Source organism: Populus trichocarpa, chromosome 14 (genome assembly GCF_000002775.5).
Source record: "Populus trichocarpa isolate Nisqually-1 chromosome 14, P.trichocarpa_v4.1, whole genome shotgun sequence".
In the NCBI taxonomy this organism is placed as follows: Eukaryota; Viridiplantae; Streptophyta; class Magnoliopsida; order Malpighiales; family Salicaceae; genus Populus; species Populus trichocarpa.
In genome coordinates, this window is record NC_037298.2 from 3127684 (window position 1) to 3269954 (window position 142271).

The 142271-nt window shown below is 33.8% G+C and overlaps 13 protein-coding genes and 1 pseudogene across 27 annotated transcripts; 11 read left to right on the forward strand and 3 right to left on the reverse strand.

Annotated features, from left to right (window-relative positions):
* The first annotated feature begins 10802 nt into the window (after positions 1–10802).
* Positions 10803–33118, forward strand: LOC112323291 (uncharacterized). Of its 4 annotated transcripts, none has more exons than XM_052446880.1 (8): positions 10803–10999; positions 28471–29041; positions 30049–30095; positions 31067–31197; positions 31304–31498; positions 31900–32034; positions 32438–32591; positions 32923–33118. In XM_052446880.1, the coding sequence occupies exons 2-7, from the start codon at positions 28998–29000 to the stop codon at positions 32555–32557; spliced, it is 672 nt and encodes a 223-aa protein (XP_052302840.1). In that variant the 5' UTR covers positions 10803–10999; positions 28471–28997; the 3' UTR covers positions 32558–32591; positions 32923–33118. The 4 variants fall into 4 exon arrangements, with proteins under 4 accessions (XP_052302840.1, XP_024440545.2, XP_024441003.1 ...); XM_024584777.2 differs by lacking the exon at positions 10803–10999 and adding an exon at positions 28137–28385; XM_024585235.2 differs by lacking the exon at positions 10803–10999 and adding an exon at positions 28138–28385 and having other exon boundaries at positions 28471–29060.
* Positions 11729–15616, forward strand: LOC18105074 (uncharacterized). Its single transcript, XM_024585231.2, has 7 exons — positions 11729–12383; positions 12482–12524; positions 13582–13634; positions 13784–13975; positions 14242–14376; positions 14723–14866; positions 15233–15616. The coding sequence occupies exons 2-7, from the start codon at positions 12497–12499 to the stop codon at positions 15299–15301; spliced, it is 621 nt and encodes a 206-aa protein (XP_024440999.2). The 5' UTR covers positions 11729–12383; positions 12482–12496; the 3' UTR covers positions 15302–15616.
* A 1987-nt stretch (positions 33119–35105) lies between the features above and the next one.
* On the forward strand, positions 35106–52329 carry LOC7486786 (glycine--tRNA ligase, chloroplastic/mitochondrial 2). Of its 8 annotated transcripts, XM_002320844.4 has the most exons (36): positions 35109–35449; positions 35546–35596; positions 35689–35756; positions 36044–36125; positions 36243–36306; positions 37124–37179; positions 37295–37372; positions 37555–37629; positions 37714–37784; positions 38081–38197; positions 38286–38387; positions 38714–38840; positions 39023–39106; positions 39319–39405; positions 40776–40877; positions 41241–41304; positions 42474–42529; positions 42947–43018; positions 43162–43244; positions 43718–43766; positions 44254–44316; positions 44461–44550; positions 44657–44743; positions 45574–45645; positions 45724–45782; positions 46079–46172; positions 46665–46883; positions 47093–47187; positions 47818–47908; positions 47987–48091; positions 48829–48867; positions 49472–49561; positions 50494–50595; positions 51428–51509; positions 51680–51765; positions 52022–52329. In XM_002320844.4, the coding sequence occupies exons 1-36, from the start codon at positions 35174–35176 to the stop codon at positions 52118–52120; spliced, it is 3237 nt and encodes a 1078-aa protein (XP_002320880.3). In that variant the 5' UTR covers positions 35109–35173; the 3' UTR covers positions 52121–52329. The 8 variants fall into 8 exon arrangements, with proteins under 8 accessions (XP_024441298.2, XP_024441297.2, XP_052303076.1 ...); XM_052447116.1 differs by lacking the exon at positions 48829–48867 and having other exon boundaries at positions 35108–35449; XM_024585531.2 differs by lacking the exons at positions 35109–35449; positions 35546–35596; positions 35689–35756; positions 36044–36125 and having other exon boundaries at positions 37124–37195.
* Positions 52330–54729: 2400 nt separating this feature from the next.
* LOC18105076 (RGG repeats nuclear RNA binding protein A) lies at positions 54730–58163 on the forward strand. Of its 2 annotated transcripts, none has more exons than XM_006375093.3 (8): positions 54730–54894; positions 54989–55296; positions 55566–55881; positions 55984–56049; positions 56221–56350; positions 56831–56986; positions 57085–57141; positions 57625–58163. In XM_006375093.3, exons 2-8 carry the CDS (start codon positions 55110–55112, stop codon positions 57832–57834), a joined length of 1122 nt encoding a protein of 373 aa, XP_006375155.1. In that variant the 5' UTR covers positions 54730–54894; positions 54989–55109; the 3' UTR covers positions 57835–58163. The 2 variants fall into 2 exon arrangements, with proteins under 2 accessions (XP_006375155.1, XP_024441047.1); XM_024585279.2 differs by having other exon boundaries at positions 54758–54898.
* Positions 58164–59818: 1655 nt separating this feature from the next.
* On the reverse strand, positions 59819–63090 carry LOC18105077 (ras-related protein RABD2a). Its single transcript, XM_006375095.3, has 8 exons — positions 62910–63090; positions 61905–61977; positions 61600–61647; positions 61457–61504; positions 61229–61300; positions 60980–61135; positions 60729–60832; positions 59819–60143 (listed from the first exon to the last, which is right to left on the reverse strand). The coding sequence occupies exons 1-8, from the start codon at positions 62921–62923 to the stop codon at positions 60047–60049; spliced, it is 612 nt and encodes a 203-aa protein (XP_006375157.1). The 5' UTR covers positions 62924–63090; the 3' UTR covers positions 59819–60046.
* A 296-nt stretch (positions 63091–63386) lies between these two features.
* LOC18105078 (DNA (cytosine-5)-methyltransferase DRM2-like) lies at positions 63387–65338 on the forward strand (annotated as a pseudogene).
* Positions 65339–67845: 2507 nt separating this feature from the next.
* LOC18105079 (uclacyanin-3) lies at positions 67846–68902 on the forward strand. The gene is made up of 2 exons (XM_006375097.3): positions 67846–68182; positions 68332–68902. The coding sequence occupies exons 1-2, from the start codon at positions 68020–68022 to the stop codon at positions 68745–68747; spliced, it is 579 nt and encodes a 192-aa protein (XP_006375159.3). The 5' UTR covers positions 67846–68019; the 3' UTR covers positions 68748–68902.
* A 1698-nt stretch (positions 68903–70600) lies between these two features.
* LOC18105080 (protein mago nashi homolog) lies at positions 70601–72851 on the forward strand. The gene is made up of 3 exons (XM_006375098.3): positions 70601–70886; positions 71335–71511; positions 72464–72851. Exons 1-3 carry the CDS (start codon positions 70665–70667, stop codon positions 72521–72523), a joined length of 459 nt encoding a protein of 152 aa, XP_006375160.1. The 5' UTR covers positions 70601–70664; the 3' UTR covers positions 72524–72851.
* Positions 72852–84315: 11464 nt separating this feature from the next.
* On the forward strand, positions 84316–89781 carry LOC18105081 (uncharacterized). 4 transcript variants are annotated; one of them, XM_006375100.3, is made up of 10 exons: positions 84317–84734; positions 84825–84953; positions 85638–85747; positions 86848–86916; positions 87322–87437; positions 87537–87591; positions 87979–88099; positions 88655–88702; positions 88972–89066; positions 89380–89781. In XM_006375100.3, exons 2-10 carry the CDS (start codon positions 84866–84868, stop codon positions 89479–89481), a joined length of 804 nt encoding a protein of 267 aa, XP_006375162.3. In that variant the 5' UTR covers positions 84317–84734; positions 84825–84865; the 3' UTR covers positions 89482–89781. The 4 variants fall into 4 exon arrangements, with proteins under 4 accessions (XP_006375164.3, XP_006375162.3, XP_052303132.1 ...); XM_052447172.1 differs by lacking the exon at positions 84317–84734 and adding an exon at positions 85074–85137; XM_006375102.3 differs by lacking the exon at positions 86848–86916 and having other exon boundaries at positions 84316–84734.
* A 908-nt stretch (positions 89782–90689) lies between these two features.
* On the reverse strand, positions 90690–92182 carry LOC7492795 (nucleoside diphosphate kinase 1). Its single transcript, XM_002320847.4, has 4 exons — positions 91924–92182; positions 91624–91672; positions 91198–91429; positions 90690–91031 (listed from the first exon to the last, which is right to left on the reverse strand). Exons 1-4 carry the CDS (start codon positions 91972–91974, stop codon positions 90917–90919), a joined length of 447 nt encoding a protein of 148 aa, XP_002320883.2. The 5' UTR covers positions 91975–92182; the 3' UTR covers positions 90690–90916.
* Positions 92183–104627: 12445 nt separating this feature from the next.
* On the forward strand, positions 104628–108781 carry LOC18105082 (probable WRKY transcription factor 12). The gene is made up of 4 exons (XM_006375106.3): positions 104628–105198; positions 105436–105512; positions 106014–106175; positions 108328–108781. Exons 1-4 carry the CDS (start codon positions 104914–104916, stop codon positions 108488–108490), a joined length of 687 nt encoding a protein of 228 aa, XP_006375168.1. The 5' UTR covers positions 104628–104913; the 3' UTR covers positions 108491–108781.
* A 1418-nt stretch (positions 108782–110199) lies between these two features.
* LOC18105083 (SNF2 domain-containing protein CLASSY 3) lies at positions 110200–116426 on the reverse strand. Its single transcript, XM_024585796.2, has 4 exons — positions 116296–116426; positions 114642–116187; positions 113549–113707; positions 110200–112931 (listed from the first exon to the last, which is right to left on the reverse strand). Exons 2-4 carry the CDS (start codon positions 116160–116162, stop codon positions 110979–110981), a joined length of 3633 nt encoding a protein of 1210 aa, XP_024441564.2. The 5' UTR covers positions 116163–116187; positions 116296–116426; the 3' UTR covers positions 110200–110978.
* Positions 116427–132813: 16387 nt separating this feature from the next.
* On the forward strand, positions 132814–135508 carry LOC18105084 (pentatricopeptide repeat-containing protein At1g02150). The gene is made up of 2 exons (XM_006375108.3): positions 132814–133328; positions 133948–135508. Exons 1-2 carry the CDS (start codon positions 132963–132965, stop codon positions 135199–135201), a joined length of 1620 nt encoding a protein of 539 aa, XP_006375170.3. The 5' UTR covers positions 132814–132962; the 3' UTR covers positions 135202–135508.
* A 4331-nt stretch (positions 135509–139839) lies between these two features.
* Positions 139840–141480, forward strand: LOC18105085 (cyclin-U4-1). Its single transcript, XM_006375109.3, has 2 exons — positions 139840–140309; positions 140925–141480. Exons 1-2 carry the CDS (start codon positions 139975–139977, stop codon positions 141196–141198), a joined length of 609 nt encoding a protein of 202 aa, XP_006375171.3. The 5' UTR covers positions 139840–139974; the 3' UTR covers positions 141199–141480.
* The last annotated feature ends 791 nt before the right edge of the window (positions 141481–142271 follow it).

A 142271-nucleotide genomic window follows, 5' to 3' on the forward strand; every position in this document is an offset into this window, starting at 1 on the left:
AGACTTGTTGTCAAAGGGTTTCAACAAAAGAAAGGCATTGACTACTCTGAGATATTTTCTCCAGTTGTGAAGCTCACAACAATCAGAGTTGTTCTGGGGATAGTAGCTGCAGAAAATTTACATCTTGAACAGTTAGATGTAAAAACAGCATTCCTTCATGGTGACTTGGAGGAAGATATTTATATGCAACAGCCAGAGGGGTTTGCAATGCAAGGAAAGGAGAATCAAGTCTGCAAGCTACAGAAAAGCCTATACGGTTTGAAGCAAGCTCCAAGACAGTGGTACAAGAAGTTTGACAACTTCATGTGCAGTTCCGGATATACAAGATGCCAAGCTGATCATTGTTGCTATGTCAAACATTTTGACAACTCCTACATCATTCTACTATTATATGTAGATGATATGTTGATTGCAGGATCCAGCATTGAGGAGATTGATAAGCTGAAACAGCAGTTGTCAAAACAGTTTGAAATGAAGGATCTGGGAGCTGCTAAACAAATACTTGGCATGAGAATCATCAGAGATAAAGACAAAGACATACTAAAGCTCTCACAAACAGAGTATGTCAAGAAGGTTCTCAGCAGGTTTAGTATGGATAATACTAAACCAGTAAGTACACCACTGGGGAATCATTTCAAGCTCAGCAAAGATCAGTCACCAAAAACTGAGCTAGAATGTGGATACATGGATAAGATTCCATACGCCTCAGCTATCGGCTCTTTGATGTATGCTATGGTCTGTACCAGACCAGACATTGCCCATGCAGTGGGAGTTGTAAGCCGATATATGAGCAATCCTGGAAAGCAACATTGGGAGGCGGTGAAATGGATCATGAGGTACTTAAAAGGTTCATCGGAGACATGTCTTACCTTCACAGCTGGTGGTTTGAAACTTGAAGGTTTTGTAGACGCTGATCTAGCAGGAGATGTTGATAGCCGAAAGAGCACTACAGGATATGTATATACTCTAGGAGGTACTGCTGTTTCCTGGAGTTCTACCTTGCAAAAGATCGTCGCTCTTTCAACAACAGAAGCTGAATATGTTGCAGTCTCGGAATCTGCAAAAGAGATCGTATGGCTGCAGAGTTTTCTGAAAGAATTGGGCAAGATGAATGGAAAGGGTACTTTGTATAGCGATAGTCAGAGTGCAATCTTCCTTGCCAAGAATCCAGCATTTCACTCCAGGACTAAGCACATTCAGATCAAATATCACTTCATCCGACAATTGCTAGACGATGAGCAACTGATGCTAGAAAAGGTCTGTGGAAGCAAGAATCCAGCTGACATGTTAACCAAAGGAGTTACACTTGATAAACTGAAGTTGTGTAAAACTTCAGTTGGTCTTCAAGGATAAATGATGATTTCATTGTTTGTCTCCAAGTGGGAGATTGTTAGCTATTTGGAGACAAGCAATGTCCCACCTCCACTATGTGCTTAGTGGGAATACCTAATCTCCACTTAGCACAAGTGGAGGCAAACGGTGGGCATAAATCATGGCATGATTTATGCCCTTCACTCCTAGCTTAATATATATGTATGCTCAGTGAAGAGCTGGAGTGTTGGTGTGTGAAGAACACAGAGAAGAGTGAAAACACAGAGAGAAAAACGTGAGAGAGAGAGAGCTTGAGTTGAGTAGAGAAGATTTTCTCCTCCTCCTTTGTTTGTATTGTTTGTAAGCTTCATTAATACAAACCAGTAGCTCCGTGGAGTAGGCAAGTTGCTGAACCACGTAAATTGTGTGTGTTTGAGTTCTGGAAATTACCCAACACACACGTTGGTGTTTAAGATTATTTTCATATTGACTCATGATAAAAAAAAATTATTTTTTGGCGATTAAGATTCGAAATAAAAATCTTTTAAAAATACCTTCTTAACTATCAAGTCTACTTCTTGGAGCTTATAAACTCTTTAGTAATTATGAATTATTTATGATTTTCTTTCTATTATATTCATTTGTGTTTGTTGTTGTTGTTTTTGATTGCCAATTACCAAGGTGATGCTACAAAACTCTTTTATAAGTGATGAATCGAAAACCACACAATCGTGACTAATGAGAGCATATAGTCTCGGCGAGTATAATACCTTTCCTACTTCTGCAATCCTCCTACTCTGTTGCCTAGCTGGTTGGTGGTGAATGCTGACCCGTGAGAGCATACATACATGCATACATATAAACACAGTATGTCTGAAAAAACAGTAACATGGGCCTTGACCCTGAAAATACAGTTGGGTTGGGGGTAAATACCTCAAAAGCTCGGGAAAATTATCAAAGCTCATAGCCAACCAACCTTACTTATAAAACGCACGCTGAATAAAGTATTTGAAAATATGATACTATTAATTTTTTAAAATATTTTTTATTTGGAAATATATTAAAATAATATATTTTTTTATTTTTTAAAAATTATTTTTGATATAGTACATCAAAATAACCTAAAAATAAAAAAATTTAATTTTAAATAAAAAAAATTTAAAATTTAATCAACTCCTGTTTTGAGCGCAATGTCAAATAAAGACAAAGTCTTATAACCTGAAAGCTTATATGTGGTGTGTCTAGATATAAATACAGGATTATAATTTTCAAATCAGGTTTGGAGTCTGACTTAAAACAAAATTTTAGGTATAAATTTGTCAAGTCAATCGTGTTTATTTTTAAATTTATATTTTTTTAATTTTTTAATAACTAAAATTATATCGTCTCGGTCAAATTTTATTTGAATTGACATTGATTAATCGGTTAAGAATTGACTTATTATGTTACTCGATTGTGTTAATTTTCAAAATGGTTCAAATCCTGAACCAAGATTTAAATCAATGATCATCCTTGATCGAGTTTAGTAAGCCTCCTCTAGGATCAGAAGAAACTTTTGTTGCCAACAAATTACATATGCCAGTCATTGTGCAAGTTTGGAGTGTTTTTTTTAAGGAAAAAAAATTATCTTTTACATCTAATTTTATGAATAACTCTTGGAGTTAAAAAATTAAGAGTACTTATTGTCCATAAGAAAAGAAAAAAAGGAAAATTTGTTTTAAGTGAAAGTTTCAGGTTAATGAATTACATCGATCGATCATCATGAGATCATGATATTTTCCCCTCACATATATATCCTTGACAACTTGTTAAAGTGCACGGGAAGATAATAACATCCTGGGATATATATTGCAGAACATGCTGGTACGTTTAACAAGTTCTCAATGAAACAAATTATCGTTCATATCAATTCACTTTCAATAATTAAATTATAATTATATAGCTTTTTGAATGATCAGTTGATGCGCCTTCCGCGCATTGCAAATTTCGAGTTTTGAAATAAAACTTCGCATGGTAGTAGGCTTTCACGTGGTGGACCCGTAATATAAAATGTGATATTTTCTGCAAGTCTTCGTCTAATTTATTTTTTAATTCTCGAGTCTTTGTTAACATTTTATGTCCTGGTCAATAATCATATTGATATGAACGAATGGTTCCTCGAAGATATATCCAGACCAGTTCAAGTCTTGCTGCTGTTTTCAGTTTTGCGACCAACAGACTTGAACCCTTGATTTGAAGTTGTTTCATGTGTTAGCACAAACCAACAAGCTATATATTGTTGAGTCCAGCTGTATGTTGTTCATCTTTGCAAACTTGAATATTCTGTTTCTTTTCCTGCTCCTAATGATCAATATTTAGCCATGAATGGTATATTTTTAGTCTGTCACCATTTGTTTCTCAACTTCTCTTGATTCTTACTTCTGTTTCTTCCCTGATTTAAAATATTTTGCAGGAATGAAGACGAGAAAAAGTGAGAGAGAGGTAGAAGATGCTGGAGGCATTGTTACCAATGAAAAAGGAATTCCGTGGTTTAAAACTTAGCAACTGACTAGCAGCTTATGCGATCTATCAACTTGAGTATTTCTACAGATGAAACTGCATGATTTGAGTGTGTCTACCACGTCAGAACTGGGATGACAAGGTGCAAGAAAGAGACTACCAGTTGCAGCTGTACAGGTACTGTCATATGATTGACATGGGCAAAATAAATAGCCCAACCATGCCTAAGGAGGAGGAGGAGGGGAAAGAGGAAGGAGAAAGAAGAAGAGCCCATCCAAGGCCCAATATGACAGCCCCAGCCCGACCGGAGAGGAAGAAGAGAAAAGAAAAAAAAAAGGAAAGGAAAGGCCCAATTTAACAACTTATTGGGCCAAATGGCCTAGACTTCGTCAAAGATTTGAGAGAACGAAAACAAAACATTTCAGCCTCGAACAAGCTGATATTTTTGGTGCTGTGCAGTCGAGGAAAGCAAACTGGCCTCTAAAGAAGAGAGCGTGACAAGGTATAACTGAATAGTTCTAACAGTTATGACATAGTTGAACTCGTTTTCCTACAGCCAAACTAACATTTAGGAGGGCTAAAGTGTAAATTTTCTTTATTTTAGTACTAAAAATCTAATTAGTTAAAGGAGAGGTCTTTTCCCCACCGACCTCCACGCCAGTAACATTTATAGTCACCAGATCTTCCCCTTCCATAGTTTCTCGTGCATCTTCGTTCTTTCTTCTAAAATAAACATGTTGTCTCTCTCTCTCGCTCTTTTTCAATTTGTCCAGTAGCTGTGGTGAAATCTAACTACACTTAACAGTATAATGGGGGCGGCTAGTAATTTTAGTTTGAGGGTCTAATTAGAGAAAAATATTTAGAAGGGGGTTAAAATTCAATATTTTTTATTTTTAGGACTAAAAATCTAATTTATTGTTGAAGAGAGGACTGAAAAATTCTTTCCAGGGCCGTGAAGCTCCCCCGTGTCATGTTCTTATCATCTCCCCCCTATAAATATATTGTCTCTCTCTCTCACTCTGTCCCACACGCTACTTCACCAAGTTCTCTCTCTCTGGATTGTTGTGCTTTTAGCTTGGAGTTTTCAGTACTTTCAATTGTTTTGTTTTCTGCAGCTACCAGCCAATTCAATGGAAGCTCCATCTGAACTTGTCGGAGGTACAGTACAATACTTGAATATATCCATGGTAAATAAGTATTTAGGTGGCTAGATCTCTAATTTAAATGTTCATCATTTCTCACATATTTTCCCCGAGCTAGCTATGCTTAAGTACTAGCCTGATTTTGTGCTGATGTTGATGTTTTTGTTTGGTTTCCACGAATTTAAAAAAAAAAAAAAATTAAAAGGCAATGTAATCGTCATTGAAACACTTTGGAAAGTTACCCTATTAAAAACAATTAGAGTCGAATATAACTAGAAGGAGATTTGTTTTAAGGGTTTTTTTATAAAAAAAAAAGAATATATATATAGTTGAAAGTAAAGAGAAAAATGAACAGCAATAATTCATGGTAGTAATGTATTATGGATATATACTGTTTTGATTCTTGATTTGCTAAGTTCAGTCGGATCTTTAAACATGAAACAAAGTTATGATTAGTACTGTGCGGTTAAGCATTTTAGCTCCTCGTCACACGAGTTATAAACCCTAATTTATTACCCAAAAAAAGAAAAGAAAAGACAATAAGCTTCCCCATAAAGAGAATCTACACAGTTTTTATGGAGTGTACGGATCAGTTTAAGCAACTAATCCTTGATTTGGTGACTATAAGTTTTATAACATTCGTCCTTTCTTTTTTGGAATTATATTAGTCATATGTTGCATATATAATGGATCGATACAAACGGATGGCTAGAGCTTCTTTTCCACTGAAAATCTTGACAGTAGTGGTACCTACATCTAGAACCCATTAATTAAAATGATGGTGAATTACCAAATACATCAGTAGGTTAACATGCATATACATTGATTGTAATTGAGCATTGTAAAATGAAGGATGATCGATTCACCCATATCATATTGATTTGTGACTGTTTTATAGATGTTAATATATGAAGAAAACCAATAATGCTAGGATATTGTAAAGCTGGCAAGGTTTTTTTTCCCTTGTTAGTATATATATACTTGAACCCTATTGCTATAGTTATTTCGAGCTTTGTTCTCCTAAATTTTAAACATATGAACACAGGTCAAGCTGTCCAACCATCAGCTGCTGAAACTAAGAAAGCAAAGAGACGGGTAAGTGATAAGAAATATTGTCATGGAAAGAAGAGTGAATGGAGCAGTACGATCCCCTCCATATTTTTTTTCTCGTTTTAAACTCCATAGATTGTTAATTCATCCTTTTCTCTTTCTATATATATATATATATCTACGTGCAGCAAAAGATGGAGGACACTCAGAAACAGTTAAAAAAGCTGAAAGCAGATTATGCTAAGTTGGTGAAAAGCGAAGCCTCCTCCAGTGAAATACTGGATCGCTTGAAAAACGACTTGGAGAAAGCTAGAGAAGCTAAAAGGCTACAGGAGCAGAACGTTGAACAACAAAAACTTATGATCAACACGCTTCAGCAACTTGTAAGGCTGCGTTTTCTCTTCCTTGATATATAGATATCATTTTGCACGCACTAATAGTTACGTGTGACTTCTTTAACATCCATATGCATACATATAAAGAGAGTGGAAGGACTACAGTCTCCTCTTGAAAATGGATGATAGTTTTTGTGTGTGGAGACCGGAGAGAATAATACACATGTTCATGTTGTTCTTGCCATTAATTAATAGCCCCAAATTGATAGTTCTATATGTATTGATATAGATTTTGGATTTTGAAACCAATCACTTGTGTAGTTTTTTTAAATTGTAACACATTTCAAACATCGCATAGGAATAAACTATTACATGATTAAAAAGTACTCACAAGGGGGCTTTATTGCAAAAACAATACGTTAAATGACTAAATTGTATTTCTTTCTTAAGAATACGAGTAAAAATTACAAACAAAGACTATTTGTGATGCAAACACAGGGACTGAAATAAAATTTTTAAAACTTATATGGACTAAAACAAAGAATTATTAAAGCCCTGTACATTACTAAGGCCTTATTTTATTAAATTTGATCCTCATTCTTTTGATTGTTACTTATTTTATTTGAAATAATTTATAAAATAGTAATTATTATTATTTTAATTTCTTCATATTTTAATTTTTTTTATTTGTTAGATTTGATCTCTATTATTTCGATTATTGTTTATTTTATTTGAGATAATTTATGAAATTTTTTTTTTCAATTTCATCCTCATTCAACTTTTTAATTTGTAAGATTTATTCCTCATTATTTTAATAAACTTGAAAAAAATAAAATATTAATAAGTTATTTTTCAACTCATTTTTCATGACATAACCAAATACTAGAAAATGTTTTCCAGCTTATTTTATATTACACTACCACACATTGAAAAATAGTTCATTTTTCCGGAATTTACTTTCCCGAAATTAACTTTCTAAAAGAAAACTACTTTCTAGGAAATAAACGGGGCCTAAACAAATTTTACAATCAAACAAAGTATTAAACTCCAATCCTTACATCACATCAAATACCAAGTAAATAAAATTCTTTTTAACTTTAGGTAGTTCCAGTACTGTGAATTTTAATTGTATAAAAATATCGATGTACATAGTCTTGGTATATAAAAGTAGTTTGCAAATATCCTAAACATTGAATGGACATAAAAAAAATTAAAAAGAAAAATTTATGCAGTAGGAATGTAAGATCAATATGCACAAAATTCCTTTCAAAATAATCAAGAGAGCCTGCATTCTTTATTTTCGACGTCAGGAGCATGAATATTTTGCTGCATACATTTTGATAATGTGAAAACACTTTTAACAGAACATTAACTCATTTTCCTTTTCTCTTTATATATAAATCACTATCTGTAACTATGTACAAAACTTTTGTAGTTGCAGCTCCCATTTGAATGACTGAAAGATAGACAGGGCTACCTGTTCATCACCCACCAGTTTATCAGCCTGGCACATGTATGTCTCCATTTTTCTTTATAATTACTTGCATCCCATTTCTATATTTCATGAAGAAATAATTACTTATCATTGTTTTTGTTTTAAAAAATATAAAAAAAGCAAACAATTTAATATATTGTACAACTTTTTAAACGAGGCGATTTTCAAAAATTGTAATAACTATTGTTGGTTTTGCTTTTTGTTCAAGAAAGAAATAAGAATAACATTTTTTTATTAATGTTTTCAAGAACCTGAAAATTAAAACAAAAGACAAACTTAAATGATATCAAATTAACAATCTCTTAATTTTTATTTTTTGCTGTTTAGAATATGTACTAACAATGTTTTTTTACTATACGCAGGAGAACAATAGTGAGCAGCCCGCCTCAGCTAATAATGATCACTTTCCTAGTGTTCACTCATCAAACTAATGACAAATAAACGGCAATAACATTGACATTTAAGTTATGAGTGCCGGAATGTACTAAAAGTACTGTTTTTATTTTTCAGAATCATCCGTGTGTTTTATGAAGATAATGGTGGCTGGTGGCTGGGTAATTGCTTTTTTTTATTAGAGCATGAATTGTCGATTCCTCTCTTGGATAGAAAGGACGTTAATTTGTTGTTTCAATTTCTAACTAGGAAGGTAGAATTTACGTTGGTTACATGTCTGGTAGGTATTGTAGTGTAAGATGTTTTTTTTAGTATTTTTAATTTAAAAATATATTAAAATAATTGAATTTTTTTATTTTTTTATTTTTTACATTACCATATCAAAATTATTGAAAAACACTAAAAAAATTAATTTGATATTTTTTGAAGGCAAGCACACTTTTAAAAAGCATCTAAAAACAAAATGCTACAATACGGGATCTAATTATATGATTTGGATTAATGTTGTTTTTGTTTTTAGATTTTTTTAAAAATAATTTTTCCATAAAAAATATTAAATTAATATTGTTTTTATTCCTTTTTAATTATTTTAATGTTATGATGTTAAAAATAAAATAAAATAAATAAAAAATATATAATTTTGATGCTTTTCTCAAATGAAGAATTTAAAAGCAACTTGCAACATAATGATAAATATATAATTTGAGAGAAATCAAATCTTGATGTCCAAGAGTCAATAAAAATGTATTTTATTATAAAAAAAGATCCTATCTACATATGTAATTTAATATAATTTCAAAAATATATATTTTTCGTGAATAATTTGATTTTGATTTTCACTTTTTCTTATCGAATCCGACAATAACCTTTATTAAAATCCGGTTGCAAAACCATAGTGCAAGCACCACAACAACTCCCTTGATAAAATATGATATCCAAGCAAAGAGGAATGTTGTGATAAAATTCAAGCATAAGACTTACTCTGGGAAGCTTGCTTCGTCAGGATGCGAGTTGATCATAAATTGAGAAACACTAATGTAACCATTGCACTACAGTGAATCAAATGCAATTGCATTTGTCTCACTACAAAGCATGCTCTTTGAATTTCACTTGGCAGATCCAAGCAACTATACCTGATAAAAATCCAATCCATATCATATCTCAAATAGATTTGAACAAGTTTAATAATCATCCTAAGAACTTCTTAATTGTTAGAGCATTTATAACTTTTCAAACCCGAAACATTAGACTGGAAGCACTCTATTTGGAAAAATAAAAAAACTTAATTCTCAACCAATCAAATATTGAAAGCTGAAATTGAACAAAACAAAAAATTTCAATTATAGAAAAAAATAAAAAAAAATAGCAATTGAAATAATGAGCATCAAAATTAAAATAAAAAATATATATTTTTGATTGAACGGTGGAAATGAAAAGAAATTTTTTTTAACAAAAAGAAAAAAAACAATTAATCAAAATATATAACGAGGATCAAAGTTGAGATAAAAAAAATAAAAACAATTCTTTTATTAAATGGTGAAATTGAAAAGAAAAATCAATTTAACAAAAAGACCACAAAACGATCAAAAAAATACGGATCAAATTAAAAAAAATAACTTATTACAAATTAAGATTGAATGATCAAATTGAAAATAAATTAAAATTTTATAAAAAAATTAAAAAATTAAAAATTAAAAGAATAAGGATCAAATTCAACATCTCAAAAAAATCAAAGGACAATTCTGAAATTTTACTTGGCCAAACAAGATTTTCAAGGGGACAAGAGAGAAAAGCGGGAGAAGGAAAAAAATTCCTGGTGTCCTGTTATAACTCTAACACCGCCACACATCGTCACAAAAAAAAAAAGATGTTGTGGCGCTTTCAATTACATAGCAAAAGTTGGTGTTGTGTTGCTCGGAGGCGCAACATACACCATTGAAAGGCACTTGCGCTTCCTATATAAAAATGCACGCGCTAGCCATTTTTATTTTTTAATATTATTTCATATTTATTAAAATATCAAAGTGCTTTTCAATTAACCTAATAATAATATAAAAAATAAGTGTGAAAATACAAAGATGTTAATTTATAATTTTTTGTTTTTATAGATATTTTAATCATTTTATTTTGTTTTTAAAATATATAAAAATATTTATCTTCAGAAAATTTAATGATAACCAATGAATCTTGATAAATAACCACGTTGCACCTAATAACCGGTCCAATGTTTTTTTTATAATAAAAATAACAAAACTGTTATTACACTGTTTTAGTTATCGGTGCTATTGCGCACGAGTTAACGGTGTTTTTCAAAGGGATTTTAACTTTTGCTAATAATTTTATATATTTTGCCACAACTGTTTGAATGATCAATTGATGTTCCCTCCGTATTGCATATTTTGAGTTTTGAAATAAACCTTCTTTGCTATTAACGAGAAATTTATCAGCCGCTACATGGTAGTGGGCTTTCACGTGGTGGACCCGTAATATATATTGTGATATTTTCTGCAAGTCTTCGTCAATTTATTTTTTTATTCTCGAGTCTTTGTTAACATTTTAAGTCTTGGTCAATAATTCATATTGATATGACCGAATGGTTCCTCGGAGCCACAAATACCACCAAAGCAGCCCAGGTCTTGCTGCTGTTCCCAGTTTTGCGACCAACAGACTTGAACCCTTGATTTGAAGCTGGTTCATGTGTTAGCACAAACGAACAGGCTATATATTGTGGAGTCCAGCTGCGTGTTATTCATCATTGCAGACTTGAATATTCTGTATGTTATTCATTTAGCCATGAATGATATATTTTTAGTCTGTCACCGTTTGTTTCTCAACTTCTCTTGATTCTTACTTATGTTTCTTCCCCGATTTAAAATATTTTGCAGGAATGAAGACGAGAAAAAAAGAGAGAGAGGTAGAAGATGCTGGAGGCATTGTCAACAATGAAAAAGGAATTCCGCGATTTAAGTCTTTGCAACTGGCTAGCAGCTTATGCGATCTATCAACTTGAGCATTTTACAGATGAAACTGCATGATTTGAGTGGATCTACCACATCAGAACTGGGATGACAAGATGTAAGAAAGAGACTACCATTTGCAGCTGGCCAGGCACTGTCATGATAGACCAGGCAAAATCAAGTAGCCGAACCAGGTCCAAGAAAGAAGAGGAGGAGGAGAAAGAGAAAGAAAGAGAGCCCAACATGACAGACCCAGCCCAACCGGAGAAGAGGAAGAGAAAAGGCCAAAAAGAGGAAGGGAAAGGCCCAAACCGTCTAGCAGTTGAGCCCGCCCAATCGAACAACTTGTTGGGCCAAATGGCCAAGATTTCGTCAAAGGTTTGAGGAAACAACAACAAAACATTTGAGCTTCGAACAAGCTTATATTTTTGGTGATGTGCAGTCGAGGAAAGCAAACTGGCCTCTAAAGAAGAAGAGAGTATGACAAGGTATGACTAAATAGTCTTAACAGTAATGACATAGTCGAACTAGTTTTCTTACAGCCAAACTAACAGCCTCCATTAATTAAACCGTATTTAAGTAATTACTTTGGTTTTGTTTTCTCTTCTTTCTTTGAAGAAAAAAAATCCCTTTTAAAAATGAAAAAAAACTATTCACATCCAAGTTACCACTTGCTAATGTGTTTTTCTACCTTGTTTTACCGATAGCTATTTCATGGTGAATTAAATTTTTATCTTATCAAACAATAAGATATTATATATTGATTCTTTCTTAAGATTTTAAGGAGAATTCGATAGAGATTAAGTGATTGGGAGAATTATATTTTTTTAATTAATATTTGGAGGCATTTTAAAAATGTATTTGTTTTGAAAAAAATATCAAATTGATTTTTTTTCCAATAATTTTAATATATTGATATGAAAAATAAAATAAAACAATATTTCAATACGATTTTAAATAAAAAAAACTTTTAAAAAACATCTTATACAACAATTAAAAAAAACACGTCCAAAAAGCAAACAATCGGCTCAAATCTAACTACAGTTAATGCCATGGTCTAAACTTCATATCATCCCCTATCGGTCGTTTTTCGGGCATCTTCGCTCGGTTTCGTGGAGATGGCTATCTTTCTTCAAAAATAAATATTTTGTCTCTCTCTCTCTCTCTCGCTCACTCTTCCTCTCTTACCCTATTTCATCAGGTCCTAAATTCTCTCTCTCTCTCTCTCTAATTATTGTTGTGCCTTTACTCTGGAGTTTTCAATACTTGTCCTTGATCCAATTGTTTTGTTTCCTGCAGATACCACGCAATTCAATGGAAGCTCCATCTAAACTTGTTGGGGGTACAGTACAATCCTTCTACATATCTATAATAAATAAGTGTTTAGTTGAGTAGATCTCTAATTTAAATATGTTCATCATTTCTCAAATATTTTCACTGTGATTTTGTGCTGACGTTGACGTTGTTTGGGTTGCAAGAAATTTTAAATCTTTTTCTTTTTTAAAAAAACTAGATGGCCATTTAATCGCCATTCAAACACTTTGGCAAGTTAACCTATTAAAATCAATTAGAATCGAATACAACTAGAAGGAGATTTGTTTTAAGGGGTTTTTTTTTAAAAAAAAAAAACGGATATATAGAGTTGAAAGTAAGGATAAAAATGAACAGCAATAATTCATGGTAATACTGTATTATGGATATACCTTGTTTTGATCCTTGATTTGCTAAGTTCAGTCGGATCGATCATCTAATTAAACATGAAACGAAGTTATGATTAGTACTGTGCGGTTAAGCATTTAATTTAGCTCCTCGTGACATGAGTTATCAACCCTAATTTATTACCAAAAAAAGAAAACAAAAGACAATAATTAAGCTTCTACATAAAGAGAATCTACATAGTTTTTGTGGAGTTTACGTATCAGTTTAAGCAACTAATCCTTGATTGGGTGACTATAAGTTCTATAACAGTCCTTTCTTTTTTGGAATTATATTAGTCATATGTAGCATATATAATGGATAAATACAAACGGATGGCTAGCTAGAGCTTCTTTTCCAGTGAAAATCTTGACAGTACTGCTTATACGTACCTCCATCTAGAACACGTTAATTAAAATGGTGGTGAATTACCAAATACATCGGTAGGTTAACATGCATATACATTGATTGTAATTGAGCATTGTAACAAGGAAGGATGCTTCACCCATATTATATATTGATTGGTGACTGTTTTATGGATGTTAATATATGAAGAAAACCAATAATATTGAAAAGCTAGCGAGCGCATTCTGTTAACATAATTGGCAAGGTTTTTTTTACCTTGTTAGTATATATATACTTGAACCCTATTGCTATAGTTATTTCGAGCTTTGTTCTCCTAAATTTTAAACATATGAACACAGGTCAAGCTGTCCAACCATCAGCTGCTGAAACTAAGAAAGCAACGAGACGATGGGTAAGTGATAATAAATATTGTCATGGAAAGAAAGTTGAAGTGAATGAGCAATATGATCCCCTCCATTTATTTATTTTTCCTGTTTTTAAACTCCATAGACTGTTAATTTATCCTTTTCTCTTTCTATATATATGTACGTGCAACAAAAGATGAAGGACACTGAGAGACAGTTCAAAAGGCTGAAAGCAGACTGTGCTGAGTTTGTGAAAAGATCAGAAACCTCCTCCAAAGAAATGCTGGATCGCTTGAAAAACAAATTGGAGCAAGCTAGAGAAGCTAAAAGGCTAGAGGAGCAAAAAGTTGAACAACAAAAACTTATGATCAACACGCTTCAGCAACTTGTAAGGCTGCGTTTTCTCTTCCTGCATATATAGATATCATTTTGCACACACTAATAGTTACGTGTGACTTCTTTAACATCCATATGCATACATGAAAAGAGAGCCAACATTCTTTATTTTCGATGTCAAGAGCATAATATTTCTGTACACATTTTGATCCTCTGCTAATAATGTAAAAACACTTTTAATAGACCATTAACTCATTTCCCTTTTCTCTTTATATATAAATCTTTATATGTAACTATATATGTATAAAATTTTTGTAGTTGCAGCTTCCATTTGAAATGACTGAATTTGGCACTGGAGCGACAGGGCTACCTGTTCATCATCCACCAGAAGCCCCGGCCATTGAAGAGTCATTGGGGCTGCTTCAATCACATCTCCCTCAAGGATTGGCACATGTATGTCTCCATTTTTCTTCATAATTTGACCTGAGTCCCATTTCTATTTTTCATGAAGAAATAATTACTAATCATTTTTTTTGTTTTTAAAAATATAAAAAAGCAAACAATTGAATTGTCAAATTTTTTAAACGAGGCGATTTTCAAAAATTATAATATATACCGATTGTTGGTTTTGCTTTTTTTCAACAAAGAAATATGAATAACAATTTTTTATTTATGTTTTCAAAAACCTGAAAATTAAAACAAAAGACAAAACCTTAAATGATATCAAATGAACAACCTCTTAATTTTTATTTTTTGTTGTTTAGAATGCGTACTGACAATGTTTTTTTACTATACACAGGGGAACAATGTTGAGCAGCCTGCCTTAACCTATGATGGTGATCTGCCCGTTAGTCTTAATCACTTGAACAACACTGATCCGTCGAGAACGGCAATGGCGTCGGGTAGCTCGCCGATGCAAGGGTCACTTGCTCCTCAAGGGCAGGCACGTGCATGTCTCCATTTTCTTTATAATTACCTGCATCTCATTTCTATTTTTCATGAAAAAATAATTACTGATTCCCTCCTTGCTATGTTTTAGTTTTAGTTTTCTTTTAAAAAATATATATAAAAAAAACAAATAATTGAAATGTCAAGTTTTTAAAACGAGGTGATTTTCAAAATACAAAATAACACTTGTTGGTTTTGTTTTTTTAAAACAAAAAATTAAGAACATCAAATTTTTATTTATGTTTTCAAAAACCTGAAAATTAAAACAAAAGACAGAAACTTAAATGAAATCAAATAATCTCTTAATTTTTATTTTTTGTTGTTTAATGTGCACTGACAATTATTTTTGCTATATACACAGGGGAACAATAGTGAGCAGCCCGCCTCAGCTAATGATGATCAGTTCCCTGATGTTCACTCATCAAACTAAAGATGAATAAACGGCGGCTTATAAGCAGGCAATAACATTGACGTTTAAGTTATGAGTGCCGGAATGTACTAAAAGTAATGTTTTTATTTTTCAGAATCATCCGTGTGTGTTTTAAGAAGATATTGGGGTGGCAGTTGCTTTTTCTTTTTATCAGAGCATGAATTGTCGATTCCTCTCTTGGATAGAAAGGACCTTTGTTGTTTCAATTTCTAACTAGGAATGTAGGATTTACGTTTTTTGGTTGCATGTATGGAATTGTAGTGTAAAATTTTTTTTTAATAGTATTTTTGATTTAATATATTTTTAAATGACAAATCAATTTGACTTATTTTTTTCAAGGCAAACGTATTTTTTATATTAAATATATTTTTCATTTAATATTTTTTTTATTTTTTTATTTGTTTTATTTTAACATCATCAAATCAAAATAATTAAAAAATACTAGAAAAATTAATTTGATATTTTTTTCAAGGCAAACGTATTTTTTTAAAAACACCTAAAAACAAAAAACTATAGTACTCTCGAGGAATAAGTACATGATTTGGATTAAAGTTGTTTTTGCTTCTAGGTGCTTTTCAAGAATATTTTTTTTCTTAAAAAAATATTAAATTGATATTATTTTTAGTGCTTTTCAATTATTTTTAATATTATGATGTTAAAAATAAAATAAAAAACTAAAAAATAATAATTTTGATATATTTCTCAAATAAAAAAGCACTTAAAAGCAACTTGCAATACAATGAAAAATATATAGTTTGAACCATCTAGGTGGTGGCCCAGTGGTAAGAGCTTGGGACTAAGAGGTTTGCTCCCTCTGTGGTCTCAGGTTCGAGCCATGTGGTTGCTCATATGATGGCCACTGAAGGCTTACATGGTCGTTAACTTCAGGGCCCGTGGAATTAGTCGAGGTCCGTGCAAACTGGCCCGGACACCCACATTAAACTAAAAAACTATATATATATATATATAGTTTGAGAGAAATTTAATCTTGATGTCCAAGAGTCAATAAAAATGTAACTTTTTTTTAAAAAAAATGCTATCTATATATGTAATTAAATATAATTTTCAAAATATTTTTTTCCGTGAATAATTTGATTTTGTCGTTTTCTTATCAAATCCGACATAAATCTTTATCAAAATCCGGTTGCAAAACCATAGTGCAAGCACCACGAGAACTCCCTTGATAAAATTCAAGCATAATTCTTACGGAATCTTGCTTCGCCAGGATGCGAGTTGATCATAAATCAAATGCAATTGCAATTGTCTCACAAAGCATGCTCCTTTGCATTTCACTTAGCAGATCCAAGCAACTAGACTTGATAGTAATATACTTAACCAACCTTGAATTTCAATTCAACTCGAGATCATATTTGATGAACTTGGTCTAGATTAAATCAAGAAAAGTACTTGAATCATCAGGTCAATTTACGTATCATCAATTTAATTATTTTTTATTAAAAATTTAATTATTTTTTATTAAAATAATGTTTTGTCCATTAAAAAGTGTTACATTATTAAGTCCAAACATGATTTAGATAGTTAATCATGTAACTAGCTAAACTTTCAAGACAACTAGGTTTAATTAGATAAATTTAATTTTTAATTAAATTAAAATTCATATCATATCATATCACATCTCAAATAGGTTTGAACAAGTTTAATAATCATCCTAAAATTTTTTTAATTGCCAAAGCATTTATAACTTTTCAAACTCGGAATATTAGATCAAAAGCATTATATCTGAAAAAGTCATAAAATTTAATTCTTAAGCAATCAAATATTAAAAGCTGAAATTAAAAAAAAAATTAATTATACAAAAAGATAAAAAAAAATAGCAATTAAAATAGCAATTAAAAGAATAAGTATCAAAATTAAAATAAAAAAATTATTTTTTATTAAAGGGTGGAAATGAAAGAAAAATAAATTTAATAAAAAAACAAAAAAAAATTAATCAAAATAATAAGGATGAAAATTGAGATAAAAAAATAAAAACAATTATTTTATTAAAAGGTGAGATTGAAAAGAAAAATCAATTTAACAAAAAGACTACAAAGCGATCAAAAGACTAAGGACCAAATTAAAAAATAGCATATCACGAACTGGGATTGAATGATCAAATTAAAATAAATTAATATTTTACAAAAAAAACCAAAAAATAATTAAAAAATAATGAAATTTAAACGAGGTGATTTTTAAATATTGTAATAATGATTGTTGGTTTTGCTTTTTTTCAACAAAGAAATAAGAATAAAATTTTTTTATTTATGTTTTCAAAAGCCTGAAAATTAAAACAAAAGACAAAAACTTAAATGATATCAAACAATCTCAATTTTTATTTTTTTGTTATTCAGAATGTGGACTAACAATTTTATTTTTTACTATACACAGGGGAACAATAGTGAGCCGCCCGCGCGCCTCAGCTAATGATGATCAGTTCCCAGCTGTTCACTATATATCTATTCCCTGCTGTTCACTATATATATATATATATATATAGCTGATGATCAGTTCCCAGCTGTTCACTATATATATTCCCTGCTGTTTACTATATATATATATAAATACCTGTTTGTCTACGCGGTGTGCTGTGTTTCAAGTTAAAAAAACATTAATTGTTTTTTTTTTCCTTAAACCTCACTTTTCACCGCATAGACAAGCTGAGAAATGTGATTTCGAACTACTGGTGAGTCGTCGGACTTATCCATCAAGGGATTCGTGGAATTTATGTGGATTGTGTTGGGGGAAATTTACTAAAGCTAGGCAAATAAATAGACTCCTTTCCTGCTTGTAAGGGAGAGCAAGAAATAAAATTAAATGATTGTTTTTTATTGATGAACAATTATTATTATTATTATTATAGCATGAATTGTCAATTCCTTCCTTGGATATAAAGGACCTTTTGTTGGTTCAATTTCTAACTAGGAATTTAGAATTCATGTTGTTATTTATTGATTACTTGTTGATGTTATGGTGTCACATATTTTTTAGTAATTTTTTATTTAAAAATATATTAAAATAATTATTATTTTATTTTTACTATCACCACGACAAAATTATTGAAAAACATTAAAAAAATTAATTTAATATTTTTCAAAGCAAACATATTTTTAAAAAGTATCTAAAAAAAAAAAAAACTACAGTACTGTTATTGTGAAATGAGGCTAAGTACAAGGTTGGGATTAAGATTGTTTTTTGCTTTTAGATGTTTTTTAAGATTTCATTTTTTTTAAAAAAAATATTAAATTGATATTTTTTTAGTGTTTTTTTATGTGATGATGTTAAAAATAAAATAAAATAAACTAAAACAATATATTTTAATATATTTTTTAAATGAAAAACACTTAAAAACACCTGTAACACTTAATTGTTAAAAATTATTTTTGACTGAAGGGTGAAAATAAAAAGAAAAATAAATTTAATAAGAGAATAAAAAAAATTAATTAAAATAATAAGGATCAAAATTGAGATAAAAAAAATAATTTTTTTACTAAAATATGAAATTGAAAAGAAAAATCAATTTAATAAAAGAACTACAAAACAATAAAAAAAATAAAGATTAAATTTTTTAAAAAATAACATATCACAAACTTGGATTGAATGATAAAATTAAAAAATAAATTAAAATTTTATAAAAGAACAAATTAAAAATTAAAAATTAAAAAAATAAAAATTAAAAGATAATTCTGAAACTTTATATGCCCAAACAAAATTTTCAAGATGAGAAGAGAGAGAAGTGGGAGAGGGATAAATTTATCGGGCACTACATGGTAGTTGCCTAGTAGGCTTTCACGTGGTGGACCCGAAATATAATGTGATATTTTCTGCGAGTCTTCGTCGTTTTCTTTAAAAAAAAATATTCTCGAAGTGTTTGTTTACAATTCAAAGCGGATTTTTGAAATGATTGTAGAAGATATTTTTTAAAATATTATTTTAAATTTTAAAGAAAGAGAGCCCAACATGACAGACCCAGCCCAACTGGAGAGGAGGAAGAGAAAAAGGAAAAAAAGATTCTTTTCCAATGCAGGGCCATACCAGCCAGTATATCATGCCGTTATGTTCAAATCATTTCCCCCCTCTATTGATAAATATACTGTCTCTCTCTCTTTCACTCTTCGTCTCATACAATATTTCATCAAGTACTAAGTTTTCTCTCACTAAATTGTTGTGCTTTGAGCTTGGAGTTTTCAGTACAATTGTCCTAGATTCAGTTGTTTTGTTTTCTGCAGATACTCGCCAATTCAATGGAAACTCCATCTGAACTTGTCGGAGGTCAGTAGACTCAGTACAATCCTGTACATATCTATGATAAACAAGTGTTTAGTTGGCTAGATCTCTGATTTATATGTTCGTCACTTCTCACATATTTTCCCCGAGCTAGCTAGACTTAGCTAGCCTGATTTTGTGCTGATGTTGGTGTTGTTTGGTTTGCATGAAATTTATTTGTTTTTTTTTAAAAAAAAAACATAGATGGCCATTTTATCGCCATTCAAACACGGTGGAAAGTTAACCTATTAAAATCAATTAGATTTGAACATAACTGGAAGGAGATTTGTTTTTAAGGGTTTTTTTTTTTAAAAAAAAAGAATATATATATATATATAGTTGAAAGTATCAACAATTCATGGTAGTACTGTATTATATGGATATATTATGTTTTGATATATACTTTATTTACCAAGTTCGATAGAATCATCTAATTAAACATGAAACCAAGTAAATACATAAATATTTAAATATAATTAGCGATGGTAATTGGTACTTGTATATTAAATTTCTTGATATTCATATCTTATCAATTATCTATTAAATAAAAAATATAGATAATAATAAATTGTATCTATCAGATTTTGAATATTCAATTAGTATCAATTATCTACTATTATTTATTAATCAATAAAAAATAAAATAGTTAATATATATATATATATATATATATATATATTTTAAGTGTGTTTTTATATATATTAAATGGTAAAATGATAAATATTATTCACATGTGTGTTTTATTTCAATATCAAGATATGTATATGTTATATTGTATTAAAAAAATCTAAATATTTTATAAATATATTTATATGATAGAAATATATATTCTGAGTTAGGTTCGCGTGGATTTCAAGATAACTTTAAAATATATATTTATTATTTATTATTCATTGGATAAAAAAATATCTATCCATTTAAATTAGATCAGGTCAACAACCATCATATTTAAATTAAAATTGTCATTCATGATTAAACAAGTGATTAAACAAGGTTTGGTTAGTGTACAGTTAAGCATTTTAGCTAGCTCCTCGTCACATGAGTTATCAGCCCTAATGTAAAACCAAAAAAAATAAATTGAAAAGACAATAAGCTTCTGCATAGTTTTTGTGGAGTGTAGAGATCAATTTAAGCAACAAGTCCTTGATTACGGCAGCTAGGGGTGACTATAAGTTTTATAAGAGTCCTTTATTTTTTGGAATTATATTAGTCATAGGTAGCATAAAAATTGGATAAATACGAATGGATGGCTAGAGCTTCTTTTCCAGTGAATTGTTTTTTTTTGTGAGTGTCCGAGCCAGTTTGTATGCACCTCGACTAATTCTATGGATCATGAACACTACCAGAAAATCAATAAATACAAACGGAAATACCGAGAGAATATTTCCGTCGGTAAATTTCAGAGGAATTTTACCGACGGAAATATTCTCTCGGTATATACTGAGGGAATTACCGTGAGAAAAAAAATTAAAACAAAGCAAAAAAAATGATGGCGTGTCATTTTTTTACCAACGAAATTACCGACGGAATTTATTCTGTCGGTAAAATCCGTCGGTAAATTCATTGGTAAACTATGAACACTGTCCATCATGTCAATTACAAAGGGAATCACCGACGGAATTTTCCGTCGGTATTTTCCAAAGAGCTCCAGAACTGTTCACTTTCCAATTGCACTGTTAATTGTTCTTTTTTACGGACAAAATCACTGACGGATTGAAAGGTCGTCAGTGTTATTTGGCTGTTTTCTGAAAAAATTTAATTAATTTAAATTTTTCATTTAAATATTACAGACGGAATCATCGACAGATTGAAAAATCGTCGGTAATTGTTGGCGGTTTCTGAAAACTTTTTACGAAATTGAAAATTTAAATTAAATATTACCGATTGAATTACCGATGAAATAATTAAAAAATATTAATATTAAATTATCCGTCGGTAAATCCGTCACTAACGCGCCCCAATAAAAAGCCTGAATCCCCTTGTTTCACAAGAGATAGACTCATTTCTTATTATTATTCTTCTTCTACTACTACTACTACTTCTTCTTCTTCTTCACTATATGTAAAAAACATCAATATCTATTTTTTTCTCTTCTTTTCTCTCCTCATCTCCTTCTCTTTTCCTCCATGCTCGGGTATATCTTCTTCTTCTTTCTTCTTTTATCTTCTTAGTTTTTTTTTAATTAATATGCTTTATGATTTATTTTTTCTCTCCTTAGCTTTACTTGCAACTACATTAAGGTAAGATTTTTTTTTCTTCTTTTTTTCATGATTTTCTTTCACTATATTTGTTTTTTATTTTATTTTTAATTGTTTTTGTTCTTAATAATTGTATAAATGTTGTTGTGAGATTTTTTTTTTCATATGAGATCAATTTTTAGTCGATTTATTATAGGATTTTTAAATTTTTAGCAATTGTAACTTCATTTTTTTCATATGAATTTTTTTAGTTGAATTTATTTTTTCGTTTTATTTATTTGTTGCAAATTTGTTTGAGTTGATTTTCTTATTCTTTTTTCCAAGCATTTTGAGTATATATTATAGAGTGTTGATTTATGTTGATTTAATTATTTTATAATTTTATAAAATGAATTTTTTTATAAATGTTTTTAAATAATTACCGATTGAATTACTGAGGGAAATTCCATCGGTAAATCCGTTGGTAATAAAAAAATATTATTACCGACGCATCTTTTCCATCAATAAATTTGTCGGTAATAATATTTTTTTATTACCAACGGATTTACCGACAGACAAAAAATTACAGATGAAAGATTCACCAACGGAGCATTTCAGTCGGTAATTTTATTGGTAAATTAATTACCGACGGAATATGTGTCTTACACCGACGAAAAAATTCCGTCAGTAAAACTGTTAAATGTTGTAGTGGAAGTTAATGATCATGTAAGCCTCCAGTGACTCTGGGGTTTATAAAACTCGAACTGGTGACCTCTAGAGAGCAAATCTAGAGTCTGATTAATTGAGTTACACTTTTCAGGATTTCCAGTGAAAATCTTTATAGTACTGGCACCTACATCCAGAATCCATTAATATTTAATATGTTGGTGAATTACCAAATACATCATTAGGTTAACATGCATATACATTGATTGTAATTGATCATTTTAACAGGAAGGATGATTCACCCATATTATATTGATTTGTGACTGTTTTATATATGGATATTAATATATGAAGAAAACCAATAATGCTAGGATATTGAAAAGCTAGGGAACGCAATCCATTAATGGTTAACATATCTGGAAAGGATTTTTTTTTCTTGTCAGTATATATATACACTTGAGTGCCCTAGCTAGTACTATAGTCATTTCGAGCTTTGTTCTCTTAAATTCCAAACACGTGATCACAGGTGATCAGAATGATCAAGCTGTTCAACCATTAGCTGCTGATCAGAATAATCAATCTATCCAACCATCAGCTACTGAAATTAAGAAAGCAAATAAACGGGCAAGTGACAAGAAATATCGTCATGGAAAGAAGGTGTGAATGAGCAGCATGATCCCCTCCATTTTTTTTTTCTTTGTAAACTCCATAGATAGTTAATTTATCATTTTCTCTTCTATATATATATATATATATATACACACACACTCGTGCAGCAAAAGATGGAGAACATTCAGAGACAGTTCGAAAAGCTGAAAGCAGATTATGCTGAGTCGGTGAAAAGAGAAGCCTCCTCCCAGGTAATACTGGATCAGTTGAAAAACGACTTGGAGCAAACTAGAGAAGATAAAAGGCTACAGGGGCAAATAGTTGAACAACAAAATCTTATGATCAACAGACTTCTGCAACTTGTAAGGCTGCATGCGGTTTCTCTTCCTACACACACACACACACACATATATATATAGATATCATTTTGCACGCACTAATATATAGTTACGTGTGACTTCTTTAACATCCATATGCATACATGAAAAGAGAGTGAAATTGTATGGATAGAGAGTGAAAGGACTACAGTCTCCTCTTGAAGATGGATGATAGTTTTTGCGTGTGGAGACTGGAGAGAATAATACACATATTCATATTGTTCTTGCCATTAATTAATAGCCCATAATTAATAGTTCTATATGTATAGATATAGATTTTGGATTCTGAAACCAATCACTTGTGTGGTTTTTAAAATTGTAACACATTTCAAGCATCGCATAGGAATAAAATATTACATGATTAAAAAGTACTCACAAAGGGGCTTTATTGCAAAAACAATACATTAAATGACTAAATTGTATTTCTTTCTTAAGAATACGAGTAAAAATTACAAACAAAGACTATTTGTGATACAACACAGGGACAAAAATAAAATTTTGAAAACATATATGGACTAAAACAAAGATTTATGAAAGCCTCGTACATTACTAATTAAACAAATTTTACAATCAAACAAAGTATTAAACTCCAATCCTTACAACACATCAAATACCAAGTAAATAAAATTCTTATTAACTTTAGGTAGTTCCAGTACTGTGAATTTTAATTGTATAAAAAATATTGATGTAGTCTTGGTATTTAAAAGTAGTTTGCAAGTATCCTAAACATTGAAAGGTATATACGAGCCAGCATTCTTTATTTTTTATGTCAAGAGCATAAAATATATTTCTGCACACATTTTGATCCTCTGCTAATAATGTAAATACACTTTTAACAGAACACTAACTCATTTCCCTTTTCTCTTTACATATAAATCACTATCAGTAATTATGTACAAAAATTTTATAGTTGCAGCTCCCATTTGAAATGACTGAATTTGGCACTGGAGCGACAGGGCTACCTGTTCATCACCCACCAGTTTATCAGTCAGGAGATTCGGCCATTGCAGAGTCATTGGGGCTGCCTCAATCACATGTCCCCCAAGGGTTGGCACATGTATATCTCCATTTTCTTTATAATTTTACTTGCGTCCCATTTCTATTTTCATGAAGAAATAATCAATGTTCATTGTTTTTGTTTTTAAAAATATAAAAAAGCAAACAATTGAATTGTCAAATTTTTTAAACGTGGCGATTTTCAAAAAATATAATACCGATTGTTGGTTTTGCTTTTTTTCAACAAAGAAATATGAATAACAATTTTTTATTTATGTTTTCAAAAGCCTGAAAATTAAAACAAAAGACAAAACATTAAATGATATCAAATTAACAATCTCTTAATTTTTATTTTTTGTTGTTTAGAATGCGTACTGACAATGTTTTTTTACTATACACAGGGGAACAATGTTCAGCAGCCTGCCTTAACCTATGATGGTGATCTGTTCGTTAGTCTTAATCACCTGAATAACACTTATCCGCCTAGAACAGCAATGCCGTGGTGGAGTAGCTCGCCCATGCAAGGGCCACTTGCCCCTCAAGGGCAGGCACGTGCATGTCTCCATTTTCTTTATTTGTGTCTTCAAGAACCTGAAAATTAAAACAAAAGACAAGAACTTAAATGATATCAAACAATCTCTTAATTATTATTTTTTGTTGTTTAGAATGTGCACTGACAATATTTTTACTATACACAGGGGAACAATAGTGAGCAGCCCGCCTCAGCTGATGATGATCAGTTCCCTAATGTTCACTGAATATCATACTAACGATGAATAAACGGCAGCTTATAAGCTATGAGTGTCGGCATGTACTGAAAGTACTGTTTTTATTTTTCAGAGTCTCGTCCATATATGAGTGTTTTATGAAGATTTTTGACAATATATATACGTGGCAGCTGGTTGGGTAATTGCTTTTTTTTATTATTTTTATTATTATAGCATGAATTGTCGATTCCTCTCTTGGATAGAAAGGACCTCTATTGTTTCAATTTCTAGCTTGGAAGGTAGAATTTACGTTGTGGTATTGTGGTACATGTTTTTTAATAGTATTTTTAATTTAAAAATATATTAAAATAATTATTTTTTAATTTTATTTTTAATATTATTATATTAAAATCATTGAGAAATATAACAAAATTAATTTAATATTTTTTCAAGATAAACGCACTTTTAAAAATATTTAAAAGTAGAAAGCTCCAGTAGTCTTAAATGGACATGGTTGGGATTAAGATTGTTTTTTGTTTTTAGATGTTTTTTAATAATGTTTTTTTTAATATTAAATTGATATTTTTTAGTGTTTTTTTATTATTTTAATATGATGATGTTAAAAATAAAAATAAAAATAAAAAAATAATATTTTAATGAATTTTTCAAATGAAAAACACTTTGTAACACAATGATAAATACATAGTTTGAGGGAAATTTAATCTTGATGTCCAAGAATCAATAAAAATGTATTTTTAAAAAAACAATTGCTATCTATATATGTAATTTAATATAATTTTCAAAAAACAATTTCCTGTCGTGTGAATAATTTGATTTTGATTTTTTCTTATCGAATCCGACGGTAACCTTTATTAAAATCCGGTTGCAAAACCATAGTGCAAGCACCACGACAACTCCCTTGATAAAATATGACATCCAAGGAAAGAGAAATGTCGTCATATATAAAATTCAAGCATAAGACTTACTCTGGGAAGTTTGCTTCGCCAGGATGCGAGTTGATCATAAATTGAGAAACACTAATGTGACCATTGCACTGCAGTGAATCAAATGCAATTGCATTTGTCTCACAAAGCATGCTCTTTGAATTTCACTTAGCAGATCCAAGCAACTATACCGGATAATAATATATTTAACCAACCTTGAATTTCAATTCAGCCTAGAATCATATTTGATCAACTTGGTCTGGGCTTGATCAGGAAAAGCATATGAATCATTAGATCAATTCATATATCATTGGGTTAATTATTTTTTATTAAAATGATGTTGTTTTATCCTTTAAAAAATTTATTTAGTGTTAAACTTGATCAAGTCTAAACATGATTTAGATAGTTAATCAGGTGACTAGCTAAACTTTAAAGTCAACTAGGTTTAATTAGATAAATTTAATTTTTAATTCAAATTAAAATCCAATTCATATCATATCTCAAATAGGTTTGAACAAGTTTAATAATCATCCTAATAACTTCTTAATTGTCATAGCTTTTATAACTTTTCAAACTCGAGAAATAAGACTGAAATATTCTATTTTAAAAAATCACAAAACTTAATTCTTAATCAAACAAATGTTGAAAGCTGAAATTGAAAAAAAAATTAATTATATAAAAAGATAAAAAAAAAAAGCAATTGAAAGAATGAGCATCAAAATTAAAATAAAATAAAAAATTTAGTTTAGATTGAAGGGTGGAAATGAAAACAAAAATAAATTTAACAAAAGATAAAAAAAAACAATTGATCAAAATAATGAGGGTCAAAATTGAGATAAAATATAAAATAAAAATTCTTTTATTCAATGGTGAAATTGAAAAGAAAAATCAATTTAATAAAAAGATTACAAAACAATCAAAAAAATAAGGACCAAATTAAAAAAAATAACATATTACAAATTGGGATTGAATGATCATATTGAAAACAAATCAAAATTTAAAAAAAAATAAAATAAAAAAATAAAGATCTAATTCAACATCTTAAAAAATCAAAGGATAACTCTAAAATTTTACGTGGCTAAACAAGATTTTTAAAGGGGCGGGAGACAAAGTAAGAGAAGAAAAAAAAGTCATCAGAACTATCATGTTACCACCCCAACACTACCACGACGTCGTGGTGCTTTCAATTATATAGCAGAAGTTGGTGTTGTGTTGCTGGGAGGCGCGACATGCACCACTGAAAGGTATTTGTGCTTTTCATATGATATGAGAATGCACGTTCTAGTTACTTTTTGTTTTTTAATACTATTTTATATTTATTAAAATATAAAAGCAATCTTTTGTTAACCTAATAATAATGTAAAAAAACAAACGCAAAGATGCTCTTGGATGTTAGTTTATAATTTTATTTTTTTTAAGTATTTTAATTGTTTTACGTATGTTTTTTTTTTTAAAAAATAATCTCCAAATAATTTAGTGATTAATAATAAATCTTGTCAGTGATTAATAATAAATCTTGTTAAATAAACATGCTGAACTTAAAGAACGTTTGGGAACGTGGCTGCGGCGGCATTCCCAAAAAATTTAATTTTTTTTAATTAAAATTTAATATGGTTTGTACGTTTTGGATCGTTTTGATGTGCTGATGTTAAAAATAATTTTTAAAAAATGAAAAAACATCATTGGCATGCATTTTGGCATGAAAAGTTATTTGAAAAGCACCCGCAACTACACTGCCAAACACGCTATTAATATTGTGAAAAAAACAAAAACTGCTATTACAGTATTTTAGTTATCGGTGCTATTGAGCACGAGTTAACGGTGTTTTTTAAAGGGATTTTAACTTTTGTTAATAATTTTATATATTTTGCCACAATTGTTTGAATGATCAGTTGATGTTCCCTCCGCATTGCATATTTTGAGTGTTGAAATAAACCTTCTTTGCTGCTAACGAGAAATTTATCAGCCACTACATGGTAGTCGGCTTTCACGTGGTGGACCCGTAATATAATGTGATATTTTCTGCAAGTCTTGGTCTTTTTATTTTTTATTTTTTTTAAGTCTCGAGTCTTTGTTAACATTTTAAGTCTTGGTCAATAATTCATATTGATAAGGGCGAATGGTTCCTCGGAGCAACAAAGACCACCAAAGCAGCCCAAGTCTTGTTGCTGTTTTCAGTTTTGCGACCAACAGACTTGAACCCTTGATTTGAAGCTGGTTCATGTGTTAGCACAAACCAACAAGCTATATATTGTTGAGTCCAGCTGCGTGTTTTTCATCATTGCAGACTTGAATATTCTGTTTTTTTTTTCCTGCTCCTAATGATCAACATTTAGCCATGAATGGTATATTCTTAGTCTGTCACTATTTTCTTCTCAACTTCTCTTGATTCCTACTTCTGTTTCTTCTCTGATTTAAAATATTTTGCAGGAATGAAGACGAGAAAAAAAAAGAGAGAGGTAGAAGATGCTGGAGGCATTGTTAACAATGAAAATGGAATTCCGCGATTTAAGACTTTGCGACTGGCTAGCAGCTTATGCGATCTATCAACTTGAGCATTTTACAGATGAAACTGCATGATTTGGGTGAATCGACCACATCAGAACTGGGATGACAAGATGCAAGAAAGAGACTAACATTTGCAGCTGGCCAGGTACGGTCACATGATTGACTAGGCAAAATCAAGTAGCCGAACCAGGCCCAAGGAAGAGGAGGAGAAAGAGAAAGAAAGAGCCCAACCTGACAGACCCAGCCCAACCGGAGAGGAGGAAGAGAAAAAAGAGAGGAAGGGAAGGGCCCAAACCAACTAGTAGTTGAGCCGATGGCTGCGTCGGAGAAGAAAAAAGACCAATTGAACAACTTGTTGGGCCCAATGGCCTAGATTAGTAGATTTCGTCAAAAGTTTGAGGAAACGACAACAAAACATTTGAGCTTCGAACAAGCTTATATTTTTGGTGATGTGCCGTCGTGGAAAGCAAACTAGAGATGATAAATATGGAAGGTGGAGCTTAATTAGTCAGGTTATTAATTTATTTTTTAAAATTTATTAATTTGAGTTTCATAAATTTTAAAGTTATTGGAGTTTTATATAATCGTTAATTTTAGGGTTCGTAGGATTAGTCGAGTTGCGCGCAAACTATTCCGGATATGCATATTAATAAAAAAACAAAAAAAAATGATAAGGAATGACTAAATAGTCTTAACAGTTATGACATAGTCGAACTAGTTTTCCTACAGCCAAACTAACAGCCTCCATTAATTAAACCGTATACAAGTAATATACTTTGGTTTTGTTTTCTTCTTTCTTTGAAGAAAAAAAAATCCCTTTTAAAAATGGAAAAAGCTATTCACATCCAAGTTACCATTTTTCTACCTTGTTTTACCGAGAGTAGCTATGAAGTGAATTAAATTTTTATCTTACGAAATAATAACATATTAGATATTGATTCTTTCTTAACAGTTTTAGGAAAATTCAATAGACTAAGTGATTGGGATTGTATTTTTAATAATATTTGAAGGCATTTTAAAAATGTGTTTGTCTTGAAAAAATAATAAATTAATATTTTTTATATTTTCAATAATTTTAATATATTAATATTAAAAATGAAATGAAAAAATATTTTAATACGATTTTACTTTTAAAAAATAATTTATATAACAATACGAAAAATGCTCCAAAGCAAGCAATCGGGTCAAATCTAACTACAGTTAATGGTGTCTCTATTGACGTGTAAAAAGCACTACATGGTCTGAACTCTGAACCTCATACCTTCCCTATCGGTCGTTTTACGGGCATCTCTGCTCGGTTCCGTGGAGATAGCTTTCTTCCGTCTAAAAGAAATATCTTGTCTCTCTCTCCCTCTCTCTCTCTCTCTCTCTCTCACTCACTCTTCATCTCATACACTATTTCATCAGGTCCTGAATTCTCTCTCTCTCTAAATTTTGATGTGCTTTTAGTTTGGAGCTTTCAATACTTGTCCTTGATCCAATTGTTTTGTTTCCCTGCAGATACCAGGCGCGCAATTCAATGGCAGCTCCATCTGAACTTGTCGGAGGTACAGTACAATCCTTGTACATATCTATGATAAATAAGTGTTTAGTTGAGTAGATTTCTAATTTATACGTTCATCATTTCTCACATCTTTTCACGGTGATTTTGTGCTGATGTTGATGTTGTTTGTTTGCATGAAATTTTAGATCTTTTTCTTTTTTTAAAAAAAATAAATGGCTATCTAATCGCCATTCAAACACTTTGGAAAGTTAACCTATTAAAATCAATTAGAGTTGAATACAACTAGAAGGAGATTTTTTTTATAAAAAAAAACAGAAATATATAGTTGAAAGCAAGGAGAAAAATGAACAGCAATAATTCATGGTAGTAATGATTTGCTAATTAAACATGAAATGAAGTTATGACTAGTACTATGCGGTTGAGCATTTTAGCTCCTGCACTCACATGAGTTATCAGTCTTAATTTATTAACAAAAAGAAAAGACAATAAGGTTTTACATAATTAAAGAGAATATACATATTTTTTGTACTGGAGTGTACAGATCAGTACTTTAAGCAGTACTAGTCCTTGATTAGGCAGCTAGGGGTGACTATAATTAGTTTTATAACAGCCCTTTATTTATTTGAAATTATATTAATCATAGATAGCATATAAACTGGATACACGCAAAGGGATGGCTCGAGCTTCTTTTCCAGTGAAAATCTTGAAGTCCTGGTACCTATATCTAGAACCCATTATTTAAATATGTTGGTGAGTTACCAAATACATCAGTAGGTTAACATGCATATACTTTGACTGTAATTGAGCATTGTAATAGGAAGGATGATTCACCCATATTATATTGATTTGTGACTGTTTTATATATGGATATTGAAAAGCTAGCGATCGCATTCGGTAACATATGTGGCGAGGTTTATTTTTCTTTTTCTTGTCAGTATATATATACTTGAACCCTAGTACTGTAATTAGTTCGAGCTTTGTTCTCCTGAATTTAATTTAACCATATGAACACAGGTAATCAGAACGATCAAGCTGCCCAACCATCTGCTTCTAATCAGAACAATCAACTTGTTCAACTATCTGCTGATAAAAATAAAAAAAGAAAGAAACGGGAAGCTGACAAGAAATTTCGTGATGGAAAAAAGGTAGAAGTGAATGAACAGTATGATCCCTCTATATTTTTTTTCCTCTTTTTAAACTCCATGGATAGTTAATTTGTTCTTTTCTCTTTCTACATACATCTACGTGCAGCAAAAGACAGAGGACATGCTGAAACAGAACGAAAAGCTGAAAGCAGATAATGCTGAGTTGGAGAAAAAACTTGCCTACACGAATGGAAAACTGGAACAATTGAAAGAGGACATGGAGCAAACTAGAGAAACTAGTAGGATACAGAAGCAGATGGTGGATACACAATATAATATAATCAACATGCTTCGACAACATGTAAGGCTGCGGTTTCTCTTTCTACACACAAAGATATCATTTTGCACACACTAATAGTTACTTGTGATTTCATTAACATCCATGCATGCATACACCTGAAATTATTTCTTATATGCATAGAGAGTGAGTGACATTGTATGGATAGAGAGTGAAAGGACTACACTATCCTCTTGAAGATGGATGGTAGTTTTTGTGTGTGGAGACTGGAGAGAATAATACACAAATTCATTTTATTTTATTTAATAGCCCCAAATTAATATTTCTATGCATGTACATTTTCAACACACACACAGGTGCAACTCTTCACTATTGTTCTCTTTCTATAACATGGCTTGCAACTCATTTTCCTTCTCTCTCTATATATAAATCATTATCTGTAACTATGTACAAAATTTTTGTAGTTGCAGCTCCCATTTGAAATGAATGAATTTGACACTGGAGCGACAGGGCCACCTATTCATCATCCACCAGAAGGCCCGGCCATTGAAGAGTCATCGGGGCTGCCTCAATCATCTCCCCTTCAAGGATTGGCACATGTATGTCTCCATTTTTCTTTATAATTACTTGCGTCCCATTTCTATTTTTCATGAAGAGATAATTACCGAATTCTCCTGACTAATGAATTGCTTCTTGTAAAACTGTACAACCATATGTTTTTACAGAATACTAGCTTCTTTTTTCTTTTTCTTTTTCTTTTATCTTGGAAAAAAAACATTTATGTGATAGGAATGTTAGATCAATATGCACAAGATTCCTATAAAAATAATCAAGAGAGCCAACTTTCTTTATTTTCGATCAAGGGCATAAATATATTTCTGCACACATTTTGATCCTCTGCTAATAATGTAAGAACACTTTTAACAGAACATAAACTCATTTTCCTTTTCTCTTTATATATAAATCACTATATATCTGTAGCTTTGTACAAAAATTTTGTAGCTCCCATTTGGAATGACTCAGGAAAGCATTCTTGGCACTCAAGAGGCATGGCTACCTGTTCATCACCCACCAGCTTTTCAGCCAGGAACAACAATGGGGTCAGGGAGACCCGGCCATTGAAGAGTCTTTGGGGATCCCTCGAGGATGGGCACATGTATGTCTCCGTTTTTCTTTATAATGCGTCCCATTTTTATTTTTCATGAAGAAATAATTACTGATCATTGTTTTTGTTTTTAAAAATATAAAAAAGCAAACATTTGAATTGTCACATTTTTTAAACGAGGCGATTTTCAAATATTGTAATAACGATTGTTGGTTTTGCTTTTTTTCAACAAAGAAGTAAGAATAACAATTTTTTATTTATGTTTTCAAGAGCCTGAAAATTAAAACAATAGACAAAAACTTAAATGATATCAAACAATCTCTTAATTTTTATTTTTTTGTTGTTTGGAATGTGTACTAACAATTATTTTTACTATACACAGGGGAACAATAGTGAGCAGCCCGCCTCAGCTAATGATGATCAATTCCCTGATGTTCACTAAATATTATGCTAATGATGAATAAACGGCGGCTTATAAGCTATGAGTGCCGGCATGTACTGAAAGTACTGTTTTTATTTTTCAGAATCTCGTACTATAAGTATGTTTGATAATATGGTAGCGATTGCTTTTTAAATAATTTTTCATGTTAAAATGTATATCAATGATATATTTTTATTTTTTAAAAATTATTTTTAACATCAGCACATCAAAACGATCCAAAACATACAAATCATATTAAATTTTAACAAAAAACAATTGAATTTTTTAAGAACACGGTGTTTCTATACCTATGATTGTTTTATGAAGTTTTTCATAATATATATTGGTGGCAGCTGGTTGGGTAATTGCCTTTATTTTACTAGAGCATGAATTGTCGATTCCTCTCTTGGATATAAAGGACCTTTGTTGATTCAATTTCTAACTAGGAATGTAGAATTTACGTTGTTGTTCTTTGGTTATATGTCTATATCATGGCAGATGTTTTTTGATTGAGTTTTTTTGTTTAAAAATATACTAAAATAATTATTTTTTATTTTATTTTTAATATTACCACATCAAAATCATTAAAAACAATTAAAAAATTAATTTAATATTTTTTCAAGATACACACACTTTTAAAAAATACCTAAAAGCAAAAAGTTATAGTACTCTAAAACAGGGCTAATTACTTGATTGAGATTAATGTTGTTTTTGTTCTTAGGTGTTTTTTTTAAAAAAATTTTATTAAAAAAAATATTAAATTGATTTTTTTAGTGTTTTTTATTATTTTAATATGATGATGTTAAAAATAAAATTAAAAAAATATTTTAATGTATTTTTCAAATGAAAAACACTTAAAAAACACCTTGCAACACAATGAAAAATATATAATTTGAGAGAAATTTAATCTTGATGTTCAAGAATCAATAAAAATTTATTTTTTTATTAAAAAAATTGCTATCTATACATGTAATTTAATATAATTTTTCAAAATAGTTTTTTTCCTGGTGTTTGAATAATTTGATTTTGATTTTTTATTATCGAATCCAACATTAACCTTTATTGAAATCTGGTTGCAAAACCATAGTGCAAGCACCACGACAACTCCCTTGATAAAATATGATATCTAAGCAAAGATTTATTCTGGTACTCGATCAAGTTATGCATATCTCGACTAATTTTCTAAAATTTTAAAATTAATAGCTATGTAAATCTCCTGAAATTTATAGTATTCGAACTGTAACTTCTAAAAAATAAATTTAAAATTTAACTAGTTAAATTACACCTATTGTAATTTTACTCTGGAAAGCTCGCTCGGTCATGATGTGAGTTAGAAACACTAATGTGACCATTGCACTGCAGTGAATCAAATGCAATTGCAATTGTCTCGCAAAGCATGCTCTTTGAATTTCACTTAGCAAATCCAAGCAACTAGACCTAATAATAATATATTTAACCAACCTTGAATTTCAATTCAGCCTAGAATCATATTTGATCAACTTGGTCTGGGTTTAATCAGGAAAAGCATATGAATCATTAATTCATGTATCATCGAGTTAATTATTTTTTATTAAAATAATATTTTGTTCTTTAAATTTTTTTATCTAATATTGATTCGATTAAATCTAAACATGATTTAGGTAAATTAATCAGGTCACTAGCTAAATTTTAAGTCAACTAAGTTTGAATATATAAATTTATTTTTTTATTCAAATTAAAATCAAATTCATATTATATCTTGAATAATTTCAAACAAGTTTAATAACCATTCTAAGAATTTCTTAATTGCCAGAGCATCTATAACATGCCATGAATGATAAAAGAATTCCTCTAGAATCAATAAAAGAACTACAATGATCTCAAACCACTAGAACATAACTAATCCCTCCACTCTTAGTTTGCTGACCTTTTGCTCATCAACATTGTACTTTAAATACCTTTGCAAAGGAGTCTGCCATTTAACGATCCGCTGGTAAATTTTCACAGAATGATCATTAGAAGGACTTGATTGAACAGTATCTCAAACAATTGGGACCGAAGAGATAAAATTTATAAGCTTGGGATTCAATTAGAATGAATAAATAAAAACTAGGAGCTAAATTGAAGTTTAACGTTTTCATAGGAGAACCATCGCAGATAGCGAAAAGTGGCTAAGCCTCTTTAAAGCCTCAAATCAGAGATTCTGAGCGTAAGAGAGAGTGCGAGCCAAGCCATGGCAACCCTCGCGCTCCCGCTAGTCATATCCGTTTTAAAACCCCAATTCACCCGCCTCTTCCTCTTCCGCTCCCCCGCCACCGTTGTCGGAAGGCCAAACGCTAACCGCTTTTTTCTCAATCGCCACCGCCCCCGCCCCCGCCACTTCACTAAAACCACCGCCTCCGCTATTAGTACCAATTCTTCTATTCAACAGCATTCCTCAACAAACCCTTACAATGAGCCTCAAAACACCTCTGTCCCTACTTTCCAACAAGCAATTCAGCGACTCCAGGTCAAACTTCCAGCCTCCACTGCCCTTTTCTTTTCTGTTTTAAAATTTTAATTTCATTTAAAATTGAGATTTATGTAATTTTGTTTTCTCGAATAGGAATATTGGGCTTCAGTTGGATGTGCAGTGATGCAGTGTAGCAATACAGAGGTAGATTGAATTACACGTTTAGTTTTGTCATTTTTTCTTCAAATTCGTGTCACTTCCTCTTTTTATCGAGGTTTTTGGCTGTGTATTGCTAGGTTGGAGCCGGGACTATGAATCCTCTTACATTCTTAAGAGTTCTTGGTCCTGAACCATGGAATGTGGCGTAAGTATATGATTTTCAATGCGATTTTGTTACTACCATTCAGTGTTTTTATCCTCAAGAACCTTATTTTCGGAGTAGATGACAGTATGACAGTGATTCCGAATGAAAAGAGTGAATGGTTGCCAGGATTTTGGTTCACATTGTGAAATTCTGACTGCCTGCATGGTTTTTAGCTGATGTTTGAATCATGTCGTGATTAGTTAATTTGATATACTGGTATACTGTCAAGATGGGTTTTGAAGGTTTACTATTTACAGTAATTGCTAATTTGGAGTTTTTAATGAAAGGTACGTGGAGCCTAGTATTCGCCCAGATGATAGTCGTTATGGGGAAAACCCAAACAGACTACAGCGTCACACACAGTTTCAGGTTAAGTTGAATTTTACATATCAAATCTTGCAATTTTAAAATACTGATGGAACTTTATTTTGGAATTATGTTTATATGATTGATATCTTCTACTATTGGGTTTCATGTTCATTTCAGGTTATACTAAAACCTGATCCTGGAAATTCACAAGACCTATTTATTCGAAGTCTCTCTGCGTTAGGTGATTTTCTCCTTTTCCATGTGCCATTTCAAATTTGTTAGTCTTTTGCGAGAAGTTTATGTTATTTCTAGAAGTGCATTATTTCTAGAAGTTCATGACTTAGCTGCAATTTATTTCTTTTCTTTTTGTAATTCATTTGAAAATTTGGCAAACTTTTTTGTTTCTTTCCCCCCCATAATTCAAACAAAAAGATAAAAGTAAAAAGAAGAGGAGAAAGGAAGAAAAAGCCTTCAAGTCAGAAAGATTGCATTGTTAAATGAGACTAATCACTAGTAATTTTTCTGTTTCTATACGGGTAGTATGTGCATGTACATGCACGCACTCATGTAAAAATTTCTATGGTTTGAAAGGTAGGAGCCTATCTAGATGGTCTTCCCACATGTCCTGATCATAAGAACAAGAGAAATTTCCACACATTTTTGCTCCTTCCTTCCTTCTTTATTTTAATTAGTGTGTATCTGGTGACTGGTGTATGGTGGAAATTGTTAAATAGCAGGGACCAGGGTGCTTGAGTTCCATGCAGTGTATATCTTACTCAGACTAGAATATAGTTGTGTTGCGCTGCATATGCTTGTTGAAATATAATTATAGTTCTTCATTTTTATACTTAGGTCATTTAATTTTTTTTTTTAAAAAATTATGTCCTGTTTGGTTTGCAGTTACTATTGTTTTTCTCTAAATCATCAGCAAAGTGGGTTGTTTAATAAACATCTTGCTCCAATTTAATGTGTTGATTCACTGCATTCACTTTTAGACAATTTTTCCTGTTTAATTTTGTGATAGAGGCCTGATCTTTTCCTTCCTTTATGCTTGACAGGTGTTGATGTTAATGCACATGATATACGATTTGTGGAGGACAATTGGGAGAGCCCGGTAATTTGATTTGCATGTCAGCAACTCTTGCATTTAACAAAATTGCATAGAACTTTTGGGTATATAATTCATTGCTGAAAAATTATACATTACCAGGATCTAAAAATGCTTGTAGGTACTTGGCGCTTGGGGTTTGGGCTGGGAAATCTGGATGGATGGGATGGAGATCACTCAATTCACCTACTTTCAGCAGGTTCATCTCTGATATTTGCAATGACTAAATATATGATGTTTTCCATTTCATAATTATGGCTTCTAGGCTTTTATTTATTTATTGGTGCTCTTGGATTTTCCTGGAAGGTTGGAGTTGAACTTTCATAGAGTTTTTAATTTATGTGTGTGCTTGGGATTCTCTTTGATTTCCTATTTCTCTAGGCTGGAAGTCTTCAACTGTCGCCCATATCTGTTGAAATCACTTACGGCCTCGAGCGCATCCTCATGTTGCTTCAGGTTAATGTCCTTCCTTCCCTTTTCCTTTTCTGCTTTTGTTTGCTTTAGAACTTTGGCTTAAGTTATTTCACTACTAATTGGCAGGGAGTTGACCATTTTAAGAAAATTCGATATGCTGATGGCATTACATATGGGGAGTTGTTCTTGGAAAATGAGTAAATGAGATTATTATCCCTTTTTTTTCATATCAACTTGAAGTGGATGCTATGCATATAATTTGTGACAAGAATTAGTGTACATTGATCAGTAACTGCTCCCTGTTCCTTTTTTTCATCTCTCTTGTACCTATTTTTACAGGAACATTATGCTCGCTCTTGTAATAACTTTTCAATATTGCTATTTTTGTTGTCAAAATTTCACTTCCATTATTTCAACATCATGTAGCTTGAGCTTTTCTCTTTCAAGTTTCAAATTATTTGCAAATTACCAAAATATTGAAGTTCTGTTTCAGGAAGGAAATGAGTGCGTATTATTTAGAACATGCCAGTGTTCATCATCTTCAAAAGCACTTTGATTTTTTTGAGGAAGAAGCCCGTTCCTTGCTTGCCTCTGGTCTTCCAATCCCTGCGTATGTATAAGAACTTTTTTTCTATTTTATTTACACTGTCTGGATTACTCTGTGGTTTCTTGAAGTTAATGTTTGCTGAACAAGCTAGGTATGATCAGCTACTGAAGACCTCTCATGCTTTCAATATCTTAGATTCTAGAGGTTTTGTCGGGGTAACAGAGCGTGCTCGATATTTTGGTCGAATGCGTAGGTGAGTGTGCCTTTTCTCGCTCATGCTAAATAACTCCCTGAATTATCTAGAACAATTGATTGTTCACATAACAATAAACTGAAGAGGCTTGCCTTCTCTCACTCGTGTCAAATAGCTACCTGGATATCTAGAACAATTGATTGTTCACACAACACTAAACTGAAAAGGCTTACCTTTCCAGTTAAATCAGGGAACTTCAGTTGTCTCTTTTGAATGCATCTGAAAAATGCAGATACACGCTTGAAGAGAACATTTTGCTTGCTATGAAACTGTTTTAAATCAATTCTTCCCATCTTTTGTCTGATTATTTCTTTTTGGTTTAACAGCTTAGCTCGTCAATGTGCTCAACTTTGGTTAAAGACCAGGGAATCCCTTGGACATCCTCTGGGTACTGTTTCTGAACCTGCTCAACTTGTATCTGCTAAAGAGCTTTTGGAGGCAGCTGTCAAAAAGGTTGGTCTGCTATAAGTCAGTTGAATTTTGTTCATTCTTTAACATGACAGCTTTTCCCCCTACTTCATAAATTTTTGATATGTAACAATCTCTGTGTCTAGAGAACTCATATATGTCCTTTTCAACCATTGTTGACAGTAACACTTGATACTTGAATTTTTTTATCTAACTTCTTACAACAGGTGCATGATGAGCAAAGGTTTTTTGTTCTTGAAATTGGTACTGAAGAGATGCCTCCTCAAGATGTAGTTCATGCAGGGCAGCAAGTAATTTCATTTCATTTCAGCTTTAGATCTTGTCATTTGTAGCTATCTTTTTCTGACCAGTACTCGTCTATTTTTTCCCTTCGAATTGCTGAAAAAATTTGTTCGCTATTTTAACTTCTGCAATGTCTATTTCCTACATGTCTCTTCTATATTCCTGTAGTTATGTTTTAGTCTAATAGCTGTTCACTGACTGTCCTTGCTGATCTTTTCAGCTCAAAGATTTAGTGTTGCAATTGCTAGAGAAACAACGATTGAGTCATGGCAAAGTTGAAGCTTTTGGTACTCCTCGCCGACTAGTGGTATAGCTATTAATATTTACCTTGCTTGACATCTTTTTTACTATCTTTTGTTTAAACAATGGTACAGATAATAAGAGTTTTTCACTAGTCTTCTCACTAAATTATGTAGTAGCCTGTGAGTGAAGGACAAAACACCATATTAATCTCAATGATAAAATCATGTTTCCCTTTGATTTAGAAAATATCATCAACACAAAAATGATATGCCATTCTAGCAAGAGAATTAGTAAAAACTCTCAATATCTCTAGAATTGCTCTTTTTATTTAGAAGCATGTTTTTACTCTTCCACCCTATATGGCAATGCTGGTGATGGCTCTTTTTGTCCACGTACATTTTCTTGCTGCCTTTGTTTGTTATTTTTGGTGCTATAGAAGTGTAAAGTAAAGTTGATTCTTATGCCTACAGCAATCTCAAAGATGATTAAATTATTTGCATACAGGGAAATCCTTCATTAATGATGAGCATATCTTTTAATTAATTTTTGTTTGTAATTTGTACATCTTACAGTTGCAACTTTTATGACCCTGTAGTTCTGTTTTCTGATCTGGTATATGCATGTATCTTTCTTAACAACCATTCACATTTCTATTTTGTAATATGTGAACGTTTGTTACTTTCTCATATTTTTCATGCAAGGTATTTGTGGAAAAAAACCAACAATTACCAATTCTTCCATCCGTGGCTAGCTTTACTTTTGAATTAGCTTTCTTAAGTGGAATGTAAATATATTGCATCACACTTGTCATCAATGCCTTCAATTCCTGAACCACCTAGATCCATGTTTAGTTCACTCCAGTCCAATTCTAAAAGCTTGTCAATGAGCTTGAATAAAAGTAGGTATGCTGTTCATGCACAGCCATACTCTATCACCTGGAATGCAACCTAAACCGTGTAGAAATAGAGGACGATGAGAGATAAATACTTGATATTAATCAAGTTGGTAACAATATGCTGCTAGCATTAAGAACAGTTGCCAAGGACTTTTGCACACTCTCTTACTATTTGTGTTGGGATCCATATACTTGTTTCTCAATCATAAACTGACTGTTTCTTCATTACTATGTTTATTATGAAGCCTATCAGTTCTCATATAACACCCATTACCTTCATGTAAAATTTAGCAAAAAATATTTGATATTTTTATTCTATTTTATCACACAGACTAATGTACCACATTATAAGTTTTCATCTTTTCCGATCAGAGTGTCATATGCACACACACAAAAATTTCTGTGAAGAATAGTGTTTTCAGTTTCATAATCTTATGCCAATATGTTGACTTAATATTTTACTTAAAGCACTGAGGATTTGTTTTGATATTGTCAAAATGTTAATATTTATGCCCCTAATAATTTTCTTGTAATCACAGGTTTGTGTTGAGAGTCTTTCCACTAAGCAAGCTGAGATTGAGCTTGAGGTTCGAGGACCTCCTGTTTCAAAGGCCTTTGATCAAGAAGGAAATCCTACAAAGGTTTTGCTTGATCTATAATTTTTCCCCTTTATATTTTTAAGCTCAAACTTATCCTTTATCCTCATACTCTGTCCTCTTTGGTTTGTATTGGTAAATTTATTACATGGTGAAAATAGAATATGCTAGTGTTGGAGTATTTGTCCTTTATCCTTTTTTACTATATTTTTTAATTACTATTTTTTTTATTCTCCACCATGGTTGTGTATTTCCTTACTATGATCTGGCAAAGTCATAGACATAATTAATCTATCTTCCACATCTTTCAAAACCATAAAGGAAAAACACATGAAATTGATTTCTTCCTCACTTAGTCATGTATTCAGTATGACATGGTATCATATTTAGTTTGCTGTTTCATGTCAGGCTGCTGAGGGTTTTTGTCGTAGATACAACATATCATTGGACTCATTGTTTAGAAAGGTTGATGGTGAGTCAGTTTGGATGCATGGATGAATACCAGGGTTTGCTCTGTTTATTTTCTGCAGATTTGCTTTGTCTTCTTCATGTAATGGTGCTATCTATTGATATTCTAAAGTCTTTAAACTTCCATTTTGCTTAATGTCTTTGAACTTTTAGGAGTTGTTTGTACCATGTTATATTGGAAACAGTTCAATCATGTTCTCTTCTTTTATTTTATAATTATTTTTTTGATAGCCAACCTTTTCAATCTCCTAATCTCACTTGGTTGCCTTGAAGATTTAAAAATGTTGGATACCAATCACTGAATCATTCTCAGTATCCTCTTAGTAAGTTCTAGCTGGTCTTTTTGCACCTTAACTAGCTTGATGTTCTTTTCCATCCACATAGATACATGCAGAAAGCAGCCACTGGAAATCCAATGTTAAATTATATCTTTTGTTGCTTGAGCTGGCAATGAAAACCTTGTGGAGATAACCTGACCTTGTTTGGTGCTAGTCCTATCTGGTCCAATCTCATACATTAAGGTATACCCAGGTTTCATATGCAATAATTCCAATTTGTGAGTAAAACCAATCTTGCAAAATCTGAATACATACCCTTTGCCAGTAAGAGCATTTCTCAACAAATATTCAGAATTCATTATATTCGAATAATTTCAGGTAGGCAGCCCAAAACCTGTATCTACTAGGATGGGTAGGATAGGTGTCACTTGTAAGTTTGCTTTGTACAATGAAATTCTTATGCTTGTAACAAGGCTAATCCTATCCAATTCAGGTCTCCAAGGTTTGAAAGCAACCTGTGGCTTAGAGTTGGTAGGCTTATTTCATCCCTGTTTAAGTGAGACTCTCAAGTCTGATCTAGTCAGTGGATTGGCTTCCAGATGTTTTTCAATTGCTGTCCTTGGTGTCACCTTAGTTCCCCTTTAATCAAGGTCTCTTTAATCACACTTCTCTCAGAACAGGCTGCCTCCCAATAAAAGAGGCAGTGGTAAGAGCTATCTTGCTGCTGCCTAAAGGCAAAGGAATATGCTGCTGTTCATAGGCCTGCTCACTCAGCAAGCTTCTGAATTTAGTTTATGCGTTGAACTTGATTTATTTTTCTAATTAATTATTGTTGTTGTTTCTGGTACTATCTACTATTGATAATGTTACTTATTGTTTTTCTTTTCAAGTGCAGGCAAAACGGAGTATGTACATGCCCATGTAAGGGAGACTGCACGATTTGCTTTGGAGGTTGTAATTTTGATCTCTCTTTTGCTAGTTGTTCTGATGATTGTAGTGTCTGCCTTTTTGAGTCGTGATCCTCTTAAGTAGAGAATGGGATGCTAGCAAGTTTAGAGGATTTGATATCCTTTTAATTCTGTATGAGGTTATTTTGTTTGTTATCTTCTTTCCTGACTTGTCCCATAGACAATAAATGCTGATGCTATCCATAATGGATGGGGTATTCAAATTGTAGCGGTGTACAGAAAAACTCAAAGAAAAAAGAGAACAGATGATGTTTGAGGGTTAGGCTGCAATAGTACCAGATTCATGAATAGCTATTCTATGTTATTACAATGCTTCTTTCTTAGAACCTGCTGTAGTTCATTAGTGATGATCTTTTCTTTTTAAATATCTAGACCAGTTTTATGTTGTATTGCATATCAGATTTTATCTGAAGATTTGCCCAGTACCATCAGTAAAATATCATTCCCAAAGTCAATGCGCTGGAACTCTCAGGTATGTGAACGGTCACTTTTCTATTCACTACACCTGTCTCTTTCATTAGGGAATGGCCTAGTCGAAATAAAGCCGGAGTATCTGGAACAGGTTTATCCTTTGATTTATAATCATTACTTGTTTTCATGCTATGTCGGATCTAGGTCATGTTCAGCAGACCAATTCGTTGGATTATGGCCTTGCATGGAGATGTGGTTGTTCCATTTGCATTTGCTGGAGTTTTGAGGTATTTACAATTACATATGTTCATGCCTACCCCCCCCCCCTCCCCCCCTCCCCCCCCCCTCTCTGGCTTGTCAAATTGTATTGGCTTTGCCCTTGGTTGGAATAATATATGCAAAAAGCAGAGTTGTTGGCTATTGCCTCTATTCAGAAGAGAAATTATTGGGTACTCCTGGTGCATTCTCCCTCCTTGACATTCATGTGGGCTCCATTATGGTAACTACCTTTGACCCCTCACATGATTTGAGCGCTACATTGGGAGTATTCGATGATCACTCCTTCCAAGGGCCAGCTTTTTTTTTAATTAAATTTTACATGGGAACTTTGTGGGTACAAATGTACAATACCTTGGTAGCTTTGTTGTTTGTTGAAGTCTCACATTTGCCAATTCTCTGCCCTTTGTTTTGTTTAGAATTCTATCCTGCTATTTTATATGCAGTGTACTGTTTCTTAAAGTTTTTATGTTTGTTGGTGCAGTGGGAACCTATCTTATGGCCTTCGTAATACCCCCTCAGCTACTGTTCAGGTATGTGTAAAACTGACATGTTTTAATTTCAATGAACTTCCTCTGCCTTGTGAACAGATACTAAGTTGTGATTTTTTTTTAATCGGCATAGCTCATTAAGCACTGTGACTATGTTGTAGAAGTACAGTAATGGTATTAAGGGGTGCTATGATATGTAATATAACAATAGTTCATCACCAAAGCAGTTTTTCCTGGCATTCGGAGGCACATTGGGGAGGTTTTTCAACTTTCTTTTGCTTTATGTCATTGGTGTCGATTAAAAGCTCATCTATAGGCACTAATGAACTAGCCAGTCATTGCACGAACAAAAAAAGGCAGCAGTGCGGAAATCCCTGTTCTGGGCTAATTGGCTTTCAGTTTTGGAACTTGTTTATTTTTGGAAGATTTTGTGTTGCTTTTGTCAGCTGTCTTGCATGTACATCATACGTCCATTCATTATCTTTTGTATACTGGTGTGTACTTTTATTAATCCTGCTAAACTTCACAGGTTGAAAGTGCAGAATCTTATGAAGGTGTAATGCAAAATGCTGGAATTAATATTGAAATTGAGGTATCACAGAATAATTTTGCCATAAAATCTACTTCGCTTTATTTTGAAAGTCTTTTTACTAAACAACTTTTCTTCTTTTGTGTGAGAAGTGGGTTTAAACTATATATACTTCGAACTACACTAAACAGATGCGTTCATCTACAGGGTCGAAAACGAAGCATCTTGGAGCAATCTAATGAATTAGCAAAAAGTGTCAAAGGACGCATCCTTATTCAGGAAAGCTTACTTAATGAGGTACTCTCTCTCTCTCTCTCTCTCCAAATATGCTGAAGGATATTCTATTAAGAAAAAGTTCAAGGATGATCGTGAGTATAAACTATCCCTCTGTATGATGTTTTAGGTTGTCAATCTTGTTGAGGCACCAGTTCCTGTGCTTGGGAAGTTTAAAGAGTCCTTCTTGGAACTTCCAGAAGATCTTTTAACAATGGTAAGTTTTTTTTTACTTTTTAAGGCTTGTTTAAAATTGGCACCTGACAATGTCTTTTTATTTAATTGCATTTGATAAATGAAATTTGATGTTTGTTTGCTGCATTCATGACATGTATTGAAAAGCTGAAAACTGAAGAGCATTGAAATCACATAATGCCCGCCAACTAGTAATTGATCATTTAGAAGCTTCAAATTGGTTCTCCTACATGTCATGCAATATTGATTCTAACTTTTGCATTTGAATGGTTGCCAAGTAAACTATTTCAAGTCACTATAAAAATTAATCTTTTGACTGGTTGTGTTGTAGCTAAATTTATGATGAATTAAGGTGTTGGAGACATAACTTGGGGGTTAAGATGCATCATGCTGAATACAAATTAAGGTCTGATGTCAATGATTTGATAGTGCTTTTATCCCAAACCAGCGATGAAAAATAAAGCAGGCCTGCTGTCATGGAAACTAGCTTTGTAATAGCATTCCTACCTGTATCAGTCAGATAAAGTTTGGCCACATTGGCCAAGTGCAATAGCTTGGTTGTTTCTTCTTGGACGGATCATCAAGGTTCCACCAAATGCAAGTTTTCACTTGAAATATAGGCAAAAGGGGTTTTGAATTTTGGAAGAGATGTATCATGTATGTTGTTTTATTCAATATATTGACTGTTGCTGAGGCTGGATTCTGTTAATCTTCTATACCCAGTTGCTCTGTTCACCAATATAAAATGGAATAAGTATTAACCCAGTAGACGTATGGCATAAGTGATGCACAGATGCTCCAAACTCATTTATTTTTCACTAGTTTAGTGACTACAGCATACCATTTATGCAGGTCATGCAAAAACACCAGAAGTATTTCGCCATAACTGATGATAGTGGAAGGCTGCTGCCATTTTTTATTGCTGTAAGACACGCTTACCAGTTACACGTCCTTTTTTAACTTGATGCTTCAGATTCATCAGATGACACAGTTTTTTTTAAGGTGGCAAATGGAGCAATCAATGAAACCGTGGTAAAGAAAGGGAATGAAGCTGTGCTTAGGTAGGGATTGCTCTATAGTAGTTCTAGTCATTTGTCCTCACAAGAGGAAGAGGAGCATCCTAATGGATTTTTAACAGTCCCCTAAATTGCCTTGGCTAAATATTTTTTTTTATGCTGCTTAAATGTTTTTAGCATTTAATCAATATGTGAAGTTATATATGATTTCAAATAACCAGTTATATTTACTTTCCTGTCTGTAATTACCGCCAGCAAAAATATTTGCAAGCATTTCTTATCCTGTTTACTTTTTTCTCTTATTATTCTTGAAACATGAACCACACATTTCTTACACGCAGAGCTCGCTATGAAGATGCAAAATTTTTCTATGAGATGGATACACGCAAGAAGTTCTCCGAGTTCCGAAATCAACTAGATGGGATTCTTTTTCATGTAAGTTATTTTCTATTGCAATTATCCAAAGGGAAGAAGTTATTGATGGTGGTTAAGGATCAGGAACTACTTAAAATTCTGAAGCTCAGGTTGCTAACATCAATCTGAAAAGGTGTGTTTTAATATTATAAACAAATAACAAAACAGTTTCTTACTGGATCAAAGACCTAATGGCAAATAGAAGAGTAAATTATAATAAGTCTCTGTATCTGATTAACACTTTTTGTTAGTTTTAATCTCTTTATATTAAAGCCATTAATGGATTTAGGTGTAGCATAAGGTTTTGAGACTTGTAGCTTGACCATAAGGATATAAAAACTAACAGAACCATTAATGGGTAACAGTCAACAAAGTTCAAGGGACTAAGTTAAAGGTTTTGAAAAAGGAGCACTGAGTTACAGTTGCATTGATAACATAGGGACTAAAGCCAATTACTCCAAACATAAAACATTTCAAACCACCCCAATACTAACAGTGTAAGTTCAAATGCAGGAAAAGTTAGGAACAATGCTTGACAAGATGATGCGCGTTGAAAACATGATCACCAAACTAACTGTGGAGTTGGGAGTTAACGAAGATGTGATTCAGGTTGTCCAGGATGCGGCATCGCTTGCTATGTCAGATCTTGCTACTGCTGTTGTGACAGAATTCACTGCCCTTTCAGGAATAATGGCACGCCATTATGCTCTTAGGGAAGGCTATTCAGCACAGGTCATTGAATTCACTTTAAATTGATGTACAAATCCCTTTTTTCTTTGCCACTTCATGAAGTTGCTTATGAAGTAATTTCTTTTCTTGATCCGGATCCATGTTGAAAAAACTCCTACCTCAATGTGCAGTGCTGAATTCTAATTTCTGCTGTCTTCTTTTTTGAAGCTTCACTATGCTTCTTTCTTTATATTGTGTTTTGATTGTTGCAGATTGCTGAGGCCTTGCTAGAAATTACACTTCCTCGATTTTCTGGAGATATGGTTCCAAAAACTGATGCAGGGATAGTTTTGGCAATTGCTGACAGGTGAATTTAAAGTCATAAGTCAACTTCAACTTCAACCTTTATCTCTTTTGGTTGAAAGTAACTTGTTGTGATATAAGGCTCCCATGTGTTGCTGGAATAATGTTTGTGCTTATAGATTCTGAAAAGTAGAAAAATTATCATCAATGAACAGTGGTTTCATGATGTCTTTTTCTCCCCCAGAATGGTAATTGATTAGTGAACAAACAGGAGGAGATGATGCACTCACTTAACTTTTCCAAAGGAAAATATACACTAGGTAACTAGTAAATTTCTAAGCAAAGGTTACTTGAGGACAACACTGAATAATTTCCAAGCAAATCCTACCTTACTAAGATTCAATGAAGAAACAACACTGAATTGATGAAAAGCTCATTCCTATCCATGTCACGGTAACATTTGAATAGCTTCTTCAGAAAGTGCTACTTGTATGATTATTGCCAATAGCTAAGAACTGAGGTATTATTGTCCCTAATGCCCAACACCTTGTGCCAAGGCAAGAACATGAATGAATGTACATATTTAAACACTCATGGATTTGTCTGTACGAAGACATTGTTAGTCTTGACACACTCGCTATCATGAATTACAATACTTGGTTTGCATGCTATTGATGTGAAAGTTATTTTGCAGATTGGACAGCCTTGTTGGCTTATTTGCTGCTGGTTGTCAACCTAGTTCCGCTAATGACCCATTTGGCTTGCGAAGAATCTCTTATGCTCTAGTAAGTTAATATGATTATTTTGAAGGGCTTTAAGGTAAGTTAGTTTAATTAACTCAGTGCTGCATTTGTTTGTTTTAGGTCCAAATATTGGTGGATAATGATAAAAATTTGGATTTGGTTCGTGCTTTAAGACTTGCTGCTGACGTGCAACCCATCAAAGCAGATGTCTCAATGATTAATGATGTAAGAACAAGTTCTGAAATTCTTGCAAGAATGCCCCCCCTCCTTGTTCATCTCGCTGAAAATGTCATCTATAGTAAGGGACATGGTTTTTTTAAAAGGAAAAAACTCAAATGCATCATTGAATTGTTGCAATGAACCTGAAAATTCATCACAATGTGCAGGACAGCACTTCTAAAAAAATCCAGATTATCAGGTCACTAGCCAACCTCCATTCCCTGCACCAGCTCTCAAGATCACCTTTAGCAGGAAAGATCTTTTATTTCCCTTCTCATTGACATCAGTTTACTCCAAACAATGAGAGAGAAGCAAATCTCTCTTTCTACTGAACTATGAGGAAGTCTTCCTTGAACTAATTCTCATCTCAGAATATGACCAAACAATAAAGAAACTCTGGTAGGAACTTTAGCTTGTGCCATTTTCCTTGCAACGTGCCTCTCAAGTCACTTCATAAACTTATACAAGGATTTGACCTTAGACTTTCTAATATAGCTGGTCTCCAACATACATAACATGATCCGCCCTCTGGATCATCACCTTGCAGAAGTTATAGCAATCCATAATCCGTGTGTCTTGTTATTCACGTGAAACCATTCACTTTTGTCTTATTACTCGAGTTCATCCAATTAACCATCTGATTGGTATGTTACCCTATATTTTTAGGTGGCTTCAGCATTGCTTATTATTTGTTTAGAGTCAGTACAGGCATGACAACGTGGGGTTTTGAATATTTATTGTAGGTACATCTATTTGTTACTCGAAGATTGGAGCAATTCCTGGTACGTACGCATTTGACACCACCAAGTTAACATGATTAATCAGCTAGATAACCCTAAAATATCAAAATAACTGATTCCACAAATTATAAGAAAGATGTTAGGACATGTAAGTTCTTCTCTGCCTGTTACAAAACTTTTGGATGATTTATGTATAGCTTAAGATCTTTTTTTGGCGCTTTTCTTTTTTCTTTTTAACTGATATGAAGACATGAGGCTGTTCAGTGAAATGAGGGTGGGGTTGTATTCCTTTTTATTTATCGGCTGCCTGAGAACACGGGAATGCATGTTAATTCAACCAATGAGAAGATAAGCAGGAAAATAAAGTCAAACTGCAGAAGGAAAAGAAGTCAAAGTGAAGATGGAACCATTGACTGCCTTGCATTAGTGTCTTAGGATTGTACAATTGAAGAGGGCATACTAATGTCTTTCTAACCTCAACCTTCTACCTGTTGCTAAAATTGGTGGGCAAACTTGCCTCGAGCACAATGATTACATCTTGCCAATCTTGGTCTAGACTTTAAATTCCCAGTATAACAATATCTTGTAAGAGTTTAGTATTCCAGAGATTGATATGAGAATTTATTCCTGCTCATTATGGTTACAGGTTGACAAGGGAATAAGGCCAGAAATTGTTCGTTCTGTTCTTGCAGAACGTGCAAGTTCCCCTTGTCTGGCAGCGAAGACAGCATATAAAGTAAGTGGTTTTGCTTGATATTATTTCGAGTGTTTTTTCTTAATACTTTTAAGGTTTTTATTTATGGATCATTGCTATCTCTACAAAATCAGCATAACTCGATGCATTCTGAAGGCAAAATTAGGGCATTGTGTTTTTTAAGTGTTAGGACCTCAAGCTTATACCACCAAACACTACTAGAGCCATGATCAATTCTATTGCCAAAAGAGAAGGAATAGATAATATGAAGATGCTTTGTGGCTTGCAAAACGCCTATGATCTCTTATGTATTAACTTCTTGTTTCCTTGCTGCTAAGGCTGCTCCACATCCTATGTATGATGTGAAACATATATGTAAGATTTTGTAAACTATAGTAGTTGATTTGTTTTTTCTTATAAAATACTCCCTGGCCCCCGAAAAAATGCTCCAGTTCGAGGTTTTATTTTGCCTCTAATATCTGTCCAAGTAAGAAAGTCAACTAACACCTTAGAATTTGTCTGCTCTTGCCACATAAATGACATTGAAGTTGTGGTAATACTGGATTTCAAGCATAAAATGTGGATTATGTTTTAAAGCTTTGCCTGAAACAATTGTGTATACTAAAAAATGGACTCTTGATTTAGTGCAAAGGGAGCAATGAATAGGTAAATGATGATATTTTACAACAACGTTCTCAAATTTGAAATTGTTCGACATGCATCTGTTATCCCAAAAATCTTGGATCTGAAGAGTTTGTTGGGCTAGAATTCATTGTCATGTACTTCTGTATGCGTGTTTTTTTTTTAGAGGGCAGAAGTTACTAAGAAAGCACTTCTTGGTGAACATGACTCCATTTCATTTCCTAACTTAATGAGCATGAAACAAAGAAACTAAAAGGATGATCTTATTTATCATCCTTCTAATTTTCTTGAATGCTTTATCAATTTTGAATGTGACTTAAAATTTGTTTCAGATGGAGGCTTTGTCAAGAGAAAATCTTTTCCCTAAGGTAGTTGAAGCATATTCTCGTCCAACAAGAATTGTCCGTGGCAAGGATGTGGACACTGATATGAAGGTACTATTTCTCAGATGAAAGAACGATGTGTTATTAATTTAATTAATTGAAGGTAGAAGATGAAGTTAGAGAACACCACATCCTTTTATAAGCAAGTGAGAGTAAAAAGGGTAACAAAATCAAATAACAGTGCACTCTAATCCTGTTAAATATTAGCAAGGGAGTTACCTCTTGCTGCAATTCACCTACCTCTGGCTCTAATGATAGAATGCACTACACAAGGAAGCACCAACACGTGGATTGAGGATGGAGAATCCAGGCACCCATCACCATCCAACACCACCCAAGATAAGGCACCACCAACTACCACATCACCAAGCTAGCAAAACCACCACTTGCATATTCAAGCAAAACTTATGCAATGCCCTCTTATTTTAAGCCATGGTCCCTTTTGTGATAATACTAAAATATGCACATCTAGTTCACATTATACCTCAATAATGGCATCTCGGGGAGCGAAATTTTGTCAATCATCTGCATCCTCTGATCCTCTACCATTTTGAGCCTTCAAAACCCCTACGAGGTGCCCCCTGTCCTCCTTAAAGTCATCTCCCAAGATATTTGACAATAAAGCATTACCTCCTTTGACATGGACTCCTCTATCAGTGTTAGTATCTTCACATGTCTCCGGGCTTCTTCCATCTTTGAAGATCAGATAGCATTCCACGTACCACTGTATTTAACCATTAGTATCTTCTCATGTCTCTGTGGTTGTCTCTAAGATGGTGCAACTTCGAAACATAGTTTTTTGTATTTCTATGTTCTATATATTTTATTGAGCACCAGTCTATGCTAGAAAATCTCCTTTTAATGGTATGAAATTGTTTATTAGGTGGATGAGGCTGCGTTTGAAACAGATGAAGAGAGAGCTTTATGGAGCACTTTCACGTCCACTAAAAGCAAAATTTATCCTGGTACATGATCTTGCTTCATAAAATGATCACTCTCATGGAATTGAGATCGCTTTTTCCCATGGGACATGCTTCCTTTTGGGTTTGAAATATTTTGCAATTTGCAATGATTTGTATTAGTGAACTATGGCATTTATTAAACTGACCTTGAGATAAACACATCCATCTTACAGGCATTGAGATTGATGAGTTTGTTGAGATATCCTCAGAGCTACTACAGCCGCTTGAGGATTTCTTCAATAATGTTTTTGTCATGGTGGTATGTTTTCTACAGGACTCAATTATTTTTATCATTAATGTCTATATTCGTTGTTGGAAATTACATTTGAGATTTTTATCATTAATCTCCATGCTCTCGTCCTGCCTGACCTTAAGCCATAGTGTTAGTCTACCCATGAAATGTGCAGATTATCCATGCTTTAATTGCTTTGCAAATTACTTTTTATACCAACTCGCTTATAATTGCTATTAATGGAATCCCAATATTGTGTAACATGACTTTTGCCTGCACGCAGGAAGATGAAAGAATCAGGAAGAACAGGCTTGCTCTGCTAAATAAAATTGCAGACCTGCCTAGAGGCATAGCAGATCTTTCAGTTTTACCAGGATTTTAGAATTTGCCAACAATTCATTTTGCGATCATGAGGAGAAAAGGAAAAGGTGAGATGAGAAGAAAAGATGATTTGGAGTAGATAATGTTTTTGGGATCGGCGTGTGCATAAAACCTCATTATATCGAGGCATGTAAAAATTTTGATACGTTTTTGCTGGTGGCAATGGTTTAAATTATTTTAATATAATAATATATGAGAAATAATTATTCATCCTGGTTGATTTATATGCTCATGATATTAAGCATATGAACACGATACATGGTGCCACTGAATGTATCCGTTTGAGTCGGCAGTTGTTTAAATCGTCAGCGATTCAACTTCACAATTTCCAAATTGAACCCCTTATGAAGTCTCTGCGTTTGATCCCAATTAGTTTGGGATTGAAACTAGATTTAGTTGAGTATCAAGTTTGATGTTTTGCAAATTGTTCTCTCAAGATCATAGCTCGTGCATTTAAATTTAAGCTTCGGTAAGAATTGCTAGAGCTCAAAAGAGCTTGTGTAGTATGTGACCTGAAAAATTGAAAATGCAGTGCAAGGCTCGCTGTTCTAACCAGAGAAATGCGATGAATTTCATTATGGACAGTAGAATTTAATAAATCTAAGAAAATTTCTAGGTTAAGCAAGTGAAACAACCCATTCGAATAATGAGGTCTTGTCAGTCAATCGAATAATAACCTCTTAATTTCCATGAGCCCTAGAAATTTACAGATGGCCAGTTCAATTCTAGATTAAACGACAACCCGCTGTTTGCTTGTGCTTTAATATCGTTTTTTTACTTACCTGAACAGATCGTTTAGTTTTGCACTAGCCCATTGCCGCCGCGGGTTTGCAGCAATATTTAAAAAAAAATAAAAATAAAATTATACTTTGCTAATGTGCCTTCTGGACAAAAAAATAATAATAATAAATTGAGAGTCAACAGCATATTAAAATGATATTTTAATTTAATATTGAGATAAAATATATTAGTTTTATATAGATTAATTCATATTGATTTGCGAAATTCATATGGATAATTTAAAAAAAAAAGTTGGAAAGTTAATTCCCTAATTAATTCAGTGTTGAAAATCTAAATTAGTAAAAAAAACACTTAATTAAAAAAACACTTGAGTGAAATCGATTCAACTAACCAAACTTGCGATACAAGTCTACACATCATTGAATTTAATAAAAAACAATTCTAAGAGATTATTTTTTATTTAATTATACAACAATAAAGCATATGTGATTAATTTTTTTCAGGCAATATTAATACTTAAAATAACTATTATAAGACTCTCTTAAATGAATAAAACTAGTTAACATAATTTTCAAATATTTTAGTGTTGGAATAGGTGTTAATGAAGAATTCTCCTTGATACATGGAAATTCAATGACTTTCTTTCTCTCAAAGAAATTAAGGATTGATAAAATGAAGTTTTATACTAAAATTAAATTTTCAACAAATAAAAAAACTGATAATCTCTTAACTAAAAAGAAAAGGAATTAAAATGAACTTTTTCGAATAAATTTCAAAATTATCATTTATTTTACTCGTTTTATTATACTTTAATGACATGCCTTTCAATTTAACCATTTCTTTTTTTAAAAAGAGCAAGTAGATATTAAATTTTGCACAAAAGGGGTGCTATTATGACAAAAAAAAGTTCAATGACCTAACTAATTTTTTTAAAAAAAATAATGTTCAAATCCAAATCCATAGTGATACATTAGAATACACAGTAAGTACAAAGTATTAAAAAAAAAAAAAACACCTTAGGACTTATTATTTTTATAATATTCTGCTTTCGGGTTACATTCCACTTGGTAAGAGCATGTCTTTTTTAACTACAATTGATTTTTAACAATTTCGTTATTTTTCGACCAAATTATCCATAACCTAGTTTAGTAGTCCTAGATACAAGATCTAGCCTAAAGAATCAATTCAGAACTTGATCCGAACCGGATTAATAAAAAAAATCAGTGTTTTTTTCATAGTTTGTTTATTGTTTTTTTTTCAAAAAACCTGAAAAGATTTTTTTTTTTTTTTAAATCAAAACTCAGAGTAACTCACTGATTTGGTAGTCAATCTGGTAATGGCTTTGTACCGAATCATGCCAGTCAGGTCATATAAACCACATCCAAACCTACGATAATGATTATCATGGAAGGCAAACAGCCAAATAAAAAAGCTGAAGAAGTATAAAAAAGGACGTGGTAATTATTTATTACATTAACTGTAAGCGAAACCTGAAAATGACCGGTCATTCTAACCCCACGTGTCAAAACAAATCAATCATCCGTTACATATAAAAGAATAAATTTACTGGATAAAAATCATTAAGCTATGAACTACAGTCAATTAAATGTATGCGAGTCCCCCCCCCCCCCCTCTCTATATTTTTTTAATTAAAATAAACTTATTTATTTATTTATAACAAATAAATATATAAATTTACTATAGATTTTATTTTTTAATTTGTGAGCAAAATCCTATCTCTACTACCAGCAAAAACTGTGGGCGAAGACATCATCCTTGGCTTGATTCTGAAAAACGACAAGTCCAAAACTTGATAAACCTATAGAATAAAGAAACCTCGCTCTCACTAGCAGTGGTCGGTCACTCCACCCTTTCTTATCTCGAAAATGGCATAGCCGTAAATATATCCAATAACCAGCACCTAAAGAGAAACGCTCCCTCTTTAATATCAACGACAAAATAAAAATAGAAAAGAAAATCACTACACTACTCTAAACAGCAGCAGCAAGTCTCCAACAACATTAACATCTCATAGTAGGTCTCCCTCTCTCCATCTCGCTGTCTCTCTTGCGGCTAGGGTTTTTCTTTTCCTCTCTCTCTAACTTTATTGAGTTCTTTATTCTTTCAGATCTAGATTCATGATAAAACAAGAAACGATAAATATGGAGGTCTTGTTACCTTAGGGTTTCGTGGAGGTGTTTTTGGTGGCGTGTTAGTTTGATTGTTGCTGAGGTTTTTGTTTATCGGAAATGGCGATGATCAATCCTTTTGATTTATTGGTTGATGACGCCGAGGATCCATCTCTCATCGCTGCTCTAAAGCCGGTGGTTTCTCCTCCCGCCGCAGCGGCTGCTAAGAAAGGTCCAGCTCAGACTCAACCTAAACCCGCTCCTGCTGCTAAGCTCCCTTCCAAGCCTCTTCCTCCTTCACAGGCTGGTCAGTTATTATTATTTTTGTTCATCTTGTTGTTTGTGTGTGGATTTAGTGTTTTTTTTTTGTGAAAATTTGTGATTTTTTAATTATCGTGAAGAAGTTTTTTTTATTTGCTATTTTGTAGAATGAGCTAAATTAATGTATTAAAAATGTATGCTTGATGACTTTCTTAGCATGTTTTCATTTTTTGTGGCCGTGTGGTTTCAAAATATGGTGTCTTCGTATCCGTGTGTGTGAATGTGCTAAATTTTTTTCTGTTTATATTTATGTAGTGAGGGAAGCGAAGACTGAAGGTGGGAGAGGAGGAGGCCGAGGTGGTGGTGGAGGAAGAGGATATGGGCGTGGTCGTGGGGGATATAATAGGGATTTCAACAACAATGAGAGTTCATTCGGTAACTCTGGAGCACCAACTGTTCAAGGTGCTGCTGAAGATGGAGATACTGCAAAGACCTTTGAATCACGTGGATATGGTGGACCTCGTGGTGGTGGTTTCCGTGGTGGCCGTCGTGGGGGTTTTGGTAATGAAGAAGTTGGTGAAGGAGAGCGTCCTCGTCGAACTAATGAACGTTGGAGTGGGACTGGACGTGGGTGGGTAATTTTTTATGATAGTTTGTATTTGTTTGTCATATTTTTATCATTTATAATATGCCATGTGTTCATGAATCTAAGTTGACTTCTGTATACATGTAGAAATGAGATGAAGCGTGAAGGCTCTGGTCGTGGGAACTGGGGAACTCCGACTGATGAGCTTGCCCTGTAAGTTTTATAAAACCAACCAACATTTTATATGTCCTTGTGTGTGTAATCTCCACTGTAAAAGTCTGTTGTATTTCTGTTATACTTGTTGAAGAACTACTCCATTTCAAGAATAGTTGGGCACTGGTATTTTTATTTTATTTTATTTTATTATTGTTATTATTATTTTAGGGTAACTGAGGAAGCTGCCAATGAGGGTGAGAAGAATTTGGGTGATGACAAGCCTGTGGAGGAAGCAGCAGCAGATAGGAAAAAGGAGAACCCTGCTAATGAACCTGAAGAGAAAGAACCAGAGGATAAGGTGAATGCACTCTGTAGTAATTAGATGTTTTGTCTGCCCTCCATATCACCTAGTCGTATTTTGTTTTTTTCTGCTCGGGGGAGAGCTTGCATGACATTCATAGTTTCATTATTGATATCAGAATGTATAGGACGAATGAGTAGAGGCATACAAATATTGACACGTTTGTTATCTGCAAGTTCTGTCCCTTGTCACATTTTTCAATTTAGGTGGTTGGAAATTTTGTAATTGGTTGGACTTGGTGTTACTGTTTCTGATTTATCTAGTCTGAGAGTATTTCGTGATATTAATTCTGGTGTTTGGTGCGAGTGTTGAACTTTTTTGCACAAGAGCTCCAGCTCTAGGGCACTAAATGACTAACTTTTCAATCAAAACCTATTCAGGCTACTACAATTCTAACATTGATCGTTCAATTAGTGTTATAAGAAACTTTTACCATTTTGAAAGGACGACTTATGATACTTTGTTCTTTCTATTCAGGTGATGACTCTTGAAGAGTATGAGAAGGTGCTGGAAGAGAAGAGGAAGGCCCTGCAGGCACTTAAGACAGAAGAAAGAAAGGTCGACACTAAAGAGTTTCAATCCATGCAGCAGCTTTCAAACAAGAAGGAAAACAACGATGTCTTTATTAAATTGGTAGAGACTACTGTGCTCTGTTAAAGCTTTTAAATTCCCATTGGTTTTATACCAATGTCAGTCCTTTGAATATCTTTGCCACTATTTCTATATTCAAGGGTTCTGACAAGGATAAGCGGAAAGAGGCGTATGAGAAAGATGAGAAAGCTAAGAAGGTATTCATGCGTGCCCATGTTTCTTCGCCTTTTTTTCATACGTACTAACATATAAGCTTTGGAGAGCACTTTAACCAATTTGCTTTGTTCTTCAGGGCTATCTTTTGCATTTTTTTTTCTTTCCTTTCTTTCATTTTTATTTGCTGTACCTGTCTGTTATTGTTGTTTCTGCTGATGGATGTGATGATGGCCATCAAATAAGCTGGCCAGCATGTGAATTTGTTGCTTGTATGTTGTAATAGGCACTTCCAGACATTACCTTCCTGTTCTTCTGAGGAATCTAAACAATGGATCGTTTGTCTTCTTGTTTGGACTGCATGGGAGTTGCTATTGATAACCATCTATGAACTGTCTTGAGTGGCATTTTTTTTCCCATGAAAACTGCAATTGTTTTGGTTTTGCCTTTGTTTAATTCACACTTTGCTCACATGATATAATTTGGATTATTGCTAACCATCATCCTAACTGCTGTGATGATCTTAGTCTGTCAGCATTAACGAGTTCTTGAAGCCTGCTGAAGGGGAGAGGTACTATGGCTCAGGCAGTCGGGGTCGTGGCCGTGGCCGTGGAGCAAGAGGTTTTGGCAATAGAGATGGAATGAGCAGCGGTTTTGGCAATAGAGACGGAATGAGCAGCGTGCCAGCCCCTTCCATTGAAGATCCCGGACAATTCCCAACCCTGGGTGGCAAATGAGATGTTCCAGAACCCCTGCTTAGAATCTCTGCGTCTATCCATTTTTGGGTTCTTTTCTTCAATCACGCACAGGAAAATGACTGGAATAACATGGTTTCCTGTATCAAAAGATCTATTTTTATTTTTATGCTTTACTATGTATATTTCAGTTGTTTCTTTGGTTCCCCTGCAGTCTCCTCTTGTTGGTATGCAATCATCTTATTGAGAATTTGGGGAAAGTCGAGACATGTTATTTATGACTAGAAATTGCCACTCAGTTTTGTTTTGAAATAGATGATGAACCCTATTTTTCCAAGAAAAAGTTATCAAGTTCTGCTTCTTTCTGCTAACATCTCCAGTGTTTTGCCACCGAAGCACGCCATATGAGAATATGAAGGTTTCTGGATGCGAAGTGACAAAATAAAAGTGCTTTAGATGCGTGTTTTTTCTTCTATGACTCGGCAAAACGTTGTTTGAGTCAAATAAATTTTATTCATAAATTTGATTTTCATTCAACAAAATAGAGGTTACCTGATTTTAATAAATTAAACTTGTTTCAGCGTTACCATGCCTTGTGTTTTATTCATGTCATGTCTGCGAGGAAGTTGGTCTTGGACCGTTTACGTCTGGAGATTGTTTTTTTATCAAAGAAATATTTTTTTATTTTTTATTTAAAACTTTTTTTTTTGAAAAAAAAGAATTTAAAAAAACGAAGTGAAACTACAAAGAAAAACAGTAATAATAGTGAATGGTCCGTGCTCTGTAGGAATCTACTGGGATACTACTCATTTCAGACGCCTCTTCTTCTTCTCTCTTCATCGTCTTCTTCTTCTCTCCTTCCTTTCTGTAAAAAACACCAACATCCCTATCTTTTTTTCTCCTCTCCTCAACTCTCTCTCTTCTCCTTCACGCGCTGGAATCTATTGGGACAAAATACCCGCTGCCGCTGCCGCTGCCAGTGATTGAATAATTAGTGCACTAGAGAAGTACTGTGTGCCAGCCAATATCTTGAGCTTTGTACTGTCAATTGGGACGCAATACCAGCTGCCATGCGAGTTCATTCGAATGCTTGTCACACCCCAGCACAACGATCTTGATTGGCGATTATGCAGCTTAGGATTCGTCAAAAAAATTAAAAAAAAAATTATGGAACTAAAAACACGAAATGGAAAGCAACCATCGTGGGTCGCGCATACCGAAAAGTTTCTGTATATCTTGTCCCTTGTAGTACGATATCAGGCCCTAACATACCGAACCTTGGTGGGGTTGGGAGGTGGCGGCAGCCTGGTGATACATGGACGGAACATGATGTTGGTCGCTTTTACCGGAGAAATAAATTTACTCTACTATGCTTTTAAGGCTCGTTCAAATTAGAGATAATCATCCTCCCTACACTCGGCCCATTCACACATTGACCGAGAAGAAAACCGATGCAACTCTTACACCCTGCTCATCCTTAACAGAGAGCCCAGGGACGCCATTGATCTCTTAGGTCATATTAACTTTCGGGGCTAGATTGGCATCAATCCGTAACCAAATAGTCAAACAAGGAACCAAGGCATCTGACTCATACTAGCCAGTAGCTACCTCCATATATGAAGTTCACCCACGACAATATTGGGTATTTTCCCAGAGTTGTCCAAGGATACCGTTTCCCTTTCCTTGATGGTGAAAATCACCCCGGATAGAATTTTCCATTCGAAACCTTGCGCAAATTATCAATTATCACGATCTCCAAATATTATATACATGTTCTGCTTCGTCCTACACTCTAGAATCCCTCCTTGTTTTGGACTCGGTTGTTTGAAAAAGGAGTTGGACAACTAGCGTTGAATAAACTTTATCCATCCCAATAGTTGAACTTGCCCAATATAATGGAAAGAAACATATTCATTTATTCATGTGTTCGAACCTCACACTTGAGCGAAAAAACAAGATAACCACAGAACTGAAAACATGCAATAACGAGCTTAGAGGCACGTCTGGTTTTAAAGAGTGGGTCAAATAAGGAACAATCTTGAATATCTATTACTTACTTTGTACAAACCAAATGTGTTTAAAGAACAGACCTTGAAAAAGTTTACATGAACTTAAATGAGGGAAATTGATAATAATGTCGACTTCAAATAGGATTTAAGTGAATGAGAATAAAAGAAAGGCCGAAGGGGTATCTTACAAGTAATGGTTGAGCCAATGGACAAGGCCAAAGAAAATTCATCATACTTCTTTTGGCTCAAGATGAGCAGCAGCCGCCCTTCTGTTCAACAGGCTGTCCTTTGAACTGCACTGTTGAAGGTTTTGCATTGTTCATGGCTGGTTGGCTCGCCATTCTGGATTGATAGGAAGTTTAGAGCATGAGATATGTTACATTAAAGATGCAAGCAAGTGCACAAATAACCAACAGCGATGACCAAATCATGAAATTTCATCTATTCTTGAACATCTTACCACTGATTCTAGACATGACAATTGGCATAATCAAACCTAAAAACAAGGATTGGAAACAAGCACCTAACACGGCATTACCTATCAACCAGAATAACTGGTTCACTGCCTTTTATGGTGGTTTGGATCAAATTGAACATGTTTAGAGCTCATTTAAATCCAATCATCCTGCATTTAATCTCCATTTGTTCATCACACTAGCTTTTGACTTGAAAGGTTTGATAGCCAGATCACAGTTCACACATGCAAATAAGCCATTTATGGACTTGTTCCTAAAGCTAGCAAATCATACTAGTGCAATTACTTCAGTTCAAGCGACATTTGCTACTCAAAAACTTCTTTAATCTGTGTCAAATGCATGAAAAACTTCAGAATAAGCATCTTAATCGTAGACTTGTCTTGCATGACTTCTTTTCTTTTTGGAGAAAAGGCGGGTTCAATGTTAACGTAAGAAGATAACAGAACAGTACCTATCCTTGATTGCAGCAGACATGGCCATGAAAGCTTGTTCCACATTAGTGGCATCTTTTGCACTAGTTTCCATGAAAGGTATACCAATCTCATCAGCAAAAGCCTATAGAGGACAAAAAGGGATGGAGATGAGAGGTGGGAAGAGAAGAAAAAGTTTCAAGTGTAATATCCATAGCTTGATCAGGACGAATACACACATGCCTATACACAGCTTATAACAGTTCACTAGATAAAGAAAAACTAGCTCTACCTTTGCCTGCTCATATGACACAACTTTATTTGAAGTGAGATCAGACTTGTTTCCAACCAGAAGTTTGTTCACATTATCACTAGCATATCGATCAATTTCATTGAGCCACTGCTTGACATTGTTGAAGCTCTCTTGGTCTGTCACATCATAAACAACCTACAAAACCCCCCAGGGAAGAGATACGTTAAAAGAAGAAAACACTAGGTGAAATCAAAGTACAAAGAGGATTGGGAGAACATGATCACCCACTATGATACCATGTGCCCCACGGTAGTAGCTGCTGGTAATCGTTCTAAATCGTTCTTGCCCAGCAGTATCCCACTACATGTCAAACAAAACACAATCAAACAATTAAATAATTCAACGAGAAAACGCCAAGTGCTAAAAATTCAAAGCCCCACACTTTATCAGCAATATATGATTGTGATAGATAAAGAATATGGCAATCTTGATGTCCAGAAAAAACAGAGTACATACAATTTGGAGTTTTATGGTCTTCCCATCTTGCTCCACAGTACGTATTTTCTAGCAAAAGAAGACAAAAATGAAATCAGTAATATGGTACAATAGTTATGACTTTTCCAAGGAGAGTTGTTATGGAATTCCAAGGATTAACTTACAAAGTCAACCCCAATGGTGCTTATATAACTCTCAATATATGAATCATCCTGCATCACATAAATTATGGATTTCTCAAATGTAAGAGATACAACCCCCAAAGAACTCGACAAACTTAACTACATGTGTCTACAGAGAAAATAAAACAATGTGTGGGCATATTAATTTTCCTCCATGGTTGTAGCATTTCGGTTTCTTATGTCCAGTGCATAAACTTTTTATCAGAAAAGAATCACATACATAAAGACTACTAAACCCAATAAACAAACATTTCAAATATTCACTACAAAAACAGTTTTAGACCTACAGCAAATCTCAGAAGGAGACAAGATTTGCCAACACCAGAATCGCCAATGAGAAGGAGCTTGAACAAGTAATCACTGCAAACGAATGAAAAGAGATATTAGAGCTCTATCAAAATGTAGGTTGCAAAAGTAAAATAGTGCTGCAACCAATAGCTCTTGAAAAGAATGAAACACGACAATTAGCCCTGGACCATTCAACTCTTCTTCTTTTCTTCTTTTTTTCTTTTTTAAGCATTGGAGGGGGAGGGGAGTTGAGAATCCGGGATATGGACCCAAAATTCAGAGTGACAATTGACGATAAGAGTGACCCTCCACAGATGCTAGTTTTCATATTTAGAAACTCCTGACATACCTTATAAACTTCAAACGGAAAAACAAAACATTTTTTTGTTCGTCATACAACAGAGAAGTATCAATTCAAAATCCCTCTTGTTACCATTGCCATCATCGCTACAGACAGCATTACAGACTATAGTCAATCAAAAGCATCAAGAGCAATGAAAACAAAAGAAACTCAACCCCATTTCATCTCACACTCCATTGCATACTAAGTTTGGAAAATTCAATTCCAATAATCAGCTCACGCAACATTCGCCACAACTACGAAAACGTGCACGCATCTAAAACATACACACTACAAAATTATCTGCCATAGTTTAATCCTGAATGCTTTAGCGCTTTTCCTTGTCGCCCTAAACCTTCATCAAAGCTCAAACTTATGATTGGAAAAAACACATACAAATTAATCAAGCGACACCCGGCGCGAATCAAACCTATATTCAATCACGTGCTATTAATTAATCTTAGATAATCTTTGCCTGATCAGCCCGATTAGTGGATCATAACACATAAAATTTCATTCAAATCCATGGATCTACAACAAGAGCTCCTGCTTCTAGGTTTTAGAGACCAGGTTTCAGCATCCAATCCAAAAACAGATAATGAGATTAAATCAAAACCCTAGCCTGTGTTTAATGTGATTGATTATTGTTAGAATAGTAACTTACTACTCAGGATTCATGATCAGGTCGTCTTGTATTTTTTCTATAGAAGAGGCTTCCGGATTCCGATTATTCTCCGGCGAGTTAATCACCGTTGAGATGCCTCTTCACAGATTGATCGTCGGTGCATATAAGCGCAAGAAGAATACAACGAACGCGAGCGAGATAATACAATACGAAAGCGAAAACGAGCATTAATAGCATTCGGTTCGACAGTAGGACTAGGTTGGGCTTGAGCTTTCAAATCTTTTAGATTAGTGGGCCCGATTTCAAATTTTGACTGGATTTTAAACGTGCGTAGTTGTTCCATAACCAAGATACAAGATATATGGGCCGCCAATCTTTTAACTAACGGGCCTGATTTCAAAATTTCATTGGATTTTAAACAAGATATACGGACCTTTCGACCCATAAAAAGGGGCTTACACCCGGGCTTGTCGTTCTCTTTTATAGAGAGATCCAAGGTAACATGCCCTGAGTAACATGGAGGAGAGCTTGGTTCTTGCCTACCGTAATGCTAGCGTTAACAAAACCAAAAAAATAAAATAAAAAAATACACCTCCATTGCAAATATAGTTGTGCTACGAAACAAAAAAACAAGCAACAAAAAATTGGCAGTAAACATAAATGACAGACATGTAATGTCGTCTAACATTAGAGGTTATTGTCCGACAAAAATTAGAAAAGAAACTTTTTTATCACTAAACAAACCCTAAGCATATAACTCATATAACTCAAACCTCAATTCATCATAAAATTTTTATTTTAAAAAAAAATTATCCTTGAATTTTTTTTTTTTTTAGTTTAACGTGGGTGTCCGGGTCAGCTTGCGTGCACCTCGACTAATCCAACGGACCTTGAAGTTAACGACCATGTAAGCCTCCAGTGGCCATCATATGAGCAACCACATGCCTCGAACCTGAGACCACAGAGAGAGCAAACCTCTTGATCCCAAGTTTTTACCACTGGGCCATTATCCTTGAATTTTTTTACTAGTTAACTAAGTTGAAATTTATCAGTTCAAATTAAAATAATTTCCACATAATTTAATAAACTATTTTCTGGGTGGCATAACCAAACTGGATCAAAAGACTTGTATACTAGGATATCTATGATTCTGGCTTGCTGTTTAATGCTTCATGCTGTTGCGAAACAGCTTCAGGTGTTGATAATTTTCTTCTTATCTCCATCTAACTATCTGGTTTGCATAAACATGCCTCGTGTGATTATTTCAGTCCTCTTTAATCCACCATGAAGCAGATGTATTAGTCCTAATTGCAGTCCCCCTGCGGTCCTGCCCAAGTAACAGAGTTGACCGATCACATACATGATGCTTGAATGGAGAAGGAACAGGCCCGCCATATTTTTATTATGAAGGCCTTTGCTCCCAAGGGGGTGTGGAGCACAATGTCTCGGTTCTTGTAAGATATTAAGCCAGAGTTTGTTGATTCCCTCCACTTTTGTGCTGCTGCCAGAAAAGGAGTTTATATTCATAACCGATTCCCTTCATTGCCAAGACAACCACTTTCTATACAAGAAGCTTTGCCCTCAACCAGTAAGTGGTGGCCTTCATGGGATCCAAGAACCAAGCTCAATTGCCTTGTCACTGTTATCGGGAGTGCAAAACTCATTGAAAGGATAAAGTTAAGACTTGAAAGATCAAAGATCCATTGGTGAGCCTCCTCGAAGTGACAAACAGTTTGTGCTCCAAGAATGTAGGAAGTTGAATTTGATTTGGATAGGGAAAAACAAAGTACCACCCCTAGAACGATGAATTAGAGATGCTGCTAGGATACCCCCAGGTACCACACAAGAGGAGGTGGAGGGGTTAGTATTACAGAGAGATATAAAGTACTGGGAAACTCATTTCAGGTTTGCACACACTATCTTTTGCATTGTAATCTATGCTCTCCTTGTGTATATATATGAAAATAATGAGACTAACTGAACAATTTTTTTAGGTTGACACAGTTGCTTACCATCTTTCAGTATTGAAAGATGAGTTTCATCATGGGATTAATGTGCTCTCTGTTCTCCGGTATTGGTGGAGCTGAAGTTGCTCTTCATCGACTTGGAATTCCTTTGAAAAATGTGGTATCTGTCGAGATTTCAGTTTCCAAAAGAGATGTTATCCGAAATTGGTGGGAACAGGCAAACCAGAAGGGAAATCTGATTCAGATTACAGACATACAAACAATCAATGGTTCTGATATTGAGACGTGGATCAGGTCATTTGGTGGGTTCGATCTTGTCATTGGTGGCAGCCCTTGCAATAACCTTGCTGGTGGCAATAGAGTGAGCCGAGATCGCCTTGAGGGTCAACATTGTTCTCTCTTTAATCAGTATGTTAGAGTTCTTGGCCTAGTTAGAAATATGATGTCGTGATATGATGCTTACTGAGTTAGCAATGTAGGGTATGACCAATTGGTTTCTGTTTTTTTCTTATTATCAGACCTGCGAGTTCAATGTTAGCATGGATTCTTCTTCTTTTTTCCTTTCATACATGGCACATGAAATACTCAAGTCTGCACTGCTCTCCTTTTGCAACCATGTTTTTGCTGTCATTTATGTTTATAGTCAAGGTTGGCTTTAAGGTTGTAGCAATGAAAATTACGCTGGAAATAGATTGTAATATCATTCATTTGATCTCTTTTGTTTAGGGAGAGAGAAGGCACCTAGTCTTTGGTCCCTTGGCACAGCAGTAAATCAATCCGTGCCCTCACCTCGTAAATTCAAAGAACATATGCACGCTTAAGTTGAAGATGGAAAGAACGTGGGATTGTGCCGACCTTATCTAAGCATGATATTGTTTCTTAATCACCTAAGCACCTCGTCACCATTATGAAGGGAGCATGAAGCTGGGAATGAATGTTGTGGCCGTCAATGAAATCTCAGTGCCTCCCCCACATATCCGGATCCAGGTCAACTTCCTCGTCTTGAATCACTCGTCGCCCAGTTTTAATCACGTTCCCGATCAAGATCATATGCTTTAGCAACAAGGCGAAGATCATGTCCATGGCCATCTATTATAATTTGATTGGCTTAGACCAGGTTTGTGTTACTATTTTTCATGAGAGAGAAGCTCGTCGTCATCTAAGCTTAGATATATCTAGAAACAAATATAGCTGGTGACTCGTAAATATTCCAAAGCCCCTTGTTAAATTATACATAGGCTGTCCCAACATGACAACTCTCAATTCGCCCCTGTTAAGGCCTCCATCATCATAATTGAGAATCAGCATTAGCCCAGGCCCATGAGAAGGCCTTCTATCTCCACATTTCTTAACTCCTAAACTCCCTGTGTTAGGCCCGGTATTACTATGAAGTCGAGGGGATCCTAAAGCTTATTATGATCTGCTTCCAAGTACTGGGTTAATCAATATGATTCTTGATTTAGATTAGATTTTATAAAAAAAAAATAATTTGATATGACTTTATCAAAAAATTAAGTTAGCTTACTATTTAAGTTAAATCTAATAAAAAAAATCATAACTATATATGTTATTTTGTTTTTAAAAAAAGAAAAATTGAACTAAACCATTTAATATATAATCCCAACTTAATTTGTTTATGGGCATATCGAAATAATTTTTTCTTTGATAGAAAACAAATTAAGAGTACCCAGGTGGTATAAGATAAAGAAGATTGTTTATAATTCAAGGGACAATACAGGGGGTGATGTCAAAGTGTGGGTGTATTTTCCTTGTACATGTATTTAAGGAGCGTGACGTGATGATAAAGGGCTTGAGATCTGCAACGCAGGTCTCAAGTTCGAGTCAGGACGTGCACCTCTTGTAAGAGCTTGGGACAGTCGGGATTTTACTCGCTCGCCTGAGCCCACAAAGAACGTTTTCTGGAAGGTGAGGTTTCCTCGAATTCAAAAAAAAAAAGTATCTAATACACCATCAGCTGTCTAACTTCATGATTTTGGGTCTTAAATATAAAATTTAAAACATCTTTGCTCTATCTTGAGTGTGATGAAGCGAACTTACGGTAGACACTAGTAGCGAAGGTTAGAAATAAGAAAATGTGGGGGCAATTAATACAGTCTTATTATCTGGACCAATATGACAAGTTAAATATTATAAAAGGACTAAAGGTGAAATTACTTTAAGAAATTATCAGTCCATAATTTGAGAATATTTTACATGATTAAGCACGATTCTAAAGGGGCAGTTAATCATTGAAAACACACGTATCTTGGTCCACTGATGCGGCTAGTTTTTCTTGCACTACACCCTAATTATGGCGATCTCTTTAGTTTAGAGAAAGAAAATTAAGGCACGGCAATAAGTTTAATTCATGCGTCAAAAACCCACCAACAACTCATAAATTCAGGGTCAACATATGAACACATACTTGCCAACCTAATATATATCTGCATCATGATTTTCTTATCAGTGTAGTTGGTGGCATTTGATAGAATAATGATTAAAAATGAGAGACATTAATTTTTGGAAAGTTGCGTTTTTTTCAGCAGAGGTTATGGCAAACTGGCTTGGCTTGGCTTTCGTCTTACAGTACCCTGCATGGCGTAATTGTTCAGCCATAGCTTTCTTTTATTTCTTTCTTTACTGTTAGATGATTATTATAGATAACTTTGGATTAATTTACACGATTTTAAAAATGCATTTCGTACATTGAATCGATGCATTTAGAAGAATAAATTAATTATACTAGATATCGATCTCGAAGCTTGAATTCAAGAAATTAAGGGAGGGAGAAAAGTATTCTTTTTAGCCACCAAACTAACTTAGTAAACCCTAATTTGAATAGACATAAGTGATAGGAGCCAGACCGTGCAAGCCCTAGGCGAGTGAGCTGTGCAGAAGCTGAATTTATCAAAGCATTAGGTAGACAGAATAGGGTGGGGAGAAGAGTTGTTAATTTTAACCACTATATTCTTTGATTCCAGACAGGGAAGTTGGTTACATGTAACAGGTAATTATATGGGTGTCAGGAGAAGACTCTCTCCTTTCAATAAAATAATTCCTTCCTCATCAACAAATATACCTCTAGCAGCCTATATAAGATAGAAGGTCTTGCCTCACCTTTCAGCTTAGCCACTAATTAACTACTCCTGTATTCTAGCTAGAGATTGTTAAGGCTTTCAGACATGGCCAATATTGCATCTGCTCTCCTAATTCTTGTGCTTGCCGCTCCAGCAGCTTATGCTGCTACAACGTACACTGTTGGTGACTCGTCCGGCTGGAGTACCACGTTCGGAGATTACACCACTTGGGTTAGTGGTAAAACATTCACTGTTGGTGACTCTCTTCGTAAGTTGAATTAAACCTTGTTTATTATGAGTTTTGAGTAGAATATTTAGTGCCTTAATAACATTGCATAAGATCCAGTTTTTCGTTATGATATAAGACAGAGTAATTAATCAATTAACCATCATCTTACAACTTTGGAAAAAATCCAGTGTTCAAGTATAGCTCCACACACACTGTGGCTGAAGTATCGAAAGGCGACTACGATAGTTGCAGCACGAGTAATCTCGGGAAAACCTATACTGATGGAAGCTCAACAGTACCCTTGTCCACGGCTGGTCCAATGTACTTCATTTGTCCCACATCTGGTCACTGTTCCGGCGGCATGAAGCTAGCAATCACCGTTGTCGCAGCCAGTGGCACCCCAAGTACCCCCACCACACCTCCAGTCGACGATGGTTCAACCACTCCACCAACTACATCTGGCTCGCCACCTACAACCCCATCAACCACCGTCACACCACCACCACCATCGAAGAGTAATAATGGAGCCACCAGCATTTTATATAACATGATGCTTGGTGTCTTTCTTGTATTCGGAACAACTGTTGCATTGATGGGCCAGTGAAGAGGCAGTGCATGCCATATTATCGTTGTTAATTAATGTCCTTGTTATCATTGGGTTGAAGCTGGTTTTTTTCAATTTTTATTGGATGAGGGATGTGAAATTTATGTTTATATATATTATGTTATTGAATAATTAATTTTTATTTATAAGCTCCATTATTTGTGTATATATGCAACAAATCATGCATGCATGTTCCTTGTAGCAAAAACCATTTGCTAGATGATTCTGAGGTGATTGAAAATATATGTTTTGCTTGGCATGTATCCCAAGGCCATGTTCTGTTAAATTGTCTTGGCGAATTAGACTTTATGATAAAGCATAACAACTGGACCAACACAACTGTCAAATGATTGTATCCATTGCTATGGCATGCGGAGTCCAATTTTCAAATGAATTAGGTCAAAGTATACATTTTAATATATGGGCGGCTATATATATATAATGGATGCCGTGTTGAAATAGATTAATGCTGAAGAAAAAGGATATGGCACAAATTAGCTGGAAAAAAAAAAAAGATGTATATGGCCCAAATCATTTTCTTTTCTACAGCCCCAAATTAAGATTTTAAAAAAAAAAAAAAACGCAAGGTATTCTATATCAATTTTCATGTACAGAAACAAACAATCCTTGAAATCAGCTTTACACAAGGTGTTTTACACTCTACAATCCGTGATCCCAAGAGTTTTTTATTAGCAGGAAGATTCAAATTTGAGACCTAGAGATAACAGAGCTCCATGTATCTGCTAGCCCAACCCTTGAAGTAACAGAATACATGTTAAAAAGCATAAAAAGATTTTCATTGTGTGCCTGCCAATAAGGCCTGTATATCCTTAACTCAAATGACTATAGGGGTGGGGGTGAGTAAAACTAAAAAACTAATTAAATTGAGAAAATCAAACCGTAAAAAAACGTTGATTAAATTTTTGAAAAAACTGATCGGTTCGGTTCGGTTTCAGTTTTATAAGTCTGAAATAAAAAAAAAACGAACTGGACCCAAATCGAAAAAACCAGAAAAAAACTGAAAACCAAGCCAAACAAAAAAACCAAGTCAAACCGGTTTGAATCGGTTTTTGTCCTAAAAAACCAAACCAAAACCTGTCGGTTTGAACCGGTTTTGGTTTTTTTAATAAAAAAATTCAGTTTGGTTATTTTTTTTTTTATAAAAACCAAATCAAACCGAAAATAATCACCCATATCTTTATCTTTCCTTCTTAAAAATCTTGGATTAAATTTTTTCTTGGTAGCTTAAATAAAAGAGAGCGAGAAAATGAGAAAAAAATTATAAGACTTGTATTGTTAAGGCTTGGAGGCTAAACAAATTATTTCCAATAAAAATATAAGAAATATCTTTAAAAACAAAAACTAGGTAGCCACGTAATAATGAAATGAAAAGGAAATAAACATCCAAGAAAAAATACGTCTTTGAAGCAAAGTTTTTAAACTTTATTGCTCGGCAAACTATTAAGAAATTTATAACTCGAAACTTGTTTTGAATCAGGTTTTAAATTAAATTAAAAATAATATTAATTTGATTAAATTTAATTAATTTATTTAAGTTTTTAAACTTGATATTAATTCAATCAAACCAAATTCAAGTTTAATTTGAAATAATTTTAAAAAAAATTAGAAAAAATTATTTTAATAGAAATAATTGAATTAAATTAATCCAGTGATAAAAAAATAATAATTGAGTCTATCTCGGAAATAAAATAAAAATGCACAATCAATATTGCAATTCCCAACGTGGTTACTGTCTAAAGCTATTGATAGAGAAATGCTCAATAAGCCAAAACAATGGGCCGAGCCCATTAAAATCTATAAGCTTTGAACTTTAAGAGTGGGTTTCCATTTTTCCTTCTCTTTTCTTAGAAATAAAACAGAAGCACAAAGAGAGAGGAAGAGAAAGAGAAGGAAGCAATGGCAGCGATGGAGGAAGATAACGGAGAGTTCTATCTTCGTTACTACGTTGGTCACAGAGGTAAATTCGGTCACGAATTCTTGGAATTCGAGTTCCGGCCTGATGGAAAACTCCGATACGCAAACAACTCTAATTACAAAAACGACACCATGATTCGTAAAGAAGTCTTTCTTACCCCCGCCGTTCTCAAAGAGTGCCGCCGCATCATCTCCGAGAGCGAGGTACTCCTCTCTCTCACCCTTCCTCTTTTTCTCTAACTTTTTACATCTCTTGTTTCGCTTAGGGTTTTGTCTAATTTTTTTGGTCATGTTGATTACAAAATTTACAATCTTGCCATTGCTGTAAATAATTTTCTGTTTGTTTATTAGATATTTTATTTTCCTAGAGAACTCTTAGGATTGGATTTTAGCATATGAAATTTGTTAATTTCGAAGTTATAAGTAAATGCAGATGGAACCTAGGGTTTTGGTTTGCCTTGTTTTTAACTAAATTACTTAAGCGTTGATTTTAACAAAAATCAATTCTTATTTTGCTTGCATTTAGCAAACATTTTTATAATTGTTTTGATGAATTTTCATGTACAAGAGCTAGAAAACTTCTTCTAAGTTCTGACTCGTTGGCAGTTTAGATTTGGTTCTTTCATGTTTTTGAGATTCTTGGTTTCTTTAGATTATGAAGGAAGATGACAACAACTGGCCAGAGCCGGACCGGGTTGGGAGGCAAGAGCTGGAGATTGTGATGGGGAATGAGCATATTTCATTTACTACGTCTAAGATTGGATCACTTGTTGATGTTCACAGTAGCCAGGATCCTGAAGGGCTTCGCATCTTCTATTATCTTGTTCAGGTGATTGCAATTTATAAGCATGAATATCTCTTTGAATGTAGTGGTTAAAGCGTGCTCACAGTCATTGTGTGTAAATACTGTCTTGAACAGTAATTTGTATCTGTACAATTAAGTCATTTTATTCTTGGTGAAAGGATTCTAACTGTGGGTTTACTTTCAAATGTGCTCATTCTTGAATTGCAAGTTACCCTTGTTAACATGCTGATATGTCGTTGTTAAATGGGGGAAATGCTGAGAAAGTAGGTGATATTGCTTCCCTGAAGAGGAAAAATTATACATTTGCATCACAAGTAATATGTGTCATAATGATTTCAAATTGCACTTGCTTTTATGAAAGCCCGAGTAGTTTACAAGTTATGGTTTTATGTGCATGCTGCATTGTGGGATGGAGTGATTAATATGATTATCCATCAAAACTTTTGTGAGAAAAATACTTTATCTAAATCTGTGTATTAAGCAAGTAAATAAAAGGTTTGGAACTTGTGTCTCGTTATGGGGCTGTGAACTTGCTTGCCTGGATATTATATTTGTGTTCTTTGTTAAATGGAATCTATTGCCTTTGTCATGAAGGCATAATAGTTGTGTTTTGAAAGATAAATGCAAAAGCAAGGATTTTAAGCATTGTGTGCAGCAAGAGAGATTTTTAGAGTGGCTAGTTTCAAGTATCCAAAGCTTAAGGTGAGATGGATAGAGAATTGATTTCTAAAGACAAACTGTTCTTGTACATTCACTAATTTACTGGGAAGTTTAATAGGGTTCATTTGGGCGTTACAGGATGTTAATGACAAACCAAGATTCTTATTTTCAAAATTCCATTAACCCTTTAATTTTTCATATTTTGCCTTTAGATGTGCTTGTTAATATTGCCAATAGTGTCCCATTGCTTGTCTGGTTACCAACTTTTATTTTTTATTTTTTCTGGTGTTCTTATATGCATTTTATGTGGTTGCAGGACTTGAAGTGCTTTGTTTTCTCTCTCATCTCCCTCCACTTCAAAATCAAGCCCATATAACTACCATAGTCTCTACCATTTAGTGTGTGCTTCAAGGGGCTGTTTTTGTGCACGTCTGAATTGTCTGCTTTGCAGTAGGGTTTATCATTTCAATGGTTACTGTTCCCTTTTCTTTTCTTTCTAGTTTTATCCGAGGCTGTCTAAGGTTTTATGAATACCTGGATTGAGGAGTTATTTTGTTGACTGTAATGCTAGTGTTATGAAAACCTTTGTGTCCGACACACCTCTCTGGCTGTGTCTGAAATATTTGGATATGTTAACGACTGAGATTTTAATTTCTGGATACTTTCAATTGTTCAGAATGTAGAGTATTGGCTCATTATGTGAAGCTGGTGACTTTGCTAATTCATTCCATTACAGACAGTCAGGTGCAATGACTTTGAACTTGGTCATACATTTTCTGCTGTTGGCCGATTGAAATTTTTCTTATTGTTTGATCGATTCATCTAGTTTGCTGGGTCATTGACCTCTAGCATGCAATGGAATGAGATGGACCCCTTGAATGTAATATCCGATTACCACAATACCCTTGTTGATAAACCAGAAATGGGAGTCACTACGCTCACAGGAGAAAATCTTTTAAGTGGAATGTTTAATTAAGAGCACCACTGTGGCCAGTTAGCATAGGCAATTAAGGATGCTGTGGTTTTTTCAATGTCATTATCAATGCCCCAAACATTTTCCTTCCTGTCCCTTGCTTTCACCCTCTCTTCTCTGCTGGTTGGGTCTGTTGTGGCACTGTGTTACGTTAATTTTCTTGGGTTTAGGAAAATAGAAAGGGTTTTGTGTGGTATTGAGGGTGAGGCGGTGGAACCCTAAGTGGGCCTTAGTTTTGAGAGCCTCGCAGAAGTGAAGACTTGGTGACTGCCCCTCAGACAGGAGAAGGGGATAAGGATGATGGGCGCAGTTTGATTCTTTGAAGGAAGGAGAGCTGGAGATGAGTTGACTTGCTAGTTCAGGTCCGGATGGGTTATTAGTAAGCCCAAACTAGTGGGCACCTAGCCAGTAAGGGAAGAAGATTGATGAACCAAGCCTGAGATACTATCCCATGAGCTCAACAACAAAAGCATTAAGCCCGATATTTAGGCCGATGGAAATATAATCAGGGGCTCTTACAATACTGCTCTCGTAATCTCTTGTGGATATGCAAGTTTGGTTTGGATAATTGTGTTGAGATACAACTAGAAAGGATTTTATTACGTGTTTGAATTGTATCAAAATTTGTGTTTAGTTAGTATTTTATATATATATATATATATATATATATATATATATATAAGCGCGTTTAATTTTAAAGAGACAAACAGGGTTTTGAATTGGATTTTTATATTTTCCAAACATAAAATACTTCTATTATCTGTTTCGTGTCATGATGACAATGTTTTTAAAATTATTTTTATATTAATTTTCTGGGTGAAATAAGTTCCATCATGACAATTACTTTTGAACTCTTGCACACGTAAATCGTGATGGGAGGGAGAGCAGTCCTTGAGCAGGTTCCTTAAATGGTTGCTTAGTTCCTTTTATGAACCGCTTTCTTTTTTTTAAATGTTTGTTTATTATTAAATAAAAAGTTGATAACTGAAAATTTTGGTTTAGTTTTCAGAAAAATAGTTTTTTTTATTTTGAATGAAAAATATTTTTAAAAACTGTAAAAAAATAAAAAAATATCTTATTACTTGTTAATTATATCAAATTTAGTTCTTAATTTTTTAATTGCTATATATTTAATTTTAAATTTTTTTTTCAACTTCACTCTCTGTAATCTGATTTAATTTAATTTTTATATCAATCTTGATTTTTGTTTTTTTTATTATTTTTTATTTATTTTTTTATTTATCAAATTTGATTATTACTATTTATTTTATTTAAAATAATTTATGATTTTTTTTTAATTTTATCTTTCTTCAATTCTCTATGTAAGAATTGGTACTCATTCTTTTAATAAATTTGAAAAAATTAATAAGTTATTTTTCAAGTCAACCAGTATAAAATGTTTTTAATTTATTTTTTATGATACTATTAAATATTAAAAGACAATTTATTTTTTAGAAATCTACTTTTTATGAAAACTATTTTTTAAAAAAATGAAAAAAAAATATTAAGTTGTAAAAGTATATCCGAAGAGGCTTTGGGTTTGTTTTTAAGCCTTCCAAAGCATTAAGCTTCCTTTATTCAATGTAAAGGCTGGGGCCCTCAATCTGTGTAGTACATCCTTTTTGATGTCACGAAGGAATCCGACCTTTATACTGACATGCTGCTATGTTTGCATGGTTTCCAAACGCTGGGCCTCCAATGTTAGATCATGCCTTCTCACATGCAGTTGTCTACGGTACAAAAAAAGTGGGGTGGGAGGCAGCCCACAGGTGGAAAAAAATAAAATGCATGGTGAAATATTCTTATATTTGAGAATATTAAGTGATTTTTTATTCGTGTTTTTATTCATTTATTAAAAAAATAAAGTTGAAATAAGGATGGCAATGAATCATGTTGAAAACTCAGAAATACTCATGATCATCACTTGTCATTTCGATGGAGGCTGTCCACCTACTAGGTGCCTGATTTTTTATCTTAAAAATAATTATTATTGAAAAATAATTAAATAAAATTCTAAAAAACTAAAATATGAAAATTATTAAATATCCATCTATAAATCACTATATCATGGAATTCATGAATAAATAAAATACAAGTCTAAAATCCAAATCTAATCCCAAAAAAAAGTGCTGTACTGAAAAAAAAATATTAGAAAAAATAATAAAAACATATGGTGGAACATGGTTGATTGAACCTCACCGTTGATCTTATGTATATTTAATTTAATTCCAGATAAAATATAAAAAACTCAAAGCAGCATGATATATAAAAACTCGACGAGTAAAATACAGTTAAAATATCTAATAAAAAAATAAAAATATAATAAGTTTACTGTTTCATTCAAGATTATCTAGTTAATACCCGAATAAAAATGATTAATCTTAATGCACGAAAACCACATGAGAATACGCTAGCGTGCGCGTGTAGTTTTTTACGTGGTTGGATTGTAAGCAGCTGGGCTTAGGTCCACCGATCACCATGGGCCCAAATAGCAGTGGACTAGAGTATGATGCGAAGGCATCATCCTCCATGCGAGTCCAGAAGCATCTGCACTCTCGCATTACTATCTGCCATGGAAATAAAGTGGGGTGACCTTGATCTCACTGAGCTGCAAAAAGATGTTTGTTCATCAACCAAAAGTAATCCACTTTGAGGAACAAAACCTAAAAGAAGCTTTTGGTATAGATTCCTCCTCCCATGCCCTTCACCTGCAAAGGGAAACCCCCTTTTCTTTTGCTCGGTGGGAATCATTAATCTGGCCCCTCTACCTTTTCAAATTTCCCTCTAGCATCTCAAGAAACAATTCCACAGAGGGCATGGTGGTTCCTGGTTTGCTGGTAAGCTCGTGGTCAAATCACCAATAAATTAGTTTTAATAGTCCAAACACCAAAAATAATTTAAATTAAAAAAATAATCTAGATCAGATTCCAAGTTATAAACTCACGAAATCAACATATAAAGCCAGACAAATCTTTAATAATCGTCGAACCACCACCAGATATTTGGATCGCGCACTTCGTTTAATATAATCATTAATTAGTTTTCTTTTAGGTGTTAGCAATGGTGATATTCAGTTCACGAGGGCTGGATGCTGATCTAGGCTTTGATTGGTCAAATAAAAACAACCAGGAGCGTCACATTCATGAAATTTGACCCGACAGAGGTCTTGATACAGTAGAAATTCCATTTAAAGCTTCAATCCGCCAGGAATAGACTACTGTATTTTGTTGCTTGCAAGACACAACGTGACAGGCACATCTGAGTTTTTTGACTAAATCTATGCTAAATCACGAGCCTAATTTAATCCACCAACTTAGCAGATAGCTGTGACGGAAATATACTTGTTCAAGTACCGATAAATTATCCGATTTTCAGGCCATCTCGTCGAAGAGTACCGGCGATGTTTCAGACAAGAAATAATTTAATTAATACTATCATGATTATAGTATTTTCGCTCAATGCTCACGGTATTCCAGGACCAGCGTTTGCCTGCTAAAATTAAATCTTTCTCTGCTTGGATTTTAGATGATTTTTCCACTCTTAGATTACTATGTTTAGAAGAAAAAAATTCGAAATAATGACCACCAAAACAGCCCATTTATCCCTTATTTGTATCCCAACTCTTTCTATGGATTATAAATGTGATCAATCAAGGTTTGAAGCCCTGTGTGGTTGCCATGTATGCCATGATCTTGATGTTGTTCTTGCCATTGAATTTGTGAGTTGTTTTTCGAGATTTGCAGGCTATATATTTATTTTTCCGGCTACAATTTCCATTATTTTTTCTCGGGATATGAACACGCTTGAAATCAGGATTAATTTTTCTTGCCACCAGCTATATACGTTGCTAGAATGCCTTTCTTTTCCCAAAAAAAAAACAAAAAATTGTTTTCTTATTTGTTTTTGAGAGATAATATAAATTCTTGACAATGACGCTATAAAATGGACAAGGAAAGCGATTTGATGAATCGTGTAGTTAACTAGCTAGCTTCAAGATCAATCACTCTTGATAACTGATTTAGACCATCAGATATGCATTCGAGTTACAAAATATAGGGTTTTCTTGGTCCTTTTCTGGTCATTTATTATACTTGGTAGTTAAATCGGTTGGGCTGAAAACAGGAGATTTTATATACAGAAGTTCGTTAGCGTCATTTTGCAGGATAAAGATTCAACTGGGATTAATTTAAAACTAGATTTGAGGGTATTCTTGTTGATCAAGTTTAGCCGCTTAATATTTTGTTCTGGAGTGTTTGGAATAGAGATAAAGATTGATATTTAAAATGTTTTTTTGCTTTAAAATATATTAAGATAATATTTTTTTATTTTAAAAAAATTACTATTACACTCCCATATCGATTTAAAAACACTTGAAAAAATAAAATAATATGAAAAAAAATATATAACCTTCATCTAATTGGATTGGAAATTTGGAATCATCACTACACATGCTCCTATGCAAGGCTAGTGTGGAGAGGCACGCCAAATATAAGCAACACAGTCTTGGGACTATAAAATAATGCTGTGCTAAAAAAAAATGGATTAAATTGCCACCGTGAGCTTTCATTTTCAGATCTTATGAGTGGTTGGGAGGTAGATTTGGGATTAGGAGACGGCTATCCTAATTATTTTAGATTAAGGTGCATTAGACTTTTCATTGAGGAAGGGAACGGGAAAAAATGTCTCTAAATACTAAGATTAAGTTTGTTTTCAACTGGGTTTTTTACAAGTTATTTGTATCAAAGTCAATGCATTCGTGGAAAAATTCTTTTCTGTTATCATTCTTGATATTTAAATTTGAGGTAATTACCCATAAATAAATATATTTGCAACTTGAGTCATGTTTGGGAGAGAGTTATCATCACACAATGTCAACGTGGTATGAGTCATTCAATCAATTTGAATTAACATATAATTTTAGTTTTTTTAAATAAAATAATGTCATCTCAAATAATTTTTTTAATAAAAAAATTAATATTTTTAAAAAATATTTCTAATACTATGTTGGCTCATATTGGATACCTTGAATCCCGAGATTTCCATACCTGTCAACGTGGATTCTTGCATTCCCTTCCAAAAGGGACTAGACATTGCAAGATGCAAATTCTCAAGTCTTGCCTTAGTCACGGTGGCCGTTATGTCCGTGTCCACTAGCCCTGTGTCCTGCCAAACTCATCCATCACTGTAGCATGTGCTAGGCTGGAAAGAAGAAAAATAATTCAGAGGCATTTAGCTATCTATAGCCTGTTTGAAAACGTGATATCTTAAATATATTTTTAAAAAAATATATTAAAAATTATTTTTTTATATTTTTAGATGTTTTGATATATTAATATTAAAAATAATTTTTTAAAAAATATATATTATTTTAATATATTTCTAAATAAAAAACACTTTAAATCATAGTCGCTACTATAATTCTAAATATTTACCCATCTATGTCTTAGATCATCTCCCTGCATTCATGACCTCTTGTGTCCACCACGTGTCATTTCATGTTTCTTCTCTTTGATGAGATTTATAATCTCTTCTAGTGTTAGATTGCTAGGTTTTGGATACGCCGGATCAAATTATTTACATTAACTAATATTTCTTCTCCTTATATGTAGGTTTTTTTTATATTTAGTTTACTCATATATCTAAAAGATAACGCGATGAAAATAGTTCTCTCTTCTTTACTGATAATTAATCTTGGACTTTTAGATCAATGAACTGGCAGAGAATTATGTGCTACTGTGGAAGGGCAACGATCAATGCCTCAAATGGACTTTTAGATTAATGGCTTATTACTTTATGAAAGACTCGATTTGCTAGTGGTCGCCAGCCTATTTGGGAATGCAATTGAATTGTAATTTTTAAAAAAATTTAAATTATTATTTTATTATTATTTTAATATATTAATATAAAAAAATTTATTTTAACATATTTTTAAATAAAACACACTTTAATATCTTTAACTCATTTTGTAGGTAGAGTTTAGCATTCCAGTCCGACCTTATTTTTAAAAAGAAATATTTTTTATTTTATTTTTAAATTATTGTTTTATGTGTTTTAAAATTGTTTTGATGTGTTAATTAAAAATAATATGTTTTTAAAAATAATATTATAATTTATTTACAAATAAAAAACAACATCAATCACTTCAAAACAGGCTATTAGATATTTTCGAGGATAGGGCTTGCAAGAGTGTGGTATGCAGGTGAGGACATGACATTGATTTAACAATGGTGAGTGAAAATTGAATGGGATAATACATAGCTAATATCATCGAGAAGAAATTCGTAAGCCAATAAAAGAAGTCAAGATAAAGTTGCTTGCTGTCCTTTCCATTGTTGACAGCAGCTGTGCAAACCAAAAAGGTCCAAAGTTATCCTCGAAACCACACACAAATATATAATCTTAAGAAAATGTATTCGCTAAAAATAACTATCCACGTCGGATTATAGCCAATTGGTGGGATTCTCTCTCGATTAGTGCTATTTCACTTGTTAAATGGTTGATTAATTTGGAGTATTTAACACTTAAGCCCGCTAGGGAGTGCGGCAACTTTCAATTTTTAATTTTTATTTTTTTAAAGTGTGTTTATCTTTTAAAAAATATTAAATTAATTATTATTTTAGTAATTTCTTGATGATTTTAATTTATTAATATAAAAAAATTAAAAATATTTTAGTATATTTTTAAATAAAAAAACATATTTGAAAAGCATCCTACATCACAATATCTAATATGTATTTGGTGTGCATGTTTAGTGTTGTAATGCAAAATGTTTTTAAAAATATATTAAAATAATTTATTTATTTTTATATTAATACATTAAAAACATTATAAAAACATTAACAAAATCAATTTAATATCTTTTTAAATCAAACATATTATTATTGAAACCAATTTAAAACATAAAAACAAATGGTGTTTTAAAACAACCGTTCAATGGTTTTTTTTTTTCATATTTAAGTGAGAAGGCATGCTCCTTTTGTTAAACTGCAAAGAGATTCTACAAACTTGCTTTAATCCACATCCTATTATATTTTGGAAACTGCATGCAATTCATACTCTCCGGGCTTCAGATTTTAGTTCTCTTTCTTGAGAATTTGTTTGGGACTTTTCTTACAATATTTATTGTGTACGAGTCTTGTATATTATATGAGTTTGCATTTGACTTTATTTTGTTGTATTTTCCACGTGTCATGTGGCTCGAGATCACTATATGTTATTGGAGCAAAGAAGGAAACAACCTCGGCTTTCTTTGCTGGAAGATGTGTTAAAAAATGTATGTTTTAAACATTTTATTCTTCCCAGTCTCGTTGAAAACGAATTATAATCGTAGGGGAAAGAAGAATCCGTCTAGCTATTTATATATTTTTTTTTTTTACAAGAAAATATACTTCATCTTATTAAATTCAGTCTGATCAGATAGATTAACCCGATAACCTATAACTTAATTTGTGATCTTAACAGAATATCAAATTAAATTAGATAAGAAATGACTAGATCAACTTGATATGTCAACTATTTACGTATCAAAAATTAATTCATTTTTTTAACAAAGGGTTATCTTAATTTTCTATAAAAAAAATTTAAAGTGATATTATTTAGATTGATTCGGGTAAATTTAAATTGATTTATAAAGTATATTATCTAGAAGTTAATTAGTTAAATCAAATACTGAGTGAAACTAAGTCTAATAACTCTTTCGGGAGATATTTGTCCAGTCAGTGCAACTATTGTTTTGCTAAATTTTAATTTTTGATTTTTTTAAATCATTTTAATATTTCATATTAAAAATAACTTTAAAAAAAATTATATTTAAAAAACAATTATTATTCATGACATCACTTTTTTTTTCTCTTTTTCGTCTTCCCAGGTCATGCATGTCAATTTAATTGCATAAGCATACAGTATTGGATTAAAGCTACTTTTATATAAAATAGAAATCTGATTAAAGTCGATGAATTGGGATTATTGCTTATGCCAAACCACGTGTAATAAAGTAGGGGAATAACTCTCTTAATAAAGTAACGGAACAATAATAATAATAATAATATAAAAAAAACACAGAGAGAGAGTAGGCAGACCTTATGAAACACAAAAAAAGTTATGCATAACTGGCCGCTTAGGCCCCAGTCTCCGGGGGCCATAAGGCGATGACTGATAAAATTCTTATAAATCCTACTTTTGAAATAAAATTTAATCAAAAAAATAAAAAATAAAAAATAGAAGCAAATTTAATCTTAAAATCATTTTATGTTCAGATAGAAAACAAATCATAAAAAAATCATTATAAATACACCATCCTAGATATAGACGATTTACTAAAAACATGTTTGAAAATAATTTTATTTTAATGTCTAAAATCTAATTTAAAATATTCTTATTTTAATTCAATAATAAATAATACATTTCATCAATTTAATATTCTATTTAAATGATCTTAAAGTTACAAGCCCGTTTATCACTCTGTTTCCTTATGTTTTTTTTTTATATAATATTTTTCAAATCGTTATCATCTAAAAGAAAATCAAATTAGTTCTTTTATAAGTATTTTTTTATAATTTCAATATTAAAATTAGAAAAAATAATTTAATATATTTTTAATTAAAAAATACCACAAACTGTAATAAAAAACATACAATCTCTCAATTAGATATAGTCAGAGTTTCCTGGTGCTTAACTCCTAAGTTTTTTTTAAAAAATAGAAAAAATTAGATAAGAGATTCACCGCCTACGCAAAGTAGAGAAGCAGTTGGTGGAAAGGCCATGCGTGTGGACCATGACTCTAATTTGGAGGGAGGTATACATCATGGTGTGTGAGCAAGTACAAATGATGTTTTTGGCGTAGGGCCTTCTCTTAAATGAACTCCATCCATCATGCCCTTGGTCCACGTTCGGCAACATCCCATGTGACCCCTTTTCACTTTTCTAAAGGACATTTTCGTTCGTTGATTATTCTCTCTCTCACCCATACAGGCAAATAGTCACCAAACTGAATTAAAAATACAAATAAAAATAAAAATAAAATAGTCGCCAAACATTTTTCTTTCCCGTGTTCCTTATCATCCTCACCGAGAGAACAGATGGGTGATCGACCGTGTTCGATTAAATTTTTATAAATTTATTTTCACCCTAAATCAATTTTAATTCTTTTTTATGAATAATTTTTAATAAAAGTCACTTAAAGATATGTATGACGACTCCAAAAGATTTCTTCGAGAAGTAATATGAATTAATATTGACAAGTTAGAAGTTAAAAAAATTAAAAAAATTATACTATAATTTTAAAATAACTTGTTTAATATTTTTTTTTAAATAAAACATGTATAAATTGTTATGCATGACTCGTAGGGACACGAATATATATTATTTTAAACTATACAATAAGAGATAGACTTTATCTTATATTATAACTGAAATTATGAATACCATGATGCACACACGAGCACTAGGACAAGCCTGTATACATATGCAAATACGTATGTGAAGATATAGTATAATTTGATTCTTATAACTTGTACAATTTTTTTTCAATTTTAGACTCTCTTTTTTTCATTGCATGTAGAAGTCATGAATAGCCATTCATTTTATGTTTGATAATACTTGTTTTTTAAAATTATTTTTCAATTTAAAATATATTAAAATAATATATATTTTTTTAAAAAAAATTACACCAGCATTTTAAAAACTATTAAAAAAATTTTATATAAAAAAATCAATTTAATATTTTTTTACAATGAAAAGTTCTTTAAAAAACAAAAAATAAAATTTTTTAATATCACAATCTAAAATGTTCATAAATTAATTTTTATAGAAGATTCACATGAAATTCAACTTTCATGTGCCGAGCTGAATAAAATCAAACCAATCAAAATTTTCGCAATTTTCTTTGAAATATTCCAATGCAACACAACCTCGTGGGAGAACATTTACTGGTTGTTAATAACTAACTTAGATTTCCTGGGAAGCTTATATTAAATACCGAGCTATTCCACCAAGTATTTTTTTTTTTTAATCTCTTCAATTTCGAGCGAGCACGACTAGAATTTCATCATGCAAAAAATGATTTCGTGGAATAAGCTCAACAAAAACATTTAATTCGTGCCCCTGGGAATGAAGAAATATTTTAATTTTTTTCCATAAAAGTAAATTACCAAATTATCCTAACCTAATCAGTCAACCTTCCTATGCCCCCTCCACGCCCGACCTTTTTTTTCTTCCCTTTCGCCTTACACCTTTTCCCGTTTAAAGCCCACGCCATCACCATCGAGGTATCAACTTCCCCGTGCCGTTTCCCACAAGAACCACGGAAGTTAAACAACTCCTCCACGATCAACTAGGAAAAAAAAAAAAAAACTCAAACATTAAATATCTGTTTATTAATAAAAAAATATTTTTTATTTTCTACTTTTTGGTTTTTTTACCTTTTAATTAAAAAAAATTGTTAATTTGCAGAGAATGAAAATCTTTTTTATTTAAAAATAAAAAATACATCAATATTACAACTATTTTCTATAAAAAATAAAAATCATAATTTACAATAGTTATCTTAATATTTTATATTCATGATAATATAATTTTAAAGTATTAATTTTATTTTATTTCAATTAAATATTATCATAAAAAATTACATTGTCAACTTAAAAAAAATATTTATATTGGATTTATAATAAAATTCAATTTACGATACTATAATAATTATAATCTTTTATATTATCAAAAAGTTCTTATATATTGACCATGTTTTATTTTTATTTAAAAAATATTAAAATACTTATAAAAAAACCCGTAAATAATCTGTTTTTCAAATTCAATATATTTTTTTAAATAAAAAACATTAATTTCAATAAAAAAATCCTAGTTTTTCGTTTTATAATTTTATTTTATTTTTTAAAATTAAAATATTACATGTTTCTTACAATCCCTAAACTAACATTAATCATGAATTAATAATAAGTTTTTTTTAATGACAAAAATATTCTCACATTAACCTTAACATGATAAGATTAAATTGTTTATTCATGAAATTCTTGATATATAATATATTTATAATTTTTTTTTACTCACAACCTAGCTACTATTGGATTCGAATCCGAAATAATAAGGTGGTTAACAACAAACTAGCTCATCACAAAATTAAAGCTTCAAAGGGTGAAAAAAATCCAAGATTAATAGTAAACGGCGTTACCGAACTGGCAAGAACATTAATTAAATCCCATTAAATTCGTTATTCACAATCCTCTCTCTCTAAAATATCGCCCTTCCTTCTTCCTTCCTTCTCCCTCTCACCAAACAAACAAGATGCTTCCAAAAATCCAGAGAAACTGAAACAGAAAAGAAAACAATGAAAAACTCTCACACAACCACACTACTCTCTTCCTCTTAGATCTCCAAAGAAACCCTAGCTTTCCTTCTTATTTTCCCTCTCATTCATATAGATTCTCTTCTTTGTTGTCTCAACAATTTCTCTAACGCTTCGTTCCTCTTTTGCTAATTCCACGAAGAAATAGAATCGCTCCTTCTCGGTTCTTCATTTTCTGTAATTCTTAATTGTTTTTTGGTGATTCCGACCCGGTTGAGAACTGATTCGGCCGGCATTTCCGATTTCGCGGTGGTTTTGGTACTTCTCTTAGCTCATATTTCAATACGCTGACGATTTTTTTGGTATATTTTTTTGTGTGATTTTTAGGTTTCTGTTTGGTTTTTTCAGTAGTGAAATGCTGAATTGAATATATACATAGAGAAGAGAGAATGGACGATAGAGGAGGATCATTTGTGGCTGTGAGGAGGATTTCTCAAGGTCTCGAGCGAGGAAATAATACTTGCCATTCAAGTTCTGGTAATCTTGTTTTAACCTTTTCTCTCTCTGTTAACGTGCTATTCTTATTATTCTTCCGTGTATTTTTTTGATTACTGGATCTGTGGCTTGAATTGAATTAATTTATTTACTATTAATTAGGTTTTGAGTAACAACAAAATTCTTCACGCTACCTTCATGTTTCCTGATATTCAAATTTGTTGTGGTAGGTTACTTACTTTGTTTCTAATACTGTAATTTTATGCCTTTTACTACTTTGATTTGCATTAGTTGCTTTTTTGTTTTAGTTCATGGTTAAAGCTATAGGTGATTTATGGTTACTCATCATGTTAGAAATCGTTTTTTTTTTCCTTTTAAAACACTTCAATCTGAAGTCGATGCATCAATTTTTTTGTTTGGATGTTAATTTCATGCTACAATCACATTTTGCTTTCATTTAATTGTCAATAATTTGGATCTATTACTTTAATGAAGCATATTTATGTTTCTGTGGTTTAGAAGAAAGATTGTAGGATAATGAGCTTGAAGCATGCTCATTAAGAAGTTTGATGTTCTTTCCTGATTGTATGGAGGATTAGTAATGAAGCATGTGGATCGTTTTCTGCTTGTTGAACTTGGAATATGGTTGCATAGTGGACTGTGAAGCTTCACTGTTGAAGTTGTAGAAATTTCATCTTTCAACCTTAAGTTTTTATTTTGTCACAGCTGAGGTTGTGGCAGGATCAGCAGCCTGGCTTGGCCGTGGTCTTTCCTGTGTTTGTGCACAGAGAAGAGAGAGTGATGCTCGTCCATCATTTGATTTAACCCCTCCACAGGTATTATTCATACTAGATCAATTTAAATCTAATTTTATTTCCTCGTGTCTATTTCATAGGGAAAACAAGCTTACGGGGAGCCACTTTCATGATCTATGTTTCTGCATTTCCTTGTGCCTGTTTTTTTTCCCCATGTGTATCGAGTTTGTAATGTAAATCCAACACTTGTTCTGTTTGCGATGGATTATAACAAAAACACTGAATGGTTTTTTCTCCTTTTTAATTGTTTTTGTACTCTTCTGTTGCTTTCTTTAATCATTTGTGGTTCATTCCTCAAAAGTCTGGATATTTTTCTGTATATGGTTTCCCATCTGTTCCCTGTTGCCCTGTAAACCTACTAATTTCCCGAGGTCAAATCCTCTGGTTTAGTTTGGGTGAGAAGAGGATTCAGATACGGTCAAGAAGAGAGTAGTTGATGTTTTAAATTATGGGTCTAATCCGGGCCTTTGGCTGATATAATTAATGAATTGATATTTGAGGACAGATTGAAAATTTTAAAATTTGTTCTGTTGCATAATAGTTCTCTTGGGATTTTTGGCAGTTTTATTATAGTGCAGCAATGGCACTTCCTGCAATTCTTGCTAGCAAATTTCTAAAAGGACAACTGTTTCATGCTACCATCTTTTAATATATATTCCCAAATATATGACTCTCTTGAGCTTGATTTCCTTGAGACCCTGTCTTTCCACTTCTCATCATATGATATTGTCACATAATTCCTACTCATTCTGTGCCCATTAATCCATGTTATTTATCACAACTATGCTGGGCAGTAGTGGTCGTTCCTTGTGTGAACATCATGGATGTCATACTTCTTGGGAAAAGTAAAATAAAAATCATTAACTTTTGCACTATTTTTTCATATTCCAATATTCTTTATAGTGTTACCAACTCGACTATCAAAGTTCATGTACCCTGTTAATATTAGTCTTGTGTTTTCATTAATGTTAAAACAGCTACAGAAGTAATGCCAGATGAGAATTATCAAAGCTACTGATCTTCCATTTTAAAACTATTTGTTGCCCTTGCTTTCAATTTAGTGACTTACCGTGCTTTCCATTTAAATTAGTATATTTTTGTTATCTCTTTGATGCATTCAGGAGGAATGCTTGCAGAGGTTGCAAAGTCGTATAGATGTCGCCTATGATAGTTCAGTTCCTGAGCACCAGGTACCCATCTTCTGAAGGTTCATTGAGGATCTGGATGTGACAGAAATAGAATTAGTACAACCAATTTAAAATATGTAGATGAATTGCACGTTTGCTAGGTTTTTCATTCTCATGAGTCCTTAACTTTTCAATTCAATATATCTCATGTTGCCAATGATAGTTCAGTTCCTGGGCACAGGTACCCCTTCTTCCGAAGGTCCATTGATGATTTGGATATGACAGGAATAGAATCAGTACAACCAATTTAAAGTATACAGATGAATTGCTTTTTTGCTAGATTTGTCATTCTCATGAGTCCTCAACTTTTCAATTCAACTTATTTCATGCACAGAATTAGGTCATTAATTTTTGAAACGTGAAGGCTCCCTGATTGCATTATTTTTTACTATTGCTGTTTTCCTCTAGGAAGCTTTGAAAGCCTTATGGAATGCTGCCTTTCCTGAAGAAGAACTTCATGGCTTGATATCTGAGCAATGGAAGGAAATGGGTTGGCAAGGAAAGGATCCTTCAACAGACTTTAGGTAGACCATTGGTTCCTTTATTAATTCCATGTTGCTGCTTTCATTATTTCCACCTTCATTGCCTTTTTATGCTTATGATACTTGTATTTATTTTTTCAGGGGTGGTGGTTTTATATCATTGGAGAATTTGTTGTTCTTTGCTAGGAATTTTCCGGTATGTCTAGTTTTGCAACCTTAATCAACTTAATCTGCTCTGTTGCTCCCTAAGTCTTTTTAGAATCGTTTTCAGCTGAAATCGTGGAAGCATGAACTATTATATTACATTTTTTAATGGACTCAACAATATTTATACTCGGGCTTTATTGAGATTGCTCTACCTCATGGCATTGGTACACTCGTATGTGTTCCATTGACAATAGTTGTTACAGTTTTATTGTTTACCAAATGGTTGATAAGTTGTAACATTAGCAACCCTATGCAAAAGCTAGCGTGGTACTGTTTTTTGAAAGTGATGATTTTAAATTAGGACTGTTTAAATTTTGTTATCTTTATCATCTTTGTTTTTTTTTTATAAATGAAAGCAACCATCCTGTCCATGCAGACGTCCTTCCAGGATCTTCTTCAAAAGCGAGAAGGTGATCGATCAGTATGGGAATACCCATTTGCTGTAGCTGGTGTGAACATCACTTTTATGCTCATTCAGATGCTTGATCTTGAAGCAGGTATTCTCAGGGAAAAGAACTTTTTGTTTGGTAACCCATAGCACTCTAAACTGGAGGAGTTTACCGATTTCCAAAGTTTCCTTTCAATGGTTATTAGTATTTAATGGTTTGCTCTGAGATAATATCTTTTGGTCTTTGGTTTCTGTTGGATATTAAGGATATCTTGAAGTTTGATGCCCCATGGATTTGGTTTACATGTCATTCTGAAGTAGTTTATCTTGCTTTTGAGATTTTCAAACGAGGCTCATGATTTTCTTTGAACTTGTTTTTACCAGCTTCTTGTAGGTTTTCTTGAATGTTGTTTTGCTTTTTCCAGGCCATCATGTTTGTACTTTTGTTTTAGCCATGCAAAACTTAATAGAATTCTTTTATATCCAAGCTGCATGCAATGTATATTTGAAATTTTGAATTGGAATTCATTTCTGGATTAATTGTTTAAAGCTCAATATAATTATTTGATATCCATGGGACATCCGAAGTGTAGTCTTGAAACTAGATTTTCAGAACTGGAGCTTGATTTTCTGGAAATGTAAACTGTGTGCTTCTATTCTACAGTCAAACCACGCACGCTGGTGGGGGCAACTTTCTTGAAGTTTCTAGAAGGTAATATTAAGCAAGCTTCCAAGTTGCTAGAACTTTATTTTGGCTTAGAAATGCTTTTGATGGAAAATTTGTAGAAATTGCATGCATGGAGGGAGGCATTGCTTGTTCTGCATGTTCATCTTTCTTTTTTTCCCAATACATTGTTGTGGAAAATTTTGTATTTTAGTGTAGAAAATGTACTCTTCACTATCTGATTCAACTAAGCTTAACATCAAAAGTATCTATCCTGGTTACCTTTTTGGTTTGACTTATGGCTTTTGCCTTGGCAGAGGATGACTCAGCATTTGACCGTCTCTATTGCATAACGTTCAAGCTAATGGATCATGAATGGCTTGACATGCGCGCTTCATATATGGACTTCAATGTATGTTTTCTTCCATCATAAAATTCCTTTTAGAGATGGGGAAAGACTTTTAACACTTCCATGTTGCATGAATTATCGTTCTATCTTGCGTAGTAGCATCCGGGTTTGAAGAATTAAATATTTTCTACTCGTGAAATTCCTTTGGGGCGAGCCTGAGGCAGTCTTGCTTTGCATAAAGCTATGAATGACGTATGGAAGTGGTCTGGGTGCACTGATGCTCTCTGAGACGCACTAACATTTATTAAATGCACTTGAATGTTTGCATAGATCTTGACACTCACGAAACCATAATTTGATATGTTTTTTTAACCAGGCGGTAATGAAATCCACACGCCGCCAACTAGAGAGAGAGCTCCTGTCTGAAGACATAACACGGCTAGAAGAATTGCCCTCTTACACCCTTCTTACACGATAGTATAGCAGTTGGAGAGTTAAGCTTTCATGTAACAGAAAAACCTCTGCCAGCATTTGGCACGTTTGGGTTCCTGCCACTTTCTTCTCCTTGTTCCTTTTAGTTGAATGGTGTTTTGTACATGATATGTTGTTTCTCATTAAAACTTTAGTCGAAGCTATGTTAGTGAATTCCCCCATTTAATCTCCATAAAAAGGGTTTGTTGAGTTTGTCAAGTATCTTGTAGCGGAAAAGGGGAAGAAGAAGAAACTTCTTGAGTTTTATAAAGGATGAATACAAGTGTGGTTGCGTTTAGGTTCCAAATGCAGGTATGAATTGTTTAGGTTAATTCCCTTGAGTTTTGTTAATAGGAAACTTATTTGAAGCAATTGTTGGTGGTGTTATGAATTGCCTACTATCATCACATCACAATTTTGTTCCATACTTTCTTGGCAAAAACTATCATGATTTACACCTTCCTTCCCAAACAAACAAATCTGAGGGTATAAATTCTAGGATAGTGTTGGTAGTGTTAAACTGTTAATTGTTGTTTAAATATATTAAAATAATATTTATTTATAAAAATAATTAATTTTTTTGAAAAGTATTTGAAAAGCACTAGGAAAAAAATAGGGCTGGGCCGCATTTAAGTTCACTTTTTTTAAAGATATTTTGTGCATTTTAAAAGTGTTAAAAAAATTTAATTTTTTTTAATTTTTAATTAATTGTGTTTTGTATTTTATATGTTCATATCAAAAACAATTTTTAAAAAATAAAACATTTTTTTTAATATATTTTAAACAAAAAACACTGCTGGTAAATTCTATGATATTTTCAAACACCCCCAGGACAGAATATTGGCAACGGCATTCTAATGACCTCTTCTCTTCTATTTTTTGTCTTGGGTATACTATGTGTATCAGGTGGAACTGAACATATTTTCTGAAAGATTGACTTGGAACCCTTGCTTTTCATTCTAGACAAGGGTAAAGATTTTTTACCTCGAAAAAAAACCCGGAAAAATATATTAGAACCCATGCTCCCTTTGTTTAAAGGATGACATAAAACAATTGGTCACTGGATAAAATCCGTTTGTTTCAGTCTTTAAAATCATGTCATACTTGTACATAAATGGCAAACAAGGCCTTCAGAGTACGGGTAATGGGTGATTAAGGCAGCAAGACATGGACAAACGAATAAAACGTAGATAAAATAAACATGCACGCCTAGCATTTGTTCTTTCAAAATTCACTTCATATAAATATAACTCAACATCAACTCAATTCAACTGTTACCGATGAAGATACCTCAAGTAGCAGCATAGCTTGACAAAAATGCTGATAGGCACGACAACATAAGCAAGTAAACAAAGCAAAGGAGCCACAGCCTTCAGTAGCAAACATGAGAAGCAAGATAATTAGAATGGCTGGTGGCAAAGAACTTCTAGACTGACAAGAGTTTACTCATAGATCCATTGGTGAAGACTGCTCTGCCAGTTAGTTGGGCCTTCTGGGAACCACAGTCCAATTTCCTTAGTTGCACTCTCAACTGAGTCGCTTCCATGAATAACATTCCTGCAATGCAGCGGTCATTTTTCAACATCAGATATATTTATACCCCTGATTTGAAGATGCATTTCAAATATTTTGCTACAGACTCGATTCTAATAAGAATGATTTAAGGCCACATCCCTAAAAAAAATAGACAATAACAACACAACATTTAGAAAAAACAACTGACCTCCCAACATGAATAGCAAAATCACCGCGGATAGTTCCAGGTTCAGAAGCTGAAGGATTTGTGGCTCCAATTATCTTCCGGCCAGTGGCAACTACGCCTTTGCCCTCCCAGATCATAGCAACAACAGGGCCAGAAATAATATACTCGACAAGACCAGAAAAGAATGGCTTTGTGGCCAGGTCCTCATAGTGCTTCTCAGCAAAAGACTGCTCAACGGTCAATAGTTTCAAACCTAAACCCAAACAATTCATACTAAATCAGCAACCAGCATGATACTTCTGTATTATTTTACTTTTAATTAATACCCAAATGTAACAGAACAGTAATGATGTATTGTTTAAGCCATTGAATTCCCCCAAAAATCTTCGTTAACAACACATGCACAACAATTTCAACATTTGAAGAAATCAAGAGCAAATGAATCACCTTTGAGAGTGAAGCCCTTCTTCTCAAATCTTGAAATAATCTCACCAACCTGAAAAGTGTAAGAATCTTTTCAGAATTTGATTTTTCTAAAAGATTCCAACCAGTTATCAAACACTATAAATCCCTTTTGGGCTTAAAAGCTTTCGCTTTCCAGAAAAATAATTCAAACCCATGATAGATCTAATCTCTGTCTTCTTTCACCACAGACAAGCACTAAAACTGTAACTTTTATCAATAATTCTTTCAAGAAATCGATAACACGAGAACCCCGGTTCAAGAAAAGAAGGAAAAGAAACTTACGAGTCCTCTCTGGACACCATCGGGCTTGATCATGATGAAGGTTTGCTCCATTTTCTCTTGCTTGATATTTTTTTTCTCTTCTGTTGCGGTGAACGAGCAAAATGCCAAAAACAACGAGCGTCGAAGAAAGTGAGACGACGACTTTTATACGTAACAAAAGAGAAGCAAACCCTAGTTGGTATGGAATATTCGATCCAAAATTAGATTTTTTCTTTGTTTTGTTCTAGAAATGAGGTAATTATTATAGTTGTTGGACTCACTCGAGGAATGATTTGGGGGAAAAAAAGAAGAAGCCTGGACTAAATAGGTTGGGATTATTGGATGCCCCAGCAAGATTTAGCTAAATGGACTAAATTATTAAAAATTTAGCTTATCATATTAATATTCTATTGAGTTATTATGATGCAAAATAAAAAATATTAAGCCATTTCCTGATTAGATTTTTATCTGTCAAAATTAAAAAGAATTCTACTCCATATAAAAGAAAAGTATTAATTTTTTATATCATGATGCAAAATACATGTCAATAAACTCAACTATATTATATTTTAAAAAATAAGTTATTTCCTTCTTCTTTTTTATATATATAGTCTTATTTATGCATAGCACAAGATTATATAATATAAAGTAATTTTTTTAAATCACCCCTAACCTAACCTACACAGTAGCTTATTGACATTTTATTTTGACTATTAAACGCCTAAAATAATTACAAATAGGTTTATTGATACACATGCTATGTAATGTATTTGTCAAGAACACTAATATATATAAAAATAACATCGAATTTGAAATCATCAGCTAAATTACAAGATGGGCCTGGGCAACCCGTCGCGAGGAGGGATGCAAAATCGAGCCCAAGGTAGCAGCCCAGTAGCTTTTAGGACCATACCATCTTTTTTGTTATTCATGGTCCGGGCTGATATCTAGTAAAAAAAATTCAGATAATTATCCGGGCCAACTGTTTAGAGCACTGAGGATTAATTTAGCCGACGCATATCCATTGTGCTGCGCTTTGTTAGATATATGCAATCAAAATGAGAAAACCATCCTTCGCTTATTGTATAAAAAATCCTAATAAATATATATGTTGTTAGACCGGTCTGGAGACTGACTAAAAAAAAATAAATCGGGTTATCAGGTAATTCACGGGTTATCGAATTAATTATTCCTATTAAAGCAATGCTATTTTTTTTTTAATTAAAGTTGACACGATTAGATTGATCAATAAAAACTTGATCAATTCATTAAGTTAAATTATTTTTTAATTTAATTTAAAATCTAGCTAGGTTACACTTTGGGTCAACCGATCAGTTAACAATTATGGTGCTCCCTGTTATAAATCCCATCCCACTTTTTTCACACTCCTAGTTTTATAATCATCACCAGCAGAAAGGCCACACCGACCTCACATATGTTCGACCCGTATCATTGATTCAATAAGTGGCTTCTGAGCAAAGACATGTCGAGGATATATGCATGCACTTCAAATAATAATAATAATAAAAAAGCCATGTTTTAAATCAAGACACGGTTTTCATTTCTGTAAGAAAAAGAAAAAAAAAAGAGAGAGGGAGAAAAAGAAAATATAACCACGAGTTATTTTGAGATGCTACCGATTGGTAGTTGGCTATCTAGCTGAACAAAAAATCAAATGAATATATGTAGTGGCAGATTTTGCCATGATTGATAACTTTTAGTGGCAACAACGCGGGGGAGCAGCCCATGACAATATCGGAATGATGTGCAAAAGCTCCCAATTGAGTGCATCTGGAAATTGGATTGAGAATCTTCTGTATGTATAACAGCTTCCAAGCATATTAGGGTTCGCATTGTCGCCCAAATTACAAGTATTTGTCAAAATTGTCACATGTCATGCCTAAATTGTCAAAGTTGACAAGCAAACACTCTGCACTAACGCGGTGATGCGGTTGGTCTGGTGCTGTTATGGTTCTAGCTACCTTAACCACCATGAATGCCGGGCTTTAAGTAGCAAGAGAGATGTTAATGATGCTAGCTCTAAACTATAATGCCATATGTGTGAAACCAGCTAGCCTCTTTTTCTTTTTTCTTTTTAATATTAGGATATGATGGCTCGGGGAAGCATGTTAATATATCATTCGGCAAGCACATATGAACTTGCATGATAACTGACCTAGATGAGTAAGTAGTTATGGATTATTATATCATTTTTAACTTCATTACCGTACTTTAAGAATGTTTTTCCCCATGAATTTCGTTTACTGGTATGAACAGCCTGCGTTTGACATAGTGGAGATAAACTAAGTTTTTGATATATAAAAAAAAAAGAAAAAAAAAGAAAAAACTATTTCCCCAACTGTGTGAACACAGACAGTGTGTAAATAGGGTCACCAGTGACTTGAAAAAAGAGAGAGTACATTTGGCTTAATTTCACCCGCTTGATTTCGGATTTTGATCTGGTAAATTCGATGTCTATTGTCTTTGACCGAATTGCTAATGATTGGTTATTTAATACTCCGCAAGAGCTCGTGTGGTGAATTCCTCAAATTGAGTTCAAGTTTCTTCCTTTTGGCTTCAGATTTTTCTTTTTTTCGGGTAAATCACTTAATGAATGATCTTTTAGCATCGAAAGGATTCCACTCTGAACAATCAACTTGAATCTATTGTACCTGAAGTTCAAGCTTTTAATTTGCCACGAGCTCTCTCGCCAATGAGATTTTGTCTTGCTAGTTCGGCTAGAATGAATTTTTGACTGACCTTTTTTCCCTTCCAAATCTAGCTTAATCATGCAAGATATCAAAGGGTGTTATTGACTTAGTTTACAGAGTTATCATAAGCCCTGCTAAATTCACAGCTGAAAGATGATCGCAAGTTAGTTTGGTGAGGATTGCGAAGGCTCACCTACAAGAACATTCCCTTCAATGTTGCAACCGATTAATGAAACTAGCTAATTGAAAAGGAAAAGTAGACTGGACAAGGTTTGAGGGACAGTGGGATCCACCAAATATCTGATGCCTCACTCTATCATCATGAAACTTGGAAGACTTTAGTAGTTGATTGAAAGGCCATGATGATTGCATGGAATTCAGCATATACTGCCTTTGGTTACCCTCCCTTTTCTCGCTTCAAATTGGATCTTTTGAGCTACATTATTGAGTACACTTTTGAACTTGAATTTTAGAAATGATGAACTTGTCGGATCCGTGAGTAAGCATACTTTTTCCCTTTGCACAAGTGTTCGGACATTGTTTTAGCAGTAAGGTTAATATATGTCTAGTAATGCTATTAAAACTATTTTTGTAAAAATATATATATTAAAATAATATTCCTTTCAGATTTTCTTAAATTTTTAACACCAACATATCAAAATAATAAAAAAAACATAAATTTAATATTAATTTTTTCAGATGAAAAACAATTTATAAAAAACTTTAAAAACGAGTACCGTATATTACAGATCGTATATTACAGATTGTTTTGGGACCAGGGCATGTTGACACTGATAAAATTGACTTTTAAATTGCTGGATTGATAAATACAAATGTTGATATATAGCGGTTAATGTATTGATCTGTTGGTGTGTACTACTCTACATGGATCTGTTGATCTAATGTCCTGTGAAGATATTCTAACACAACAGTGATCACATACATACATGCACTAAAGTTATGCAGTTGTGTACGTGTTAATAGTTTCTCCCCCTTTTCATTGCGGCATCGTTTCAATTTTGGAACTCTGACAGTACTGGAAGAACAAGCTGAGCTGGTTGATTTTATTTTTTTTTAATTTTTTTATTAACCTGCTAAAACCTTTCTCTGATAAATGAGTATTTGAAAGTTAAGTTTTTGTGTTTTTAGTTTTAGTTTTGACTTTTTATATTTTAATATGTTCGAAATAAAGTCATTCTATTATTTTTTAAAAAATTCCCTTCATATTTTGCATATAAAACTAGCAAAATAATTTAAAAATATTCTTAATTTCAATAACCTTTAACTGAAAAATTATTACATGAACCTGCCCCACCACTTAAGATCATATCAGACTAATATAATTATTAGAAATCATTAATGAATTTGAACATGTAATAATTTTTTCCTTTAACCTAACTAGTCAGTTTTAGATTTTCTAATGAAATCAATTTTAAATTTTAGAGATAAAATTTAATATCATAATTTTAATTCTCCATCCAAAATTCTTGGTTTTGAATTTTAAAAAACAAAGAAGAGATTTTAAGGCTATTGGTGTTTTATGAGACAAAAAAAAAGAGCATTCAGGTTATTAGCTTTATTTAAAAAAAAATTAAAACCAAAATTTTTGGATTGAGAATTAAAATAATGATATTAAATAATAAATTTATTTTCTTATTTTCAAAATTTAAAATTAATTTTATAAAAAAAATTAATATGCAGTAGCAAGCATGTTTTAAGGACTTTCAATTTTTTAGAAAGCTTTAATTGTTAAAAAATAATACATTCTGAAACTTTCTGGTCATATAAAAGTTTGATTATATATATTCAGCTGGAAAAAATAGAAAACAAACAAACAAACAAAACATTGCAAGTCGTATTCGATTCATGAGCTGACATGTTTTCAATTATTAACAGGCACAGAGGCAGTCACTTAAATTTGTCACCCATTTTCATTTCCTTATTTTTCATTTTTTTTTTAGTTTTTATTTACATGTGTAAAGTAGTGTTTGGTTACTTAATTAACTGGAATAGAAAAAACAGAAACAATAAAAATAAAAATATATTTGGTTAAAAAGAGAGAGATATAAAAATAAATATGTTTCTAAGATAATTTTGAAAATTTTAAAGTGAATTTTTATACTTTCAAAACAGGAGGTACAAAAAAGATATGTATACAGAGATAATATTTATTATTTTTTATCTTTAAAATATCATTGTAAAAAACTCTCAATTACTAAATTATCCAACTAAGACATGTAATGATAAGAATAATTATTATTATAGTTTTGAAACTCAACTCGGGGGCTAATTCAAGGCGAAACCTGGGTCAGTGGTCGAGTCCCGAGCCATGGGTTGAGTTGACCCGTGTCCGCGTAAAAACAAAAATGGTTATTATCAAAGTTTTAAAACTTGATTTGGAGGTCGACTTGAGGTAAGACCCGAGTCACTAGCGAGGTTGATTGTTAATACAGGTCAATATAAGGACAAAAATGGTTATTATCATAGTTTTGAAACCCGAATCAATCAGGCCCGAGTCACGTGTCAGGATGGTAAATTACTCGGGTCAACATAAAACAAAAATGATTATTATCATAATTTTAAAACTTGATTTGAGGGTCAACTCGGGGCAAGACCCGAGTCACAGATTAGAAAGTTCAATATGAGTTGACTTGAGTCAATATAATGATAAAAATTGTTATTATCATAATTTTAAAATCTTACTCGGGGGTCGACCGAGACAAGATTCAGGTCACAAGTCAAGAGGGTCAACTCGAGTTACCCAAGATTTTTTTAAAAAAATTATAGAAGCAACCTTGTTTTGACCAATTTTTTTAAAAATAGTCAGCAGGTTTTTAACCCGTGTTTTTTTCCAGGTTGACTTGGGTTTTTGACCAGGTCAGGTCAAGTCAATCCTTCCTCTATTTTTTTTAAACTCGAACCATTGCAGGCCTTAGGTCAAACAATCAAGTCAATTCTGGTTTTATAACTAAGGTTATTGTAATATTATTAATTTCAACATTCAATATAAACTAAAGTGAGAAAAAAATAATATTTAATTATTTTTTAAAATATATAAATTTAACAACAATACATATTAATGGTAAAATATATTTTTTTTAATATTTTATTTTGTCTTGTCCACCATAACCAAATATGATATAGAGATAATTATTTTATTTTATACTTCATTATCAAATATAATTTTGCTTTCGTTTTTTTTATCTTATATTTTCTATTTCAATTATCTTTTTCTCTTTTATCTTGAAATAGTAACTAAAAGATATCTAAAAAATGCAACGGAAGGGGTAGCTTATAAAACCATTATCATCTAATGGCCATTGGATTTGATTCCAGTTGATTTCCTTCCACTATCTTATCCATCCAAATAATCATAAAAATGGTGTCAACTCTCACAGCATCGCTGGAGTTTCCTGAAGTAACGTTTATTGAACAAGATAAAGTTCAATTTACTTATTTTTCTTCACAGAAAAAGGTTCATTTTCATCATGATATATATTCCATATCCACTTATTTGGTTGTGACAAAGGATCCACATCTTAATCAATTGCTAATATATATATATATATAGACTTATAGACTATGTACTGACTCAGAAACAACTTCAATCTATAGGTTATAGGTCCATGATGTAAAATATAATCAAATGATTATCCCATAACATTTTATTTTTGTTTGCAATAATTAAGAAAAATATGTTAAAAGAGCAAAAATATATTTGACTGGGAACATGGATAAAAATATATAAAAAATTCATTTATATGATAATTAGAGTATTTCTGATCTCTCTCTCTCTCTAATATCCTAAACACTATCTAAGAATCAATTCTTCCCGTATTAAAACTAAAGCCCTCTTAAACGGTTCTTTTATACTTAGATATTCCATTACAAAAGAAAAAAGTTTTATCTCGCACCCTTCTTTAATCAAACCCCAATATACCAAGAAATTAAGTGCTTCGTTTAGGAACATGGTTACCCCGCATAGACATAGCCTCTTCGTACACCGAGTACATGAATAATGAGGAATCTCGATCCTAAGCGAAGAACAATGTTATGGTTGATCTCTCAGTCTCATTTTTCACTCATTTCTCTACCAAAATTCCCCCACAATAACTCTCTTGAAAGGACAAAACTTAATGCTCCTGAAACCTCTTTGGAAATCCAGACAGGTCCTGAGGAGTTCATAGATCAAATTCCTACGCATGGCCTGAAGTCATCATGCAGATTATTAAGAACAAGGAGGTGCATGGATGTCAAAGATGCGAGAGAAAGGGAGAAGATTCTTCAAGCTGTGGGGACTGACATAATTTGAATGTTTTGAAGAGAATTATTCAGACCACAACATGGGTACATGATAGATAATTGGGGATAATCCATGACAAGCCATTCTCCTACATAAACAGGCTCTATATGTGGAATTTCAAGTCGCCTTGTGGGACGATATGCGACAGCCCCGATATATATATTTATCTACTCTTTGCTTGTAAGTGCAAGGTGTTAACCTTTTCCAAGATTTACTGCAAATAAATGGAATTATGAATTTACAATATATATATATAATCCAACCCCATTTTTAATTTCCAATCAAAGGAATGAATGAAATTGGAGAATTCACTCTGGATTGAACTCCTTTATTTCAAGGGTAAATGATATATTATGTTGGTGAAAACCAAATTATCAGTTTAAACCTCAATGATTAAGATTTTATTTTATATTAAATGGTTAGAATTTTCTTCAAATTAACAATTATTTTTTTCTATAAAAATCTAAGATTTGGATTACTCCTAATTAGGAGTCAAATCCCAAGCAGTTTTACTTGAAATTCAAACTTCAGGAAAAACTTGTGTATCACATAAATAGTTAACAACTCATTAAAGTCTCAGAAAAAAATACTGCACTCTATTTACATTATTCAATATGTTCATGAAGTACAGTCTAGTTCTTCGATTAACTTCACACATAGATCAGTGCACCTTTCATAGATTTCTTAAATTCCACCGATGATTTTCGACAAGTTTGGAAATTGTGGTACCTTCAAGAGTCTCATTTTTCCTCATGTCGGCCGAGTGAATTCACAAGCAGCTTGAATTCTTCTTGACTTTGCTGAGAATAGGGTTGAATCTCGAGTCACCATAACATCCAACTCAAATATGCCGGCAGATTATACTCCGTTCCTGTTGACTTACTGTCCTTAAATTGTCGCATTTCTAGATTTGCAGCCACGTATTTCATTTATTCGGTAGCCTCTTACGTTCAAAGAGATAAAAAGAGCCGAAAAGATTGCTTGAAGTTTTGAACAGACAAAATAAAAGATTTGTAATGCTTCCTTTATCATACCTTTTCTTTTAGAAAATGACAAAGCTTTCGATATCTTTTGGTGGAGTGGTTGCTTTAATTAATAGATAATTTTTTCTTGATTCCATAGAATTCAAACTCGGATTTTTTTAAAGGAAAAGGAAGAGAGAAATTGAGAAAGAATTAAGTTATGATTTGTTGCCAAAGAAATTTGTCTTTGCATACAAATTATAGTAATTAAATATTATATAATTTTTCACAAGAATTTTTCTATGTATAGGTCAAGGTATTTTGAAAACTAATGACTTGCTCACTTTTTAATTGGGTCTTAGATAAGCAGTTGTTTACATTTACAATTCACTAGAAAAATTATTTTTTGCAGCTTCTTTATAGATTAAAACTCGAGATTATAACATGAGAAAATCTCTTTTATTTAACTAAACTAATTAATTACCTGAAAAATAATAAAAGACTTCATATTCACAAATTGAGGCAGGCAATTGGGTAGAGAGTTAGTCCATTAATTATTTTTTTACTAAACATTAATGAGAATAAGATTTGTCATTAGAGCAATGGAATTTAAACTAAACTATAAAATTCAATGTATACCATTTATAAACTCCTCATCTCTTAAAACATTTGTTCTCCTTTATAAAGATCGATCAGCTCATTCACTGAAAAAATCTCTTAATACATTTTGCAGAGGCAGCGTATATATGATTTCTCCACAAAGTCAGGCTCTTTGTCTCGGAGGGAAGCCCCTTAATTTCGTGCTTCATGAATCAAAAGTTATTCTTCAGTACTGATCAGTATGTAACGAAGTGATCTGAGCCCCTTCTCATTCAATAAAGACGTCTTGTTCAGTCCAGCTAGTTACAGACACACATTTTCCATTACCAACAGACTATGGTAACTTAGAAAAAGTTCATTCTGATCATAAATATTAAACATGTATATTGTTTGTGCTGTTGTTGTTAGGGTGTTGAAATAATGGGGGGTTTCTAGTTGTAGTTGATGTTGGTATTGTGGGGGAAGTTGGGAGGGACTTTTCATAGATAGATAGATAGAGAGAGAGAGAGAGAGAGAGAGGACTGTGGATGAAGTAACAGGTGAGAGTGAGTGGAAGGGACGGGGGCCATGATAGTTTTTCTTTCATTTCTCTCTTTTGCAGGTAAGGTAAATAAGGGTGGCCCGAGTGGACAGATATTCATAATGTATACAGAGTACAGACAGATATATATATAGATACATATATATATATATATAGCTTATATTGGAATTTGATTTGGCAAGATTTGAGAGGTTCTTATCTTTTTCATTTTTTCAACTGTCATAGACATGTGTTGACATGGATGGAAGTTTACATGTACCCCACCACTCATTGCCCCAAAGACTTCCTCTTCCCAACAGAATCCCCCTCGCTCATTTATTTTTTCCTTCTCTTATCAACGTCCTTTACCAATGGAACTAGGGGCGGCAGGTGGGGGCTGCGGGCTGCGGCCCCTCCAGAAAAAAAACTTAGTTAGAAGACTCTGTTCGGTCCGACGAATCAATTCGGAGCCTGGTGTAAATTAGTGTAAAAATCTTTTTTTGAATAAAAGTATATAGAATCATTATTTTTTAAGTTAAAGGTTAGGTTAATCTAAATCAATGTAAGAATCTTTTTTTAAAATAAAAATTAACATAAACTCTTTTTTAAGATAAAAGTTAGGATATGGAATAGATGAAGTGAGAATGGCTCTTCCTCAATTTTTGTAATGCCAAGGATCCATCAACTAACATGAACCTATAGCTGAAATTGCTTGGTGGCCATTAGGCCCCCATAATTAAACGTACCAATAGAATCTCTCTCATTTATTCATATCAATGTAGAATCGGAGCATGACATAATTAGGCAAATACTAGCTATCAACGACGTTATCGTTGTAAAAAAAAGACACTGGGTTTCAGTTTTCAAGTACTACCTTTACCAATTCTCATTGATATTGTAAAAAAGAAAGGAATTATTATAGTGTTTCCTACTATTGCCCGCATGTTGGACTCTTGAAGCAATTTCTTTATAATGATGCTTACTTAAATAAGTGAACAAATAACTATATATATCCTACTTTGATTGATCATATAATGAGGACAGCAAAAGCAGCAACCACGACCACTTTCTCCGATAATTGTTTTATAGGCCGCCTCAGAGCTCCACATCTCCATTACTATATAATTAAGCAAACTGAAATTACAACATCATGGAGTCTGAACTACGCAAGGAACTTGGCCAGAGCCAAAGCCATGCACATGCACACTCATCAAAAACCTTATTTTATGGCAACTCAGAAAAAAAAAAAACTACAATCAATATTAATATTATGACAATCAGAATTGCCTGTTTTTTTGGAAGATATATACTATATAGTAATTATACCATCGACTGTTATAAAAAAAATTAAGAAACAGCATACAACTAAAATTTCTATTCTTCAAAGACGTAACAACATGTTAGTGCACATTGCAACATCTTGAAATTTGCGAGCCCCGTATAAATATTCTAAAAAAAACAAAAAAAAACACCCACAGAATATAAATCTCACTGGTTTAATTTTATGATTTTTCCAAAATCATAATTAACTGTTTTGAAAGAAATTAATATAAATTTATAAAAATGTATGACAGCTTTATAGCATATCCTTGTATGTGAAGTTTGGGGGAAAAGAAATCTAAATGATGGGGCCAATATCTGATCTATACATTTTGAAATGTATTTTTGAAAAGTATTTTTATTAGATCTAGGAAATAATCAAGATAAATATTATATAAAAAATCAAGAAATTGATAAACTCAAGATAATTTATAAATTATTTATATTATCTAATCAAATAATATGATCAAGAATTTTATATAATTTATTTTATTTTTAATTGAAAAAAGTAATAGAATAGAGTTTTGTGTAAAATTAAAAGACTTCACCTAATGTGGCAGTCATCCTATCTATATATGTTAATAAAACAATATACAGATTATAAGATAAATCATACTACACAGAATAACTTTATACAAGGTAAGTATAATATTCTATATATATATATATATATATATATATATATATATATATATATATATATATCTTATTGTATTGATATATAAACTCTACATGAAAACATATAATAAACAAATTATAGAATAATATTTTTTTTTACTCTAAATTTCTACCATGTAAATATATCACGGTATCTAATTAATGTCATAACTTATATTATCGAAAGTGAAACTTGAATTTTTAAGGATAAGATCGACCAGTCATACAAATATGATGTATATAAAGCCGAAAAGATTATCAAGAATTTCATAATTTGATAATTCAGGTACCCTAAAATATATATCCTAACGACATGAAAAGAAAGATGAAGAAAATTACCACCAAGCTTTGTAACTAAGTGCTACCTTTTTTCTTTTAAAAAAAAAATGAAAGAACAAAACTTTTTCCATATTTAATTTGATTTCAAGGCGGCTACAATATTTGAATTGAAATTATAGAAATCCTCTTCGCTTAATGTTTTTTTTTTTTTTTTTGATGAAGAAGATCACTTGCCTTTAATTTAATAAGAATTGGATATATATCTATACACCAAAAAAAAACAGTGTAGAATACATGTGAGCCCTTTTCAGATACTAAAAATTAATATTCCTCCATTGATTAGGACTCCTCGCATCGGGGGTCAAGCTAACCCTTGGTATAATGGGAATCCACCCTTTTAGTTTCTTAATTATATCTAACCCCCAAAACAAAATTTTTACTTAAAATAAGTGCCTTCACATACACTAATGATCTTGTTTAAGGTAACCAAGAGGCTCCCTTCTCCTCTAATTTCATGAATTTGCAATATTTGACAAAAAGTACGCTCTGCCCTATCCTCTCCTCTCCTTTCTTGCTCAAAGTGGAGGGTGCAGACAACATTTTCACCACATCACTACCTATGCATCAACATCAGACGTCATCTTTGGAATGCGGGATTTAGTTTGGATTGCGTGTTAAGATGGCATTAAAGAATTCCTAGCAAATAAACAAGTTCTTAATTTCCAACATGAACGTGTGGCACCAAAAAACGTGTTTGTTAAGCAAAAATATTTACATTCTTCTTCGTCATAATCGCATAGATTTTTACATACAAGTTATATATGCGTATATCCTAACCAATTAGTCCACATTCAATCCATATTAATTGCTAATTAGCTTTTGAAACTTGTTTGATCAGTTTCATGATTAACAGGTTATCTTCAAGATTCTAACCTAACCAATACACAGGCAATATATCACTAAATTTGTGACAAACATGTATTAGATTAATATTTAGTCAAAAACATTATTACCCCAAACTTTTATAGCTAGTTGTATACATTAATTAACGATTAGGAGTATCACCGGACGAGCTTCTTCATACCGATATTTAATTTTTTTTGTGTTAAGTTTTAGATTAAGTTATTCGTTCTGAAATTCATATATTAAAAAATATATGAATTTGTTCTTGATTCGTACTTGAATTTAAACCATAAATTAATGATGTTTATACCATTTAAACATAAATATCATTACTTTATTATTTAAATTCATTCTAATTCATTGGTGTTGAGCTATAGTTTTAATGGTAGAGTATAGTTTACTTATTATATATAATCCTATCCCCCCCTACGCGGGGGTAATTAAGAAAGATTAATCCTCACTGTTATTTACCCAATTCATCCATTGGCCTAAAGAAAACCTAATATTATTATATGGTAGACAACCCAAATATTCCCTTAATTATTGGTTCGTACTGTTGCTTGTGTGTGTGTGTGTGAGGGAGATAAGCAGCGACTGTTCAAGCCTTTTACTTCTGTAGACACTATAGACATCCTTAAAGAAGATGGAAAGGAATAATTACCAGGAAACATTCCTTTCGGCCTTTACTTGTTGACCGGACTAGTACATGGTGTGAAACACAAAAGCAGCAAGACCAACAGCTTGCGCTCGACACTTATGCACCAAATAAGCCAACAAGAAGAAGAAGAAGAAGCACAAGAAGGACAGAGAAGCTTTTTGATCAGAATGGATCATGGAGAAAGAGATGTTCCAAATTACGAGCTACATGTCTCTTTCTCAACACCACAAGCAATCCATGAGATGGGTTTTGTTCAATTTGAAGAAAACCAGGTCTTGAGCTTCCTGGCCCCTTCACAATCTTCTCAGATATCTCAGCCTCTAAATGCTAATACTACCACAACCAACAATACTCACATGGGGTTTAGTCATAATGACCAGCAGGTATGTATTTTTATCTATTCTGTAAAGAAAAATCTTGCACAGAAAGACTAGGGTTGTGAGATCCTTAAAACTATTTATGTATCTCTTTTTTTTTCCGAATAAAACTGGACCATATCTTGATTTCTCAATTAGTGCCTTCGATAGTAGATTATATCTTTCCAATTTTACAAGATGCTTTACTCATGGAGTACTTGATTGGTTGATCTTTGTACTGTATTCTGGTTATGGAAAATTTAGGTGGGAGCATTGGATCCAAAGGCTTCTAGTGATGAGAACTGCACTGGTAATGCTAACAACGATGGCAACAATTCATGGTAATGGTATCCTTCTCACTGTGGCGTGTTTCTGTTTTTTTTATTTTTTTATTTTTTCTGTTTCAAGGAGCTTTAGGCACTTCACTCTCTCTCCACAACAAGGACAAACATGCACGCACACAACACACACATATGGAAGAAATTATTCTTCAAGGTGTCTAAATTTCAACAGAATCTAAAGAGATCTACTCATCATATATGTGGAAGAGATAAATGGCTTCCACTTTGCCACAGTGTGCTTTTGTCTCTACAATAGTACAGAACCTCTCCTTTTTTCTTCTGTTGAATCACAAAAGTCTTGAAACTCTTGATGCTCAGATCTTCCTGTCCATCGATGGATTTCTTATCCTTTCCCATCTATTTAAATAAACACAACTGCGCTTAGCCCCCCTCATCCCCGGCTCATGAAACAGCTTAATTTTTTCTTTAATTTGAACCCCTTTTTATGAACCACGACAAAAAGGCTGAGCTAGCTAGGATCTGACATGATCTTCTTTGCAGGTGGAGGAGCTCATCCGCAGACAAGAACAAGTTGAAAGTGAGGAGAAAGCTTAGAGAACCAAGATTTTGTTTTCAAACAAGGAGTGAAGTGGATGTTCTTGATGATGGTTATAAATGGAGGAAATATGGCCAGAAAGTTGTCAAAAACAGCCTTCATCCAAGGTAAATTTATTAATAATCTCTATGGTAATTCCAATATTAATTAATGTCCTCAATCTTACACAGATTCCATGCACACTTGAACCAATATTTGCTATGAATGGTTGTTACAATTGAATCTTCATTTCATGCACATCACCTTCAAGTTTCAATATAATTAGCATTACATAACAAGTACTAATTTAATTTCTTGATGCATGCTATGCTTAATTTTTTTCTTACTTTCCTTTTTTCTCAGAGAAAGTTATGCATAATGTTTTGATTTATTAACCTAGGTTAACTATTTTAGAAACAATAATAATGGCATTATTGTAGAATATCATAGCAAAACTCACGAACAAATTGAAGCAATGATGGTCAATAATTTCATTCAAAGACATCCACTAGTAGAGAAGAAAGAATAATAGGAGTACGGTGTGCATGTCAGCTATTCAGGCTTCTTTTAATCATTTGTTGGAGGGTGTCAGGAGAATATATAGCTAGCCCGCTTAAGACACAAGCAAGCAACTAATTGGGAATTGATGCATGGTACTAATTCATTTATTTTTTACCTACTAATTTAAGAGTAGATATGATTAATTTACATGAAATATAATGCAAAGAGTTTTTTACTGTATCGTTTTTAACCAGCTAGAAACCCTCCAAGCTTTTTCATCTTTCAAACAGTATTTTACGATCATTAACATACTCTTGAACATTGAAGGAAAAAATAAAAAATTGCTCTCACATGTTTAAGAACCAATTTCTTCAAAATGTTGGAATTAAAGTGTGTGTGTGTGTGTATCAACTTAAATGTTTCTCCCATTAAAATGAGGTTTAAAAATTAACTCATCAACAATGTCTTTTATGAAAGCTATTAAGTTTGGAAACTATAGAAACTCGTCATTCTTTTGTGCTTATATAACTTTTTACAGTAATAATTCACTACCTCACCTATATACACTCAAACATACAAAAACATGGACATTGCCTTCCAAAATACACTTGAGGTCTATACTTGAGATCATTACTAATTACTAGAATATCGGATCAAAACACTTGTATTAAAAAATATTTGTGAGTTTGATATTGATATCGATCGAAACTAGCTAGGAACTTATTTAAGTAAATTAATTGATATATGAGAAGTACCCATCACCTATATAAGGTTAGGCTTTCAGATTTAAGGTGTGTTTCATCCGTGTATATATAAAACTTCAATAATTGTGGCCTCTCCTGTTGCGCCTAATTTGTAGAACGAGACAGGGATAGGAAATACCAACCTATTGAGATAGCATGAAGTGTCATCCAATAAGACAATCGTGGGGGGGGCAACAGTACTACTGACCCAGAAGAAAGAACTGAGTTTCTGATTTGCTTACCAATTTAACCAGCTATTTCTAAACACCAGATCGTTGAACTACTTTGAAAAAGGAAACGCAACGCACGAAGTCTTTTATGTTGTGTTTGTGCTGCATAGACTATTATTACAGTTGTTCCAATGTTAAACTAACAACCAGCCTAAACACATAAACCCAAATTAGTACTGGCAATGGCATTAGAGCATTCAAAATATATCCTGTTCAAAATGGTTTGAATAAACCTATGATCTTTCAACATACAGCCTATAGCTATATGAGTGTACGTGTTGTTGAAGGATAATTAATGCTTATTGCTGATAATTAACGTCTAAGATGCATGTTTCAGTCAAGGAATAACGAGCATAATGGAAAGTGGCAAGTGTTTAGGCTGAGTTAGACATGTGTTGGTGCCAGTGAACTAAAGGCAGACTTGACCTAAAGGTCTTTTAATTTGAGATAAACATCTATTCCATGCCTTTTGAGCTCCAAAACACATTGAAAAGACACATTTCAGCGTTGATCCGGTTCAATGCCCTACTACATGACCAGATCATGGAGTAAGGATTGGATCAGGTGTTTCAAGTATCCAATTCAATGTAATATCACATGGAAAAATGCACGTAAATCTGAAGGTGTTTGTCCAGTAGTAAATCATGCATTTTTCCATTTTTTTTTTCAATCTACACCTCACATTTTGCACGAGTATTTCACTTTTCATGCATTTATATACGGGGAAACTCCTTTGGGAGTATTAAATTGAAAAGGGTTTTTCTATTTTACTTCTTAACTTTCTGCTTGTAATTACTTACCGGCAGAAGCTACTATCGTTGTACTCACAACAACTGTCGAGTCAAGAAGAGGGTTGAAAGATTATCAGAGGATTGTCGAATGGTGATAACAACTTATGAAGGTAGACACAATCACTCTCCATGTGATGATTCCAATTCATCAGAACATGAATGTTTTTCCTCTTTCTAATTAATACATACTTTAGTTAAATTATTAAGAAAGACTGTTGTAATATTATTAGAATAAGAATATATAACGTATCATCAGCTTATGACAGTATTTGCTAGTAAATGGTTTTGAGGGGTTTTCATCTTCCCAAGATCAGCCATTTCTGACAATTAATACGTACCTGTTGATATATGACAAGATGTATTCTCTATGTGGACTTTGGAAGACTGACAACAATTTGGCTTGAATCAATCCATTTATGGAGGAAACTCTATCACACTATTACAGGAGTAGTAAGAATTTCCGGTACAATTCCTATTGTATTTTCAATGTTGTAAGTTCGAGGTTGGTCTCTGTGATGGACTCGCGAATGCTCAAATCAGAATTCTTGTATAAAAGGTAAGATCCTATAACCCCAAAGGATTGGTTGAATAAAAACCGTGTTATATGCATATTTATATATAAAACAAATTATATGGATATAATTATATGGATATAAATATATAACATATATTATTTTGGATTCTTTAAAAAAATAAAAAAAAATTAGATTAATTCAATTCAATTCTTAACCTTAATTCATGAGCCAAACTTTGATCCGAATAAATCCCAAACCAATCTTATATGCATGACACTACAAATCTTACCAAACCTATGAGGCAAGGCCTCAGGAAAATTTATTTTTAATTGACCTTGGAAGTTGAGGTAAATATAATCTCAATATGTATAAACAGGCTCCACGATTGCACCGCATTGCCAAATTTAAAAAATATATGTATTGGCGAAGATTAATTAGTCATCATAGTTCGAGACACGTGTAACCATTTATTGAGAGGAGAAAAATAGTAGGCACATGCTGACAAGGCCTTAGGGCTTTGGCCCATATTAACAAGGGCAGAATTACCAAAGCCCATCCATAAAAATAATGGTTAATAGCATTGTTTCGTCCCTCTACTCATTAGACTTTCTTAATGTGACCCCTCTACTCTTTTTTATCTACTGGGTCCTTTTACTCTCGATGTTTTCTTAATATGGACCCTCCGATGGAATTTTGTTTAATTTTCCGGCAACATTTGACAGATGGAATGACACGTTGGAAATGGTTCTTGCTTCAGATTATGGCTGACCTCAAAATCCCAATGGGTCTTGAAAATGGGTGGACATTCATTTCTGATTTAAGGTGATGTGTATTTACTTCACATATTTTTCATTTCACAATTTACCAGTTAATTAAATTTGTTTAACTTCATTTATTTTGGTTTCAAGGCCTACTTTGTGCAGTATTTTGAGTATGTTGATGATTGATACTGAAAGGAAAAGCTTATCAAATCTTGTCAGTATTTCAATGATCCAGTTAATGGGAAAAGGCATAGATGTCATAGCCGCTTAGGGATTAATCCGGAAAAAAACTTGATTATTGAATTAATCTGCGAGTCACTGGATCGTCATTAGATTTGGCCAGGCCATCCACTCGTATCCTTTTCAATTCAACTAGAAACTCAACCAGATTAGGCTCGAGTTTTCTGGGTCGACAAGAACAAGATTACCATCCATCTATCCTCCAAAGATTGTGAAGATGCCTGGAAGACAGAAAAGGAAGAGTGAGAGAATAAGGGGAAGAAAACAGTGATGTGAAGATGTCCGGAGAGGATAGGAAAATGACTTGTCAGAGGAGTCATAAACAGGGTCGTGACAGTCTAACATGCCCTGAGAATCCCAAGAGAAATGTTATAACCGAATAATAATCGCATCAATTTCTTACATTAGATTATTTTTATTACAGGCCGATACGACTGCAAATCTACAATAAGAATGGGGAAGCTGGGGTGAAAGGCTGAAACATGGAAAGGGAAAGGTATAGATACGACTACAGATCATAGGAGGCCCTTCGTAGTAGTTCACTTCAGGCGTTTGTGGTGAAGCTGCACAAACCAGTAAAGTTCTTTCATCTTCAAATTCAACATTGTAGGACAAGGGCGATACATATGATGGGGTTATGACAGTAGAGGATGGAGAATTAATTTCTCCACCAACCAATCTTTTATATACTGAGGACTGAGATGATGAAGCTATGGGTTGCAAACGAGATTGTAAATTATAATTGGATATCTTGTGACATTGGGGATTTTAGGGTTTGGAGAGGTGTGAAGAAGAATTGGGAATTCGCAGGCTTGTGTTGTAGCAAATAGTTAAAGTGTAGTACAGGCTACAACAAAGTCAGAATGAACTAATCTATAGTGGCAAATACACTGTAAACTGTAACAAAATCAGTGTCAGATCTGCTAGTTAAATGTTTTCATTTAAATGTATATCAACTAACATTGAGATTCCTAAGGTTTCCCTGCAATAAAAATTTATTTTATCAAAACATAACATCCTAGATGGTATTGAATCATTGATATGTTCCAAAATAAAACACACTCAAAATCATAATCATAGTATATAGTATGAAATATATTGTTGTGCATCTTTTGAAGATATTATTGTAGCAAAATTTCAGCATGATTTATTACAAATCCAAGTCGAAAGATTTGACTATATTAGTATCTTTTGGTTGGTATACGATTCTTTTAAACATGAGTTTAAGTTTGTCATGCTGAACCATTTCTTCCAGAATTTTGTCCTTTTTGTCTTCAGCGATATCAAACACGCCCTTTTGATGATTGCTACTTCTGTTTGTGCAATCAAACACTAGGTTTGACAATCGCTCCTTCTCAACTTGACAAAAATACTTCTCCTCTTCCATTGTTCCTGAAGTAATGAGATGATAAATATAGACAACTTTCTCTTGCCCTAGCCTGTAGGCGCGGCTGATGGCTTGCCTTTCCACCGATGGGTTCCACAAAACATCAAGCAAAACCACTCTTGAAGCACCAACAAGATTTATCCCTTCAGAACAAGCTCTAGTTGATGCGAGCAACACTTTTGCGTTACTATTTGCATTGTTAAAATGCTTAATCAATATTTGACGTTCATCTATTTTAAGCTTTCCATGCATATATAATATATCTTCTCCTTGGATCCAACTGAAATTTGACTCCAGCTGCTTGATTACCAAGTTCAGTGGCTCAAGATATTGACTGAACACCAGAACTTTCTCATTCCTCGCCTGGCAAAGCCGAATGAGTTCCATAAGAAATTTTGTTTTGACTCCAGCCTCAGGTTTTGATCTAAGCATTTCTAACTCCATCCGATCAACAAACTTAAACTCTAGGGTTCCAACTGATTTCTCTGGCAACAGAGAAGGGTGTACAGAAAGCACAGACAACAAATATTCCATCTCAAAATGATCCAGGCCATTAATTTGCTTGACATTTTCAAGAAGGGTCTTCTGCAAATGGACTGGCTGTAAGATAACCACAGAGTCCCTCAATCCAGGGAGTCTTTCTCGTAGCACACCACCCTTGTGTACATGCACAAATTGCCAAATCATCTTTCTAAGCTCTTCTACCCTCTGAGCTTCCAGTTTATCATCAGTGACTTTGCCAATCGCAGTTGTCAAGGAGGCCCAATTCCTTCTCGCATCAGTATTTCTCTTGCAACGACGCCTTTTAGGAAAAGCTCTATGGTGTTTGGACGAGATCTCATCTGCAAATTTAGGCTTTACCAAGCACAGTGTGTTATAAAGCTCATCAAAGTTATTTTGGAAGGGTGTTCCTGAGAGTATAATCCGTTTTTGTGTTTGGACCTTCGACAAAGCTTTCCAGATACGACTCCTGTCATTTCGAGGTGTATGTCCTTCATCAAGGACTAAAAGACCAGGAAGTTCAAGAAGGACTTTCCTTACCTGGTCATCTTCAGTCTTATCTGATACTTTGGTTTTACTCTTTTCTTCACCAACAAGTTCTTCAAAAAGTCTGTAACTGATCCCCAGGATACTCCTCTCCTTTTTCCAAGAATATAATTTCACCATACGGATGGCATTTAAACCACGCTCTGCAGGTTTAAGTTCCCTGAAAAGATCCATAGCTGTCCTATTTTCTTTTCCAGAAAGATTTTTCTTGTTCATAATGTGAAAGGGAATGTCAACCCCCCACTTCAAAAACTCTGCTTCCCATGTAAGGAGCATGCTACAAGGAGCAACTATTACAGGCCTGCTTGTTGGATATAATTGCATATATGTCTGGAGAAACACTATGGTTAGGCGGGTTTTCCCAGTCCCAGGAGCATGGGATATAATGCATCCTGTCCCACCATTTAAGTTAGCATTCTCTTTCAGCTTGTCAAGATAAATACCTCCAGCTATGTTTTTCCACAGAAACTCAAAGCCTTCACGCTGATGTCCATGCATACCCTTTCCAATACCAGGAATTAAGTTCCACACTGTGCCTTGCACAAGAGTGCAAGGATCATAATCAGGATGTGTGTCATGACCAGAATCTTGGTGATGGAGATCATTGAAGATATTGTGTTGCATTGTCACAAAGTCTCTCCTAGCTGATTTCCCCCTAGGATATCTATCCTGCAGCACAGACAGTTAACATTTCAGATATCAGAAGTTATATGAGCAATTTCTACTAAGAGATTATAGGAAAATAGAATAGAATGCAAAATATTTATTAAAGAAAGATTACAGCATCAATTTCAAATGAAATATTATTCTGTGCAGTCAAATTATTACATCAAAGAGTCAGAATTAGGCATGTGCGTACAGGCAAAAACTCATTTATGCTTTTGGAATATCATTACATAGGCCACAAATAAAGTACAGTTTCAACAAGGAGTGACCTTGGAAAACAGTATTCCTACCCATTGGCTGATTATTTTTAGTAACCAGAAAACAATACTTCAAAACAAACAACCATTTGACATTAGGCTCATAATTCCTTTATATAAAAAGGTTGACAGAGAGTTGGTCAGACATAGACTACGCCAAAGAGCTGCATTTTCAAGTGAAAGTAGTCAGGTAAGCAAGACAATTGCAAAGCACATTTCTTATTACCTTTAAGAGGTAGTAGACCAATCTACCTTTGATGAATAAGGCAGATTGCTATGAATTAAATCATCATGCGTTAATGCGGCAATATAAACTACTAATCATGAACAAAATGACGATTTATTCAGGATGACAAGACTTACAAAAGGGGGCACATAGTATTTGATTTCCAAATCCACAAAAGAGCAATATTTGCATAGAAGTCCAATTTCTTCATCAAGATAAAGCTCGTGATTCCCCTGATGACAAAGGGTGACTGTATCAGGTTCAACCTCATGGGCGTCATCTTCATTTTCATCCAGCTGATCAACACAAAACAATGCAAGTTTCACTTAAATAGAAGAGGATTACATTTCATTGCAATTAGAAAACTCGAAACCTGTCAAGGCATAATAGATAGATTCAAGACAAAAATAAATATGATGCAAACAATATGCATACAAATAAAAAGCAAGAATATGCAAGTAATCACAGAATGGCAACCCGAAAAAAATGGTTTAACAATCTCATTAGAAAAAAACTCATGTTTTAATCTGGTTTTTGAGACACCAATGCTCTCAGTGGTTTCTACAGCACTTATTAGATAAGCCGATTGTCATTCTAATTATAGAATTGTAAGGCGAAATGCATTAAAAAGCTGTTGACAACAGGACTCAGAGGACGTAAACAAGCATCCAAAATGTCAATCATTCAATGAAACAGTACCCCTCAAATGGATGCAGCAAAACAAATAATAAGTTCTCTATTAACAGAGCCAGCAATTTGACAGTAAAAAAAGTGCATCAGTTTTGGTAACCTTTATGATTTACGATTTAGATACCAATTGCATTAGAAAAAAGAGAGTGCATTTGGTGTAATTTAATAAAGAAAATATTGTATGTCATTACAATTGCTGGGAAGTCTTTATCAAGAATAGACTCAATCCAGCATGAACTAATCATGCCTTAAGTCGTCACCTAAGCCCTGCATAAATCTGAGGATTTGAAGAACTAAATAAGCAGTAATACAAAAAAAAAACCAACGGGAAAACCTCAGTCCTAATCATCAAATCAGATCATAAGAAAAACTAGATATCCGATCTGAAATTTCTGGTGCAAAGAGCATGATAGATAAGGTAAAAATAATGGAACAAAATTGCAAAACCTACATTTCCAACTGTATTCACAAGCTGATAGACTGGATAAATTTAAGGAAAGATAATTTATTTAAGTGCTTGTATTATCTATGGCAACATACCGCTGCATCATCAGTGGTGTCCTTTAAGCAAAGAGCTAAGGCCATGTCAGCCCAAAGTTCCTCCAATTGTTTCTCCTCTTCTGATTTAACTGGAGGACTTGACTCTTCAATTCCAAATGTGAACTTCAGAGGAAGAACTGGCTCCTCGAGTGGTTCCCTTTCTTCTTTGAAAGGCACATCTTCCAGGTCCAGAAAAAGGGAATTTGCAAGAATTTTGACAACTTCATATTCTTTTCGCCTTCTTTTACTAGGCTTCCTTCTACATACACCATGCCCATGCTCATCTCTACTGCCTTCTCTAGACTCAATTGTCCTTCTCTGAGACTTATGATCACAAGTCTCATCACCATCATCAACGTCACCACCATTCCCTCCTGTTGGTTTAGTTTTTCCTTTCTTAGACCGAACTTTCTGAGCAACATCAACTGCTTCATAGGCTTCAGTATCATCTTCATCATTGTCACCATTATCATCCAACTTCTCCTCATCAACACAAAGTGGTCGGCTAACTGTTTCAAGCTTCATTCTCTTCTTAGCCGATTCCAAATTATAGTGTGATCGGGTACGTTTTGCCACACAAAGAGAATCATCCATGTCGACATCATTATTCTCAAATTTACCAATATCAGAGTCGCATAACACTTCAATTCCATAAACTTTGTTCCTCTTCAATTCCATCTCACCTTGCTCCCTATCACCATCCTCTTCTTTCTCTTCCTCCTCAACCATAAAACTCTCCGGTAACTCCACTCTATAATCATCATCATCTGAATCATCTTTAAAGGTTTCCTCTTCTCCACTAGAAGAACTCTGCAATTCCTCTGCATCCTTTTCCAAAATAATACAAGCATCATCATCATCATCATCAACAACAACAACAACATTACCATCCTTCTTCTTTTCACAAAACCCGGACCGCAACTCAGTCCTTCCGGCTACCCCATTACTCTCCCTCCCCTTCAAACCGACCCCACCACTTCCATTCCCAATTCCACTCGACAAAAAACACACGCCACCCTCATTCCTCTCATGCGCAAAAACATCACCATTATAACTCTCGTTCACAATTCTCTGCCAACGAGGAAGAGGAACCTTTGATCTCCCACTCTCCTCTCCATCAGATTTCACGCCACTACAACTTCCACCCACATCTGTTCCCCCACTCTTCTTACCACCAACGTCAAAACTCTTACTCTCTACTCCCTCACTCTGATCATCATCATCACTATCGTCAAGGGAAACAACATCCAACCCTTCCTCAAGCCCCCCCTTTTCACAGTCATCCAAAAAGGCATCGTCTTCACTATCATCCAAGACAACTGGACTCTTACTTCCCTTGTAAGACAACCCGCCAACGCTTTCCTCTTGAGCACCATTAAGTCCATTCGTTGACCCGGTAGCGGCAGCATTGCTTTCCTTCCCTTGGTTTCTCCCTTTCCTAATCTCATCATGCAATTTCTTATACACTTCAGCTTCTCTAAGCCTGGTCCTTTTAGATATAGGCAATGTATAGTCCATCATCCTTGCACATAAAGATTCAATATTTCTATGCCAAAATCAACAAAAACAAAAACTCAGTTTCAGCACATAAAGACATCAACTTTTTATAGGTCAAACATAAAAGAACTATAAATTTTTAGAGAGAGAAAGATACCATTGCAGAGAGGGAGAAGGAGATCGGTGCGTTGAGTATATGTTGTCTTTCGTTACAGGAACGTTTGAGTTCGCTTCGCGAGTTTGATATGGCGTGGGTTTTCGATGGCCAATAGGACTTTTAGACATTAATGGTGTGGGACCCATGTGAAGATTTATTTTGATTTTATATACAATTCTACAATCACTTGTCTCTTTAAGATGCCTTTTGAAATACCAAAATCAACCTTTCAAGTTTCAACATGAATATTGATTTTTTTTCCTTTTCCTTTTTTTTTTCCCCGAAAGAATTAGGATATTCTAGGCATTATCAGATTTTAGACACGTCATTGATATTCGAATTTATTTATTTTTTATAAATATATTTTTCCTGATTTTATTTGAATTCAAATCTTGTATGATAATGTGTTAAGTGAACTCTCATGTTATTTTTATTTTTTGTTATTGGAATCTTAAATTTAATATTTTTGTGCCATTTTGTGTTATTATTGGACAAAAGGTAGAATTTTATTTTTAAGAAAGTAAAAATCAACAACTAATTTCATAGTTTTAAAAAATTACATGGAGTGGTTTTAAAAAAAAAAAATCAAAACAAACAAACTTTCTATTTTTATTTCTGTAGTTTTGAAAAGGGTCCATAAATGCTACTAACTGATCCTTAGCAATAAATGTATAAATGTAATGGGCACCAGCCCTATGATCAATTTGTTGGGTGTTTTCTAGTGACATTGTTCCTGATCAATCTCTAAATCGGATATTAAAGTTATAAGTGTATCCATGAAGTGTTGTAAAGTAAAGATAATTATTTTTGATTCGGTTCGGTTTTTATTAAAAAAAAAAATTAAATTAATTTTTTTTAAAAAAACCAAAATCGGTTCAAACCGACCGGTTTCGGTTCAGTTTGATTGTTTAGGACAAAACCGGTTCAAACCGGTTTGGCTCAGTTTTTTGGTTTGACTCGGTTTTTTAATTTGACTCAGTTTTTTCCGGTTTGGCTCGGTTTTTTTTGGTTTGAGTTCGGTTCGGTTTTTTCGGTTTCAGGCTTATAAAATCAAAACCGAACAGGTCGGTTTTTTCAAAATTTTAAACAGTTTAATCGATTTTTTTTCACGGTTCGGTTTTTTCAGTTATTTTTTTTCCGGTTTTCTCGGTTTCAGGCTTATAAAACCAAAACCAAACCGGTCGGTTTTTTTAAAATTTTAATCGGTTTAATCGGTTTTTTTTCACGGTTCTGTTTTTTCGGTTATTTTTTTTTTCTAGTTTTCTCGGTTTAATCAGTTTTTTGATTTTTTTCTCACCACTATTGTAAACTATATATTTTAGCGAAACAAATTTGAGTTTTAATAACTTCATTTTATTTAATTATTATATAACAGAAGAGGTTGCCTTTGATTATGCTGTGAAAAAAAAAATCTTTAAAAAACAAAGAATGAAATCCATTATTTGCACCCTTATTTTTTAGTTGATTTATCAAGAAAGCCTTTATCGAATCTACTTCATTGGTTGAGATAAGATTTTAATTTTAAAATATTATATTTAATTGGTTGAATTTGAAAAGGCACGTGCTTATTTGATCGAATTGATAATAAATAAATCTGTGAATTGAAAAAAACAAAAAGTTGTTGTAAACTACAGAGAGTTATAGTTAAAACAAATTACAGAAGCAATTTAATTTGTTTTATTATATAAAAGTAGAGATATATGTCCAGTGGTTATAAATGGAAAATATTCGGTTTTAATATAGGTGCTTATTGTCGCAGTCAAGTTTCCAATATAGGTTTTGTAGAAGAAAATAATCTAGATATTTGTTATATAGTTATTTTCATAAGAGTTAAATTTTTTTTTATAGGAGTACCTTGAAGGGATTATTTGAAAATGCAGTTGACCAGTGTTTTTATGATAAAAATTAATTTTTTTATATATTTTAGATCGTTTTAATGCGTTGATTTAAAAAATTAAATGTATTTTTTAAAAATATTCTCTAAAAATAATATAATTTTAATAAAAAATTCCATCGTAAAGAGTGGCAAAAATATTTATCTGTCAAAATTTGGCATAATAATTTTTTTTTATCCCTTAACAGTATTTAAAAATGTCTCTGCCTAACAGCGGGAAAAGGCAATCCTCGCCGTGGTTGCCATTTATTGACCGTATAAAACTTTTTTTTTTTGGCACAGATGGTCCGATGACAGATTCTGTAAATTGATCAATAGTCAATGGCAAAATAGAGCCACAAAAACATAGGCACTGTACCGAAAAGATTTTCTGAAAACGCATGCAGTGTCAAGATCCTTAATTTGCTTGCAGTTGGTCATCGCTCGTAGCCTCTACTATATGGTCCCCACGGAAAGAGCTGTCGGCCAAGCAGGGCCCCAAAATTCAGTTCCTTTCCTTGTTGTGCCATAGTTCCAAAACAAACACAAGGTAAAAGGAGAAACGAAAGGGACGAAGACAAAACAATTCAGGCAAGAGTTCATCTTTTCGATATATAGTCCTGTTGAGCCAGAAACTTCATGTTTAGTATCCTAAACAGAGGGCATAATTTCCTCATAGAATTAGCATATGTTTATAACCAGAAACTTCTTGTTCTTGCATTGATACTTGCATGTTCAGAGATGATTCGCTTCGAGTCAGAAATCACCTTTGTGAAAGTTCCATTCTTGTCTCCACGCATGGCAGAGCTCCATGTTCAGAGATGATTCGCCTTGCCAGAAGTTGTGGAATCAAATCAGTTTCTGGAAGGGCCAATTTCCCAGAGGAAAAAAATACAGGGGACTGACCGTGAACATAGTTATTAAATCTGCCCGGTCTGGCAGGCTAATCTAATCACCCGGTTTGAGTCGAGTTTATTTTTGAATTACTTGAAAAGTTGAATGAGTCAAACCTAAGTAACCATGTCAAAACCTGAATGAGACCCTAACGATGATTTTTTTAAAAAGATTTGTGTACGATAAAGTTGTTTCATTAAAAAAACTTTATTACTCAGTTAATTCGTTGGCAAAAGGGTTGATGAGTTCAAAACCATTCTTGTCTCCACGCATGGCAGAGCTCCATGTTCAGAGATGATTCGCTTTGAGTCAGAAAGCCATGTGCTTTCTTCTGAGCACAAAACCCCTATGATAAGATTAAAAAAAAAGATGCATGGGAACCAATAACAGGAATGCTAGCAAGAACATGTCGATGTGAATTGCATTTCATTTTTCCTCGCTGTGTACATGGGCAGAGCATATCTGCCAAACCCTATACAATAAGCAATTACCATTCCTTTTTACTTGGGATAAATTGGGTTTCTTGGCTTCACTACAATATTGCTAAATCTCCAGGAGCCTCTAAGGTGGCCCCCTTAGTGGATGTGCATGGTTTGGAGAGCTCTTTCATTTTAATTCTCTTTGCGCTGACAGCATTCTTTTCTCCATCTAGATAAATGAAAGAAAGAAAAATCATCTGTAGCAAGCATACTCCTAGATTGACACAATCCACAAACACAGGGATGGATTCTACAATAACTTGCAAGTCCTGTAAGCAAGCACCTGATCTGTCGATTTCAAAGATTGTGCAATCATTTAGAACAGGCAAGAACCCAGAAAGGGATCTTACCTGTCAACAATGCCGCATGCTTGGCTAATTAAAAGACTATATGGATTTATAAATAAAAAAAAAATTGAAATTGAAATTGAAAGATTGTCGAAGAGAAGAGGAAAGAGCTTTGGGTGGTAGCAACGTGACAATCCCATTTGATATATATTTATAGCCGTTACTTAGCGGGGTTCTTACAATAATTAAAAACTGGGCCTGTGTTTTACCACTAAGAGAAAACGGGAAATAAATGACTTCATGCTAGGCCCATATTTTCTGGGCCCTTACTGTCCCTTGCCAGAAGTTGTGGAATCAAATCAGTTTCTGAAGGGCCAATTTCCCAGAGTAAAAAATACAGGGGACTGACCGTGAAACATAGTTATTAAATCTGTCCGGTCTGGCAGGCTAATCTAATGACCCGGTTTGAATCGAGTTTATTTTTGAATTACTTGAAAATTTGAATGGGTCAAACCTAAGTAACCATGTCAAAACCTGAATGAGACCCTAACAATGATTTTTAAAAAACATTTGTGTACGATAAAGTTGTTTCATTTAAAAAACTTAATAGACTCAGTTAATTCGTTGGCAAAAGGGTTGATGAGTTCAAAACCACGACCTGGAACTTGTGCCGGTTTTATAATCATGCCATGAATTGTATATTTCATCCCAAGCACTCAACATGCAATTTCAATTTAATGACATGTTACCCGTTGTTCAAACAAATGCAGATACAGAAAAAACATTAATGGTTCCTTAATTATATGAAAAAACCATACTAAATTTGCATTTCACTTGCTTTTTTTACGTAGTTTACAACATAAATAATTTGTACCGTCTCTTTCTATTAGCGTTGAGAACCAAAAGCTAAGTGTTTGTGTGAATTAAAAGTTGATTATGATAGGAGAATGTTTAGCAGTTCTGATTAATATAAAGCATAACAGACCAGAATTGATAATGCCTCTCTGCTAATATGGTATTGACAACAGGAGCATGTTGCCATGTTCTATGAAGTAATGGGTATTTGTGTTAATACCATAACAATGTTTATAAAAACCACCACACCTCTCTATGATGGAGTTATTCCATTATATATATAGATGTATACAGAGGAAGTAAACTTGAAAACAGGAAGATAAAACCAGAAAGATAAATACAAGAGGAAACTATATCTCCTGCAATATCTCCAAGAGCAGAAGATTAAGGAAGATCCCGTAAATCAATAGCTGATTTACTGGAATCCTCTACAATGGGAAAGAACAAATGTAAAAGGAGTCATTTTTCAGGTTCCATTTTGGTGTTCTCCACTTCCAAGAGTCCAGATGGTTCCCGAAAACCAGAAAATCAATTGCTCGGATCATATGGCTGTTGGGGATTCCGGCTCCCCCATGCGCGGACCGGGGGTGTACTGATAGTTGCTCAACGGAGGGTAAAGCACACTGGGACAATATTTTACGTGGTTCGGCAAAACCGCCTACATCCACGGGAGAGAGTCCATTTTATTAGAGATTAGAGAAAGGATACAAAACAAATACATGGAGGAGGAGGATCACTTCACTCAAACTCTACTCCCAGCTCTCTTGTTGCACTTGCAGCTGCTGCAATGGCAGCAAGGCTGCTGCCATTGCTGCTCTCCACTTTCTCTCTATACTCTTCACATTCTCACCCCTCTCTTCTCTCTCATTTTGCTCCCTCACGTATGCCTATAAATAGGCAAGTATGGTGGCTTCTCTTCTTCAACAACAGCAGCTGCACATGGGTTGATACATTTGTCAATGGTGGGTGCAACTACCATTGACAAATGGTAATCCTACTCCTTAGGGTAGGTTGCCCAATAATGGCAAATCCCAACAATCACCCCCTTTGACATTTATATGGGCAATTGTCCTCTTGCTTCTTCAGCACAAACTTGTATCTTGCAGCTCTTCCAAGCTTACCATTCTGAGAGCGTCTGTGGCCGAGTTTACAGGTACTCGCCAAACCTTTCAATCACCAGAGTTACCAAAGCACACCTTTTCTCACACAAAAGGATCACTACAACCAGATGGTCTGCCACTTCACATCTGAAGAGTGTTAACGCTTGTCTCTGGGACACACTGCATTCCTCTTCGAGCGTATCAACCATGCTCGGTCCGGAATGATTCATCAAGCCTCACACCAAGGCTTACAACACCCCCTCAAACGAAAATTTCTATTTCCAAGTGCGACAGTCATTATCTGAGTATCTCAATATGATCACGAGCTCACCACTCTTCCAAGAGTCTACTCATCCAGGAGTTGCGCTTGCCCTCTGTTCCACCCTAGGAACCACGCCTTACTTCTCCGTGAGTCTCTCGCTCTTAGTCTCAAGAGTCCAGGTAGCTCTCCACCTTCACCTATGGGGGCAGCCCATTAAAGGTTGATCCATATATGTCTTGATACTAAGTATTACAATGCCTTCACTGAGCTCACCACCTTCACCTATGGGGGCAGCCCATTAAAGGTTGATCCATATATGTCTTGATACTAAGTATTACAATGCCTTCACTGAGCTCACCACCTTGACAAGAGTTAACTTGTTCCGGGAACCTGCGCATGCCCTCTGCTCCTTCATAGCAGCCGCGTCTTAATGCTCCACAAGTCACACACTTATTGTCCAAGGAAAATGTCTTCTAGCTCATTGATCTTTAGCATGGGGGCAATATCCATGAAAGTCAATCCTGCATTTGTCTCCATACTCATCATAGCCACTTTATTGGCTATCCATACACCTGTCCACTTGTATCTAGCCATCACATTGGCTATGGGGCGTTCTGAACTAGGCTCATATCATGGCCCTCACACCTTCTCTAAGGTGTCTTCGCCCGTTGTCATGCGGCGGTCTGAAATGGGGCTCCTATCGCGGCCCTCACACCTTCTCTAAGGTGTCTTCGCCCGTTGTCATGCGGCGGTCTGAAATGGGGCTCCTATCGCGGCCCTCACACCTTCTCTAAGGTGTCTTCGCCCGTTGTCATGGGGCGGTCTGCACTGGGGCTCCTATCACAGCCCTCATACACCTCCCATCTAAGGTGTCTTCACCTTTCATAGGTGGTCGCATCCTCCTTCAGCTGAGATGCTTCAAAATGGCTCCAAAATTCTCTACCACCATTGTTGTAACCCATTTTTGGGTCCCCATAAAAAATAAAAATAAAAAGCCAAAGGAGGTTAGAAAAATAACAGGAGGTAGAAGCGCTCAGAAAATGGTCGGAAAATTGGTCAAGGAGGTTAAAAATACAAAGATTTGATTTTTGACAGTATATTCTTGAAGGATGAGGGTCCTATTAGAAAAGAAAATTTAATTTGAAGAGAAAAGTCCAAAATTGGATGTTTATGGACTCAATTGGATTTTATTGAAGGTTTAATTGAATTTATAAGGGATTTGATTGCAAGAAAAATTGATTTTTAAGTCAATTTGGGCTTTAATTAGAAGAAATTAAAGTTCTGTGGTCAAATTATAATTTTTAGGAATTTATTAGGTCCAATCAGGGGCTTAATTGCATAAATATTGAAGTTTAATGGCCAATTAGGGACTTAATTGAGAAAATCCGAAACCAGGGACCAATTTGGAAAAGGCGCGTAAATCGGAGGGGCTGTATTGGATTTGATCCGGGGCCAAATTGAAGAAATTGAAAACTGGAGGACTGATTTGAAAACGGTGCAGGGAAACCAGGTGACACGTCGCTTGTTACTGTTCACTTTCTTCCTCGAAAAGCTGCCCGAGTGGCTGCTTTCCAGGCGCATTTTCCGGCTCGTCTGGCCTTCAAATCCGACAAAACATGCACAAACATGTCCACCTGAAACCCCTTTATCCCGGAGAATGGTCCGGTCGGGTCGGAAAATTTAGAAACGGCTCCGTTGAGTGGCTCTAAGTGGCCACCTCGGGCAGTTCACAGCCTTGAGCTGCCAAATTTGGCAGCTCGAGGTGCACACTTTGAACCAATGGTTTGGATTCCTCGAGTCGAATCAAGGGCTGAAAATTTTCCCCAATATAGACAATATGGCCCTCTTACACCGCATATAAATAGAATCTCTGTTGAAGACCTGGAGGAGGAGAGAATCGGGTCCAAAGTCAGCCAAAAAACCAGCATTTTCGCCCAATTTCTGCAGATTTCTTCCTTTACTTCCAACGCCGGCCTCCACCGCTGCAATCACCGGAAGCACACTGTCATCCTCAGCCAACCGACCTTTCCCTCTCATCAACAGCCCACCATTTTCCCCTTCAGCCAACCGACCTTCCCTCTCTGTCAACACAGCCCCCAAAAACGGCTCTCCCGCAATCTTTCTCCTCACTGGCTATTTCCTCTGCAACAGCAACACCAAAAATTAACATGACAGCACTGCAAGATTTAGCAGCTTCAGCCTCTGCACTGTAACCTTCAGCAACAGCGCTGTGACCAGTCTCGCCTCTGCACCAGCAGCTGGTCCTAGTCGCCTGCTTTGCCATATCTCTTCCTCATCACCCCAGAAGTAGCCGTGTTTTCTTCTCTGCACCGGGAGCAAGAAGCAGCAGGGCCATAGGTTACTCCTCCAGCAACATTCTTCTTTTCCCTGCAGAAATTGCACTGTTCGTAGCAACACCGAAGGGCCACCATTGAGAGAAACCATTGTACACTGAGGAGGACGAACAGCTGACAGAAGGAAACACCCGAGATCAAGAGGAGAAGAACCAAACAGAAGCAAAGGAGGAAGGAAAACAGAGGCGGGTGCATCTGCATAAAGGAGAAGAAATACTGCAGAAAAAAAACAGTTGCTGACATTTAGCTTCTCAGCCACTGCCACCGTCAGAACCACCGGGAGACCTCGTCGGCTGCCTCTCCACCGCCACCAGCATCACAGGGAGTGTTCGCCATCGTCTTCAACATTGCTTCTGCCACCAGGTTTGTTTCTCCTTCTCGTTGCTGTGCATGCACCATTTCCTTGCATTTCACTGTTTAAGTGAAATATAATTCACTTGAACAGTGAAATGCTATTTCACTAGTTATTTACTGTGCATATGCACAGTAACCCCGTTACTATGCTGGTGTACAGTAACCAGTCCATACTTGTTTTGGGCTGGAACCCCAGCCTAACCCATGCTGCTGGGCTGAGTCCAGCCATGTAGAAAGTAAGTCCATGCTGTTGGGCTGATTTCGGCTCATTTTCCTTTTGGGCCGGGTATGGCCCATTCAAAAGTTTTCTTCAAATATGTATTCAAAAAAATCTGTGATTTTCTGCAAGTTTGTATTTTTGTACTATAAAGATACAAATCCGGTATGAAAATACCTGGTTCTCGTCAAGACATCAGAAAAAATATAAAAATAAAAAAAATGTTTTGTTTTCATGCATACGGCCAATACCCTAACATTGTTTTTACGTTTTTTTTATCTAAAAAACAAATATTTGAAGTTTCAAAAAATGTGTTTTCGCATGGATTTCTTAAACACAACAAAAATTATTTTTCTTGCATTTCTGGATTTTACAACATGTTTGTAAAACTCCAAAGGGTATTGGCCAATATTCCAAAAAATATAAAAATCTTATTTTTGGGAAATTCATCTATTATTCACCACTGATGTTTGGATAAAGAAATCCCTAAAGGACGAATATCCAAAATATTATTGGGGATAATTTGTTATTATTCACCACTAATGTTTGGATAAAGAAATCCTTAAAGGATGAATATCCAAAATATTATTGGGGATAGTTTGTTATTATTCACTGTTAATATTTCGATAAAGAAACCTGGAGTGGTAAATATCCAAAATAATTTTCTAGGAATAATAAATCCGCACACATCCTTGAAAGAAGCCTTGATTATAATCGAGGACATTTCAAAAAAAATTTTACTCCACGGTTTGCGAGCCGTGAGAGTATAAAACACTAAGATAAAGATAGGTTTTTAAAGCACCCTAGATTTCGTTCATCAGAGCAGATTTATCCTAGGAAACTGATGGGATTAGAGAACATCAACACCATGACAGTTATAAGGCAAATCAAACACCAAGCAGCTTACCTTAGGTAGGGCGTACTAGGGGTGCTAAAACCTTCCCTTTACGCAACCAGTCCCTTGCCTTAGAATCTCTGAAAGACCAGTTAGGTTTCCTAGTGACCTTAATACTAGGTGGCGACTCCTTTTTCACAACAGAAAGACCCCAACAATCAATCCAGGCTACGAGGACGGGTCGCCGCGACGTCGAGCACTCGGGAGGGTGCGACAACCATGTGGACCATGGGAGATCACTGCCACTGATTACATAGAAAGAGAAACTTGCGGTATACTCCTCGCAATCCTCCACCTCGATTTCTATGTTTGGAGCTTCTGTGCCTTTCTGCTTGACAGCTCCACCTACACCAGCTCTCTTTGGTGTCTTCGCCTTTCATCATAGGCGATTGCCTTTTATCACAGGCGTTTGCACCCCCTTAATTAGGTGCCTCTGCAACAGCTCTCTTTCCATCCTTGCATGCATTGGAAAGGTCTTCGCCTGTTGTCTTCATTAAGAGCACAAGAGACTTCCTGTTGTACAAACTTTAACAGTCTCTGCTCTGAGCTTCATCTAGGAACTCTTCTTCTCCTTGCACCTGTTGTCTCGTTACAGTACCTCGTTGGATCTTACGGGTACTCATGCACAATCTCCGTGTGCCCTCGTGCAATTTCTGTTCTCCAGATTTTTCCCTATTCCTTGCTTATGTTTGACAGCAGCTCATCCTATCATAACACCTATCCAAGTCAAAATAGGGTGCCAATCTTTATCCCCTTGCTGTATTCCTCTTCCATTATCAGGGTCTTCATCAATTCTCCCCCCGAGAAATCACAGTCACCGAATCTAACTTCTTTGGAGAAATCACCACTCCATCAGATCCTTGAACCTTTGGAACCCAACTGTTCCCTTGTGCCGCCATCCTGCTAGTCTTCAACTGTTTCATTACAAACTGCTATATATACGAAAATAGTACCGTATGGATAATCCTTCCACTAAGCAAGTTCCCAGGAAAGATTGGAGGGGTCACACTGGTCCCGCTTAAAACCCAACCTCCTAGACAGAACTTCTTAGGCCATATTCATCCATCGTACTGTCTTTCCGTATATACAACCATTTGCTAGCTTTGTTGCGGCTTTCCTTTACAAGTGATCTGGAATATACTGGTTTAATACATGATTTCTCAACATCTGGCGAGACTACCAGTTCTTAGATTCGTCAAGATTGGTCTTCATCAGTTTTCACTCTACACCTCTAATTGTCCACTTGATCGGGTGTCCAGAGTGTCCCAATTTTGCCTTCCCTCAAGGCAATTAAAATTCTCTCCACTTAGCAGTTCAGCACATGTAATTGGGTAAACATGTGTGACATGTTCTTCTTCATCTCCATCGACCACCATGATGACCTTCAGATGCCTCCTGATCGGGCAATCTCTTTTGTTAATTCACCACCGCTATTTTTGGTCTCAAATCTCAACGATCGGACCGTACCATTGCATCCGGAATGATCAAATTAGTTGGAAACAAGTCTGAAATCGTCCAAATCGCATTTCAGACGGCTAAGATTTGATCAAAACAATTCTGGCCTGATGAGCGGCCCAGATTCAATCTCAGATCCGGTTGCACGTAGACTCTGCTGCACAAAATCTTATCCCTCGGCTCGCGGCTCGGCTCGGCTCGCGGCGGATGACGTGGCAGGTGGGTCCCACTATGCTGACGTGTCAGCTGACTGGTCGCTGACATGGCATGCCAACTGTGCATGCTGACATCACAATTACATCATGCTGATGCCATCCCTGACATGCCTACTGTGCATGCTGACATCACAATTATGTCATGCTGGCGTCATTAATATCCGGGTCAGTCACATGGGTCGGGTCAACTGGTATTCGGGTCGGGTCAGCCCATCCGGGCAAAGAAGACGCGTGGGGCGCGTCTGCGCGCGTGGGCAGACGCCCTGCCGGAGAGTGATGGAGAGTGTGGTCATTTCCAACGTCCGATTTTGACGCCGTTTTCACCAGTGGCTTCGTCTCTTCCTCCTCTACACATTGGTATGGTCAAAACACAATTTTGACAACTTTCATTTTTGAGAAAAAATGAAACACCCCTTTAAACCATCAGCTCTGATACCAATTGTTGGGGATTCCGGCTCCTCCATGCGCGGACCGGGGGTGTACTGATAGTTGCTCAACGGAGGGTAAAGCATACTGGGACAATATTTTACGTGGTTCGGCAAAACCGCCTACATCCACGGGAGAGAGTCCATTTTATTAGAGATTAGAGAAAGGATACAAAACAAATACATGGAGGAGGAGGATCACTTCACTCAAACTCTACTCCCAGCTCTCTTGCAGCTGCTGCAATGGCAGCAAGGCTGCTGCCATTGCTGCTCTCCACTTTCTCTCTATACTCTTCACATTCTCACCCCTCTCTTCTCTCTCATTTTGCTCCCTCACGTATGCCTATAAATAGGCAAGTATGGTGGCTTCTCTTCTTCAACAACAGCAGCTGCACATGGGTTGATACATTTGTCAATGGTGGGTGCAACTACCATTGACAAATGGTAATCCTACTCCTTAGGGTAGGTTGCCCAATAATGGCAAATCCCAACAATGGCATCCAAAGATTCTTGCCCACTAAGCTAATGAATGCGCTCATGCGCTCAAATACAGTCACACCAGTCAAAGTTATGAATTCTGATTCCAACCAAAAGGCCCAAAAACACCATCTGTTGTAAAATCAGATGGGTACTAAATGGCTCTGAAGTATTCAAAGCTTAAGCTCAACTCATAAATTCAGACGGGGATTTACAGAAAGCTTGCCTTTCGAAGAGGTGATAAGGTTCATGGATAACAGTAATGAGTGACCTATATATGTTACAATCCATGATCACTAAAAATCATATAATTGCTCAATACTCAGCAAAAGAGAACTGAATGTAACAAGGGGATGCAAACCCGGAACACCCTGAGAAGAGCTGATAGAGAGACATGAGAAATATTGAAAACGAGCAGGAGAGAGATAATTTTATCTTAATATAGCAAGTGCCATCATCCGGTGTCTTTCTGTTAGGTTGCTGCACAAATTTAGATTTGTAAGAGCACAACCACTTCAAAAGGCTGCGTGCAATTACATGTTGCATTTAAACAAAGAAATATTAAAAAGAAAAATCCATGGACAAAATGCACAAGATCACTCAGTATTCTTTGACATGCAACATTCATACATTGAAAATGTTAACCTCTGACTTCGGATGAAGGAATGCAAAGGCCACAGATGAGGAGTGGTCGGTTAGGATTCTTCTACTAATTAGGAGTCCTTAATCTTACTTAATTCCTTCTTTTTTATCTGATCATTACAGTCGGTTAAATCTCTCAGAATTTGTATTGAAAACTGATTCTGTTGGTGTTACAACTCTGCTGTAATTTAGACTCTGCTACAACTTAAATTTTATTTCTGACTTGGTTTTTTACAATATTCGGCCATTTCAGTTGTATTTTTTTATTCATAGAATGTTAGAAGCTTGATTTGCATCTTTATTGGATCCTAAAGCTCACCATTTCTATATCAGATTCTCAATAGTAGTGAGATGCTCGGCACCATTCATGGGCAACAGCTAATTCTGGGGTATAAGCCAGTCAAAATGTGTAAAAATTTCGTGCAGAACTGTTCCCTTTGCAACAAACTGTGCTCAGGTTCCTCTTTTATGCAAGAAAATGGCGACAACTCTTGTAATCTTAAGTTCAATATTAAGCACTAATAAAGGAGATTATTCTGCCACCAGATTCACAAAAACGAAAAGGAGGCACGTCAATAACATGGCACAAGAGAACTCGTCTAATAACAACAGTTATTTAGAATTGGGTATTACCTCATCATAATGTATTCTAAGAATTTCTAGGTTGTGACTTGTGAGAGCATTTTAGCAAGTTGATCATTGGCTTGACATGGCATGGATGGCACATTGCAAACTCTAAGGACTTCAGGTTACGAAATGAAGTGCAGAGGTATTCTGATGGCACAAGTGCAAGACACTGAAGACGAAAAAAATAAAAATAGAGGTAACTAAATGAAGTTACAACCGTACAAAGAATCACCTCCACAATTCAATTCTAAGCTCTCAAAACCACCTTGGAGATTCTAGTCCGTTGGCTGAATTGCAAACAAAAATACAAGCAAAAGCATTTGGCGAAAAGTATCACCAGTGGGAAAAAAAAGAAGAAAACAAAGCTATCAATTACATTAGAAAGGCAAGTGTCTAAATCAAAATTGCATATGAACAAAAACCAAATTAACAAGTACTAATCACGTTAGCTGAAAAATTAATAGAAATTGAATTTTGTATCAGGGAGCTGACTGATTCATGAAAGATTGATTTCATAGTTAAGCTTTAATTATGATGAAAAACTGGCAAACAATTTTAAGCCAAGCAAAGAAGAGAATTTTGTACCACTAAGAGAGATGCTGACAGTTTCAGAACTTCTACATTGCATAGTCCTCTGAGGATCTTGCAAATAACATTAGTTTCAGAAGGTCTACAGAATTTTACTCATCTTTTGAGGTGCGCTTTTCTGTCAATGATGTTGCTTTTTTCTCGTGAAGCAGGATTCTGCTACAACATGCTACGTGAATTGTGTGAAGGGGAATGTTTTTTTTTTTTTTTGCTTGAATGCGTTATTGGTGTTAGAAAATGCCCTCAAACTATTTAAGAGCCCTTATTGTGTACCAAGAAAGATCTGAGCCTCAGATGTACACCAACCTCAGGCCTGCTTTTCACTGCTAGAGCCTTATATTTACACACATGGACTTTGTAGACGATGAATTTTGATGAATTGTTACAATTTTAGAACCTTATTACATTTCTAGACAGAAGGCCCCGTTTTTTTTGTCCTTTGAAGAAAGAGTGATGTTCATAGGAGAATTACAGCTTTTTAATATTATTGTGTATCAATGAGCTTATTCTTTATTTTTCCTTCGATCTTTAACGGTTAACAATCTGCTGTTGATGGATTCAAGTGTTTACATTATGTAAATGGCTTCTCATGGGTTCGTCTTCAAAGAAGTTTTCCACCTATCATCCTGGTAGAAAATCAACACCATTATCTGTTAGGATCGGTTGATTCATGCCCAGAAATGGAAGAAAAGCTTTTTAACGTGATTCGGCAATTCATCAATAGTCTACGTTGACGAGTAACTAATTCCATTAGGTAGAAAGTAAAATATAATCTACAACAACGTAGGAGAAGGAACACCCTCAACTCAACTCTAAACATCTTTAAGTACCTCACATCTCTCTATATCTCTCTGTTGCTGCAGCTGCTGCTTCTAATGCACTACAATATTATGCTGCTGCTTGCTCTACTTCTATTGCACAATTACAGCTCTATTTATAGCTGAAAATGGAGGGACAAACATCCTCATTTTCAGCCTTCATTATGGCCAACAATTTGGTAGACATACAGACCATTTTCCAGCCTTGTTCCGGCACATTTTCAATTATTGGTTCACAACTTCTTTTTTTCCAATTTATTGATTAATATATATTTTTTAATTCATTATATTAAATTAAATACGGACATCATATTTTCATTTCTCACTGATATTATAATACTAGAAAATATATTTGATGTATAAATATATTTTGAAAAAATAAATTTTAGCCTAAAATTATATTTAAAAGGCCTGAATAACTTAATAATAGATGAATGAAGTTTATGTCTATATATAACACATTTAGGGGTGAGAAAAATACCAAATCTAAATGACATGGATCTTACTCATTTTCAAGCTGAATCTCTTTGGGCATGGTTAAGAACAGAGTCCAAGTATGTATAGCTTTGTTAAGCTGCCAGATCTAATGTTTTTAGATTTAGCTACGTGCTGAGCCTAAACGAATATGAATTTGGCGAGTTATTAGATCCAATGTCCTTCGATTTAGCTAAACGCTAAGCCCAAACAAATGTAAGTTTGACGAGCTATTAAACTCAATAATTTTAGGTTCAACTATGCGCCGAGTTCAAGCAAACACAAGTCTAGTGAATTATTATACTCGCTGTCTATGGGTTTGGCATCGTGTCAAGCCCAAGTGAATATGTGTCTGGTGATCATTATATACTCCATGTTAGGCCATAAAGCTTCGTTTATTTATTATTATGACTTTTAATATTAAATGTCAATGTTAAAGATAATCATCTTCCTACACCCCTAGGTGTATAAAAGTATTCTAAGAGCATACTATATTTTTATCGCCGTTAATATTGTGTAAGAGTTATTTATCCTCCATTAATATTGTGTAACGAATATTTGTCTTTTATTTAATGTTGTATAAGAGTTATTTATCCATTATTAATGCTATTAGAAGAAAATAACTATTTAACCCCTCTACTTCAGTAAAATAACAAAATTTAGAGATTATAAATATCTCTGAATCATCAAAGTAAAGAATTTATAATGTTTATTTTTTTCTGTCCATATATTTTAAGATCATTTCTTTCTAAAATATTATTATAATCTCTCTTTCCAAAAATACTTACAGTATCAAATACTTATATATAAAAAACATTTTATAGGTATATGGCAATTCATGTTAAATGTCAAGCTACACCTTTATTGTTTATTTTGACTTAGGAGAGGGGAGCAATTACAAGAACAAAGTGGCAATTCTTGTTTATAGTCTTGTTGAGATTTTTTAGAACATCCTCGGTATTCATATATATATATATATATATATATATATATATATATATATATATATATATATTAAAAGAAATAACTTGAGATTCCATCGCATGATTTTGAGCCAGTCATTGTACAAATGGCTTATGATTAACAGACGTTCTTTGGCTGGATTCTTGAACGAAAGTGATATTCATTATGAAAAAGAAAGTAAAGCATGATGTTCCAACACAAATATCTAAGAGATACTAATAACTCAAATTCTGATTTTCCAATAAAAAGGTTGTCTTTTTCGAAGGCAAATTCAATTATACAAAGGCTCACAACCATGGTCTTTATGGTAATTTCACCAACTTTATCTTCAAAACCCAACCAAGCAGAATCCCAAGAAACCAAAACCTCTCTGCTGAACACTCGACGCTCAGTCCCCTAAACCCGAAGCAAAAATGCTTCTCCAACCTGCCCTTCACCACCATAAGGTCTCCCTCTCATCATCCATCTCCTACTCTCACTCTGTCCCATGGAAAAGTCCCAAATCTACCCTCCACCAAACTGTAAACCACAAGAAACTCCCAGTAATCATATGCTCGATATCACAAGTCCACAATTATGGAACAGTGGACTATGAGAGAAGACCAATGATAAAATGGAATGGTATTTACAGGAGGATTTCATTGATGGAGAATCCTGAATTGGGTTCTGGTAGTGTGTTGAATCGGTGGGAAAATGAAGGCAAAAGGCTCACAAAATGGGAACTTTGTAGGGTTGTTAAGGAGTTGAGGAAGTATAAGAGGTACCAGCAAGCTCTTGAGGTAACAACATGAATAAAAATGCTTCATTTGGGTGTTTATATATGTGTTTTTGAATCTTGGGTTTTTGTTTTTTCAGCTTAAGATTGTTGCTTTTGTTAGTGGGTATAGAAATTATGAGTATTGAATTTCTCAAGTTAGCTTCTTTTAGAGTGGTTTGAATTTGATATGTATTTGATTTCTTTTGTTTCTTTTCTTGAATTTGGACATGTATTTGATTTCTTTCTTTTCTTTTCTTTTTCGAGTTTACTTGTTCAATGAGTAGTTTATGTGCTAGAGCTACTAGGGTTGGCATTTGGTTGATATTTTGAGTTTGTTACAGTTCATGGGCGTTTGGTTTTTGCAGATGATCGTTGTTCTTTAGGTTGCTAATTGAAACTTTTGAATCTGGTATGTTTGGTATTGTTTAAGCTGATAGAATCATATTCACCAGTTGCCGTTTTACGATTTTGCTTGCAAGGAAGATGGAATTTGGGTTTCATTGATTCTTAAGATTGTGCTTCAAATCAATTGGGTTTTTCATTTTTTTTTTCTTACATAGAGAATGTAGACTAGAGTGTATTGATCTTTACTCTTTAAACCGTGTATGCTCTAAAGTTCAAAGCTATTTTTTGTCCTGTAGGTCTATGATTGGATGAAAAACAGACAAGAGAGGTTTAGATTATCGCCTAGTGATGCTGCAATTCAATTAGACCTTATTGCCAAAGTACGTGGGGTTTCTACTGCTGAAGATTTTTTCCTAAGTCTCCCCAACACTTTCAAAGATAGGAGGGTATACGGAGCTTTGCTGAATGCTTATGTGCAAAACAGAATGAGAGAAAAAGCAGAAACTTTGTTTGATGAGATGAGAGATAAAGGTTATGTTACGCATGCACTTCCATTTAATGTGACTATGACTCTCTATATGAACATCAAGGAGTACGATAAAGTCGACTTGATGATTTCAGAAATGAATGAGAAAAACATCAAGCTTGATATATATTCGTACAATATCTGGTTATCATCTTGTGGATCACAAGGATCTGCTGATAAGATGGAACAGGTATATGAGCAAATGAAATCGGATAGATCCATTAATCCCAATTGGACAACTTTTAGCACGATGGCTACCATGTACATTAAGATGGGACAGTTTGAAAAGGCTGAAGATTGCTTGAGGAGGGTTGAGAGTAGAATCACAGGTCGGGATCGAATTCCTTATCACTATCTCCTCTCTCTTTATGGTAATGTCGGTAACAAAGAAGAGGTTTATCGTGTGTGGAATATTTACAAATCTATTTTTCCCAGTATTCCAAATTTGGGTTACCATGCTATTATCTCATCTCTGGTTCGGCTGGATGACATTGAAGGGGCTGAAAAGATTTTTGAGGAATGGCTATCAATTAAGACATCTTATGATCCAAGAATAGCGAATCTTTTTATAGCTGCTTATGTTTATCAGGGAAATTTGGATGAAGCTAAGAGTTTTTTTGACCATATGCTTGAAGATGGAGGAAAGCCGAATTCAAATACATGGGAAATTCTTGCTCAAGGACACATTTCAGAAAGGAGAACTTCTGAGGCTTTGTCTTGCTTGAAGGAAGCTTTTGTTACTCCAGGATCAAAGAGTTGGAAGCCAAATCCTGCAAATGTAACTTCCTTCTTTAAGCTTTGCGAGGAAGAAGCTGACATGGCAAATAAGGAAGCTTTAGAGGGTTTTTTGAGGCAGTCAGGACATCTTAAAGATAAAGCATATGCATCACTCTTAGGCATGCCTGTTACTGGTGATGAGCTATCAACAAAGGAAGACGGAACTGGCGACCAGATTGACAATGAGGAAGATGACGAAGATGATGGGGCTGAGATGCTAGTCAGCCATTTGCAGGGTAGTCTGTAACAACTCCATTGCGTGCTTCTATATGGAGGAAGTTGTTTGTTTTAGATCTTGTGTTGCTGAGCAGATTTTACCAGAACTTTCGCTCACAAGCTGCATTACTTCGCCGCAGTCATCACCTGCCAAGTTTATGAGTCCTGCCAATGGTGGCCGGGAATTTGAAATTTGAAAGTTCTGGCGTGGCATAATATTTATTTATACAATGTTTGTCCTCAAATATATGCTCAGCAAAGGAATGAATGCCCTTGACTCCTTGTAATTAACGACTGTAAGCCATCTCCAATTCAGCAATTATAAGTTTTTGTTGCCATTTGTGGAGTTCAGGCACTAAAGTCGTCCTATATAATCCCGAACTAAATTTCATTTCAGTCCCTATGCTTTTGACTTGAACATAATTTAATCCCTAAATCACTTACTAATTATTTAATATCCATATTGGTTATGATAAAGTGTGTTTGAAAATATGACAGTGAAAAATAATATTTTTTTATTTTTGAAAAATTATTTTTATTACGAACATATTAAAATATCTAAAAATATAAACAAATTAATTTAACCACGTTTCTAAACGCCATTTAAATACATGACCAATGGAGTTTGCAAGCAACTGGAAACATTTTTTATTTTTCCTTCTTTTTTGTGTTTTAGCGGTAAGCTGAATATCAAGCTCAGAAACACAGGAGCTCGGAGGCCCAAAGCCAAGTCCATTAGTTCTAATCCCACAACTGGGGTATCAGTCTATCAGGCCCACCCCAGCACTTCAATACATTGTAGCCCAGCATACTACACACGCCCAAAACAGAAGATCCTGTAGAAGCCGATCCTGATTTCATTTGTGGTGGTAGTTTTTTTTTAATTGTTTTTTTAAAAATGTATTAAAATAATATATTTTTTTATTTTTAAAAATTATTTTTATTATTAAAACATTAAAAAGATATGAAAACATAAAAAAAAATATTTAAATTTTTTTTAAAATATTTTTAAAATACAAAAATATTAATAAACATGGATATTTACCTGTTTTTCTTCTCTCCATCTAATTAAACTTTAGCAAATAATAAAAAAATATAAATATTTAATTAATATTATAGTCATAAATAAACCATTGAAGCCTCTTTTATTTCTCCTCTATTGAAAACACATCTTTAACCACTTAAAATACTGAAAAACATTAGGCTATAAACAAAAAAAAAAACAATATCAGATATATTTAATTTTTTTTATTAAGATTAATTTCATTAAATGATGTGATAAGCATATGATTGATGATTTATTAATTAATATATTTTATAATTATATTACATTACTAAATGATGATATGTAAAGACTCATATTCTATATATGATTCAAAACCTTTTCATAAGACAAATGTCACATCATTTAATAAAAGAAAAACTGTAAGAAAATTAACTACCCCTTACATCATCCAAACAATAACGAGTGTGGTTAAAAACTAGTTTGTTCAAATTGGGCAAATAATGGAGATTTAAACACTTTGAAAAGGAAGAACACCTTCAGGAAAATAATGTTTTCTTTGCTTCAATTAAAACCTGACAGTGTAACCCCACTTAGTTATATATGCTACCAAAATTTATCAGCAAATTGTTAGGCTTTCATTTTCATATTCGATGCATGTACCTTTGTCATTTCATGGCCCTACTCCCATTCTTTGGAGGACAAAATAAAAACTCAAGCTCCACGATCTAGCTAGCTAGCATGTAAACATGTTTTCTTGTCACATTTTAGATATTCATTATTCATTTAAATTGGATTTTTAATCGAGTTTAATATTATTTATACCATATTTATTATCTATAAGATAATTATATAAAAAAAACACTCATCCATTTAAATAAGCCTAAGGGGTAAAATGATCGTGGAAGCTTGTGATATAAAATTAACGACACTAGAGGTTTTTGGATCTTAGTTAGCTACTTGACAAAATAAGACGTCGGTGGCAAGTGCCTGTACTTGAAATTAAAAACAAAACGCAACACACCGTTTAGAACATGCTCCATGAGTCAACAATTGTTCTTCAAGTCGTTCTCTATGGTTCACTGCGTCCTTGGAAAAGTTTTACAATAATCATGGAGTAATTAACGCTATTTTATTAGTTTCTTTTTAAATCTATGTTGAAAAAAAGATCAGCACAAGAATATTAGGTCACTCATCGAACCATGATTTTGCAGATTGGTTCCACCCTTGCTTATCTGGCTGCCACATTACCAGCTACAAACTTACTCATCAAACCACTTTTGAAACGAGGATGTGGCCAGCATTTCGTTGGTTTATACTCAGAATCATGGGGGTTAAGCTTATTCCTTGATGCATGAGAGCTTATCATTAGTACCGTGAAAGGTCATATTCAACAATCTGGTATAGAAGACTGGAGACCCACAGCAATGCAATGGATAGGGGATGGTCTTATTAATCTCGTAGTGTAAGGCATTTCATTACAATTTTTGTGGTGGCGCATTATGGTGGCAGCAGTACAGTAGGCTGGCTCACATGGAAAAGCACATGGGTGAGGAAGACGCAAAACAGATCCCTTTTTAGAGATGTTGATGTATACAGATCGAGAGAGTTGTCTTGCGATGACATATGCTTTGCTCTTGTTTCACTCCAAGCAAAACATGCTTCCAGCTTGGCATTTGGCATTTGCTTACTTTCCAAATTAATCCCTTGATGACAATTCAAACATTTGATCTAGTGTTGGATTTCATGTTCTAGCTAGCTAGCACATCGTTTGATGCGGAGGATATATATTCCCACCGAACTCAATTTTAGATGTGTATATATCATACTACAATATTTTTAATTTTGTGATCTCAAAATGAGTTTGGTAAGGTATGGATATGAAAATTACAGCTTATAAATTAATCAATTTTGTGCGAAATGAGACAAAAATCTTTTAAACTCCATTCTTAAGAATTAATCCATATAAAAATTGTGTTTTTACGTGGAATCTTTCTCATGAAAAGAAAATCCAGTTACTATCCAAGCAAGTTAAAGTGAATTAATTTTCTTTTTTTTTTTGTTATAAAAAAAATTCGAACGTCTGGAAAACTTTTGAGGAAGGAGAACGTAAGTGTTAATTAAGACACAAGCTAATTTTGCAAGTTAGCTTTATCTTAAAAATGCTCTGGAAAAGACAAAGAAGAGGGTGTATCTGTACTGCAGCTTGTCCTAAACAGCCCTTGAGTTTCCAAAACCATGCAACAGAGTAATTTTCAGCTAACATGGTGAAACCTATAGCTCTAGCTCTAGCTCTAGCCTCCGTTTATTTATTTTGGAGCGGTATGCATGTGTTTTGTATTTAAAAATATCTAGTTAATTAACTAATATTTAGCATTGAATTTTTTTCAAACCGAAATCATAAAAACTATTGTAATATCAAGCAAATTATCAGTGATTTGGCCTTAATTTCAGAAAAACAAGTAAATGCCAAGTGTTAGTGCTGGATATAATGCGAGGTTACTAACTGGTTAAAGTTAAAAAAGATTAATCTTATAGAATTTAATTTATGCTCTGTCCAGCTTCATAGGAATCAATTTGACAGCTCTATTTTAGCGTTTCCATTGATGTGGGTCAATTAAGCTGATGAATAGCCGAATTAAGTGTAGATTTTTTTGTAAAGATGTACATGCATGTATTTGATCTGTCATCTATCATTACAACCACGGCCATCAAATCTTAACAAGTCGATGAATCCAAGACAAACCCAACCACAAACCTGGAGCCTGTATCCAAATATTTCGTTTTCTGTCAAGCTTGTAGACAAGTTTAAGCTACTAGCTAGCTAGCTAGCAAGGTACGTATCCCTTTTGCTAGCTAGCAGCGGAACTATATGCCTTAAGATTCTAAGACCTGGCTGACCTAGCAATTGATACCCTTTTCGTACAAAACATGAGATGTTCAAGCCAGGAAAAGCCAAAGGATTCCATTAATTCCCACAAATATCCTGACCAAGATTTCTGATCTGTAATCTGCGTTATATGTTTTTAATTGACAAAACAAAAGCTAGCAATATAAGCAGCATCTGCTAATGCCATGAACTAATACAACAAATCCATGTCATGTCACCTTATTTTGTAGATTGCAGAATCAAAACACATGCAAGATCTCTCGAAACGCGGGACCCTTAAATTTTTATGATCGCATAATATTTTCCACATGTAATCACATGATGGGATGGCTTGCCCATCACTATTCTCACACTAAAGATCACCAAAATAAAACCCCTAGTCCTCTTTCAACAAATAAAGAAGGAGATATACTAATCAACTTACAAAAATGAATAGAAATCGTTAAGACTATATCTAATAAAACTTCTAGCCAACTTGATGATTCAAAATATGGTTTGAATTTATTGTATAAATCTTAAATCTTAAAAAAATAATCACGATAATTCAAAATATCTATATGTATCATATAATTTGTTAAATATTTATAAATGAAAAATGAAAAAGAAAAAAATAATCCAATATCTAACACCTTCAGCTTGTTCCCTCTCTATCAAATTAAGTTTGAAATTAAAATAACCATCATTAACCCAACTCAAATCCAAGAACTTTAAAAAGGATACAAAAGGCCAAAGTCCACTAATGAATAAGGACATACAAGTCATAGTTTAAAAAACATAAGGGTGTTTTCTTCCAAACCCATTAACCACCACGTTTGGTTTTATTATATGAAGACGCATAGTATTTAGTGAAACCCGAAACAAGCAAGCTGCGAAAAAAATTCCAAGCATTTAGCACCAAAATTTGCCTATCAATGGCAGAGCTAGAGAGTACAAAGATGATGCCAAAATCAATCACATTTCTCTCTTCTTTGCTTCAAAGGGTTGCTGATTCTAATGATCTTAACCGCGAGTTTCAGCCACAGAAAATCTCGGTCTTCCATGGACTAACTAGGCCAACTATCTCTATTCAAAGTTACTTGGAGAGAATTTTCAAGTACGCAAATTGTAGCCCTTCTTGCTTTGTTGTTGCGTATGTGTATCTTGATAGGTTTGCTCAAAGACAACCTTCTTTGCCTATCAATTCTCTCAATGTTCATCGGTTGCTTATAACAAGTGTCTTGGTTTCTGCTAAGTTCATGGATGACATGTAAGTTCTTGATTCTTCTTTAGTGATGGAAATTTGAATTTCTTGGATTTGGTTTCTGGGAATTTGTTGGTTCTTGCTCTGGTTTTAAACAAAGTTAGAATCTTGAAATTCTGGAACTCGACACACACACACCCCTTGGATTCGCAATTCTCTAGTGCTCAAGGAAAATTGAAGTTCTTTGATTTAATTGTCGAGGATTTATTTTCTTTAAATTGCTTCTCTTGATTTGAATTTTCTCAATTATCTGCAACTTCATGGTCATTTAATTTCTCTGTCTTATGATCCTATGATCTGAGTTTGGAACTCAATAAACCCAGATAGGAGAAGTTTGGTTCTTTGAAGTTTTTTTGATTTAGGAAGTTCTTGGTTTATTTCTGTAAAGTAGCACTTGTTTTTTTTTTCCAGCCATGTGCTCCCTATTCTGAACTTTCAGCTAGCCCAGCTAGCCACTTTAAAGTTTAAATGCATGTGATGTTGATGTATCACAAGTTCATCCAAGTGGTAATTTAAGACCTGTATCTGTGAAAAATGCCTCTCAAGGTTTCCTGTTATGGCAATTACCTTCAAATAGTAAAACTCATCTTTGATTCCTGATTCCTGTCTTGTGATTTTCAGGTATTACAACAATGCTTACTATGCAAGAGTTGGAGGGATAAGCACGATTGAGATGAACTATCTAGAAGTGGATTTTCTATTTGGATTAGGCTTCAATTTAAATGTGACTCCAAACACCTTCCACACTTATTGCTCCTACCTTCAGAGAGAGATGATGCAACAACCTTCTCTGAATTTAGCTGAATCTTCATTGAACTTGGGGAGATCACTAAAAGTCCACTTGTGCTTCAATGAAGATGAGACATCCCATCAACAACAGCAACTTGCTGTTTAAGCTATAGCTATAGCTATAGCTTGTTTAATTATAATCCCTGGAAAATGTAGTTAGTTATAGAGATAGTGACTATCCTCCAGTCTCCTTTCTCGTATATTGGATTGTACTAAACCAACTTGGTTTTTTGATTTTGTTTTATTTCATGGGTTTGAATTTCAGTGTATTCTGTATGTACAGATGGGACTATCTTCTTTACAGTCTGGCTATCAAATTCTATCTCTCTATTGTACCATTAACCTACAAAATGTAATGGGTTGACTCGGTTCTCTGTTTCTCTTTTCATCATGGATGTTTGGGTTGATACTTCTTGTTTCTGTCCATGTTAGGATTCTCTGAACTTTTGGGATGGGCACTAAAAAGCACAGGATGTGGCAATGAGTTGTTTGAGTGGACAAAACTCAAGAAAAAAACACTAGTGGGCAGTGTAAAGCTGGCTGTAATGGTTACTACCATGGGTAGTTGACAAAAGAGTACTGTTTTGTTGTGGTTCATTTTGGGAAGTGATGACAGATTCTTCTATTTGACAGTTGTACTGATTCTTGTAAGGGGACAGACAACATGTGCAATCATGGACACCTACTCTCTCCCCTCTCTGTTAAGATAGAGAGAGGGAGGAGGAAGATCACTTCCATTTTCATTCCACGTTCATCTTTCTTATCTTATCATTTAACTTCTTGTCCATACATTTTTATTCACCAAGGTTTTCTTTAGAGATTTTGCACGGGTTAAATTTAGTGTATATTTGTTTGGAAGATGCATGATTTTTTGTCCAAATTAAATTTTTTATTTACAGGGTTTTCTTTGAGATATTATAATCAAGGTACAGTGTATTTTTGTTTATAAGGTGTTATATATGTAAAAAAAATCATCTCGATCTAAAATTTTAAACAATACTTCAAAATATAATTTATATTATTTTTTAATAATTATTTTCAAAAAATAATTTTAAATAATTTCCGATCAAATTCTAAATAAGTCATGCAAGTCATAATTGATATGCATAGATGCAATTCAAGATTGATTTTATGATCTGAAATTGATTGGCATCTAGATGTACTATCTTTGAAATGCTG

Excerpts from the sequence above, each read along its gene's own strand:
- LOC18105083 (XM_024585796.2), bottom strand. The coding sequence starts at position 116,162 with ATGATGGACTATACATTGCCTATATCTAAAAGGACCAGGCTTAGAGAA. Across the intron at positions 113,708-114,641 it reads ACACCACTGATGATGCAGCG|CTGGATGAAAATGAAGATGA; the intron begins GTATGTTGCCAT and ends TGTGTTGATCAG. Across the intron at positions 112,932-113,548 it reads AATACTATGTGCCCCCTTTT|GATAGATATCCTAGGGGGAA; the intron begins GTAAGTCTTGTC and ends TCTGTGCTGCAG.
- LOC7492795 (XM_002320847.4), bottom strand. The coding sequence starts at position 91,974 with ATGGAGCAAACCTTCATCATGATCAAGCCCGATGGTGTCCAGAGAGGA. Across the intron at positions 91,673-91,923 it reads ATGGTGTCCAGAGAGGACTC|GTTGGTGAGATTATTTCAAG; the intron begins GTAAGTTTCTTT and ends TACACTTTTCAG. Across the intron at positions 91,430-91,623 it reads GAAGGGCTTCACTCTCAAAG|GTTTGAAACTATTGACCGTT; the intron begins GTGATTCATTTG and ends GTTTGGGTTTAG.
- LOC18105081 (XM_006375100.3), top strand. The coding sequence starts at position 84,866 with ATGGACGATAGAGGAGGATCATTTGTGGCTGTGAGGAGGATTTCTCAA. Across the intron at positions 84,954-85,637 it reads TACTTGCCATTCAAGTTCTG|CTGAGGTTGTGGCAGGATCA; the intron begins GTAATCTTGTTT and ends ATTTTGTCACAG. Across the intron at positions 87,592-87,978 it reads TCTTTGCTAGGAATTTTCCG|ACGTCCTTCCAGGATCTTCT; the intron begins GTATGTCTAGTT and ends CTGTCCATGCAG.
- LOC7486786 (XM_002320844.4), top strand. The coding sequence starts at position 35,174 with ATGGCAACCCTCGCGCTCCCGCTAGTCATATCCGTTTTAAAACCCCAA. Across the intron at positions 44,317-44,460 it reads GAATTAATATTGAAATTGAG|GGTCGAAAACGAAGCATCTT; the intron begins GTATCACAGAAT and ends GTTCATCTACAG. Across the intron at positions 45,646-45,723 it reads TGCTGCCATTTTTTATTGCT|GTGGCAAATGGAGCAATCAA; the intron begins GTAAGACACGCT and ends GTTTTTTTTAAG.
- LOC18105080 (XM_006375098.3), top strand. The coding sequence starts at position 70,665 with ATGGCAGCGATGGAGGAAGATAACGGAGAGTTCTATCTTCGTTACTAC. Across the intron at positions 70,887-71,334 it reads GCATCATCTCCGAGAGCGAG|ATTATGAAGGAAGATGACAA; the intron begins GTACTCCTCTCT and ends TGGTTTCTTTAG. Across the intron at positions 71,512-72,463 it reads TCTTCTATTATCTTGTTCAG|GACTTGAAGTGCTTTGTTTT; the intron begins GTGATTGCAATT and ends ATGTGGTTGCAG.
- LOC18105077 (XM_006375095.3), bottom strand. Across the intron at positions 61,505-61,599 it reads GCACCATTGGGGTTGACTTT|AAAATACGTACTGTGGAGCA; the intron begins GTAAGTTAATCC and ends TTCTTTTGCTAG. Across the intron at positions 61,136-61,228 it reads GTGGGGCACATGGTATCATA|GTTGTTTATGATGTGACAGA; the intron begins GTGGGTGATCAT and ends GGGGTTTTGTAG.
- LOC18105084 (XM_006375108.3), top strand. The coding sequence starts at position 132,963 with ATGCTTCTCCAACCTGCCCTTCACCACCATAAGGTCTCCCTCTCATCA. Across the intron at positions 133,329-133,947 it reads GGTACCAGCAAGCTCTTGAG|GTCTATGATTGGATGAAAAA; the intron begins GTAACAACATGA and ends TTTGTCCTGTAG.
- LOC18105085 (XM_006375109.3), top strand. The coding sequence starts at position 139,975 with ATGGCAGAGCTAGAGAGTACAAAGATGATGCCAAAATCAATCACATTT. Across the intron at positions 140,310-140,924 it reads GCTAAGTTCATGGATGACAT|GTATTACAACAATGCTTACT; the intron begins GTAAGTTCTTGA and ends TGTGATTTTCAG.
- LOC18105074 (XM_024585231.2), top strand. The coding sequence starts at position 12,497 with ATGGAAGCTCCATCTAAACTTGTTGGGG. Across the intron at positions 13,976-14,241 it reads TCAACACGCTTCAGCAACTT|TTGCAGCTTCCATTTGAAAT; the intron begins GTAAGGCTGCGT and ends AAATTTTTGTAG. Across the intron at positions 14,867-15,232 it reads CACTTGCTCCTCAAGGGCAG|GGGAACAATAGTGAGCAGCC; the intron begins GCACGTGCATGT and ends CTATATACACAG.
- LOC18105079 (XM_006375097.3), top strand. The coding sequence starts at position 68,020 with ATGGCCAATATTGCATCTGCTCTCCTAATTCTTGTGCTTGCCGCTCCA. Across the intron at positions 68,183-68,331 it reads CACTGTTGGTGACTCTCTTC|TGTTCAAGTATAGCTCCACA; the intron begins GTAAGTTGAATT and ends GAAAAAATCCAG.
- LOC112323291 (XM_052446880.1), top strand. The coding sequence starts at position 28,998 with ATGTGCCGTCGTGGAAAGCAAACTAGAGATGATAAATATGGAAG. Across the intron at positions 30,096-31,066 it reads TCCATCTGAACTTGTCGGAG|GTAATCAGAACGATCAAGCT; the intron begins GTACAGTACAAT and ends ATATGAACACAG. Across the intron at positions 31,198-31,303 it reads AATTTCGTGATGGAAAAAAG|CAAAAGACAGAGGACATGCT; the intron begins GTAGAAGTGAAT and ends ATCTACGTGCAG.
- LOC18105076 (XM_006375093.3), top strand. The coding sequence starts at position 55,110 with ATGGCGATGATCAATCCTTTTGATTTATTGGTTGATGACGCCGAGGAT. Across the intron at positions 55,297-55,565 it reads TCTTCCTCCTTCACAGGCTG|TGAGGGAAGCGAAGACTGAA; the intron begins GTCAGTTATTAT and ends ATATTTATGTAG. Across the intron at positions 57,142-57,624 it reads AAGATGAGAAAGCTAAGAAG|TCTGTCAGCATTAACGAGTT; the intron begins GTATTCATGCGT and ends TGATGATCTTAG.
- LOC18105082 (XM_006375106.3), top strand. The coding sequence starts at position 104,914 with ATGCACCAAATAAGCCAACAAGAAGAAGAAGAAGAAGCACAAGAAGGA. Across the intron at positions 105,199-105,435 it reads TTAGTCATAATGACCAGCAG|GTGGGAGCATTGGATCCAAA; the intron begins GTATGTATTTTT and ends TGGAAAATTTAG. Across the intron at positions 105,513-106,013 it reads AACGATGGCAACAATTCATG|GTGGAGGAGCTCATCCGCAG; the intron begins GTAATGGTATCC and ends TCTTCTTTGCAG.